The 144,179-nt window shown below is 35.7% G+C and overlaps 9 protein-coding genes and 3 long non-coding RNA genes across 23 annotated transcripts in view; 7 read left to right on the forward strand and 5 right to left on the reverse strand.

Moving 5' to 3' along the window:
- The window catches only part of LOC110377315 (potassium channel subfamily K member 18), a 15,654-nt gene extending 813 nt beyond the window's left edge, over window positions 1-14,841 (reverse strand). The window contains exons 1-8 of one of the 4 annotated variants that reach the window (XM_064036580.1): window positions 14,637-14,841; window positions 11,932-12,211; window positions 5,417-5,587; window positions 5,048-5,171; window positions 4,368-4,526; window positions 3,902-4,102; window positions 3,566-3,786; window positions 1-1,398 (exon numbers count right to left, since the gene is read on the reverse strand). The exon at window positions 1-1,398 is cut by the window's left edge and continues 813 nt beyond it. In XM_064036580.1, coding sequence (XP_063892650.1) covers window positions 1,234-1,398; window positions 3,566-3,786; window positions 3,902-4,102; window positions 4,368-4,526; window positions 5,048-5,171; window positions 5,417-5,587; window positions 11,932-12,084 — 1,194 coding nt within the window. In that variant the 5' untranslated portion in view covers window positions 12,085-12,211; window positions 14,637-14,841 and the 3' untranslated portion in view covers window positions 1-1,233. Of the gene's footprint in view, window positions 1,399-3,565; window positions 3,787-3,901; window positions 4,103-4,367; window positions 4,527-5,047; window positions 5,172-5,416; window positions 5,588-5,659; window positions 7,579-11,931; window positions 12,212-14,636 lie in introns of those variants that run through there. The other 3 variants (XM_064036581.1, XM_021336161.3, XR_002429600.3) reach the window with 3 other exon arrangements.
- Window positions 7,597-9,546, reverse strand: LOC110377318 (cAMP-dependent protein kinase catalytic subunit 1). Its single transcript, XM_021336163.3, has one exon. The coding sequence runs from the start codon at window positions 9,400-9,402 to the stop codon at window positions 8,356-8,358; it is 1,047 nt and encodes a 348-aa protein (XP_021191838.2). The 5' UTR covers window positions 9,403-9,546; the 3' UTR covers window positions 7,597-8,355.
- Window positions 10,290-11,671, forward strand: LOC110377317 (cAMP-dependent protein kinase catalytic subunit alpha-like). Its single transcript, XM_049840843.2, has one exon. The coding sequence runs from the start codon at window positions 10,386-10,388 to the stop codon at window positions 11,463-11,465; it is 1,080 nt and encodes a 359-aa protein (XP_049696800.1). The 5' UTR covers window positions 10,290-10,385; the 3' UTR covers window positions 11,466-11,671.
- Window positions 14,842-22,825: 7,984 nt separating the features above from the next.
- Window positions 22,826-31,771, forward strand: LOC110377328 (circadian clock-controlled protein daywake). Its single transcript, XM_021336174.3, has 5 exons — window positions 22,826-23,003; window positions 28,474-28,702; window positions 29,481-29,617; window positions 30,166-30,315; window positions 31,497-31,771. Exons 1-5 carry the CDS (start codon window positions 22,934-22,936, stop codon window positions 31,658-31,660), a joined length of 750 nt encoding a protein of 249 aa, XP_021191849.2. The 5' UTR covers window positions 22,826-22,933; the 3' UTR covers window positions 31,661-31,771.
- Window positions 31,772-32,099: 328 nt separating this feature from the next.
- LOC110377335 (uncharacterized) lies at window positions 32,100-44,997 on the reverse strand. The gene is made up of 10 exons (XM_021336189.3): window positions 44,749-44,997; window positions 44,314-44,539; window positions 40,338-40,468; window positions 36,388-36,642; window positions 34,555-34,720; window positions 34,115-34,284; window positions 33,735-33,921; window positions 33,165-33,473; window positions 32,841-33,013; window positions 32,100-32,676 (listed from the first exon to the last, which is right to left on the reverse strand). Exons 1-10 carry the CDS (start codon window positions 44,789-44,791, stop codon window positions 32,432-32,434), a joined length of 1,905 nt encoding a protein of 634 aa, XP_021191864.3. The 5' UTR covers window positions 44,792-44,997; the 3' UTR covers window positions 32,100-32,431.
- Window positions 44,998-46,544: 1,547 nt separating this feature from the next.
- LOC110377311 (TIP41-like protein) lies at window positions 46,545-49,125 on the reverse strand. 2 transcript variants are annotated; one of them, XM_064036481.1, is made up of 6 exons: window positions 48,944-49,125; window positions 48,692-48,849; window positions 48,276-48,455; window positions 47,779-47,992; window positions 46,854-47,012; window positions 46,545-46,736 (listed from the first exon to the last, which is right to left on the reverse strand). In XM_064036481.1, exons 1-6 carry the CDS (start codon window positions 48,956-48,958, stop codon window positions 46,635-46,637), a joined length of 828 nt encoding a protein of 275 aa, XP_063892551.1. In that variant the 5' UTR covers window positions 48,959-49,125; the 3' UTR covers window positions 46,545-46,634. The 2 variants fall into 2 exon arrangements, with proteins under 2 accessions (XP_063892551.1, XP_049696898.2); XM_049840941.2 differs by having other exon boundaries at window positions 48,692-48,855.
- A 1,537-nt stretch (window positions 49,126-50,662) lies between these two features.
- Window positions 50,663-64,815, forward strand: Drp1 (Dynamin related protein 1). Of its 7 annotated transcripts, none has more exons than XM_021336143.3 (16): window positions 50,663-50,928; window positions 51,346-51,490; window positions 54,405-54,613; window positions 54,733-54,943; window positions 55,160-55,269; window positions 55,689-55,826; window positions 56,463-56,703; window positions 57,479-57,624; window positions 58,121-58,264; window positions 58,935-59,117; window positions 60,214-60,288; window positions 60,906-60,983; window positions 61,286-61,409; window positions 61,677-61,772; window positions 62,395-62,606; window positions 63,146-64,815. In XM_021336143.3, exons 1-16 carry the CDS (start codon window positions 50,827-50,829, stop codon window positions 63,200-63,202), a joined length of 2,271 nt encoding a protein of 756 aa, XP_021191818.2. In that variant the 5' UTR covers window positions 50,663-50,826; the 3' UTR covers window positions 63,203-64,815. The 7 variants fall into 7 exon arrangements, with proteins under 7 accessions (XP_021191818.2, XP_021191819.2, XP_021191820.2 ...); XM_021336144.3 differs by having other exon boundaries at window positions 58,935-59,099; XM_021336145.3 differs by lacking the exon at window positions 60,214-60,288.
- A 1,836-nt stretch (window positions 64,816-66,651) lies between these two features.
- LOC110377331 (gamma-tubulin complex component 2) lies at window positions 66,652-96,124 on the reverse strand. Of its 2 annotated transcripts, XM_021336178.3 has the most exons (16): window positions 95,970-96,124; window positions 95,701-95,868; window positions 95,218-95,365; window positions 94,234-94,420; window positions 93,726-94,021; window positions 93,290-93,418; window positions 92,712-92,885; window positions 92,155-92,332; window positions 91,467-91,755; window positions 91,064-91,179; window positions 90,588-90,759; window positions 82,803-82,971; window positions 68,504-68,647; window positions 67,934-68,011; window positions 67,192-67,358; window positions 66,652-66,950 (listed from the first exon to the last, which is right to left on the reverse strand). In XM_021336178.3, the coding sequence occupies exons 1-16, from the start codon at window positions 96,038-96,040 to the stop codon at window positions 66,857-66,859; spliced, it is 2,580 nt and encodes an 859-aa protein (XP_021191853.1). In that variant the 5' UTR covers window positions 96,041-96,124; the 3' UTR covers window positions 66,652-66,856. The 2 variants fall into 2 exon arrangements, with proteins under 2 accessions (XP_021191853.1, XP_049697017.1); XM_049841060.2 differs by lacking the exon at window positions 67,934-68,011.
- On the forward strand, window positions 69,520-82,421 carry LOC110377330 (transient receptor potential cation channel protein painless). The gene is made up of 2 exons (XM_021336176.3): window positions 69,520-69,677; window positions 79,271-82,421. Exon 2 carries the CDS (start codon window positions 79,291-79,293, stop codon window positions 82,159-82,161), a length of 2,871 nt encoding a protein of 956 aa, XP_021191851.3. The 5' UTR covers window positions 69,520-69,677; window positions 79,271-79,290; the 3' UTR covers window positions 82,162-82,421.
- LOC135117372 (uncharacterized) lies at window positions 84,660-85,860 on the forward strand. Its single transcript, XR_010276857.1, has 2 exons — window positions 84,660-85,483; window positions 85,657-85,860. It is a non-coding gene; the product is annotated as an uncharacterized LOC135117372 (long non-coding RNA).
- On the forward strand, window positions 86,092-87,324 carry LOC135117371 (uncharacterized). Its single transcript, XR_010276856.1, has 2 exons — window positions 86,092-86,947; window positions 87,121-87,324. It is a non-coding gene; the product is annotated as an uncharacterized LOC135117371 (long non-coding RNA).
- A 4,817-nt stretch (window positions 96,125-100,941) lies between the features above and the next one.
- LOC135117431 (uncharacterized) lies at window positions 100,942-102,313 on the forward strand. Its single transcript, XR_010276906.1, has 3 exons — window positions 100,942-101,566; window positions 101,655-101,832; window positions 102,109-102,313. It is a non-coding gene; the product is annotated as an uncharacterized LOC135117431 (long non-coding RNA).
- Window positions 102,314-144,179: the final 41,866 nt, after the last annotated feature.

Genomic DNA, 144,179 nt, shown 5'->3' on the forward strand with positions numbered 1-144,179 from the left:
TGGGCTATGTTTTTTTTTTTTTTTTGGGGTTTGTAAAAACGCGCATCGATGCTTAATGATGCAGATATGCAGTAACACAGTTCATAAAGTGAAATATAATACAAAATTCAATAGATATAGTATCGCCTACTTATTGAAATCTGAAATTGAAGACAGTGTTCAGTTTAATACAAAATTGCTCTATAATAATTTAACTACTTATACATATGATCATTTTCAATTAAATAATTTCCTAAATAATATGACCTAGTCCAAGTAGGTACATAAAATATTATTTTGGTATAGCTTGAACACAATTTTGTCATGTTTATACAATGTATAACCGTGTACATTTTGCTTCCATCAGACAAAAATAAATGTACCAACACAACTAAATCTAAGCGTTTAATTTAGGACAATAAAATAATAATGAACATCACAAAAACTATTGCCCGCTTGTCTACAAACACATATGTTTTTCATGCTTAAACATGCTAATTCTAATTTAATTTGTATGTAGGAAAACACAGGCTTTAAAAACTGAATTCCCTTCATGAAAATTATATTTATTATTGTTTGTTTTAGTATCATAGTCCGTGTTTATACGAGGTGTTTATAATAGTCGTGTAATAAATCACGCTAATGATCCGAACACCACGGGACGAGACAGTGCGACCAAACGCATCATCATTTATTATTCCAAGACACAGACAAATTCAAATGAATTTCTAAAGAATTCTTAATGTAACAAAACACATACATCATACTAACAATTTAAACGCTAAACTATTAACGAGAATAACCTATAAAAATAAATGTATTCATCACTCTTGTCTAGACAATACGCCGCCGCTCATAACGTTTTAACAAAAAACGTCAAATAAAATCTTCAATGCGTATAAACACCGAGTCATTTCTTTTTCTGACATTGGCACGCGCACGGAACCACACGCTGTATGAAGAATTATAATCGTATTACTTTACTCACTAACACTGCCCTAATCGTATTCGTAACGAGCAAGTATTTCAGCGATTAAGTATCGAGTGCTTTAATTCGAGCGAACAAGGGTAACTAGCCTTGAACTTTGACGCATAATGTCTAAATATCACGCGGAACGAGAGCGGTCGTGATCAAGCCTCGTATTATAATTGGAAATAATGGAACAGTAGTGGCAATAATGGAAGCAATTCATTATTAATGTGATGGCGATTGACACTAGCAATGATGCCTAGTATTAACAAAAATTCGGTGTTTTACACTGATGACTCGTAAATAACGATCTGAACTATTGGTGGTTTCTGAGTGGGCGCTGGCGCAGTGATATCCCTGATGACGGCTTCTACTGCAGCCTCCCACTCCAGTCTTCGTTTGTCAGTGAGAGCATTCCCTCCGGCGCTGCTCAACCGTGGCATAGTCACCTACAACAATTAATCTATAATTAGGGATCGAACACCGCAAAAAATAACCTTCAACAAGCTTGTAATTTTAATTGTTCCTTTTATAGAAACAGCGGCAGAGCTAAATAAAAGTTCGGAATTGGGCTTGGCAACTCTTCCGCACAAAAAATTCAAAGAGCAAGCTTAATTGGCACTAAAAGAATACAACTTGACGGCGAACTCCATTTGTTACCATTCTTTCTTTGAGTTAAAAAATAAACGAGATTAACGTATAAAATTATTTTGTTTAGTCTGTTTTCTCTAAATGTATATCGATAATATTGATTACATTTCATAGGTTTTATTAGGATTTATTTTTACACGTTACCTTAAAACTAAATATAAATGTGGTGATAAAATGGAATAAAATATTTATATTGTAAAATAAGAACATACGAGCTGAGATAGAGCACTTATCTAAAGATTTAATTCGAACATCGCTGCATCGTTTAACCAATTTTACGAGTCTACTACTATTCGTGTACCGCAAGAGTTATGAGTCTATAATGTAAGTAACCACATGTTTAGCATTAACGCTTTATGTGTTTTATTGGCCACATTCAATAAACGAACAAAATTAAAATTCAATTTTTAAGTAAAACGCTCTAATGCAAATATGGAGGTATATAGTACGAAAATGATGTACAAGTAAATACTGAATTTTTACATGGGAATAAATGTTAATGCCCGTGTTTCTACCAGTGTTTGATATGGGCTTACAAGCTTCCCAGAACCAAAATAACCAAATTATCACTCAAGTAAAAATTGGGGTAATAAACTGAAGTAGCAAAAGCGATCAGTCAACAGCGACGTAACATTCGGTTCTTTCAAACGAAGGTCGCAACGCTGACGCACTTTTATAATAGTTCCCAGTTTTATGACCACTAGATCGGAAACTATAAAAACACGCCAAGACATTCATCTTATGGATTGTAAAATTCGATACCGATATTTTTACCACGTACGTATCGGTCCCACGTATCTTATTTAAAGCACTACCAAGAACACCTATAACAATATTTAACAACTCCTATTTTTATGTACATAAATTGAAAATGTACAGCAAGCATTTTCAATTTTGAATAGCAGCCATACTTTTCTGCCGAGTAAAAGCATTAGAAAATAAGGCAAGCATTACTGCACGAAACGTGAATTTTATTGAGCACTAAAGCTAAAAGGGTGTATCTTGCGACATTGAAGCGGCCTCAATGTGATATTAAGCAAGCTATAGGAATCATTACTAGCGGAGTGTTGACTGATTCTCTCAAACAGCGCTGTTATTCATAGAACATTTTATGAGCTCCAAGATACCTAAGAAATGGTAAAAGGTAATAATGCAATTGCAAATGACGAATGACTTTATGCAATTTGTGTCTCTTCTGTGTTCATCCCGCATCATAATGCGGTGGTGAATATATCTGCGTAAATATAAGCTGCAAAATAAGACTGTACTTAATCATAATTTACTGTGAATGATCCCAAAAGCCAGAAATATAATTACTTTGTTGATATATGGCAAAATACCTTGGGAGGCGAGGTCTTTGGTTTTACCATAGTATCGGGACCGGTATAGCTTTTCTGGAAAATATATATTTTGTGATCTGTACTGCATGGTATGTTTCGTCGCTACGGACAATAAAACTGTGCAATAAACCTATCCTTTAGTTTCATGCGCACAAACTTTGAAGTAGGTTTTACAAAAATCAATAGAAACTAAAAGATCGTGGTTGACCTAAATAAATATGACACACAATCACAACAGTTGCAGAAAAACATGTCACACAACAAAAATTTAACACACATTACCTGCATTTCAAATCATTTCTGACGTTGAATCTTATAACACTCATAAAAAAATCTTCAATAAAGTTTTACATATTGATTAGATTAAATATGTTCACTAGAGCCCGTTTAATGTTTACACATTACGTTGTGAGTACTTTTTAGCTTCTTTAAACAAGGCATCAATCAAGACGTCGCTGAGAAGTCAGTGTTTATAGTATCAGCGAACATCTGTCAACGCAAACCTCTGATCTCCCGGCTCAAAGCTTTGAATGCATTTCGATGCAAGTCTGTTTGCCAACATTTAAGTTAAGATTCATTTCAGTGACCCCATTTTGTGTTAAAGTGAATATAAATAGTGACTTACCACAGTGAGTACTTTGCGAAGGTCGCTGTGCAATGCGGAGACGTCGACCCCGCGGCCGGCATCGCCCAGTCTTCGAAGCGTGTCAGCCAAGGGGCCGGAGAGCGCCCGCAGCTGCTGCCAAGACCTGGCGTACTGCCGTCTCACCAGCTCGATAATCGTTGACGTTAGTGCCAAGCCGATTAAAATGTATACTGTACATATTAACATATACTTTGGTCTTTCTGAAAAAGAAAAATATTTTAATGATTTCAAAGGACAAAATTTACTTCTAAAAGGCACTATATACAATCAATATACATATTTTATAAGTAATTTAATTATTATTCTTACACTTACTAGGAACGATATCACCGAAGCCAATAGTGGTCATGGTAATAAAACAGAAATAAAATCCATCGTAGAACGTCCAATCATCTTCCCACATTTTGAACAAGCCTGCCCCTGCTGACAAGTACAAGAATAGAAAACCTACGGCCCCGAAGGCATATAACGATCTTTGCCCAGCGGGATTTGCTTCGGAAACTCGACTGCAGCATTCTGGAAATAAAAAAGGATGTTGCAACAAAGTCTATCATAAACCAGTTATGATCTAAATTGCAAGATCAGAATAAAATTCTAAACTTAAATTTTGTTGAACAATAATTGATTAATATGTCCATGAGCAACAAGAACGTTGCTGGAAATCAGTAATTTGCCATTTATTATCAACTATGCAGCGAACTGTGGTGCCAACTTTATTCTCAACGAATCCGGGGCTTTATTATTTTAGGAAAAAAATAACTAAATAATGATTTGTACTCACTTGGCATCGCGGGTAGTTGCTTAGCAATAATTGAGACAAGCGTCGCGAACACTCGTCCCAAGTCAGCGATGACGGTGAGCGTCAGAGGTATTCCAATGAGCGCATATGCGATACAGAATAACCGGCCCCAGAATGTCTCTGGCACTATGTTACCATAACCTGAAAATAATGTTTCGATTTATCATCAAGATTACTATTTAGAGCCGGTGATCGTGGTAATTATCACTATTCCTCTTCTGCCTAGAATGGTGAAAATGTAATTCTTACTCATATTATAATTGCAATAGTAACTTTGTTAAATTCATTTTTTAAGCTTATACACCGCCTAAACTGATTGAGATGAAATCTGTCTGGGAAATATATGGTTCCCTGGAGGCGAGTTCCAGGCTAGGGGCTGTCTGTGTGCACTATGTAATCTCCTGCATAAATCAAATTCATTTTGCATCAAATGTAACATGAAAACAGATCAATATTTTCTACTAGCCATTCCAGTTGCTTCTGACGCACCCCAAGGGAACTATATAGCGCAACCAGATAAATACTAGCCTGTTACTCAGGGAAAATGTGGCTCTCTTGGTAAAAGATTTTTAAAGTTAGTTCGATCTTTTCCGAGTTAAATAATATTTGTATTCTCTGATTCAATTTCCAAATAAATAATATGCTTACATCGTCGTACACACCTATTGTGGTGAGCACAGTAGAAGAGAAAAATACAGCTTGCAATATACTCCATTTTTCTTCGAGCGGTGGAAAATTATTCTCCACTTCCAGCGCCAAACCGCTGGATGACGCTTCTTCCAGTACCTTTGAAAACGATGCAATGAGTCATATAAATAAAAGTAAGTAAGTTTATGGGACGAGAATGAATCGCAAATCCGCGGATAAACGCTCGTTACTTTTGTCTATAAGAAAATGCTTGTGCTCTGCAGACGGACAAGAAAATGCTGATAACGGGCTACGATAGATCTCAAATAATTGTAATATTATTATAGGTCACTAAATAAAAATAAAACTAAGTAGGTATAATATTATACTCGCTTTCAACTCACCCTCTCGTATACAGCTAAGTGATCGCTGAGTAATTTTTCAGTTCCATCATTATCTGTGCCATTGTTTCGTTCAGATACAAAACGTATGAGATTCCACCTCTCGGTTAGAAGTCTTTCTCTATGGTACTCTTGCTTGGCCATTTCAGCAGGATACTCCAGTGCTCGGAAAACCTATGTAAAAACAATGTGCATGTTAATACAGTTATTTTCACAAAAATGAAACTTATAAAGAAACTTATTTACCTTATAGACATAGGCACAATAATTCACTTTGTTCTATACTAATATGTCTTGTGATTTTGAGCTAAAAGTTTTCAAATTCTTTTTCATATAAACAAACCGGAGATACCTTAACCTTCTGTTCTGGTAAATCTCGAAAATTTGATGTATCACCTGCTCCATTTTTAGGAACAAATGGAGGCACCACTTTTTGATGTAGTATCATATTCCAATTAATATCAACGAACCAAAAATCGCTTTTGATATCAAACACACCTGCTTTCAGTGCACCCATGCGCTTAGTAGGCTCTACTTCTAACAAATGCTTTACTAAAGATTTGCAGCCACTAGACATGCTCGCCGGTGTCTTAAAGTGACCTCTAAGAACTTTCTCGTATAAGACCATAGGATCCGCACTGAAGAAAGGCGGATAGCCGGTACACATTTCAAAAATTAGCACTCCTAATGACCACCAGTCTACGGCAAACGAGTAACCTTTTGATGTTATAATTTCCGGCGCCAAATATTCTGGTGTCCCGCAAATTGTCCATGTTCGAGTTTTTATAATTTTGCTGAACCCCATATCAGCTAACATTATATAACCAGTTATACCGATAACTATGTTTTCGGGTTTAATATCTCTGTGAATAACCCCACAATGATGAAGATATTCTAACGCTAGAACTACTTGAGCTGCATAAAATTTACTCGATTCTTCCGATAGACAGCCATATTTCCTTAACATTGTAAACAGTTCACCTCCAACCATATATGGTAATATAAAATAAATATACACATTATCTTTTAAACAATAATCCATTGTTGTTACGAATGGAAAATGGACACTTAGCAGAATCTTCTTTTCCATTGATAATTGCTTCAGCCACTTTTTCCGTATAACCTCTTCTTTATCTATTGCTTTCATGGCATGATACGTAAAACTTGTGGTATCTCGAACTAAAAACACTAATGAAAATGCACCAGTACCAATAGTTTTAATGTTATCGAAGCTTTGTAGAGATTTTTCATAAGTAATTGGGGGACTTTCGACTCTTTGCTGGAACTCGTGTTTTAACAAATCTAATGTTTTTAAGTGCGCTGTTTGTTGAGCATGATCGTATGACTCGTATGCTGCATTTTCTACCTTCATTTTGTAAAATATATCAAAATAAACATAACTTTCTCTGAAATAAAAACAAAATGGAACAAAATAATCTGGAATATTATATCATGAGTACCAAAAGTGTCAAAATGACATAATTCCCTGCTATGGCCGGGATGTACGAGTCTAGTTTTCCCGCTGGGTTAGCAAGTTAGTGTCAGTAAGCTTGCAAACTAGTACTTCTGGCTTCTTGAAGTCAAAATCTGCTTTATTTCTATGCTGGAAAAGTAACATGTAGCCCGCGAAGCTAGTTTTTAACCCACGAAGCAAGCTTTAGAGGTGTTTTATGAAGACCGCCTTCTCTGTCAACGGCACCAAGTTTTTAAATCGATGATCGACCGTATTGAAATGCAGTTTTTAACGCCTTTGTGTTTCACTATATGAATTTTAAATTCGCGATTAAGCGGCTATAGCCGCTGCCCAGTTACCGCTATCAGTTCTAAAACGCTCATAGCCAACGAAGTATTGGCATTTATCAAACATGCCATCGACTACATGGACGAGTTTAACATTTTGCAGATCTGCCAGACGTCGTTCAAGGAGGATGAATTAGCAGTGCCAAGTTGCTGCTGTTCACGACGCATGGCAAAGTCAGCCAGATGCCTTGTCTCTCTCAGACGACACTGAGAAGAGTCTTCGGGACATCGTCACGCTGTTGAAGGAGACCTACATATTTTATATATGACTATATCTTTTAGGTATACGAATTTCCATCATGAAGTTCCAGTTATTATATTATCTGGCTCTATCATCAGATCAGTTCGACAGTACCATATTATTGTATTTTCATCAGAACTTTATACAGCTGCCAATTTTTATGACGCTACGATCTTTTGAGATAGTTAAATTAGTTACCTAAGATTACCTACATAAGGACCTTACTAAAACTAGGTTCGTGTATCCCCTGTATCCCGGGCATTATAGATTATATTCACAAAAATCTAGTTGTTACCACAGAGTACAGTTGTATATAGTTGCTACTAAAATATCTGTCAATCATCATCATCGTCTTGATCCCAATTCTATTTGGGGTCGGCGCAGCATTTATCCTTATCCTTCAATACTCTTCTATTAAAATATCTGTCAATATTTTAACTTGTTTTAAACGAAACACACGTTCGCATACAGAAATCATCACAAAATTGCTTTATTTAACATATTTATTAATTATATTCTATTTATCATACAGGCAGTATGTATACCTACTTTGTGAACTGATTTTGAGTGCTATTTAGTCAGAGACAGCGTTATTTTTTCAAGGTCCTATGAGTACGGCTTAGTTTAATTAAAATACATACTTCAAACTGTAAGTCCTTAAAATATTTTACCGTGAGAATAGTCAAGTTGTTGTGTTACAATTACATTATATCCCTAAGTATTTATACTTAATACGAGTTAAGGTTTCGTATATAAATTAAAATAAATAAATAATCAAATAAAAAAAAACATATATTTATAATAATTCTTTGTTTACTATACTCTTAAACCAGTTCACATTTACAAGCTGCAAGAAAAATATTAGAAAAATATAGATTTTGCAAATATAAAAATTAGATTTTTAAAAATCTTTGAACTCGTTCTCAAAAAGACATGTCGATAGCCGCCTCAGTTTTATTTGAGAAATTTCGGGAAAGTTACTGGTGTCCCCCGGCTCGTGAGCAGTAGGTACAAATGGCGGAACTACTCTTTGATTTAATACACTTGACCAGTCTATTTCATAAAACCAAGCATTACTTTTAATGGCGAATGTACCATTTTTTTGTGATCCCAAACGTTTTGTTGGATCCACTTGAAGAAAGCCTCTAAGCAAATTTTTACAGTCTTGAGTCATATTTTTTGGACATTTATAATTACAATCTAGAACCTTTTCATAAAGTTTGCTCGGATCAGCTGCATAAAACGGTGGATGGCCTGCAATCATTTCAAATACCAAAATACCGAGCGCCCACCAGTCCACCGCGTAGTTATATCCTCTAGACATAATGATCTCCGGCGCTAAGTACTCAGGTGTCCCACATAGTGTCCATGTTTTCTTTTTTATTATTTTACAAAACCCAAAGTCGCATAATTTAATGTACCCAGTAGTGTCTATTAATATATTTTCCGGTTTTATGTCTCTATGAATAATATTGCAGAAATGAAGGTATTCTAATGCCAACACCATCTGACTGGTATAGAACTGTGCTAAACTTTCTTCAAAACTTCCATATTTCTGCAAGTAAGTAAACATCTCCCCACCAGGAATGTAGGGCAGAATAAAATAAAGATACAGGTTGTCTTTGAACGCAGCATTTAGGGAAACTATAAATGGAAACTGAACAGAACGAAGAATTTCCTTTTCAAGTACTAAGTGTTTTACATGTTTTCTCTCAACAACGACTGTTTTGTCAACGACTTTCATCGCATGGTATTCGAGCGTACATTTGTCTCTTACTAAAAACACTTCTCCGTAGGCTCCATTGCCTATTGCTTTAATTCTATCATAATTATCAGGTGACTTTTCAAGATCAGGAGGTTCATGAAATTTCTTTAAAAACTCTTCTTTCTGAAGTTCTAAATATAGTATGTGTTCTTCATGACACTGAGTAGTGTATTTACTCTTCATGTTTTGACACTGTTTGTACAATTATTTTTTCAAAAAATTATATAACAACGAAATGTTTTCGGATATGAAAAAATATAATATTAACAATCATTAGTTTCGTTATTTTAGAAATATTTTGATATGTTGACCACAAAAGTGACACTAGGCCCGTTACGAGTAAGCATAGATTATAAATGGAGCATTTTTTAATGGCAATGAGACAAAGAGATTATTCGATAGATATTACATACTAACTCAATGGTTTTCAATTGATACCAAAGTACATTATAGTGCAATGTAACACTAAATTAAAACAAAATTTTTGAATTAGGTTCACGTATACTTAATATTATTCTAATTGTTGCAAAGTAATTTTCGAATCCATAGCTTTGTATTAAAGCCTCGTGCTTGCGGTGCATGAGCACCTCTATGGTAAAATTAATAATAAAACCCACTGACCTCTATATTTACACACTGGACCGGCTGTTCCGTACGTTTGACAGCAATTTTTTTGTGCCCGTTTGAAGCGCCAATATCGTCTCTAAGCGAGTGTCCACAGAACATATTTTGACGTATAATTTCAAATGGCTGTGGAGACATGTTTGTTCATTGGTTCACTGTAAAATAATTTTAGTACCACAAACACTCGCTACGTCTAACAGCGCCAAAATGGCGATTATCAAACGGGCACAAAAGCACGTTGACAACAGCCTGTCCAGTGGTAAATATAGAGGTCAGTGATAAAACCTCACGGGCGTCGTACTTTTTTTTATTTTCTTCCCCAGAAAATTATTTGAGGTTGTATGCATTTTACGACAAAAGTTACGAAAAATGTCTTCATTTGTTCTAAGTGCTGTCAGTGTAGGTACCTAGTTGAACATACTTGTTTTTACCAATACAAGGAAAGACTACAGGAGCCTTCTGGGCATCTGGTTATGAAACTTTCTATTCTTCTTTATTTATTCTCGTAGTTTATCCACGTTAAAGTGTTCGGCGTAGAAAGTATGGGTGAAAATCAGCCGGGCTTTTCGCCCGACTTCCCGGGTGGTTATCCACGGGCAAAGCAGGAACAGTACTCACTATACTTACGTAAGCTACATCAAGATTTTATTGATTCATGGAATGAAAAGTCTGAAAGCAATGCAAAGATGTGTGACTTTGAAAGGTACAAAGTTCTTGGGACCGGAGCTTTCGGAGTAGTTTATCTTGTGAAACATACAACGACTGGCAAATACTATGCGATGAAAGCATTAGAAAAAGAAAAGATTGTCAAACTAAAACAAATTGAGCACAGTTTCTATGAAAAGAAAATTTTGTGCGGACTCAACTTTCCCTTTGTTGTTTACATGAAGTATTATTTTAAGGATAACGTGTATGTCTATTTTGTTTTGCCATTCATAGCTGGTGGCGAAATGTTTACTCATCTTCGTAAGATGGGAAAATTTGAGGAAACCTCAGCTAAGTTTTACGGCGCTCAAGTAATACTCGCTTTAGAGTACCTACATTCGTGTGAACTGGTGTACCGCGATTTAAAACCAGAAAATATACTGATTGACAGGACTGGATACATTAAAATTACCGATTTCGGATTCTGTAAGTTGATTCGTGGTCGAACGTGGACGCTATGCGGAACACCAGAATATTTGGCACCTGAAATCATCTTGAGTAAGGGTTACGGAATGTCTGTGGACTGGTGGTCCCTCGGCATTCTGCTTTTTGAAATGAGTGCTGGACATCCACCATTCTTTGCTTCGGACCCCATGAGAATCTATGAGAAAATTGTTGCTGGAAAGTATAGGTGCCCAGGACATTTTACGTCAGAATTAAAAGATTTAGTTGGACATGTTCTTCAAGTAGATGTTACAAGACGTTTTGGGGTACTGAAAGATGGTGTTTTGGACTTCAAAAACCATAAATGGTTTAAAGAAGTTGATTGGGATAATCTTTTGAACAGTCGGATACACCCTCCCTTTGTACCAAAAGTGAAATCGCCCGGAGATACGGGGAACTTTGATCCATTTGAAGAAGAAAAATTAAAAGATAGTCCAGTTTGCCTATTCGAAGAAGAATTTGTCGATTTTTGATGCTTATAATGCGATAAATAATGCAATACTTTAAAATATTAAGTAATATTATTACGTAGTTAAGTTTAAGCAAATACGTGTTTACGCAGCTTTTAAGTTTTAGGTTTTTAATTAGAAGTGATGAAGACTTATTTTGTTGATACTGTTTGTTATTTCATTTTGAAAATGTGAAACTGCCCTTTGAATAATAAAAGTATTTATTGCAATTGCAGAATATTTAATTACCTCGCATTTATGTACTTATATTTTTTAAATATTTTACTAGATACACTGTTTAGAACGCTTCATATTGAAACTTTACATACTCTCCGAAATATGCTTTACATAGAGATGGGCCGAACAAAAATCAAATGGTCTACACAGATAATAATCAGTTGTCAATATAATTAAAAACTTTTTCGACTGGACTGATAACACTCACCTGTGCGAAACTTGGTAACATATTGGAAAGTACAATTTTACTCACCAACCCTCCACCACCGGTGTACAACATGAGAGCCACAAACAGCCCCACATGAGACAACGCCGCTCGGGGTTCAAAACTCCCCCACTTGGACTTCGGCGGGGTCCCCATCAGAGTCTCTGTCTCCCATGATACGTTTTTCACGTTTTTGCACATAATGTCAGGTCCTTTTCACTTCCACAAATAACTTCACCATTTCTTATTTAAATTGTTCAATAGCAATAGCATCCAATAGTCATATTGTGAAATCGCAAATGAGTTTTCTTAGCTTTGTCCTCTGTACCTATAATTGTTACACTGTATTGGTTTCTATAGTGTCAGTCCAATATAAATAAAATCCTCCGTTTCTGTCGCACTGCAGAGTCTAATTTAAATAAAAAAGCTTTAACTAAAATCAATTGCCGTCAAACCCTACTCAAATACTAAAGAAATCGGTCGGACCTAGATCTTTTAGTACTAAATCTTGTTACTAACAGCTCTACGAAAGCTCTTGATTTGTAGTTAAGTTAAAATTGACATATAAATACAGATACTTAATTCGACTCTATTTTGATAAACCCAAAATATAGTTTTATACTTTCATATCATAAAATGGATTACACCAGAAGACCATGATACATAAATTGTAATATTAAAATAATCATCATATTTGCTCCATAATTATGAATGTCTTTAACTACTATTTGTATTTTAGTTTTCTTGCAATGCCGAATAATTAAAATACAAATACCTACACGTATCCAGTTTAGCTGAAATTAAATTCATCAGATAATGGAATACAGTGAACGTAGTCAGCATATTATGAGACCTAATTGACATAAAAGTTTACTGGCCCTCAGATTACACAATTAACGTATTAACTAACAAGAGACTATATTACTGACCCGGTAGTAGTTTAGTCGATACCGAATTACCATTAGTTGGTATTCTGTATTTTCAGTTGGTTTTTTCAGCTATGTACTCCGTCGTGAAGTCCTTCGATAATTAAAAAACTCTAGTAAGAATAACAAAAATACGTACATATACAGCTTGTTAATATGTACCTGTCCTGAACAAATGCTGTAGATACGTGCCCTAATAAATGGACTAATTTGTACAAATTGTGTCAAATAAAAGAATCACGTGACTGTTTTACACAAAAATATCTCCTAAGTCAGCAATATTAACAAAATTGTAGCCTAACAAATAGGTGCAATTTATTTCACAAGCAAATCAGCGTAACTTAATGAATAAAACCCACAGTTTGTCAAATAAAGCAAAGAACACTTCTTTGTATAAAAAGAAGAGTGTGAAACTCAAGTCCGTGAAAATACGATTTTCACACTGAAAGATGTTCACTATCTAAAAATGTGTAATATTCGACAATATAATATGTGGGCGCTCGACTTGGCAATTCTGGCAACGGAAGCTAGCTTACTGCCAAATGTGATTTTTTCAACGAGTCACTTGGATAGGTGATAGGATAGGTGATAGGATGTCTTAAACAAACAATAACAATTACATGTATTATTGAACGTTGTGCTCACGTATTAACCTTACGTCATGTGACGCCCGTCACGGTCGATGAAAGCATTTATTTGTCAAACACCCTAACAGAGGTTCACACTAGCGGATTTTCCGCTCGGTTTTTCTAAGCGAGAATGCTCGGTTATTACGGGAATCGTCACGCGTGTACGGGTGACAGCAAACAATCGATAACTACTGGTCAACAACAACAACAAATATGACATTTGGAACAACGTAAAAGATTTTTGGCGCTCGAAATGTGTCGTGGCGCGTTACTACGCTTTTTTGCTGCGCGCGGAAAAACCGAAAAGAAAATGTACCAGTGTGAAAGCTTCGTAAAGATCTAAATAATTGGACACAACAATGATGTAATAAAACATTGCTAAAAATAAATTACTTGCTGCTTTAGCGGACTTTAATAAATGGACGCGATACGATTGAAGCTTTGGCGCTGAACCTTTTATCTTTGGGTGAAATGGCAACTGATGAATAGAGAAGTTAATGTTTTGGCTCGGTACAAATAAAGGGAAGTGCTGACTCGTATACGTGGGTAGTATATTAAGCTTTTTGGGATCTTACCCAGTTACTTGTGGAGGATACATTATAAATGTTAAGCGGATTACTTACTTATTAGTCGGATATATTGGGAACATTATCTCTCTCTTGTGTTTATTTTAAATTATTTCGTACACTGTTTTTTTCAACATGGTTAACATATGTACCTTACGACCTAGTACCAGCTGATCATCATAATTAAGCATCTGTAACACATCTCATCTTTGATGCCAGTGACATTTATGCAAAACTATAATTTGCTTATTTACGTATTTGGAAAATTAAAAATTAATTGCTCCTTCTAAATTATTTACTTTTCTGGCACTGGGGTGAATACGACTAAGAATTCTAAAAGTAATAGTTGACTAAAATGGAGCTTTTATATTGTAAATAACCTGCAATGCCGTAGAGTTACATAAGTAGACCCAGATTTTCAGTACGTCTAGGTAATGCCATGAAAATGGGCGAGCGGCGTGGTGTTTATCATGCCAATACCGAAAGCAATCGGGTAATGTATACAATAAACTACCGATTCAATACGAGTACAGTTTCATCAAGGAAGAGATCGTTAGTATTTGATTTATGCATGTTCTAAGATTACCAAAGTTTATCATCTTTATCAATATTCAAATATTTCATTTGCTTACTTAGGTACACGAACTAAATCATTATTCCTTTCCCACAGTTCATTTATTTTTGCAGACTCATATAACGAAAAAAACTTAAAAACTCATTTACAATTCCAGCATAGATATTCACATCACAAGTTGCCACAAAGTTAGGAAGTTCCGAACGATCGTTTGTTCGGCGAAGCGGGATCGGCGAACATCCTACCTCGCCCGCAACTCGCGAAATACTGAAATTCTTGAAGCTTTCACATCTCTGGAACTGTGAGCGCCCACTGGGTGGCTTTCAGCGTTCCATGTTGTATCGCTATAAGCCTGGCTGAAAGGTTTTACTGGATAAAGTGCTAGAAAAAATATCTTGAAAGTTATCTAAAGGTGCCATTTGAATAATTCAGATGTCCAAAACAATTTTATATTTGAGTTACATGAAGATATAAGCTATACCTACCTATGAGAAAGATTAGTTTGATGTTTATGTTAGGAAGAGCTTGACTAACGATTATATTTTTTAAAGTATATCACTGCCGTACAAAAATAAAAGTATTCAGATATACCTATTTTTATTTGCTTCTACTGCAGGTATTAGTTTCTTTACCATTTTCCACGATAAAATTCTTTAATAACAAAATGCAGAGTACAAAAACATGACACAAGTTTCAAATAATTAAAATCTTTTAATTCCAGACAGAAAACAAGGCTATATTACTATAATTACTTCTGAAAAGTTGTTTACAGCACGCAAGCGCCTGATCGTTTAGTTTGATTTGAAAACGCACCGTATACATTTCACAAGCAAGTTTCTTGTCAGGCATTATATTATACTACTCTACTTACAAGTTTTCAGAATAGTTTAAATGAACTTTCGGACTTATTGTGGTGACATTACTTACCAACTTCTGAGTGCTAAACACTCCACAATAATATCAAAGTTTGTAGTTTATTACACGTTTGACATTCTGTGACCCTTCTGTTAACCCTTTCTTGATTAACTTGCTACTTTCTTAATTTAACTATTCTGAACTTTGAGGACATGAATAAATTTTGTAATCATTAACTTACCGACTTTATGATCTAGTTAAGGTTAAATTTGATGTTTAAGGAGGTTAATGGTCTAACATCGTCTTCAATTTTGATCTATTTCATTAAGTTTCTAACCATGGTTTTTGACTTGTCAGATACTTGGTAATAATCTGACTGTTCTAATGGAAACATTAACATAAATAGTTAGATACTGCAATGTATTTCATTAATATTTTACGTAAAGACACTTACTACCTCATCAAGTCTAAATGAATACGACCTCGACCGCTTACAACCGTAGGCACTTATGTTTAAGACACATTACTACAGCTTATTGACATCCCCATTAACGTAATAGCAGTTGTTGCTATTATATGGCCAAACTGGACCAGTTTTTGGGATCAAGTTTCGCTTATGGAAACCAGCGTAAATAAAATAGCGCACAAAAATTGTTATTTGTCTTACTTTTAAGCTTAGGTACTTATCTCCGACTTAAACTTTTAAACTAAAACTTTCCTTAAACTTAACAACAGCTGTAATACATGGGTACTTTACACACTCTTGCTGAGAACCCCTAAGACCCCTACCTTTCCTTATGTTGTTTCTCGCACAATATTTATCTCGGCAAGACTTCTCACATATGTAAGTTAATGCATGGGTGTTGTGTTTTTAAATTTTTAGTAATTATTTACAAACACATCGCATTAAAATTTTTACACATTTCGATCTTAGGGAGCAGGCCCGCCGCTAGATGTTTGTTCGCCCGCGTGCAAAACCGATTATGCCGCCCTACGACTACATATTATACTGGGTTTTGTCAAAAAATATATAGGGGGTCCGGACCCACCCGCCCATTCATATCCATTTTACTTGTCCAACAGAAAAAAATATGTACATGCACCGCTCTGATTGCAGAAAACGCACTTCCTTTTGGATACATAAATATTGCAATAGGTACATAACATATATTACACATAACTTTTTATTTACTTGAAATGCTCAAGTCTTAGAGTAACCTAAAAAGTCCTGGGTTAGCCCATAAGCAGACTAAGCAATTGCTTAGGGCATCAATGCAGTGCAATCATTACCCAAGTGGCCCCTGTGTATTGAAAGATTGTGATTAATGGGTAGGTACCAACATAATGTATATCAAAGTGCTTAGAACAGATTATGGGTAACTTAAACTAACGAACTTAAATTATCTACAGCAATGTTTAATTTCAGTAAAATATGTAATTAATGGTTTTTGGTGAGTTTCCCGTTGAAAAAATCAACGCATGAGACGCATTTCATATGTAAGGAAGCGCGAGCGAAGCGAGCGCGAAATTTATTTAGTCTAAGGACACAAAACAAATAAAAACCACTGTAAATTAACAAAGCAAAGTCAAAAAGTAAAATATGCACAGAAATGAAGTGCAAATGTACATGAAGCCGCGAGCGAAGCGAGCGCGATTTTTTCCTTAGAGTTTTAATGAAGTATATACCATAAGAAGCCAAAGTGAACAAAAAGCTATAACGGTCGTGCGCGAAAAATGATTTTTCGGAATTGAAGGCCTCAACAATTAAAGATAAATTGCGATCAGTGCCGGTTTTAACTCAACCAGCGGTTGCTGGTTGGTGAATGCAAAAACACGTGAATGTGTCTTCTGATTGCGCGAGCGAAGCGAGCGCGAAATTTTTTGTAATATTTTAGAACTCAAAACAAAAATTACTTAAAATTTTGCCCAAACGTACATAACTCTTTGTTGATGATGGCGCCTATGTATTAAAATTTTGGGACTTAAAGTAGTACCGTAAATAAGAAAGTTCATATGGAAACTAGAAGTTACTTTCTTATTAATAAAAGAACTTAAAAACGACGCTCCCTTTTTGCTAGGGTAGACTAAAAAAATCTTGAAAAATAAAAACAACTGTAAAGTGAAGCAAGCCCGAAAATTTTTGAGTTTTGGATCACTAAAAGTCCTAAACATATATGTATAGTAAAAAGCAACTGTGAACTGAAGAAGCCGCGACCGAAGGGAGCGCGAATTTATTTGAGTATTGGGACATTAAAAGTAATTATATGTGATAAAAAATCGAAGCGTAAAGTAAGGAAACCGCGAGCGAAGCGAGCGCGAAAATTTTTGAGTTTTGGGACATAAAAGTAGTGTTTCTTCGAGAATTTCTCAAATTTAACGCCGAATTAAACACAAATTCGCCTTGGGCGCCCCGCCCCTGAGCCCGCGGCGCCCGGGTTATTCGCACACGCTGCGCCATAGGTTAAGATGGCCCTGATGCTATCCATTCATTTGGATACAGTTCTTGTAAGTTGCAATCTTTGATGAAATTTAAAACAAAAATAGGAGTAACAAGGATTGGTTGGGGGCGCCTGCGGCGCCCCTTATATCCGGCGCCCTGGGCCGTCGCCCAACCGCGCCCTACAAAACCGCTACTGACTGCGATATCTGACATGGAGGCGCGAGTGCAGCTAGCGCGAATTTTTTTGGGGATGCAAAGGATGAACCCGTCAAAATTGATAGGGGACGACCAAAGCGAGGGCGGTTTTTCTGAAATTTTATTGCTAATCTACTCATCTATTTTTAGTAAAAATATTTTTATTACGTAATTATGGTTTAATTTTGCCGCCCCCTAAATAATGCCGCCCAGGGCATTTGCCCCCCCTGCTCTCTCCCCCCACGCTACGCCAATTGTTGATCTTAAATCGTATGTAATAATTTTTAATTTTGAAAATGATCAACAGATGTAACTGAAACCGGCAGTGTAAGTTATATTCTTAGCGCTATTGCTGTGTTCGGAAATATTGAAATCAAATAATTGGTAAAAAGATATTGTTTTTTTTTTAATATAACGTGATAAGTCGCTCGATTTGCCGCCCCCTAGGAAGTGCCGCCCGCGTGCGGTGCACGCGCTGCACGCCCGCTTACGGCGGGCCTGTTAGGGAGAACTATTTGGGGAGCAAACTGCAAATTCTGTAAACAACAATCCACAAACCTATTATATGTAGGTGATCGAACACGCCAGACTATGCTATTGAGTCCATATAATACCTAAGTAACGATCATAATTTATTTGTATCTATGCAGGTTGTTGCCAATACATCTTCATAGTTTAGTCCTCTATGTATCATCACTATACAGACTATCTTATGGCATCGCGTTACACACATGAAAATGTTTTAGTAGAAAACTGTCGATACAAGTTCATACAAAGTGCTCATATTTCTTCCTCGCGAAGACAATGGGGCGGCCTTGTGACACTACCATGAACTTACACTGTTTCCGCGGATGCGGAAACCGAATCCGCTTTAAAAACCTTCTGTGTCGAATGTCAATGACGACAATGGAAATACCTCTCGCCAAAAATATGTTTCTCGTAAACCCTGACATATAGAATAGGAAATGTCGATGGACAGATTCATTTGGATGCTATGGACAGACCATACTTACCCATACCTACTTAATTTTATTGTCGACTACAGTTTTAAATTCATTGCAGCATATTATGTGTTTAAGTTACTGAGTAAAATGCCATCAGGACGAAGTTTTACCTAATGGGAAAGAACAGATGACATAATGCAAGTTACCGAGAGTTCGCGATTATTTGCATTATTCGCCAGAACAATGTAGAGTTAGGTACGCTTTATTCAAAAAGTGCAAACATTAAAAGGTTTCACTGTTTAAGTATATCCTCAAAGCAAAAACTACAAGGAAAATAGGTACATAATGTATTCGGTGGAAATTGGAAACTCCAACAAGGATATTTTTGATACCTACACCACTCTACCGTCTAAATTAATTGTTTTTTTCTAGACTATATTAGGAACAAGACATTTGGACCCACAATCCGAAGTCGCTGAACATCTGCGCAACGTAGGTATTATGCAGTTATACATATGCCTTCAGTCTGTCAAGTTTTTTACATGCGTCTTTAAAATTGTCACAAATAAAATTGACGTAGGTACACTCAAAGGCCAACGGGTATTTGGAACAGGCAGTTTTTTACTATAAGGATATAAATAATCATTAATAATTAAGCAACCAAACCAACCAGTGCAGCTAATACCGGTAGTAGGAGTCCTTAAAATATAAGATTATCCATTAATTTGTTAGTTGTATTTATCGGTCTTAATTTTAATGATGATACTTTAAAAACTGAACTTTGATCACTAAACTGATGGAATTATTTACTAAGTGCTATTTATTTATTCTTCAAGGATTAAATTTCCTGCATTTAACTGTTGAACTCTTGAAATGTCGTCAGTTCATTCACACTTGTCCCCTTACAAGTTTAACTGTGCAAGTTGAGGGTCACAAATTACAACTTACGTATACGTATCATGTACAAATACTTAGTCAAAATGGCGTCTTGCATTTAAAAATGAAACAGACGTAACTGACGAGCCATTCGGCTTGATAACGGGAATTGTGTAATCATTTCATGTTATCTTAATTTCTAATCGATTTATAAGATAAATGAATAAGATACATCACGTACCATGAAATCTGAGTTTCACAACCCGAATTTCTACAAAAATGCTGCAATCTGAATTCCTATAAAACCCTTACTTAGTTTTATTGATCAGGAACTGCTTATTATTCACTTAAAAGCCCTTCGAAGATTACTATCGGTTCCAATTTATAATTTATTAATAGTTGTGCGGAAAATAAAAATGTTTTTTGCCAGTCAGCAAGGTGGCCAGGCTGAGGCGATCTTTCGTTTGAGTTAAAAATAGTTAATAACAAAAACAAAAAGCTTTTTTAACTCACCAATTAATTGAAACAGGATTTTTATTCAATAAATATTATTTATCACCACGATTATTGAATGCAGATTCAGAAAGCAATATTCAGTGGAATAATACCTACTTATTTTTTATTAAACGCAGAATTAATTTACTATGTAAATAAAAAAACAAACTTGTTTATATTTCTAGAATTTACTATCTACTTACCTACCTTCGTATTGAGGAAACCACAGGACAAGTTATGAAAAACTTTTCGTAGGGAAAACCAAATGTAGGCCATAGGTATCTAGGCTATTTTTGTAAGAGCTGATAAGTATGGGATTCGTAAGGGCCTATGCACACCGCGTTTTTTAAACGCGCCGTCGACGCGCCTTTGTAGCGATACAGACGCGATAAGAATGCAAGTCAGGAGTGCTCTGCAGGATAAAAACGTAGTGTGCATAGGCCCTTATATGGCCTTATATGGAAGGAAAGTAATGTTTTACTGTAAACTCGCAAATATGACACTCCTTTAAACTAAGTCTTATTTTTCTTTCAATAACTTTTCCTGAAATAAGTGTGTGTACTTGATACCAGTAAGAAGAATGCGACTGAGTAACTAAGTAGCGACACGTTGTAAATTCTATTTTGAACCAGTTAAATCTGGTTTTGTCCTATTTAATTAAATTGTGTTTAGCCGGTTTTAGGATCATTATCTTTTTCTCAATCAGCGGTCGTTTTTATAATGTAAGAGTTTTTAAGTTTCCGGCGTTTTTTAACACGCTGACTCCACAGTATCAATTGTTTTATTGAAACCCACTCACGTTAAGATCACAAACAATGATTGAACGAAACCTTGAACTTGCATGATACAAACTCGACAAAAATAGGTCTGCATTTATCATGATTTTATACTTATTGCTTTTATGATACTTGAGAACAATTTTTTTATTTTTTTTATGCTGCCAATTTATTTGACTTACTTCGATATATTTACTCGAGTTCACATGAAACCTGAAATGTTTATCCTCTTTGAGTAATTTTTCCAATACTTAAATAGGTATCTGTTTATAACAAGACATTATGTTGGCCAATGATAGTTTTGTTTTTTCTTTAATAAATACGTAAATAATTTACAGTCGCAAAAACTTATGACTTTACTTTGACATTCTCAACTTATAATGCCAATAGTTCAAAATATAATTATAGGCTACTCGAGATCGCTAAAACCAGATAAATCCTATAACAGGTACCCAAGCAAGAAGCTAGGTATAAAACAAACATGTTTTATTACCTACATAGTTAATAAAAGATACAATTAATCAGAACAAAGAGCCGTATTTAGAAACCATTTTTAAAAGATAACAGTTTATTTTGCAATTTTAAACGGCTGCTTATGAAAATGCTATTAAAGCTTATTATTTTCACTTAGAATTCTGTTTATCTTAATATTCAGATGCCTTTTTATATTCCTAATTCTGAGATCATTGAGATAACAACTGATAAACTTTTAATCTCAAATGGACTGAATCACGTTTTTGATTCATTTCACTTTTTCACAAATTAAAGTCAGATGCGGAATAGAATTTAAGTAAATCGATTTTGTTAAATAATATTATGTTACGGGAATTTTTAGTACCTACTCTATTTACTTCTTATATCAAAATTAAAAAAATCACATCTTCACAGTAAGTGTGTATATTAAGGGTTACCTCAATCAGAATTCCTGAAATACGTCAGTTAATTATTGTTATGATGTCAATTATACTTCGATTATTTTTTTACAATCGTGAAACATCTGTAGATCGCTTCACAATAGCAAACGACAATGTTTGAAAAAAAAAACAATTATAGACGTTTACTAGTTACAAGCAAGTCTGCTCGTGATTATTTAGGGTTGGTAAGATGTGATTTTTTAAATATGTTACTAAAAATATTCTTTGTACAGCATAATAAGTTAATCGCATATTGCATTAAGACCTCCTCTTGTTTTAATTTGTTTAAAAATAAGCCTGAAAGCACGTTCAAAACAGCCTTGAACAACTACAAGTTTGAATAACTTTAAAATGAACTAGTAATTAAGGTCAAGACTAAAACCAGATCATCTCGTCTGTAAGCAATTTTTTGTTCAAATAATTTTATATCACGAAGATATTTTAATTCAAAATAAAACCATAGTTATTTTCAATCACTAATACAGTAGACAAAAAATGCAGAAAAAAGAAAATAAAACTCTTGTATAGGTAATAACTCCTCCTTAAGAGAACCATTTACAATAACGAATCTTTTGGTGACCCTAGCAAGCGCAGACTACGTAAATGCACGGTATTATAGTCTTTAAGAGTATGGGATATCGTATATAATTGCGTACAAGTAGGTATTTTGACAAATAATTACATTGATCATATTATATCAGACGGAAAAGAGAATCGGTCAGTTAACATAAATAAGATGCCTCAGAACTGACGAGCACAGTATGTGCTGAGCTCTTGTGCCAAAAACTAATAGAACAAAAGGATCTAATAATATTATTTAACTTAAATTATTTTTATAAAAGTTAATTTTAAGATTTAACATGTTTAAAGTAAATAGTTTTGTGATTCTTTTCCTCGTGTACGTTGCTAAGAGCGAAGATGGATATCTACGTAAGTGAAAACTCCTTCTAGTTTTCTTCACTAACTTAAAACTATAAATTAATATTATAAAAATATTTTTAAAGCTATGCTATATTTTTAAAGTTCCATAAAGAGTGTATGCAAATTATCACTTCTTTTATGTAAGCATATTTGTGTAAGTTTTCTTTTTTAAGCTATTTTCGTAGTGACTTTTCACTAGGTACTTTAGTCATTCATTGCCTTTTAAGCAGGTAGGTATATGTTAATGTCTGATTTCCTGTACCCATACATACATACATACATCATACATATGTATCTGTTCAAAGTCTGATGAACGCATCTTACACTTACATTATACTTAGTTTGTTAACAAAGTTAAAACCACGTGTATTTAAATTAGCAAAATAATATGTAGACAATTTTAAACAATGTTAGGTATATAATTATTCCGGCTACAAAATAGTATCTTTATGGTACTTACGCAATATTTTTTGATTTTGGGAAAAAAGTAACATACACTTTTAGATTTTTTGAATGAAACATACAAAATTTTGTTTCTTCTTTTTTTTCCATCTACGATAACTTTAGTAGTTAGGTTTCTTTAAACCATATTTAGACCAAACTTTTTACAGTGATAATTAACTCCATAAATAAAACCAAGAAAAAAATGTGCGCAAAAACTTCAATATATAATAAGTTCATCGACATATCTTCCAAATATTAAACCAGTTCCTTAATATAACTGTCATTGAATTGTATGAAATCGCTGATTCTGGTCTATAAATATAAAAGAACGGCACCCTTCGAGTTTATACGGATTGCTCTCTTTTTGCCTGCCTAACTAAGATAAAAATACTTTATATACTTTAACAGCCAGGATTGTAAGAAATGATAACTGAACACAGACACCCCTCCGTATCAGTGTTTCGAGGTGCATAAATCAAAGAGATATGTCACATGAAAACTGTTTGATCGGATAGCTAAAGTAATACATAGATACGGAAGCTCAATAATTTGAAAATAAATCAGTAATGTAAACTACCTACATTTAAATCTAATCTTTGATGCAATTTTTTAAATATTTTTATTTATAGTAAGTGTATATATTAGGTAATAAGTTAGTTATATGTTGTATATATATTTATTATTAAGTTATTGTAAAAAGTTATTTGTAAATAAATGAAGTATACATCTTTGAATATTATAGAGCATGTTTTTCAAGTCTCTTAAACTTGAAATAAATACAAAAGTTAAGTAATTCTGGGATTGTTTTTTTGTGTTGTAAATACCTATGTAAACAAAAAAAAGCAATTCTAATCATTTATTTATTTACTTTGATATAACTTGACTAGGAATATGCTTGATTTTTTTCTTATTTAAAAACTCCTAAGCTTGTCTCCCATCCTCCCTTGTCTGCTTTCCTTTCAAAAAATAAAGGCAGAAGAAATACTAATCTCTGCTAATTGTTGCACTGATAAGTGACCATAATAAAAATACTTTTTTAAATGTAATTTAATAAAGGAACCTTGACATATCTTAATTATCTGCAAACTAAAGTTGAATATAAAAAATACTTAATTAGCAAAACAAAAAGGTTCAGAACAAGTTCAAGTTCAAAAATAAAATATTTACAAGGTCGCGTATAAGTGATGTATAAAATCTACGTTAACCAATTACCATTAATATTTAAGTGTTCAAATTATAGGCCTACCAAGCAGGATCGTGCTTCATTATTTATTTTATCTTCAGAATCTATAACTGGCTCGCTTGGGAAGGATGAAACTAAAGTAGGTATAGATAGACCATTAAAAAGATAAGGAAGTATTAAATATCTGCATAAATACGACTCAAAATATTAAGGTCATTTATGTTAATCGATACTAGCCGAGTGACATCTTTGATTGTCGTTACGTACGGGTATTCAAAAGTTACCGGGAACCGGCTCTTGTCATAGTGGTCAAATAGATAGTCGCTCTATGTAAAACGAAAAGAAATCATTTACACTCGGATAGATTGAAACTGAAAGGCAAAAGTTAGATGATGAGCTTTATTGAAGCCGGCGGATTTTTCCGTACCTGGATAAAATAGCCAATCTCACACAATGATGGGGTAGCTTCCTAAGAGTGGAAAAAATTGGAATCAAGAGTTTCTGTACCATTAGAGTACAAACAAAAAAAACAATCCCCTTAGGTTAGGTCATCCACACATCGTTCATGTGTTCAAAACAAAGTAAATGAATTTGCTCATTCCTTCCAAGAAATATAGTGCTGACACCAGCAACGTGCTAAAAGCAGGCTTTTGTAAACAGATTGATGCACTGATCAAAGAAAGCGATGGCACGACTGCCATAGCGGAATCGATTACCTACTGAGTTTGTTGTTTCTAAACCATATACTTATAGGTACTGTTTAAATAGATGGATACATAATGATCTATTGACATTCATAAACGTGCATAATGTACTAATGTAATCTATAAACTACTAAATAAGTAATAATGTATTCGTACAAAAAATGTAATAGTAAAGGATTGTAGATAATAATTATGGAGGGAACTGGCACTAAGAACAGATTAGAGATACAAGCTTGAAATATAATATACTAGCCGATTTCCCGCGGTTTTACCCGCGTCCCGTGGTAACTACTGCCCGTACAGGGATAAAATATAGCCTATGTTATTCGTGGATAATGTAGTTTTCGAATGGTGAAAGAATTTTTAAAATCGGTCCAGTAGTTTTTGAGCCTATTCATTACAACCAAACAAACAAACAAACAAAGTTTTCCTCTTTATAATATTAGTATAGATAATTGCAAAAATAAATGTATATAATCTCTTTGGACATGAATAGTTAATTATTCTTCAATGAGCTTGGACTTGGCAAAGGTTCACAGTATCGCTATGAGACATTCAGCCTGCTCACGTCCGACTGCGTCCGACAAAAGCATTCCGTGTCATAATGACGCAAAAACTATCTCCAAAAGTAGAGTCTGAATGTGTCAGATTTACATAATTATAACATTTACATCTACAACATCGTTATTAGTCTGCTCATTACACAGCAATACAATGGAGTCTTTCTAAGCATACAATAGTGCAACTTAATTCTAGTTTGTCGCTATGGCATAGTTAATCCTTTTTACTCATCAATTCGCAACAATGTTCACCAACAAATAAAAATTGACAGATTTTTTTAATCACTCCTTTTTCCAGGTGACTTATACCAAACGACATCACATTAAATAAAAATAATAAATATTTTAATAGGTGACATCTACGAAACCGCGACTGTAATGAAGTATACAAGTAGATACCTACCTACATAGTTAAATTATTCGTCTATCCTATCTGATCCTGCTGGCTATGTCGTATAGTTTTATCGTATATATGTCTTTTTATCCGGGTGTTGGAATTAATTTCCTCAAGAAGAGGGTTTATCCGGAGCGGAAGCAAGCTGGTCCAAAATAAAATTATAATCAGACGGAATTATTTAATATGTTTCATTTTCATCCGACATTGACAAGGTAAACGATACGTGATTGTTTTGACAATCCGTCATCACTGCGAGTCACGGTTGATTGGGACACGGCGCGTGTATGGCATGCCCTAATATTATGACTTGAGTAATTAACATGGAGATATCTACGTAAATACATAAGGAAGAACGCCCTTAAATTGACATAGATGAATAAGTGAATCCATTCAACTTTAAGTAATGTCTTAGCATTGAATCTACTCGTATCCACGGCTAGAACAATTTTTCCAATAGAAATTATTCAAGCAACATTTTGGACGGCTGGTTGACACTTCTCGTGACCAAAAGGCTGGCTATTACCTGGGACAAAGGTTAGAATAGCGATCCAATGAGGTAATGCTGCCAGCCTCTTGGGCACGTTCCCAGTCGACAGCGATGGGGATGAAGTTTTTAGCAGCATGTTCATTTTGTTTTACCCATGTGCTATTGTCACTGGAACATCGTCTAGGTCTAGGTTTCTTAGTCTACTGTTTAATATTCAGTATGTGTTAGTTGTACTTGACCACAAGTTGGAATTTTCTTATGTTTCAAAGAAATATTTGCATCACACCACCACATTACTTATTTTGAAAGTTAATCAATATGATGTGTTGAATAAAAGATAGTATTAGCAATTAGAACTTAGGTACCTATCTATTTCTAAATATATCAGATTTAACCTTCAGGAAGTCCATAAGACTTGGACTTTGGGTACCTAATGTCATGATTTATAAACAATCAACGGCATTCATACTAATTAAATGAAAACCCAATGAACTAAGTGAAATATTAAAATAAAACACAGTTATATATTTTTATTTACATCGTTCAATTATTCAGTGCTACTAGATTAGTTAAATTGACTCTATCTTTTAATCCTCTTTCGGGGTAACAACCTGTGCATATGTACCTACCTACGTAAAGACCACTTATAATAATTGTGCAGTGCACCCGGAAGTACAATAGAATTACCAACAACTTATTATCAGCATTAGATCGATAATATAACAATCCATTTTGCTGAAGATTTACGCCTTCTAGCTACAATAAATCATTATAAAAAATATCCACTTAACACAGCTCAAAACCGTACTTAACATAATAGCTAACATTATTAGAAAATGACTTATTATGGTCATAGCTTTATTACGCTTTACAATATACAATTAATTATAAATTATCTATATTATTAACTTCACGTAAATACACGTAGGTGCACGTGTTTCTACCCACTGTAATTGTTCCATGTTCGTTAACATCTTTCAGGTCAAGTCTTAGTTTTCCCTGACAGATTGATAATTATATTGTTTTGTTTTCATTTCATTTTTTCTATATTATTAACATATAATCGACATCCGCCTAGCTTTTTTCTCTCTTGATTAACTGCAACGTGAAGACAAGTCACTATGTGGTTAATATTATTAAAAAACTGAATAATTGTATAATAACTAAGTGTGATGGTTTGGATGTCTATGTGACATCTCCACACCAGACACTGAATACATAAATCTTTTTCAATTAAAACTTTTTATCAACAGTAAAATTTCCAAAAATTACAATGTTTCCTAGCATAAGAATGATCAATCTAGGTACGTAGCTAATTATGCATATTATGATTTATACCAGCTATTACCAGTATAAACACATCAGTTAGAATTACACAAAAAAAACTCACAATGCATCACTTAGTATTTGTTTTTTATTGAGATTGTCCTGCAATAAAAATGCAATTAAATACAAAGAAACTAAAAGGCTATAAAAAAATTGCAACAGCATGTCAGAACCTTAGATGGAATGTTTGATTAACAGGATTTTCAAAAGGCTAATTAGTAAAGTGCAAGATAATGGTAAATGTGCCTAACAGTCAAGGAATACAGCCTTGCAACAAGCATTAGGTACAGCCATTCCTTTTCAGTACCTGCCAAAAAGTATATATGTACCTACCTTTATATATTCAAAAAATAATTAGGTATTCCATTTCTATTTCAGCTCCCTACATCACACCATGTGACTTCAAAAGTGATAATTTCATCGACTGCATCAAAGAACAGATTGAGACTGCTCTTCCCAAGTTCACGAAGGGTATCCCAGAAATGGACGTGCCATCTATAGACCCTGTCAAATTGAAGAACATTGAAATACTTGGCAGTGGCCTGAACCTCACCTTTAGTGATGCAGCTATGCATGGACTTAGCGATTGCAAATTGACAGACTTAAAGTAAGTTGATTATTGTAACACATTTTCCCCTCAACCGGGTCATTTATAGCGAACAACATAGTTTTATGATGAAGATTTAAGTAGTCCAGACTTCACAAATGAGTCCTAAACTTCCTTGAGTGATTGATTAGTCTAGGCGTCTATTTTATTTCTGTTCACGTATCTCTTACTCGTATTTCCACAACCAAGACCTTGTATGCCAAGTCCGGAAGCATACCGAGTATATTTCTATCCTGTATCGGTCTTATCGATAAACAAAGAACATCGAGAACTATATAAGTTACGAAACACCAAGGCTTGTGGTCCACATTGTATGCTAATGTTGGGACTCGTCGATATCCGAGGACTAAACTTCGCTAATTGTTCGGTTATGACTAACGCAGGACAAATACAATAGGCACAATGCAATAATTCCATGCAACAAATCATGCACGTGTAACTACTTAGTATACTTAGGTGCATCTAATTGTTATTACAACGGATTCCACGACATTTTATAAGAGCAATTTGCTGAAAACTGCGTTTTTCTGTTAATTATGAGTAATTTGTGGGATGCTGCAATAAAAAACGATTAAAGTTGACTTTCGACCCCACTGTTATTTACAGAACCATGTTACATAATCATAATAATATGTTGCATTTAGAGCCCTCGCTCATTGTAGACTTTCAGTCGGCTGATAGTTTCATCAGGCTCAAAAATCAGAATGAAGATGAATGGTCAACTATCGATAATAATCAGCCCAACTGTTTAGCTTAATTTTTAATTATTTATTTTCAGGTTAGAGTTCACTAAAACCGAGGGAACATTCACATTGAAATTCAAAGGCAACCTTAGTTTAACCGCCAACTACGTCGCCGACGGCAGAATTCTAATTCTACCTATCAAAGGAAATGGAGATGCATTGGTTTATGCACGTAAGTACAATCACGTCATTCAAATAGCTTTATGATTTATTCATATTTACCTTTGTGACGGGTAACACAAGATAGGTGATTATCATTAAGTAGCTTGTAATTTATTAACTACTGACTGTTTCTCGGGGTTTAACCCGCCTCCTGGGAGAACATCTTCCCGTACCTACCTGAATAAAATAAAACCTATCGTATGGTATTCCGGGATAGATAGCTTTCAACAACGGTTTTCGTTTCAATAAACATTATAATTGAAGCAAACGATTCCTGTGTTGTGTAGGAAATACGAAACTTATTTATTTTTGCGAATATGAGTACATGTGGATCTTACATTATTTAACATTGACCATATAATATTTGAGCATTGACCATATCCTACCATAAGGCTTGCAAAATTAAACTATTAAATATAAAAAGCAATTTTGATAAAATTACCTACTGTATGTGTAGGTATATGCTATTATCACTTATCTTCACTTTTCACACTACAAACTATAGATTACACGATTACCAAATTTTGAAATACCTTACGAACGACAATGATTTTACAGAGGGAGTCGAAGTCCAGATTGACAGCAAACTGATTATCGACAAGGACAGCAACGGCGACCACTTGAAGCTTGCTGCGCCGAAGTATAAATACACTGTTGAACGCACTACATTTGACCTGAAAAACCTGTTCAACGGGAACAAACAACTTGGTGAGTACGATAAACAAGTCTATTCAGAATCGATCAGTTTTTCTTTACAACTAGTAGTTGTTTCCTCGAAATAGCACTCGTGCTCCAAGTGACCATTTTCCCGCACCTGGACAAAGGAAAGGTCTCGTTGTTGCTTGACCGCAAAGCAGGCTTATAGTCTAAACTGACCAAATTTCATCATGCCAAAATATTATCGCCTATATCTAAATTGCATAAAAAAAACAACAAGAACTTTTTGTCCAAAGTCATCATAACTCCAATCTAAATAAAAACAAAAGAAATGACAAGTTCATTAGCATATCTTGATGAATTGTGATTGATTTTCGTGATACCAATGTCCTTATCATAAAAAAATATTTAAATTAGCTTCTTATGATGCTGTTTAATCGATAGGTAAGGTCATTAAAGGACGATAGTGACGCTACATTACCTAATCTTTTTTAGATTATATCAATTTTATAATATGTGCAGACCGCTACTTGAAACACAATCATGCGTCATATTATTATATTTTATTTAACTGCCTCGTTGGTCTAGCTGTTGCAAGTGCGGCTGCTGAGCGCGAGGTCTCGGGTTCGATTCCCGAGTCGGGCCGAAATCGCTTTGTGAGTTTTAGAAGACTTTCACAAAGCAGCCCGGAGCCTGGAAGCTGGTGATTGATACACCCGTGCATCGGAGAGCACGTAAATGTCGGTCCTGCACCTGATCTCTTACCGGTCGTGTCGGATTGCCGTCCCATCGGGTTATGAGAGTGAAGGAATAGGGAGTGCACCTGTGTCTGCGCAAATGCTCGTGCACTATAATATGTCCTGCGTAGTTGGCTAATCTCCTTACATGAGAACAGCCGCCGTAGCCGATAATCGGCTAGGAGGACATCATCATCATTTTATTTCCCTCTATTGGGCAATCACTTGGATTTTGAGTTTGAACCTTTCAAGTGATGAGTGTGGGTTTGATTCCAAGTCGAGTCGATTGTATTTATATCTTGGCCACCAATGACCGTGTTTCGGAGGGCACGATAAACTGTAGGTCTGGGTTAAAGAGGTCTCATAGGCAATCGCTCCTTGTAAAACACTGGTAATCAGCAGCATCAGGCTTTAATGGAAGCCGACCCCAATATAGTTGGGAAAAGGCAGAATGCATAGAAAGGTTTCTTAAAGAATTTGTTTTTTTTTTCTCAGCTGAAACAACACTGCAGTTTGCTAACGAGAACTGGCAGCAATTGATGGACGAGCTATCTCCACCAGCCATTAAGCAGATCGTAAAAACCGTTGTAAAAACAATCAACAAGTTCTTCTCAAAAGTTACCATTAAGCAAATCATAAAAGGTTTTTATGATGATTAAATTAAATACCTAGGGAGATGTAGGAAGGGTCACCAAAAATTTGTAAGTTGATAGCATTGTCTTCGAATTGTTTGAATTTCTCATTAATAAATTATACTGAAACATTTTAAACACTGAGTTTTATTTAAATATGTACTAGCATTCGTGTAAACTGGTCGTAGGTCTTGTTGAAACTCCGAAGAAATATTGAACTCCGGTTGCTATGAAAATAATGCATGACTCAAACGCTTATTACGTAAAATTAAAACATAATAGGTCAATTTAGTATTCTAGTAGCTGTAGATCTACGTAATTAGCGTAGTTACAATCTTTCATATACTTAAGCACAATTCAGTTTAAGAGAAGTTTATTGTTTCACTTAGCCACTCGCAAAGGTTAAAAAATTAATTAGGTACCTACTTATAATAAAAATGTAAACAGGAAATAAAAGATGGCATCGTAACAAAGACATAACTTTTAATAAAATAAAAATCCAACGATAATAAGTAGATAACAATAATATTTAAATGAGTTAATAAGGAAACCACTATCTAATTATCACATTTCTTTGGAGTTAATCATCTGTAATTATTTAAATTTAGTTTGATATCAGTCATTCATCGCACATTCTAGTACTTATAGCCATCGCCAATCCCAATGGCGGCTCGAAACTGAATTCCGTGCGGCTCAGGCGTGAGGACCGTATTCGTCCCTCAATTCTTACCTAGTAATGATGTTTGTACAGAACCACCAAATAAAATGGCGAGAGCATTTCCCCCTTATCCATCCATCTCAAGCCTGTTGTTCATCACTGCTCGTAGTGCTGGTACTTAGCCTAGGTTCCACCGCTCTATCATTCTGCATAGACAAGGTATCTGTACCATTACTGAACCGTTGAATTGGGCCAGATGGTCTGTTCCAGGGCACTGGTATTCCCTTCTTGTACCATATTGTACCAGCCAGCACTAAAGCTAGTACTATGAGACCAACTGAAGTGCCAATTAATCCGGCGCGTAGTCGAGGTACGCGAGCTGCATCTGGTAAAACAAAAAAATATTTGAAAAATCAGATAATGTGAGGGCCTTATTCGTTTCTAAAGTTAACAAAACTGATTCAAAATTCTTATAAAGTTATAGAGCTGGTCTCTCTCATCGAGATATACGAAAAGGTGATAAAGCAAAAGTGGACAAGTTATACTCACGAGAATCATAATAAAGGAGTATCGTGTCTCTAGACTCTAAAATGTGGTCATGCAAAAGAGCTGCGCAAGTCCATTCACCCAAATCCTCCTCAAGTACAGGGTCAATAGTCAGAGCACAGTCACCATAGTCTAAATTCCTCCCAGGGGCGAAGTAAAAACGATCTAGAATAGGACTGTAAAAAAGAATGAGTTAAAAACTTCAAAGTTCTACAGTATTTTTTTGCGTGGAATTAGCATAACTCAAATGATTATTTCCCTTAACGGTCATTTGGATTTTTTGTGTTTGGCACTTTTCCTGCATACATAAAGGGAATAGATACTTACTTGTTGGCACCCACAGTAGAATCTAGACTTATACCAACAAAGTTTGGTGCTAGAAATCTGCAATAATCCAATGGCTGTGGTCCATTTGCGGTATGACAATACAGAGTAGCATTTCCACCAATGACAGCACCGACTTCTGTGTTCAAAGCGGCCAATGGACCAGTAACTCGAACATTCATACGGTCTATGATTTCTTCACCCAATTGGTATTTATAGCCCATATGACATGTCCATACTCCTCCATCTTCTTTATGAACTGTGGCAAAGGTAATTCCACAGTCACCAGATTGAAGGTTTTCGCCGGCATACCTGATGAAATTAAAATACAAAGAATGGTTGGTTACGGTGATTTTTCAGCAAACATGACTGAAATCTTTAAAGGTTCTCGATGAATGCACGGAGATTAAAAACCGTATCAAGTTGCATTCCATACCCGCTTACCGAGAAGCCATAAAAACTATCTGTAAATGAAAATGTCGTTCTTGATGCAACACAACCTATTTCGCGTTAATACAGTCACAGTATTTCTAACCTTTCCTAATAATTTCTGTATGACATAAATATACCTACCAGAAATCCAGATTCTGACCGACTTGTCGTTCCACAGGTGTGAATTGGGAGCCATTAGGATGTTGGAACCAACAATACGCGAGGGACGCATCTGCACGACACGTTAGCGTTAGAGTTTTGTTACTCTCCACGAATATTGTCCTCAATTCTTCCTCTGCCCCTTCAAAATCTCGTCTTATCCTATTTCCTGGGAAGATGAAAATTTATGTTAATATTGTGCCCTGGGTTAGGCCTTACTTATTTTAAAGATTGACCTATGAATCTTCTTCTTATAAATTCTGATACTAACTGAATTTTAACGAATGCAGGAGGTACATAACCAACACATGTTAGATAGGTACCCACTTCAAGTCCATTACGTAAACGTTCAAACTATTTACCTCCTTCTGGTGGGACACTTATGAGTGCTTGAAGAGGTGTCCTCGACTGAATAGTGTTGCCAGCCCACTCTTGAACGCCGACCGTGCACCTCCAAGTGCCGTAGTCGTCACTAGCCACTGACTCTATGGTCAGTCCACATTGTCTTTTGAAGAAACCATCTCCGTAATAACTGGAGAAGAATTTTAGAAGTAGGTATTAATTTGTGTACTTAAGTGTCCCTTATCCATTGTATTTGTAGCTATGTAAATAAGTACTCCGCTCTAAAGACGACCCATTGACCCTAAGTTTAAGCTAAACCTTTTTCCTTAAAAAGCAAAACGTAGCAAACTTTTCCATTCAAGAAGCATTATTAATCGTTACCAAATAAGACTATCTATAAACTGGTGACTGAGAGACACTAAAATAAAATTAACACGAACAAAAGACGTTAATTACTAACCTGTACCGACCATCACTCAAACCGTCAATAACATTGAAACCGGAGGCCTCAGTGCCTTTTTGGAAACGGCAAAAAGTAATATTTTTTTCGGTGTGTAAAATATTACAGTACAGATGAAGTTTATGATGGGCGGTATCTCGCACAAAGCCTACGTCGAGACGTTCAGCTGAAACAAAGGAATTCTGCATGAACAAAGCCGTTTTGAAGAACATGTAAAGGTTATCGCCAAATAAATAAATCGTACAGATAACCCTAATCTAATTTGCTTTAGATTATCTGATTGATAAAAACATTAAAAAACTATTCTTAGATATCGAGCCTAGACTAGGCTGGTTAGACACGTAGGTCTAGCTTAGTCGCCTGGCTACCGATAAAATGTATTGTCACTACCTGCCGTTGTTATCGAACTGCAATAGATTAATGATGTTGAAAACCTTTTGTGCGTAAAAGAGGTTCGGTTGCCAAAAATACTGACTGAAATCACGACACTAATGTCAAGATCACCTTTCCCACATACAAGGCAATGTCGAGGACATGACCCAATCGAGAAAACAGGTAGACAAGTGTATATGTACCTGTACCTGACGTATACAGCAAGCAATAGTGACGTCACCCTTTATCCAAGACCAAAGTCCAATGTCATATGATTATAACGCATCATTTAATTGCTATGCGATCGATAAGCGATTAGATTGTGATAGACAATAATGAATGTAATTAAAGTGATAATTATTTTGTATGTTTGGTGACACTAAATTGCATCACTAGGGGATTTTAGAGATACCGATTACCGATATGTTCGCATCGAAGACACCACGTCCGGCTTAGTGCCTATTTGGAAATTCCTGCGACCAGCACGTATTTTTTATTCGCTGTCAGGTTAATTAAGTCAATCGGATCTGTGATATGACTACGTCATAGAGATCAATGGAGATTAACATTATCTTTCATGCAAACACGCTCTATTAAGTATTTCACGACTCTAATTAAATAAATATGAAAATTGCATCACCCGTTCTGGAGATTAATATCTCTACGTAAACATATTCCTTTCTGTAAAAATAAATCCATATGAAAACTAGAAATTCAGCAGCTGAACAAACCGTGTAGGAATTTATCTGACATTTTAATCCTGAAATACCGGAATCCGTTTACAGTTGAATCGTAAATGGTGCTCTGAATCGCAATGTGTGCTGTCCAACTGTCTCTACATGCTTGCTACGTTGACACTTGATGTATTTTACGACGTGTTAGTTGCGTTAGAGTAGTGCATTGTTTGCTTTGGGTCTGCGACATTGATTTATTGCTAAACTATGTATATGTAAATATAGTATTCCAAAAAGCCTCTCCTTTAACTCCTACCCGCTTATATTAGGGCAATAATAGGCCATATTATAGACACCTTTGCGGAACCCTTATTCCTATAGATATGAGACATAAAAGTAAAGTAGGTACATAGTAGAATAAGAGAAGTCGCAAAAAATGAGATTTTTTGCAAACAAGATCGTAACTAAAAATCGTGGCAGGAATTTTGGATTGCAACCAATTCCAGCAAACTCTGACTAAGATATCAAGTTGTAGGACGTTATAACGTTTTCACACTAGCACATTTTCTAATTGGTTTTTTGCGACTTCGCTTAGTCCGGACCATTGACATCCAATTAACGACTATCGGTGTAAAAGATGACGTTTAAAAACGAACAGCCGATTTTTGCCGCTCGGAATGTCGCGCGTATACGTTCGGTTTTCGGGCGACAAAAATCCAGTTGTGTGATCGTGAAACAAGGGTTGTAAAATTGAAAATTGTAGCTATAAAAGTAGTGTTGTACTCACCTTCAACAGCGACAGATCTATCGACATGCAATTCCATTACTCTTCCTGGTATACCCAGCAGGACGCTCCATCGACCTTGCACAGCCCTAGTGGTGCGCTCCAAGGTGACACGACAATGTCCCGGTACCAAGGAACTCTCCGAAAACGGCTGTGCCACCAGACAGTAGGAATTGTTCAAGGATGATAGGTCTACTTGTGTTTTTGTCTGACCATCTTTAAGGGATATAGGCTCCGGTACATAGTTCGATATTTTTTCTAAAAAAAGAAAACATATAAGTAGGTACTCAGTAGGTAGGTATGAAATATTTAATAGAAATACCTAAAATAGTTCAGAGAATAAATAAAGGTATGAATTACATGTAGAATTTTCGTATTTATTTGAAATAGAAACAAAAAGATATCATGAAATAAAAAGAATCAAGACCGTAGGTACCTAGGTACAGTCAACTTCAGGTCAGTGGTAACAGTTTTATAGGAAAATCGTAGGTACTTATTACTATTGAGTTAAGGTGCATGACAGTTACCACTGATGTGCGGTCTACCGTACCTACTACAGATTTTCACCAGTGAGTCACCACTTTTACAGAAAAATGTTTGTCTTACCACAAAATACATAGGTACAGAAGTCAATCTCATGTATGTACTTCACTTTTCATGCCTAAACTCGGCGGTCGCGCTAGGGTTGTCAACTGTTTTATGCGCATAAAACTAACGTGGTAGTGGTACTCGTATCTAATTATTTGATGTATTGTTGAGAATAAAACAGGAAAAATGAAATATAAACCAATAATAATAAAATATTTAATGTGGCATACAAGAGGTTAATAAACACTTTCAACGGAAATTCGTTTGAACGAGATACCGAACTTTTTCAGAAACCGCAATTTATAATTTTGTTATTCATACATATATACTTACCCTACTCTTTACTTGTGAAAAAAATATTTTTGTATGTAATGGGTTGGTACAGTCCCTGATCTAAGCTTGCTTCTACCTACAGAAAACTTGATGTGCGAGTTTTATTTCGTCTACCTTACAACATAGTCTCGCCATGATCACAAAATTATCAACTCCTACTAGCAATAATCTTTGAGGGTAGGTAGGCAGGTTCGCCTGGGTCGACACTAGCAAAACTTATTACGGCATTGGGCCAGAGGCCGCCGCCGGGCGCTTACCTACCCACCTAACTGTACCTACCTACTGCGTTTATTAAACGAACCATCGAAATATGAGAAAATAAGTAGGTACATACTATAGGTAATACGGCAGGCTAAAAAAACGACAATTCACTGTTTATTGTTGTATAAAACAACCGTCAACTTGTTCAATTATAATACGAATTTTGTTGCTCCATTATTACTTTTTCTTTTGTTATTAAAATTAAAAATATTACAGTCAAATTACAGTTAGGTAGGTATCACAACGCGTGCACATTTATCTACCTTTGTGTGACGCGCTTATCTCAAGAAAGCGGCAGCCGCGCTCGCACTGTTTTGAGTTGTTTTGAGACAGCGCGTCTGTGAACACGCACACATAGACACCTTTGTCTGCGTGACTCGAACGCGCTTTGTATGTAGATTGACTTCTGTACCTATGTATTTTGTGGTCTTACCTTAAATGTTAATTACATATTCAAAAGATAAGTACGACAATTTAGTTGTAGGTATGTAATAACACTGCTTATTATGTAAAACAATTGAAAATTCTAGTAGCATTCTGTTCCTGAATCAAACTGCTATAATTTATCTCATATCAAAATGCAATATTTTAATTAATCGTTTAATAATATGTAATTAAGATATGCAAATCGATAACTGCAATAGATTATAAGTATTAAAAAAGATGTATCTTGATATTATGCCTAATTAATCAATGAGTAGGTACCTAATTCCTGCAACATTGTAACGATATTGGTAGGTATGCTGAAAATCAGTCGGGTCTAAAAATCATGTGATAGGGTGATGTATCAGTATTAGTACCTAGTTACCTAATCTCACTCAAATTAGAGACAATTTGGGCAATGATGTGGCATTTTAATAGATAGGTATAATAAACTGCGATTTCAGTGTTTTTGTCAATTCATTTAATTCATTCATTCATTTAATTCATTCATTCATTTAAGTTCTCTTCTCATCTTTGAATTTTACAAGTTTGACAAATTCTACGTAGCACAAAAGTAAGCTTCGGATTTACAATCAATATTAGGTGTTTGTATTAAGTACAGTAATACTTAGGTACTAATTAACATAGGTAGGTACTTAAGATATTTTTTTTTGTTATTTCGTGTCGGGAGATTAAATAATTCCGCATTGCAACAAGTGACACGTGGCCATATCAAAACTACCGCAATATGCGGTACCTACCGCAATGATTACAAGCGCTTATTTACATAATAAATAAGGATTGTAATTAAACATCTGGCATCACGTCAATGATAAAAAATAATTAGGCATTTTATCTGGCGCTATAATCTGTGCGACAACCCTAAACATGTACCTATCTACTTTTTTGCCGACGTTTAATTGTTATAAGGCCAGGCTGGGGCCTTATCATACTATAGTAAGTTCAACTCAGTCGTGCGCGCGGCCTTATGTGTGGGTAACCCTTGTACATATACAGTGACTTTGTGTGCGTGACAAGAGGTACAGTCGGGTACAATACAGTTATTTAGGGGTTGTATACGGGTGTTTAAAGAAAAACAGTTATTACGTAATTTAATCTTTATTTATTTATAATGATTATGAATCGCTACTTGAAAAATCAAATGATGAATTTTCGGATTCGCTACTCTCCAAGGTGAATATTATAAATTCTGACTCCATGTCAAAATGTCTATAGTATTCTTCTTTTTTCTTTTGTACATGTCGACAAGTATTACCCCACATCCCTTCATCAATTTGACTTAAACGTTCATTTATGAGTTTCATTATTTCCGTCTTATTTTGGTCGAAATTATGCGAAGCAATATATTTTTTTTTAATTCCCCACACATTTTATTTATACCTCTTTTTACATTCTTACTCCACACTTTTATTTATTGTCCGCGTACCCCGAGCTAGAAAATATGTAAGGAGTATTTAATTCATCTTAGATATTTCACCTTCTTTATTTCTTACATGCTATCAATGTTAATAATAAAAAGCTTTGAATGTTATTTCATGTTGTAAAACGCTTTACCTGACTCCCTTATAATTTCTCCGTGAATAACTAGTATTTTCGTAAACGACTGTACCCATAACAAAAAGCGATAAGAACACGTCATGCTTGGACGACGTCACTGTCACACGAATGAAAGTTGTATATTTACAAGCCGACGCACACATAGGGCCGCGCGCAAAGCTGAGTTGAACTATCTATAGCGGATTGCGAGCGCCTTCAAACCTTACGGGCGCGCAACGAACACGCCGCGCATGCGCAGCGAATTCACAGCGGACGTGCAACAAATTCGTCGCGAAAAGCAGTGTTTTATTCGTTTGCAAAAAACACAAAGTAGTCGCTCTCTTCCATTCGCTTATTGTTTGAATCCATTTTGTTACTGAGTGTATTGTACGTTGTTAATTTGCTACAAACAGGCGACAAAAACGTTGCGAATTTGCCGTACGTCCGCGACGCATTCGCTACGCGCCCGCTCCGCTTTGAAAACGCTCGCAATCCGCTAGTATGATAAGGCCCATAGTGTCTGACAGTTATCTCAAAAGCTGCTTATAATTTCTGCCTGATACTGCTATCCGAGACTTGTGAAACCAAAAATTATAGTTTGTTTGTCAGGTAAGTTTCTGATATCTGATACTTTATCAGTAACTGGTCTGCGCAAATGCTCGTGCACTATAATATGACCTGCGCAGCTGGCCGATCTCCTTAAATGAGAACAGCCGCCGTGGCCGAAATCGGCCGTGGACGCCATTAACTGGTGACTGGCCATAAATTTAGCAGTGATTAAAGTTGCTCACCTGTAACCTTGACTTCAGACCAGCCAGTGATGGTGTGGTTTCCTGCAGTAGCTGTCATGCGCCATCTGCCTTCATCTGATAGTCCGATGTTACGGACCCGAACGCCGCACCCGTCAGTCCAAGACTCGAACCTGCGCATGAATTTTAGATGAGTGTCCTATCCGTAGATGGGTGTCGTCGTTGGAAGGAACGTAAAATTATTAGGTTTCGGCCGTCATTTGTACATCTTTGGGAGTCATTACGGAGAGTCTGAAAGCCCCACAACCTGTCTTGCGAAGGGTTATCGGCTTGTCGCCCAGGTAAGTTAGTTGAGGGGTCCAGTGAAACTATTAAACTAAAATAAATAAGCGACTCAGACACCAACAGACTTTACGCTTCTAAGCTAGAAAGAACTATAAACGCCATATTTAAAATATGGCTTGAACTTGTGTCTTATAGTCTACTAGCTGTTGCCCGCGACTTCGTACGCGGATCCTGTCCCTTATGCCAGCGACTACGGGGTCAGCAAAATCAAAGATCTGAATAGTCTGATATTGAATTTTAAGGGACCGAAGAGAAACGTTGTATATACTTAATTTTTGTACTTTAACAGCAAAAGCACAGCAGACTAAACAAAACGCTGAGAACTGAACCGCAATAGACGTGACCATAGGGATAAAAGTAGTGATTCTAATTAGTCCGCATTTGTGTGTGGCAAAAATATTACACAAGTATTATTACGTAAAAAAACATTAAATAGATGACAAAGTCGTGGTGACTTAGTGGAAGTCGTGGTGGTTTAGTGGGTAGAGAACCAATCTCTCAAGTATGAGCGTGCGTCTTTGATTCCAGGTCTGGCAAGTGCCTGCCAATGCAACTTTTCTAAGTTCATATGTACTTTCTACGTATATTTTGGATACCAATGACCGTCATTTGGAGGGGATGTTAAACTGTAGGTTCCGGCTGTCATTGAACATTCTTGGCAGTCGTTATGGGTATTCAGAAGCCAGTACGTCTTACCAAGGGGTGTTGGGTTGAACGGGTAATCGGGTCGTGGAGGTCAGATAGGCAGTCGCTCCTTGTAAAACACTGGTACTCAGTTGCATCGTGACTGGAAGTCGACCCTAACATAATTGGGACAAAGGCTCTTGAGATAATAACGTCAATAATAATGAGATATAGGTACCGCAGGACATCTGAGGTTGGGAGACGGGGAGTAGCGACCCCACGGGGCTATATATACTGAGTTCTCCAGGGAGAGTATACTGTCCCCCATCTCCGGCCGGTCGGAGTGAATCATGACGGAGGTAGGTCTCACGCCTCTGGCTTGGCTTGGCCGTCCAGAGTGGAGTCGCTAGAGCAGGATTAGTAGCCCTACTCGGAGGGTAGGTGCCTCATGGTAGGCACAGGGAGCGCGTAATCTGCGTTTAAAGTCCACCGAGGTATCCTCACCCTTCAGCCGCTCATGTCCCTGTTGCCCTCTTGTTGCTATTCAGTGACTGGTTCCCGGGAGCCCAGTAAGTGAGGTGGCGAGTCTCCACCTGCCATTTTTAGATGTACCTAATAGGTACATTGTCATCCACTAACATCCCATCACAATAGCCCAAGTAGTTTTCCTCCATAGTTAGTAATATTTTAGCACAAAACCGGGGATTGTCTTTTTTTAACGACGTCTACCGGGGATTGTCCTTGGGTTCATTTCTATAGTGTATAAAGGCATAATCGTCGGTTTTGTGTCACCATTTCATTAAAGTTGTCTCAAAAGGGCTTCAGCGAGTTGGCTTCGGCCCCACGTTTGCCTCCCAAAAATTCGGAACTCTATAGTCCCGAGGTCTGGAAGAGACATACAATATAATAATGAGATATAACGCAACAAAGTCGGAGAGTGGGGGCTCGTGACGCCACGTCTAGGTATGTAAAATTTGTACTAAGCAGTGAATTCAAGCGTTGTTGTATCTTCGTTATTATTTGTTTGTGAGAGAGAGAAAAGAAAAATACGTGTCTAAAAGACGGACTAATTACTTTTTTGATTCACCATACCTATTTCATAACATTCATTTCTATACATTTCAAGTGTTGTATTGCTCCTGAAGTTCCACATCAAGTGTTCCAGATCTTCGATGTTTATACGTCAATAGAGAGTGCATCAGATTGAACCACTTTTGCTAAAACGTCATATCTTCATATGCTATAGTCTAGCTGGGCTCCTGGAGTTCCACATCAGGTGTAGGTGTGGTTCAATTTTTATAAGTCAACAGAGAGTGCTTATCAGATTGAACAACTATTGCTAAAACGTCATACCTCTATATGCTATAGTCTAGCTGGGCCCCTGGAGTTCCACATCAGGTGTTTTAGATCTTCAATTTGTGTAAGTCAATAGAAAGTGCTTATCAAATTGAACAACTTTTGCTAAAACGTCATACCTGTATATGGTATAGAGAAGCTGGGCTCTTGGGGTTCCACATCAGGTGTTCCAGATCTTAAAATTTATTATCTCAGCTGAAAATGCTCATCACATGAAACAATTTTTGCCATGGCACCATTTTTGTATCTCTTATAGTTTTGTTGGTCTGTTGGAGTTCTGCATCAGGTCTTCAAGTTTCGAAGATAAATTATAGCCTATATGTTGACCAGGCTTAATACTGATACAACAAAGAAAAAATCATTGAAATCCGTTCAGTCGTTCGGAAGATTAGCGTGTACAAATCTAAGAAGATGTATACAAACTTTCATCCCCTATTTTATCCCCTTCATCATCATCATCATCATCATCTCAGCCATAGGACGTCCACTGCTGAACATAGGCCTCCCCCTTTGATCTCCACAGATACCTTATCCCCTTAGAGATGGAATTTATCAAAATCCTTTCTTAAGGGTTGCCTACGCCATAGTAGCTTTATGCATGCAAAGTCTCAGTCCGATCGGTTTAAAATTGACAAAGTTTCTTACAAACTTTCATCCCCTATTTTATCCCTTTGGGGGTAGAATTGATCAAAATCCTTTCTTAGCGGATGCCTACGTCATAACATCTACCTGCATGCCAAATTTCAGCCCGATCCGTCCAGTGGTTTCAGCTGTGCGTTGATAGATCACTATGTCAGTCAGTCAGTCAGTCAGTCAGTCAGTCACCTTTGAGTTTTATATATTTAGATTATCAACAACAAAGTTCATCAACCGTCACATCTCAAATGCAAAAGCTGTGTTCAATGCAATTATCTGATGTCCATATAGGTACCTACAAATGTTATTTTATTCTGTAATTGTGACAGTAACTTATGGGAGCTTTTAGTGTTCATGAATTCTGTAATTTCGATGGTCTTAATAGACTTTTGTTGCTGGCTGGACATGGTTCTTTATCTAATTGCTACACAAAACCGAAGTCTAGTAAAACTAAGCTTCGATAACTTAGATTACCTACTCCTATTATTAGAAGCCCACTATCAAAGACTCTATCCAACGATACCTACGACCTACGATAGGTCGGATTGATAATAATAAATTAATCAAATACTTGTATCAACTGGTTATGCCCATTTGTTTAACATATCTAGGTTAGGCCTAATTTTAAGTAGAAAAAACATTGTTGAGGCACAATAATGTCTACATACTTAAGCAATAAACACACTGTTAGGATACCCTTAATTAGAAGCTTTTAAATCATGTCGGTCCTAACGAGTAGACTAAAGCACGTAGCGTAAAGTTAGAGCACCGTTGGGAACACCTGTTGGATGAAAATGGACCTAGCCATTACTTCTACAAAGCCTATATTAAGCTCACTGCTTTTATACATTTGCAGGCATAGAAACCTACATTATGTAGCTAAAGGGCTCTTTTGCAGCTGTAAGCAGAAATTTTCGCTCAGTCAAATCTTCGCATTGCGCAGCTCATAACAAAGGGGACAAATAAGCTTTTCACCAAAATCTCAATACCATCTAAACGAATGACTAGTCCAATATTTTCAAAAATATTTTAGCCGCGAATATTTTAAATTACCAACCTAGAATTTGGCGGGTTGCGTACGTCGAATATAACTCCCTCTGGAGTGGTCACTGCACAATACTGTTGGTTCTGCAGAGTTTCAGAGAGACGCATCAAAGCTTCGTGCCCTTCTGCCACCTGAAGATGTAAGGGCCACCCAATCCCTTGCTGCATCCGAAGGAGACTACTTACACGCACATCGTACGTGGCTATCTGGGCTTGACCAGAATGCAAGCAAAGTAATACTGAAAATTTGAAAATTTTGTGAGAAATGACATAATCTTTAGGTACCTGTAATTAGGGTCCTTCTATGTTGCATAAATGCACTTTAAATTATTTGACTACTTAATTTATTTTTCTGAAAATAGCTATTTGCAAAACTACGTACGAATTTCCAAAAACTGGAAGCTAAATCAAAAAAATATATAATTAAGTAAAGAAAAGGGGCACAAACCTAATACGGCACCTAGCCATGAAACACAATGTTTTTGCCACATTTTATATTTATACCAACTTAATTTAACATTGCTAGACTAAACATGGCCACACGCCTGTGGGACACTACTCGGAATGAACTCAACTTGCAATGTCAGCAGCAGATAACATAGACTTTCGACTATCGAACATAATCAATAAATCAATAACTTTGATTATTGTACCGATTGCGGTGCGTGATTAAAGACAGTAGTCCTACAAACGAATGACAAAGAAACTGGCGGCTTGGTTGGTATAATCACAGCATAATTAATAATGAAAATTAATAGACTGTTGAATAATCTGATAAGTAATTTCGATAGCACGTGCAGCTAATTGCAGTGCAGAAAAAAAAAACAAAACGCATGTTTGAGTCCCCTTCCACCTCGTTTGGGGAATGTCTTAGCAGTGGATTCCATTCGGTGGTGACGACTTCGAAGACGAGAGATTTCTTTGAGAGATATACTTCCTAAATAGTCATATCGGTTTCAATAGCATGAAATTTAGGGTTTTCCACAGAATAAAATGAAAATCTTAAAAATTTACTCACCTAAGTAATATTATACTAATAATACTCAATACCTGACTTACCTACACTCTTTGAATTGTTAAGTATAAGAAACCTTTTGAAATCCTTATTAGAACAGACAACCAGATTTAGATGAAAATTGGAAATAATACATACATAGTAGGTAATGATTAGAAGCATATTCAATCACTTTAGTCGGAATCCTTAGGAAATACCTAGTAGTTAATTAAACAATTTAAAAGGTCATTAACAAATCCAAACAAATAGGTGTGATAATTTTAGCGATCAGTCAACCCATTGTCATCTATCTTAATTCTACACTCCCGGGCAAAAAAATGGAATCGCCCCCTTGCGCTATACAATTACAACGATTGCCAATGATACAATATTTACAGTTAAATGTTTACACGGAATAAATAGTAGGCAAAATGTGGTCAAAAACTTTTAAACTTTTTCAATATCTCAAAATGAAATTCGCACGTACCTAATCGAACAAAAATATGTAATTAAGATAAAACTCAGCATTTGTTCTAGGGTGTTTAACCTTTTCACCGCCACGCCATATCGGTATTCCTATGCCCTGTACGCCAAGCCCGAAAATCTTAATTAAATATCTACTAAAAAATACATAAAAGTAATGATTTAATAGGTTTATTTTGTATTTTTCTGCGACCTGTTTTTTGTCGAGTATAGCCGTCGTTGGCGCACAGGGCACGCTTGCTCATGTCGGCTATAGCCGACATTGGCGTTCAAAAGGTTAAAAACAAACACTTTACAAAAATATATTATTTATTGCCGCAATAAAAAAGTGCAATAAAACTCTAATATTAAACGGCTCTAAAGCTGTAAGAATACTACTAATTCCATAAAGCGAGTCAAAAATACGTTTCGAATTGGAAGAGCTTTCGAACATTCCAGTCTTTTATACCAGGTGGATATCTTGGACACCTTAATTCACGCGTTAATCTTGAATATGTTCATTTTAATTTGCCTATCTTTTTAGACTTTAACGTATGTATATACATACATCATCAGTCAAGTTCTCATCAAAACAACTTCATATAATTTTCATACAATCTGCTGCAGTTTCATACAAAGTGCTGTGTTCATAATACCTAAGACTCTCAATCAAGTAACAATTTAAATACAAATTTACCTAAGCTATGTATTTTTGTATCACTTGAATTGCTATAGCACCTCCATTTCACAGATTTTAAAAGTAAATGCTATTAATTAAAATATGAGCATACTACCCAATATGACTTGCACTTTATTAGAACATTTATAATTCTTAACATTAATTTATTTCATAATTATAGAGATCAAACCACTACTGGCTAATTTGAGGGTATATTCACAATTAATTTATGTGTAAGTTTTTCTTTGACTGGCAGTATTGGTATCACATCATCAGCTTCTTTCATATGCGATGTAGGCATCTGAAAAAAGAAATAAACAAGTATGATTACAATTTGACACACTTCCTCACAGAACGCACGTTTAAACCATATCTGTGTTAGAGATTGAAACATATCTTGTGTTTTTAAAATACTTACATTCAAATCTTTGGCTTGTGCCTCCTTCACAGTGTATTCTCTGAGTACATAGTCAGTGTTGAGCAGATGGAACATCCTTGTTTCATTTGCCCTCACCAGCACATCATCCACTCTCAAGAAGTACCTTAGCAGCACATACCAATATGAAGGCATGACTCTCTGAAAATGCAGAACAGAAATGTTAATTTGTTTTAAATATGCAAAACTAGCTCCTGCTCATGGTTTCACCCGCCCTCTGGATGGTGACTATGTCCCCTCTAATTTTCAGCTTAAACGGTTCAACTTTTCTTGAGTTATAAAATGTGTAACTAACAAAACAAGGTTTTTATATATATATACTAGCTTTTGCCCGCGACTTCGTTCGCATGGAATAGTGACTTCCGGCATATTTTTGGTTTGACCAATAGATGGCGCTATATGTCCGGAATAAAAGTTTTTATTTCAAAAATTTTTTTTTTTGAAATAAAAACTATCCTATGTCCTTTCTCAAGTTCCAAACTATGTCTGTACCAAATTTCACACAAATCGGTTCAGTAGTTTAGGCGTGAAGAAAAGACAGACAGACAGACAGACAGACAGACAGACAGACAGACAGACAGACAAACAGAGTTACTTTCACATTTATAATATTAGTTAGGATTAGGATTTGAGTTAAATAGATTGTTTTGCATTTACTATACTTAAGCTTGATTTATCCTTTTCAGGCTGTTCAGGGCCGCCGGGCAAGCCGCCGCCCAAGCCGCCGTGCACCCGGCGGCATACAAAGCCCCGGCAAAGCACGACCAACCAACCAAAAAAAGACGATTTTGTGCCGCGTCTATTGCCGGCGGCATAGCCGCTCGGCATGAAACCGGCGGCATTGCCGCCGGCATGTCTGTAATAGCCTTTACATACCTAATTGTATATTTGCAAGCAATATACTTACTATTTTCACAGACAGTTTTGAAACACCATGATCATGTAATTCATCCTCAAATAAAGTTAGATCGTGATAGAAGAGAATTTGTTCTTTTTGCTTCAACAAGTCAAAATTAATATGCTCATCAGTGTTTTCTACAACAATATTATCTGTGAGAGTTCCTTTATAGTCAGTAGAGAACGTCCAATCAAATGGCCGCTTTGGTTTCTCCGCTTCTGGTCTTGAATAAAAAAAATTTGGTTATTATTAAAATAGAGCACAACAAAATTTAAAAAATGTACTAGCAAATTGTTGATCTGCACTAAAATTATTTATTTTATACAAAGATAACGTAAAAAGGCTTGTTTGCCGGAAAGTGCATAATCTTGAAGTTAGATTTGAAAAGAAAAAAGCAGTTAAAAATCTAATTCTAGAAATTTTAAATTGGCTAGATAGCCAATCTATTATATCAATATTTTCATGGACAGGCGGGATTCTACTAAGGTATAACTCAATTTTATTACCTTGCCTCCTGCCAAGCTTCTGCACAAGCAACCTCAATGGCCTCTATCCTGCTGGCCACACATCTCAGAGAATCAAGAGGGTTGAAGCATATACCTGCACCACTCTCATGTGCCAACTTTAGAATATTTCTAGGAAACACCATGTCAGGGAAATGCGGTATTTTCAGTTCCTTGGTGTATCTGAAAATAGCAGTTGTATAAAATTGTAGTAGTAAGAGTTAATAAATTCAGCGAAGAGTACAATATGTACAAAATAGTGCACCCTACGAGTAATAGTTTTAAAGTGAGTTTAACTTAACAATTTGATACTCATAGTCTTCTAGTAATATTTATTCTGTTGTCTTATGTTTTAAAAAGCCAGTGACTTTGTAAGGCTACAATCGATAACTAAGGATTATAAAAAGGTTGATACTCACATACAAAACTGGCAAAATTGATCATCATCACGTTCGCAAACGACTTTTGTAGAGCATACACTTGGCAATATACAGCTCACATCGTATGATATATTCCACGGCCCAAATTGTATTGATTTCGAGTTAGTCGTGTACCGTCCTGCGTCCACACTGTTTAACAGTAACTGTAAACACAAAAGATAAGTGCATCTTTAAAGCGTCCCATGGAGTACTTTATGCCGGCACTTTGTAAGGTTACGTATTCTTTTTTACCTCAGAGTTGAACATAGCGAACTATATCCGCGATTATCAACTGTATAATCCTTAATCCTCGCTGTGAATTTAGTAGCAAACTCAATAATTGAAATCAATTGTATCCCCAATCCCGTACAAATTAAAACCCACAAAATAATTCTTGACGTGACGTGCGTGACGGATGATTACCCTGGTTTGACACTGACACCAAATTTATTGCCATTCTTGATCTTTCTAATGCTCCTGCTCCACCTGCGTTAGCGTTAACGTTAATGTCAATGGCCAACTACACGATATGCTCCTGCTCCACCTGCGTTAGCGTTAACGTTAATGTCAATGGCCAACAACACGTTACTTATTGCATTAAAAATGCGTGTTGGCTACACTTACGTACAATTCCGCAAAGAGTTAATCCCTCATGAAGTAACGCGTTAACACACATTAAAGAGGTTAAACTCAGACACACAAAATAATTCTAAAAACTAAAGCTTTCTCATTTGACCATTCCATTACCGTGCTCGTAAAATGCAGTTACCGCTTAAACAAAGTATCTACACTCGTCCTTGCATGCGTGCAATGAGATGGCATTAATGTAGCATAATGCTACTGCTCCACCTGCGTCTTAACGCGTAAAATTTTGGCGTTATGCTACTGCTCCACCTGCGTCTTAACGCGTTAAATTTTGGCATTACGCAGATGTGGCCAACGTTTTAATGGCAATTTATACAAATGGCATTATGAATAGCATTAAACGTTAAGCGATAACTCGGGTGTCGGTTTTTTTGACACATCAAAGGGTTTTAGTGCGTAGCTTAGAGCGCTAAGTGATGTTGGCTACATTAATGCCATCTCATTGCACGCATGCAAGGACGAGTGTAGATACTTTGTTTAAGCGGTAACTGCGTTTTACGAGCACGGTAATGTAATGGAATGGTCAAATGAGAAAGCTTTAGTTTTTAGAATTATTTTGTGTGTCTGAGTTTAACCTCTTTAATGTGTGTTAACGCGTTACTTCATGAGGGATTAACTCTTTGCAGAATTGTACCTAAGTGTAGCCAACACGCATTTTTAATGCAATAAGTAACGTGTAGTTGGCCATTGACATTAACGTTAACGCTAACGCAGGTGGAGCAGGAGCATTATGCTACAAGAGAGAGAGTTAATCCCTCATGAAGTAACGCGTTAACACACATTAAAGAGGTTAAACTCAGACACACAAAATAATTCTAAAAACTAAAGCTTTCTCATTTGACCATTCCATTATCGTGCTCGTAAAATTCAGTTACAGCTTAAATAAAGTATCTACACTCGTCCTTGCATGCGTGCAATGAGATGGCATTAATGTAGCCAACATCACTTAGCGCTCTAAGCTACACACTAAAACCCTTTGATGTGTCCAAAAAACCGACACCCGAGTTATCGCTTAACGTTTAATGCTATTAATAATGCCATTTGTATAAATGCCATTAAAACGTTGGCCACATCTGCGTAACGCCAAAATTTTACGCGTTAAGACGCAGGTGGAGCAGTAGCATAACAGAGCACTACAAAAATAAAGAGGTGTAAATGACTGCTATAGGATTTCATTTGTACTTATAAATATATTCCTCTCCCTTTACAAGATCTTTACCAGATATTGAAACATCTGGTAACTGTAAATTACATTTTATGACTTCGTTCAGCATGACATGTAAAATTCATTAGTATTACTAAGAATCCATCACTAAAAGATTAACGGCCAGTGGCGGGGCGCGGGTGGTCAAATCAAATCAATATGGCCGACTTTCACCGGTTGGTTTGTCTGTTTTGATATTTGATAAAATTAATCTTTTCGTATTACATAAAACCATCGTGGGTTATTGATATATAATTTTTGTGTACGTTAGATTCTGTAGCTAACTATGGAAGCGCTTATCCCAGTTATTAATAAGTTGCAAGACGTTTTTAATACAGTCGGAGCTGATGCCATCCAATTACCTCAAATCGTAGTTTTAGGAACTCAGGTAACCTTATATGTTTAAATTTTTAACTATATTTGTACATTAATGGTTTTAGAATCAAAGGAATGTGCACTCAATGAATTTCCTGTTGATGATTTATCTGTAATGGTTATGTAAAGGTGTCAGCGGAGTTCTTTGTCCCCATTCTATTCAATTGAACTCAGCTGTCATTGACCAAGACCGCACTCCCGAATTCCCTATTTACAGTTACTGAAGCCGACTGCATAAATATGATTTGACAGATACTACATCGCGCGTAGTCACTCTTCTAATTTAAAATCAATAAAAACATCAATGACATCATGCAGTTTCTATTATAGATGTAAATAAAAAATCTGTACAAGCAATATTCCAATTTTATATAGTTTCTTTTTCTAATAGCAATATCATTATCTGCTTCATTATTTTTTTTTTTAACAGAGCTCTGGAAAAAGTTCGGTTATTGAAAGTCTAGTTGGACGTTCTTTCCTCCCTCGAGGACCGGGGATTGTGACCAGGCGTCCTCTTGTGCTACAACTAGTATACAGCCCTAAGGATAGTAAGGAACATCGCTCGGCTGAAGAAGGTGAGTCTATGAAAATAATACGACTTTAGAATAAAGTAGCAATACTTTTATTTTGAGAAAAACTAATAATTTTTTTGTGCAAGATGTATTAAATCAAAGATTGTATGAAATCAAGACTAAGGACACAGTTTTTTCTATGATACATTCAGCAATCAAAAAACCACAATAAAAGGGCTTATTATTTTCCGGGTGACTAATAACTTAAAAGTCGACAAATGTTTGCAACAAATAAAATAACTTGCCAGCGATTTAATATTTTCGCGACTATTATAATATGTAAGGTTCAAAATTAAGGGTGTTATAAAAACTAAAAACTAGCAGCTGCGTTTGGGTAGCAAATAAACTATACTAGTGAATTGAAATATTAGGTGGGGAGCTATTTATAATGACTTGGCGACTAATAATGTTAGTTGGGTGGCAAAGATAATATATTACCAACTATTTCGTGCCGACTAAAAACCCAGTTTCAGGCTTCGCTTTGTGGATAGCTCTAAATATTAAAAGGAGTACAATAAAAAGGAATAAGAGTTAATTATTAATATTTTGTTATCATAATTTCATGAAAACGGCGAAGGTGCGGTGATATTATCTCACTTGGCGCACTATGAAGATGGTAGAATTTAATTTGGATTCATTTTATTTAGCATATTGCCATTTATAACCTTCAATTAAAAAAAACATTGTATTAAAAATTGAAGTTAGTGACGAAAACGAATCGCTGCAAAACCGACTCCACGTAGTCTTGTCTGCCCTACCCCTAGAGTGCAATTCAAAACCACGTAGGCGCGGAGGGGCGAGGCGGCCTGCGAGCTGAGGCGCAGGTAGTTTTAACGCTCGCTGCCGCGGCTGAGGCTGGCCGGCATTGCCGGCCAGCAAGCCGAAGCTGCGACGATAAGCTCGCATGGGACCGCCGGAGCCCCGCAGCGCCGGAGCCGTGACAGAAGTCATGCTTGCTGCATGTTGCATGCTTACTTCCATGCTATTCACCTATAATTTTGAAAATAACAGCCGCAAAATATTTTTTCTTCATGCCATTTTAGAGTTTATTTAAAGCTATTAAAAAGTCGCACAATTAATTTATAATATGAGCTATTTTATATTTATTCTTCACCCAAACAATTTTAAATAGAACCTGATTTGTATTAATTATGAATGCCCATTTTCTATTTTATTGTCATCATTAAGTTTTCGCTTAGATATTAATTCAGTTGCCAAAAGAAAAACTTGATGCTAGTTTAAATTAAAACGGACCTCATCGCTGATTTTTTAATATGCTACCTTTTACTTATTATGATACTCCTTATTAGCTGCCAACCCATTGGTAAATATATAAATAGATAAATGGTACCCACTCTATTATTTTTTTAAACCTATATTCGTTTTACTTAGTCGCCGCGTTAAATACATGCCCAATAAAAGTATCTTTTGTGTGGTTGAGTGTCACACTCAATGTCATCAGTTTAATAGAGCATTACTCTCCTAGAATATAATCAATTGATAACAATGTGGTTTTCAATGTCACATTTATTTATTACAATTAGATACTAGGCATTGGTATTTTTTCTCATTGGAGTTTTATTACAATGCAGTGATAATTTTTTCTGTCATAAAGGGAGATTTTCATTTATTCTTTATAGAAGAGTTTATTGAATTATTTCATTAAGAAATGTACTTAAGGATAGCTTTTTTAAGCTATGTCTTTTAGGTTTCAAATTAATAAAATTGGGGGAGTAGGTTTCAGATTCCCAGTATCTATTCAAGTATGTGTTACCATTGTGAATGTAGCCAAGTATCTGTGTAACAAGGTAGAAGGCTAATTAGTATTGTATTTTTATTTATAAATGTATTGCTAGTGCTAAGAAAGCAGAGTACAGAGACATCACTGTGGAATCCAATAGCTCAACTTTCCCAAAAATTTACTTCAGGTCTGTACTAAATATTAAATGTAATAATTTGTATGTGCATGTTCCTACTACATGTTTGATTTGCCTTGTTCCATTTCATTGTAGTATTTCCTTAAGCTAAATAAAAAATATTAAATCTAATGGTGATTTCAGACTATATAGTCCAGGTTTCCTCAAGATGTTTTCCTTCACCTTTTTATCAGCCATTGGTGTCTAAGATATACTTAGAAAGTACATACAAACTTAGAAAAGTTGCATTGGTACTTGCCTGACCTGGATTCGAACCCGCGCCCTCATACTCGAGAGGTTGGTTCTTTGCCCACTAGGCCACCATCCGCATTGAGCAAGCGTGGTGATTAATGCTCAATCCTTCTCCGTGTGAGAGGAGGCCTGTGCCCAGCAGTGGGACGATAAATAGGCTGTAACTAACTAACTAAACTAACTAAAATCTAATGACATGAGAGACTTAATAATTAATAACTGAATATGTTGTATGTTTCATCAGAAGTCCTTGAGCTTGCCAACTTCATAACATATTTATGAACCTGTCTTGATATAATTGTATAATGTGTATCTTCATAGCATGAGATAATTACTTTGTAGGTATGCAAGAAGTGTGATAATCATAAATAAAATCTTGTGTCTAATACATATCAACATTTTATGTACTGTCTTAATAGAACCAGATTGAATAATCTCCCTTCATACTTGAACACTTAAGAGCATTCTCATTTAGTAATATCCCATTGCAAAATTCACAACATATTTATGAACCTGTCTTGATATAATTGTATAATGTGTATCTTCATAGCATGAAATAATTACTTTGCAAGTATGCAAGAAGTGTGATAATCATTAAAAAAATCTTGTGTCTAATACATATCAACATTTTATGTAGTGTCTTAATGGAACCAGAGCGAATAATCTCCCTTCATACTTGAACATTTAAGAGCATTCTCATTTAATAATATCACATTGCAAAGCTTATACCATTTTCTCTATTGTTAAAGGTACTGTAAACCTAGAAGAATGGGGAAAATTCCTGCACACCAAAGACAAGATCTATTCAGATTTCGATCAGATGAGACAGGAAATCGAGCGGGAAACCGACCGCATGGCGGGCAGCAACAAGGGTATCTGTCCAGAGCCCATAAGTCTGAAGATATTCTCAACCAGAGTAGTCAATCTCACATTGGTAGATCTCCCTGGTATCACCAAGGTAAATAATTACTGGCCGGCTAATATGTATTGTAATGGAATCACTTCATAGTTTGTTTAGAAGCTAATAAACAGCTGAAAAACTGAAAAAAAAAATGTATTTATTCCTTTTTTTACTAGGTACCAATAGGTGATCAGCCTGAAGATATTGAAAATCAAATTAGGAATCTGATTATAAAATACATTTCCAATCCAAACTCCATAATTCTGGCAGTGACAGCCGCTAATACTGACATGGCTACTAGTGAGGCCATTAAGATGTCTAAAGAGGTTGATCCGGATGGTAGACGAACTCTCGCTGTGGTGACAAAGCTTGATCTCATGGATGCAGGTAATTTAACTATTAGTTTTAGTATAATTGGCCAAGGTATTAGGGTTAAAAGCTGGTCAAGTGATATACAAAAAAAATGTAAAAATATCAAATTATCTTTCAATTTTGATTTCAGATAATTATCTTTCGTAACTATAACGGAACAACTAGTTTCATGATAAAATACCGAGAACTCCTTGGAGCAATGAAAGTTACTAAAATAGTAATTTATTTCAGGAACTGATGCAATAGACATCCTCTGCGGCCGCGTCATTCCCGTTAAACTTGGCATAATCGGAGTCGTCAACAGATCACAACAAGACATTATTGATAAGAAATCTATTGGGGTAAATTATCTACCAATTTATATCACGTCTTTTAACTGTTCAATAACATACAGAGCGATATATGTATGTCATCATGCCTATTGATTTCCTGTGCCAATGTTTGGCTAGGAAATCGAAATTGTATTCAATGCATTTGGCTACAACTCGATTTGTATTGTAGGTATCTACTACTATACCATCTCATGCAAACGAGATTTAATATTTCAACATTTATTTTTCCTACTTTATTACTGAGAACAATAAGTTTGCAGATTATACTATACATAATACTGACTCGCTATTCTGTAATACTCATTGTCATCAATTTCATTTTTTACTGTGATACAAATAAAAATCCATACAGGATATACTCATTATCTGCTCGTAGTATTGATAATCGCGATAATTAATCTGTTGTTTTCTAATTGTTTTACAATCAGGACGCGCTGAAAGATGAAGCAACGTATCTGCAAAGGAAATATCCTACCATTGCCACACGCAACGGCACGCCGCACTTGGCAAAGACCTTGAACAGACTACTGATGCACCATATTAGGGATTGCCTACCGGAATTAAAGGTAATTATCGTGATTGCTTGCAACAAAGACACATTATGTATGTACTTGGCACATTGATTTACTTTTCTGTTCTTGTTTTTCAATGTCAAGAGGCCAATTTAGGCAATTATTAAATAATTCGAATGTGGGTCGCATAGTTGTGTTTATAAAATGCTCTTGTTGCATGCTAATGAATACAGCAATGCTATAAATTCTTAGTAACATAAATTGACAGTCTGCCAATGTAATAAACTTTGAGCAACATGACATAGCTACTTATAATCAGATTGATAGAACATCAAAATGTGGGCTATGATATCTAATACAAAAGTATATTATCTCAAAATTGTCGAAGTCAAGATAATCACTTACGCTTGACGGACGATTAAACTTTATCTTATGTGAATTTTGCGTAGAAGGAAGAATATATTTTAGTTCTGTTATGCAATAAAACGCCGCGGTTTCACCCGCGTTTCGAGAACACTGATAACCTAAGTCGTTTTTCAGGATCTAGCTAGACTATCTGCGTAAAAAAAATCATTTAGGTACATCGGTTTAGTAATGCGAGAAAGCGCGAAAGATGGACAGACAGAGTTGCTTTCTCATTAGTAAAGATTGTCGTACAAATTGTAAATGCCTTTGTTCTTATTATGACAGGTGCGTGTCAACGTAATGATCTCACAATTCCAATCTCTTCTCAACTCGTACGGGGAAGATGTTTCGGATAAGTCGCAGACTCTACTGCAGATCATTACGAAATTCGCGAGTGCTTACTGTTCTACCATCGAGGGCACGGCCAGGAACATTGAGACCACGGAACTGTGTGGTGGCGCCAGAATATGCTATATTTTCCACGAGACGTTCGGACGCACCTTGGATTCGATACATCCTTTAGTCGGTGAGTTGTTTTGCCTTCCAGCGCATACAATGCGTGCTTTAGAACACGTCAATTAATTCCATGAAGAATGCCGCAGATGTAGATAAATGAAATGCTCATTTTAGAAATTCTGATAACGCGAGGAATGTTTATAGTGCTGCCATGCAGAATGACAGACACATTTTAAACTAATCATTGTGTGACTCGTCTAAAACTCGACGATAAAATGCTCATGCGAGATTATAAGAATTTCCCTATCATGTCACAGTGCCACACAATGCATCATTGTTGAAGGCATTACGTACATTAGTAGAAAATGCTTTTGTTTGTAACGTAACGTTATCTTTATAGTATAGTACGGAGTTCCCTTGCGTAAATCTCAGCTAATGATAAAAGAAAGACTCGTGAGTCATTTTCGGGGCTACGACTTATCTGCGTTTTCGGATAACTTAGGTCATCGTGGTCAACACTATTTTGAAACAATGTTTTTATTTCGTATTGTCACGAAAATTTTCGGACTAAGGTATAATAATTTTCCGATGATGCTGAATTGAGTTAATTTAAACCTTAAAATAACAGAAGCAAACACTTGTTTAAAACACAAAAATTACTTGAATTCCACTACAACACACGCTTACTTTAAGTCACATAACTTTGCAATCATTAAGGTAGCAGCAATATGATGACTATATTTTGAGGCATATATTTTTGCTGTTGAGCAGTTTCATAGTATCCAACTTTCAAGGGGTAAAGTTGTTTCAAAAGTACAGTTAAAAAATTATTATTTTTTATTTAGGTTTGACGCGCATGGACATTCTAACCGCGATCCGTAACGCCACGGGTCCAAGGCCAGCCCTGTTCGTTCCCGAGGTGTCGTTCGAACTGCTCGTCAAGAGGCAGATCAGAAGGCTCGAAGATCCTTCTCTACGTTGTGTGGAACTGGTACAGTAACATCTAATTAATAATTAATCGTTATACTTAGATGAGTAAAGCAAGCTATAGCACTTAGAAATCCTCCAAAATGTATGTAGCAGTTAATTTCACTTCTGTGATAATAATAAGAACTCTCTAGATAATAATTAAGTCACACGCATAATTAACCTATTTATTTCGCCTATGGAACTGTTTGTTCTAACAAGTTCAAAACATGTTCGCTGCAAAATTGTTGTATTTATTTATTGTTTCATTAAATCACTCTCTACGACCAAACAATCTTTTTATACGAAACTAATCTACATTTCACACATCATACAACTAGTCAAAAAAATTTGACTTAGACTTTAGGGTTCAAGTAGCTTGCGCATGTTGGGACACGTGCGTAGGTTACATACATTTAAAAAAAGCGCGGGTCAAGCCAGCTACATGCACCGTGTAGACGCACCCTTATGAACTCAGCAGTATCGCCTATTTCCCAATAGTAATACCGTAACTGTACCAGGTGCACGAGGAGATGCAGCGCATCGTGCAGCACTGCGGCACGGAGGTGCAGCAGGAGATGCTGCGCTTCCCGCGCCTGCACCAGCGCATCGTCGACGTCGTCACGCAGCTGCTGCGGACCCGCCTGCCCGCCACCAACGCCATGGTAACTAGCTTTGGAAATTAGCAACAAAATTGTAACCAACTATCATCGGTAGAGCTGAATGATCGTTATGTATTCCGGGGATCAAAGTTTAATGTCCTAACGTAGTACTAGCAAAAGTATATTGTACTAGCGACCCGCCCCGGCTTCGCACGGGTGCAATGCTCTTATCACTCTATAAAAAACCGCATTAAAATCCGTTGCGTAGTTACAAACATTTAAGCATACACAGGGACAGAAAAAGTGACTTTTATACTATGTAGTGATTAGAACATTACTTTAGCGGTTCACCGTACACCGAGTACATATGTGTCAATATACTGTGGTTGTACATGTGAGGTACGCTACAAGCAATGTAGACTACATACATATATGATTTCCGTCGTGCAGCCTTGTTGCGACCTTTAACACTCTCTGTACCGATGCACTATTCTGTCTAATGCAATGTATGGCTTTACTGAGTCATCATTATCAGGGGATTTATTGAAGCATTGATTCAATTGTGCCTGAGGGAATAGTGTTCAGGAAACCACAAATGTACAACTAAAATTATCAAGTCACTTAACCGCCCGCGGTGAACCTCAAGTTTCTTATCAAAATATGTTATTTTTGACAAAATATAAAAACAACAGAACCACGATAAGCAATTCTAACGCCCATATACTACTTTCAGGTGGAGAACTTAGTACAAATTGAGCTGGCTTACATCAACACCAAACACCCAGATTTCCATCGCGAAGCTGCCCTAGTCTCCGGTCTACTGAAGAGTACGGACAGCCTGATGGATGACCATTCCCCAGTGTACCGTCAGAAAACACCGCGACCCACCTCCTCACCGGTATTCGCCATGTTCAAAGTATATATAAGCTAAGTTATTATGTCACGTGACTGTGGGAACTAATGCCACTAACATAAGGTAAGTATCACTCACGTGGAGTAACTTTGCCCCTCCTGACTTGGCCAGTAACTACTGAGGGTGCGTCCTGTGAGGACGAATCAACGCGATCCGCGAATCCGAAGCGAATTTTAAATATGTACTCTGCGCCCTAACGCGCAACTTTACATAAGGGATATCGAATGTTTTTTGCCGTTGACAACTGAGCAGTTTCAAGAGAAAAAACTGTTCTATGTACTGTCTGACCGCAACTGTTAACTGCACCAAAAAATGGTCAGGGTTATAAGCTACTTGAAATAAAATTGACTTGTCGTCCGCGACGCGTTTCGCAACTGTAAAAATGTGCATGAAACGTCAAATTGCTTAGGGGCAAAGTTATAAAATGTTGTGTTGTAGTATACCGTGTAACTCCTTACAGTTGGATGTCGGATGATTTTATACAGCAATGCAGAGACAATAAAATATGCTGAAAACTCTAAGAGGACCTTTGGACTTCGAAATTGTGCCGTTGTGTGTCTACACTATTTGTTTTTTTTTTTTTGCAGTCTTATTTTTTTATATTTTATATGTATAAAAGATCCAATCTACTTTTAATTGTTATCGTAATATATTGCAAATTATCTCCTTGATAAGAATAGCTCTTTAAAACCATTTATTCTAAACTGTTTTTACAAAAATTTACAAAAAACTTGAGGCGATTGACCACTGTATGGAGTAGATGGTAACATAGACGTAGTGTAAAGTTAGTTTATTATTCAAAAGCAGTTGCTGTGTAGAATTAGAATTTTGTACATTCTAGTCTAGAGTTGCTGGCATGTTATGTAATTTGATTAATTACTGACACTGTTTTTTATATGAGTAGCAAAAAATAGCAAATAGGATGCAATATGGATTAGTATTCCTGCATTTGTTGGCATAACTTTTATCGCAGTTATAAGACTGTTGACTTTTTATTTTGCTGAATTTACCATTTACTTTGTAGCCACTTCTATCCCCTTTTGGTCTTACTAATATTGTTTTGTAATTAAAAATGACTATTGCTGATTATTGTTTGTAGCTATTTCTTCAACAAATGGGTGAAAGAGGGTCCACCCTAGTATTCTTGGCAAGTGTATGGGAATCGCACCACAAGGTAAAATAATAATCGCCTCATTTAGCGAGGGCTAGTGCCACACTGATACAGTCATGTTAGCCACATTGTCCTACTAAATCATGTGACGGCATCATATTGGTGAAGCTTTGAATACTATGTGGGCTCTCTTTATTTAAGGATGCACGAGATTTCATCCATGCAAACTATGTTGGAAACCTTAGCTTTGAACGGTTTTCCTAAACGAGTTCGTATGGATAAGATCGATGTACGCACCCTATAAGACTGAAGTTTAAATGACAAGTTCTTATTCGAATGAAGTGTACCTTGCCAGTGCAGTTTAGTGCAATGTGGCCACTAGAACAGTTGTCATTTGAAGTTCGCTTACGTGTTGCTGACTAACCCTTTCCATTAGTAAACATTCTCACTAATGACAAACTTATAGAATTATTAAATGTCGCACTTTGTCCATTGACTAAGTTAGCAAAGGTATTTTGTTTAAAGCAAAGGTTTTTTGTGTGAAAAACTTTTTAGCAAATATTTATTGTGTTGGTTCTGTCGATTTTTGCATGAATATAATATTACGGGTTTAGCTAGTTTTGGGAAACACAAATAGACTGAACAAACGTAGCCTTAAACGTACGAAATTCTCTTTTTAGCATGTGCCAGCTATCACGGATGGTCAGGAGAACAGGTCTCCAACAAGCAATAATAGTGAATCTCCAGCAACTCCACAGGTAACGGAAATGGATCAATAAGTAGTTTAGAAAATGCACTGAAATTGTTGTTCTTATTATTTATAAGCACAATGTGAAGCTAACTACATCATACAATGGATCGCCTTTGAGTTTGTCACCTTAACCATGTTTGTTCTACCTTGAGTACCCATTAACCAACATAAAATATTCTTGACTGTATAAAATCACGCGTGTTTTTTACAAATCCGGACAGCCCGTATTTCTCGCACCTTTCATCTTAATTGCACAATTCATAAAATATATATTACTCTATAAATAATAGAGAATATTGTTAATTTCAGATAAACGGCACACCGGAGAACAAAGTGCTAACTCCTCAGAAGCCAGTGAACCTTCTCCCAGAAGTACCGAGCCAGACTTCTCGTAAGCTTTCCGATAGGGAACAACACGATTGTGACGTCATCGGTAAGTTTTATCCCTGCCTTCATTTATTTGTTTGTTTGTCATGCATTGGTTGAAAGCCTTGGAATGTTCGCAATTAATTCACCTGTATTGATGGTCTCACAGAATTTAATATCCAATCATATTCACTAACTTAGATTTATTTGGATTTGAGTGCAAATAACACGTATTAATTAATATCGTAAATTCGTTGCTAGAATAGTTTTCAATGTCACATTAAACATTTAACTCAACATTGTATCATTCAACAGTATTTTCTTGTGATGTTAGGTGGGCGGAGCGATGAACCATCAATCCTAATCCCTAACACTGAGACAGTAGACGGCATCAACGTGATGCAATTGAATCAAATGGGTGATTTAGTGGGTGAGGATAGCGGAGCGATCTACAAAATGCTTTACTCATTTTGCTCACTGTTAAACTTCCGACCACCTACCATCGAACTATTTTTGCTTGCTGCTTGTTTACTTTGGGTTGACATTTAATAGTGCTATTTTTTTACTAACCCCTAATCAAATTATTTATTCGACTAATACAATCTAACGTCGTACACAGCCACGCCAAATAACTTTGCTCCTCTAAAGTCAGCTACCTGATGCATTGCGTAGGCCTAGTATTGCTATTGTCGTACAGTTAGACTTATGCGCAATCACTGGTAGCAAATTTTGGAGCGGCAAAGTTATTTGCCGTAAGCTGTACTCGCACATGTGTGTCAAATTCTATAATAATTTACTAAATAATGTGAAATATTTTGATACGGGGAAATAACGGTTAATCTATGATTTAAAACGTTACTTTATTAACATTCCACTATCCATCACGAATCATTAGCGTTGCGTTAAAAAATAATTTACTAGCACATTTTACTAACATTACGATAACAATTAAGTTGGTTTGTTCAAGGATTGTGTCGTATGTACACTGTCTTCCTTTTAGAAACCAGCAACAAAATTATATTAAAAAACTTATGAATAATCTTTCTTTTCAGAACGGCTGATCAAGTCCTATTTCTACATAGTGCGTAAATCGATTCAAGATTCAGTGCCGAAGGCTGTAATGCATTTCTTAGTGAACTATGTGAAGGATAACCTGCAGTCTGAGTTGGTGACTCACTTGTATAAGTCGGACCAAGCCGAGAGCATGCTTAACGAGTCGGAACATATTGCCCAGAGGAGGAAGGAGGCAGCCGACATGCTCAAGGTCAGTGCTTCAGTATTATTATAATTTTTAACTTTATAGGTGATGAATATTAATTGTGTAGTTCTAATTATTTTATTTTTTACTTAAACTCCGTTCTGGGGTCTACTTCTGGCATACCATACCAATTTAGTTTTTGTGAGATATTTTGATGTATAAATTGTATTACTTTAAAATTTCATCATAAAGTCTTTCAGTTTTGCCTCAAACTTTCTTTAAAAATAAAAATATTTATATTTCTATCTTTAATTTCATATACTAGTGTTATGTGATGATTCTAGTAATTTATTCAGACACTAGCCGTTTTCCCGCGGTTTCACCCGCGTCCCGTGGTAACTACTGCCCGTACCGGGATAAAATATAGCCTATGTTACTCGTGGATAATGTAGCTTTTGAATGGTGAAAGAGTTTTTAAAAACGGTCCAGTAGTTTTTGAGCCTATTCATTACAAACAAAGTTTTCCTCTTTATAATATTAGTATAGATTTCAATTTGTTTAACACAAGCGATCCGTAATAATGTGAACTCTTCGTTGTATTCCAGGCTCTGCAGCGTGCCGGGCAGATCATCAGTGAGATCCGAGAGACACACATGTGGTGATGTTCAGCGGAGGAAGACTAGTCTGTGAATTAGTGAATATGAGCTCCTGTTCTGTACATACTCCTTTTAATCTAGGTAAATTATGTGCATTAGGCTTTTAACTTACTTTTCACATACATTTGCTTTTATCATTTGAACTCTGCAGCTCTCTTTGCTATGTATTAGATATTATACTCATGACATTCTGTCGTAAACCAAAAATTCGGAGTAAAAGCAGAAAATGTAGAAGCAAATGCATGTTAGTTATAGATGGACATTTTTAAAATGGCACCGCATACAGGTAATAATGTGTTTAATTAAGTATTCAGTCATTTTGCAAGGTTTATTGTAGAAAGTACTTATTGTTGTCATTTGGTGATTTTATGCGATGTAATATCAGTTTCGTTTAGTAAATTCTATTTGCGTAAATTGTTTTTATATCTCAGGCTCAAATCCGTGTGTGCTTTATCAGACTCGGACATCAGACTGCTCATTCAAAACTTTGTTATGTGTATATTGTGCTCTTGAAAAGCATTTCGATATTATATTTACATTTTATCTAGTACTTACTAAGCATGAGTTTTTAAAACACTTTCCTAAGGAAAACTTAGTTTTCTTATTAATTGCTTCAGCTGTTTAGTATTGGCAATAGTTTCTACTGAAGCAATAACACAATTCCATAGTCATATGCATAATGCATAACTATTGCAAATATTAAAGCTTGCTTATTACTTAATTACAAATCGACTATGGATTAAAATACTTCAATGCATTATTGATACTTTCCGAACTGAAACATGTATGCATTCTGATGTAAATTATTCTTGGTATATGCTGACTTGTACTTTTATATTCCGGTTATACGATATTGTGCCAATACATTTGATAGGATGGTGCGCGAAGCTTAAGTAAACCAACGCAGTCTGTTCAATGGTACTTTGTAAAATGTAGCACAAACGCTGTCGACTTCAGTTACCATTTTCACTAATGTTAATGTATAACATGCACATAATGTAGGCTTAACATTTTAGTGTATGCATATTTACATCGTAGTTATTAATGCAGTGATATTACTTGTAATGTCTGCTATATAGACATTTCCATAAAAGTTGGCTGTCCCTAGTAGTTTTACTGTATCTTATAAATGAAATTGTTTCGCTCGTATTATGATTGAATGTGTTAGTCAGTCAATATGAATTGATTAGATGTATATTCTGTTTTCCCTATTTACAGGGTTGGTTGGTTATTTTTTTAAAGTAGTTAGTTGTCTGTGACCATTTGCAAGGCTTTTTAACATTGATTACATTGTAAGTTGATACAAGGCAATGCGTTGCCCTTACAGTATATCTTAATATAGTTCCTTGTTTATTAGTTTGTAATTTCGCATGCTGTGTTATCAAATTTCATTCACGATTTCAAGTCATTTTGTGTCATGTCCATTCTAAAATAATTTATTTGTTTTATCATGAATTAGCATAGTGAGTATTCCAATGTTACATGATGTATTTATTGTTGAAGTCCAAAAAGTGATTTGCTTTATGTATCAAACGAAACCAATTGAATGTTACATAAATAAGATTGTATTTAAAAGTCTGTTAAATATTAATAAAATAGATTAATCGTCATGGACAAAATGTCTTTGATTTATACATCCTCGCCAAGTAGTAGTTTCAGGGCGCAGTGTCAGTTCAGTGAGATTATCTATTCACTTAAATACTGGAAGGGCAAGCAACAGCAGAGGAATATATAGGTAGTGGAGAGGGTTATATATAACTTAAACAGAAATGTTTGAGTTATTGGGTTTATTGTATTATAATAATAACGATGGTATTTACATGTAACATACTGAGATTTCATATAAGTTTGGGATTTAAAATATCATTTAAAACGTAGGTGTATGATGCACTATACACAGCCCATACTACATTACAATATGGAAGGTATTTAATTGTATCCCTTTAGATAACAGATTTAGAGAGCGTAATATATTGCAGATAGTATTACGAATTTGTATCAATCCACCTACAAAATATGTGTGATGACCACTAATAAAACAAGTAACTGGATCAAAAATTAATTCAACAATTCAATATTGTAAAACAAAGCCAATGGCACGTCGTTAATAACAGCACAAATTGTATTTACTTAAATGTAACAATAAGGGGTTTTGAATTACACAGCCAATAACAACAACAAATGTAAAATTCTTACTATAAATATACTTTGTCAAGTCGACATGGAAGCGAAAACGTAGCGATGTGGAGATTACAATTTTATGGAATACGATTTTATTACAGTCCTATATTCGATAATTCTATGGCTATTTTCTATTGCTAATTTGTCATAGTGTCTTAAAACTTGTGGCAAGGAATGAGAGTGGCTTTTCTGTTAGTAAAAATAATTCTATAATAGTGAACTTTTATCAAAAATATGTTAGTTACCCAGTCTATATCTAATCGCAACAAAATTTCACAGATATGTGTACATTTCAGTTGTGTTAAACAACTGTTATACCGCTTACGCGTGGTGCTGAAGATTCCTTAATTTTCTAACCTTTTCGGACTATCCAGTATTGTTGACTCCACAATTGGATAATTTCGAATACAGCTACATACTTAGTTTTCATTATCTAACATCTAAACACGGAACAACATTGATTATGTCTATTTAAATACTGATTCCTTCCCTAAATGCAATGTTATTTGTTTGTACTTTCTAATAGTAATTTCGAACGAATTTGTGACCAAGAACATGCACAACAAGGAGCCTATTACTATTGCCTATCTACTAACCAGTTACATTACATTATTAATTTCATTTACTTTAAATTTTGAGATTAATAGAGATTGTTAAGTTTGAATAGTAAAAATACACGTCTTTTATATTATGAGTTGTACTTTGTGGCAGGAGAGTATATGGTTTTAGACATTAGAACAGCGACGGCATAATTATTACACTATATTAATGTGATGTTGAAGATTTATTAGGTAGTGTTGACCTCCTAAAGTCATGTACTCTTATAACCAGACGGCAAGTGCTACTTAGGAATAACAAGTTATTTGGAATTTGTTTTGTAAAGGTGCGTACGGATAGCGCGTTCCTGTATTACGCGTAGTTGGGAAACACTGTCCACGCGTACATTGGATACGCGTACAGCTCCTGTACGGACCGCCGCGAACCTGTACGCGAGGTGAATCGATCCAGAGCGCTCCGCGAGCCCCAGTCATTCGCCATGACTCCGACAAGAACACGCGTGTTTATTCATTTTGCCGTCCAAATATAGCGTAGCCGGCCGCGTGCGTCCACTTTGACGCGCGACCAAAAACCGACTGACGGTGGCTCGCGCTGCGAGTTGGCTCGCGCGGTACGCGTACCCCAAGAGTGAACGCGTAGCTGCAGGTATGGACTAGGCGTTCCGGATACGCGTAAACTGAGTACGCGTACCAGGGTACGCGCAATCCGTACGCACCTTAACGAGACACTGTACTGCCAGCAACAAAATTATCATTGAAAATACGGATAATATTTATTTTCTTCTGATGTTAAAAATAACTTATTTCCCTGGCAGTACTTCCTATAACTACAGTTACAATTTAGTATGAATGGTGATCTTGAGATACAAGGGTGTGTTCACACTGAGGTGACGAGATTCCTGCGCGGACGCGCGTTCCTGTGCTAGGAGACGGTCTGCTTCCTCTCGCCTTCCATCAGTTTGTCATCTGAACATAACTTCTCCAACTGCTTTACGTAATAAGTATTGAAGTTTAATCTGTAAATCAAAGTTTTTTACACATTAGATAAGCGGTGCTACAAAATAACCATTATACCTATGTAAAATTAATTTATGATTGTTTTTACCAAAAAGGTACTGTTGAAATAGGAAAATCAGATATATGTAGGTTGAAAATGGCTTCTTTATGGACATATTTTACTGTCTATCAATATATTTCTGTGGCCAGCGAAAATTAAGTTTGAGCTTCGTTAAGACTAATACATGAAAAAGTTTTTACCTCGCAGATATATTCAACAGTTTATTAGTATTGTTGTCTCTGGCCATCCTGTCGATAATGGCGAGAACAGACAGCAGCGCCGCGGTGAAGCGCAGTCCGTACCGCGACACCGACCGGGAGAACGAATCCGCTGAACCAGTGGTCGTGGTACCCCCACAACCCGCGTCCTACACATGCGGCAATCAATATTTTAATACTTGGAAATTATTTATTTTGTAATAATGTGGATTTGGGGTACTTTTTAAAAGTTGCTAAGTTGCTACAATAAAATATTGGTATCTAAGAAGAAAATAAAAAGCATATATTTATTATAGGTACCTATTTTCTGTGTAAGAGAGATGATAAGATAGAGAAAAGAGTTTTGAGACAAATAAATGTCAGATATCGTAATATTCCATATAATACTCACTGTAAAAGTCTAAAACAGAAATACATGAAAGAATGATAAGAAAATATAGGTTAATGATTTTGATACATCACAAATACTACATGGAAGCAAGATGTTTTCATTAGTTTCAGTGCAAAGTTATATAGACACCTTTACCATTTAGAAGCAATATGAAATGTTTAATCCAATCAAATTACACGTTTAGTGAGCGCGGTTTGTGGTTGGCGGGAAATTTGACGTTTGATAGGCCGCCATGTTGCCAAATAGTTCACAACGGTGAAGTTCTATGATACTTGTGATATTATTTACTTGCGTCAGTGCACTAGTGTTACGGTTGATCTACTCTTTATGTACCTCACTATAGTCTGTATTGTCATACGTCGATCCAAGCATACTGTTAAGCTCTGCGTCCACGAAGTACTTGTGCATCTCCTTTTGCCAATTAACGTGATTTGGTAGCGTTAAAAGAAAATACAATAATAAATTAATGTTAGAAATCATATAGGTATACTAACCACTGGAAAGCCTTGCTAAACATCAATAACAAAGTATATAAAATATAGATAATTTGCAGAAAATAAAATACATTACTTAAGTACATTGCTAACAGCATGTATAAAATAAAACCTTCACCAGATTTTGAAACATACATAATATTGAATAAACATAATAATATAACTAGAATGCATTCGAGTAATACTTAGAATCTACTGTCACTAATGTACAACAAATTAGCCTTACAGTGGACAGCTATGTGAAAGGGCATTCTATCACATTTTTTTCTGATTATAAGTAAACACGTAAAATGACGATGAAAAGTGTATTCTACTCAAAGAAACGGACAACTGAAATGTCGTCTACCTGAAATGTGTAAAAGTTGATGATTAACAATCTGGTATTATAATAGTGGAGTAAGTTTGATACCTGTATGAACGTGCAGAACTGTACGCAAACGAGGCAGAGCGTGGTGACTGCCTTCAGCAGCTGCGGGCTGGTGAGCATGCAGTCGCCGAGGCACGACTCTAAGAAGTCGTTGTGACGCTCCAACACCTCATCCACATTATGAACCTGAGGAAATAACATCTTTTTAGTAGTGCTGTGCCACAAATTCGGGAGTTTCTCGACTATTGTGATAACATAATATTATAACTATTTATTGTAATAAAGTAATATAAATGGCCCCAACTATAAAAATGTATGCATTTGTTTATGAGGCATTACCTGAAAGCTTAAAGTTATGTTATATTAATAAGTTATATGTTATTATCTTGACTTCTGATGAACAGACAAAACTTTTCAGTAAAATTGTTTGAAAGCATTGGGCAATTAAACTTGTTTTCAGAACTTATTACCAGTTACAGTAAATGATCTTGGTTTTTGTGTGACTTTGTTGTTTTTACACCTTACGTCGTCTGACCAAAAGTGAGTAATACAACCTTGTGACGCAGTACCTACATTGGTAAGGAGTAACGCCTACAAATTATCGCAAATCCGCTCCGCCCACAGGGAAAAAAAACGGAGGCTTTGAAAAAAAAACAATATGGCAGACAAAGCTTTTCACCTTGCGACCTATGTACTCGTTAAACTATTTACCTTGTTACATTCATCATCATGGTAGACTTCAACAAAGTTAATAGACATGATTCATGGTTAGTTGAGGTAGCTCTAACAAACGTATAGGCAGGTGCTCTAGGTATCATACATAAGGCACAAACGATGAATCATTGTAATAAAAGCTATTATGTACCAACAAAGATGACCCCTTGATCTTAAACACAAGAAGCAACCGCAACCTTCGACATCCCCATAAAACCCAACTTCAATAAACTTTAGGACGTGATCTGTTAATGTAATGTGAACAATTAAAAGCGTTTACGTTCATGAGTATCTGTCCGGTCAGTAATTGCGTTGGTCAGCTCTCTGGTGTGCAGGATAAGCGAGCAACTATCGCCTCCCACTCGAGGCGCGCGGGCGCAACGCCTCACTCCGACCATAGTCCCGAGTGGCGCGGCCGCACCGCCGATATGCGACCAACAACCAATAGTCAGTGAAGTGCTTGTGCAGTGTTAACTTACAGTTGTGCTATTGTGATAGTCAGGTGGGTTTCAAAAAACTTAAATTTAGTTTATTTGACGTTCAATACAACCACAGAAGTCCGATACATTTAGCAAAATGCTAATGCATCAAATAAGTCGCAATTCGAGATCCTCGTATTGCATATCCATGTTTCTACTGAATTCCGATTCGATTTATGGTTTATGCAATCTGATGCTTGAGAACTACAATGCACTCATTGCAATTTAAGTGCAAATAAAGTAATAATTTGAGAAAAGATCTGAGAAAAAAACGCGCGCGATATCTAGGCAAATAAGTGCGGCGCCCCTTCACTAACTCTGCAAACTCTAGCAAGTTGGAATAAACGTTTTTAGAAATACCTATGTACGCAAAAAATATGCTCCTAAACCGATTAAGAATTTATTTGTTATCTCGCTACAAACATGGAGTAAAAAACCGGACCTAAAATATTGTTCGCCTCTATCTTTGAAAAGACAGATCCCTCTAATTGATATGAATCAACTAAAACTTCAATCGTTATTGCAGCGTTTTCGTCAGCAGTCATTTTGATTAGCAAACATTTTGTTACTTATTTTTTGCGGACATCGCGTTTAGACAACCTAAACAATCTGGCATTCATTGCGGACATGCATTAATTATTTGATGACCATGACCCAAAGCTTTATTTACTGTACAAAACATATGTGGGAGTAAACATAGAAAAGAGATCATCACATATGCTGTTCCGAGCCCTCGACAAGGTCGGAAGGGGTGACGTCATTATTATTATGATGACGCAGGACATGTGGGTCGGTGAGCCTGTAGCCTGGTACATAGTGCGGGAAGTTGTGCCATGTCGGCTGTAATTGATTAAGTGGTAGACAAATGCATGCACCGCCCGCACCAGACTAACGCGAGCGAAACCGACGTATCCGGTGATAGTTTATAAAAATATATTTTTAACCATGTAAGCAAAACGATCATGACTTACGTGATGTTTTGCCGAATTCATTTAGACTCTTTACGTAGCGGGAAAGGGTTGCATTTTAGAAGTTACTGGTCGCCTTAGGCTGTTAAGATTTGTACAAATGAAATATAAATGTTCTTTGTTCTGTCCTGTACCATTGGCTGAACAGGCAAAAACAATGAGTCCGTTAAATTGCAAAATGCATCGGTCTCGAGACGTGTAGGTTTACGAATGGACGATAAATACTTCGCAAAACTAGTTAGTCGAGATTTGCTGTCCCTTGTATCGATGGCTGTTTTTGTGATGTGCATTCTTGTTATTTATGTGGGATCGACAAGTTAAGTTTTGCACAGAGAGGCACCTTAATTATGTATGCGACAAACATTCGGTATATCAGATACTTATGGTCTGACTCATTTAAGTAGGCCAACAGTCCTTATAAAGATGAAAGACAGGTTAGCAATGAGTAATCAAGTAGATATCGATATGAACAGGCACAATAGATTTGTATAACTTTAACTTTGCTGAACTGAATATGTAAACCACTATTTCGTGCGAATTGAATGCTTATGCGCAGATACTCTTACAAGATGGAGAGGTGCGAAGAAAGTCCAGTGGACCAAATGACAGGCAATGGCCCCGCACTGACCTCTACTAGAGAAGTAGGTACCTACTCGTTGGGAAGTCATTTGTGAAGGGGGACGACTAAACACACTGATCAATATTTGCCGCAGTAACATATCTACAGTAGGTAACTAAACATTCAACTGCAGAAAATACACTATCTACAGATATCAACAAGTCGTATTATCAAAGGTTGTTAGATGCTCAATTTGCTTACATTAGATTCTATGGACAGAATCCAGTTTCTTTTACAAAAAATGCGTCATAAATTTATAGATTTGTGTGTGACGAATACTACGAATGTAGCGTGGTAAAATTCACTAGCTGCACGGTTAAATTTTATTTGTTAGCTTTAACAGTTTCCTAAAGCATTATTTAGCTAAATGGAACGTCAAATTTTTATATTCCTTCTTCATATTCTTGAGGCTTCTCCAAAGGCTTGCCAATATTTTATGTTACACGTTTTCGTGCATTATGTCCATAAGCGATTTTGTCGGCCTTCATTTTCCAGACCCATTAATAATATTAAATACTTAGTTTGTCATAGCAGTCACATTGACTTTAATTATAATATTTACAGAGTTGACCGGTCATCAGACATAAACATTGATGCAATCGTTGACTAATAAAGGCGGTAGCCACCTACATAAGCACCACGTTACCAAATACAGAAATGGCAGACTTGCAGACCATCCGTATAATCAAATTCATATCGGTTGATAAAGAGCTTCCGACACGAAAGTCAACGAACGGTACTTCCATACAGGAAAGCTATTTACAATAGAAATTAATTAATATACAGTGTGACACTATTTGTTATGCCCATATAGGGGTTCGTGTATATGGAAGTGTGAATAAAGACAGCATTATCGGATGGTAGTGACACAAATGGTGAAGTGACTTCACTAAGTAGCAGTGCTACTTAGTGAAGTGCTACTGTAGCACTATGTTTATTGGGTGAGGCTACAATACAAGAATTATATTTTAATGATGAACACGAGGGAATAAATGATCGTAAGATAGCTGTGCCTACATAGCGACTGCAAGGTAGGAAACACGCCATTAGGGGCTACATTACATACTACGTTCCTTAACCACAATTGACACAGTAAAATGTAATTTGAGCTGCATAAAAAGCCTCATTACGCGGAATATTAACCCAACTGAATGTAAACTTAATTGCGAATGAAAGAAAATGACCACAAGTATGAAGGCATAATTGGGAAAATAAGTGACATAGGTACGCAAATAGCTATTGAAAAGCATCATCATAAAAGAACCAAATGCGTAGGTATATCTGAAGTGGTCATAATCACCTTATCAATTTTATCATTAACACTTAACGACAACTATTTCGCTACGTTAGAAATCTAAGATCAAGGCGAAGAAAGTTAGATATAATAGGAAAATAAACAAGAAATGAGACAGTTTAAAAACAAGACCATGATGAGAGCAAATCTAAGCGATAACTATCGCGCGCAACGAGCGGAAACTATTCAAACCAAGTGCGAACTTGTAAGACCTTTGTAAAAACTTAATCGACGGACGCGAGCCGAAGCGCTCCATCGAACTGAAATAGAACCACGAAACGATCTTTCCAAGTACATCAGGGTGTCGTAAACGATCGATGTTGATTTAATGGTCATTAAAGCACTTGATACAGTTCATAGCCTTCTTACAACCACGTACACATTGCCAATTTTATGCGTACTTATCCCAAAATATAACAAGTCAGTCAGTTCATTGAAAATTCTTGAACAGTGCTGAGATTTAGTCATGTGCCCTTCGTTATGCCTCTTGCATAGGAATTGGACATAAGTAAATTGTAAACATAGGAAGAAAGCGAGGCGAAAAGAAACGCGTCTTGTTTTTAGGGCGAAGCAAATTAGGCACAAAGTTGACAAAAAGCGTCGTTCAACTGGCAGGCTGTTGTAACGCGCATCCAAATTGAAATGTTATGTGCGGAACGGAAGACTTTTTACTATTTAGTTGGTCAAGTACCGGATGTGTGGTAACACAGCCTGAGATTACTGGCAATTCTCCACACTTATTTTGACCACATATCTGTAGGTGCATCGGGGTTACGATACGCATCATCTTCTCATGAGAGAATTGGTCACGTTTGGTACATAAGTAATCTTTATTGTGATGCACACTTGAAGATTGTAAGTGAATCACAATTTATGTTTGTAAATGCATGTTTATATTTGATCGTAAGCCTTATATCAAAACTAAACAAGTTCTTGATGAGACTAGTTAAAATTCATAAGAGCTCAAGGGACCGTTACCGCGACGAGAGCAATCTGGTATTTCACAAAACCTGTTCACATAGGCAGTTTAATGTTTGGTTTCTATAAATCCTTATATGTATAGAAATAGAATGAATTCTTATGAATAATTAAGTTCTAAATGAACACGTGGGACTCCTTTAGTGTCATGGCCAAGTTTTATATAAAGAGAAGTTCAAATGAGAGTACATCGTTTGGATCATTGTATGATAAATTGATTTACACTCCGACGTAATTCATAATAATATTCTTGATCGTCATTTTCAATACAAAGGAACGTATGGGTATGTTATGGTGGGTCAGTGCAGTTGCATCACGTCCAAGGCAGGCAAGTTGCACTGTACTGACAATGCAGCTCTTGAGATACAAACAAATGTAGTACAGCGACGAATCGCTGGATTCTTATTCAAATGTGCATCATCCCTTAATAGAAAATAAGATAAATGGAAGCGAGGCCTATCTAAACTAATATTATAAAGAGGAAAACTTTGTTTGTTTGGTTGTAATGAATAGGCTCAAATACTACAGGACCGTTTTTAAAAATTCTTTCACCATTCGAAAGCTACATTATCCACGAGTAACATAGGCTATATTTTATCCCGGTACGGGCAGTAGTTACCATGGGACGCGGGTAAAACCGCGGGAAAACGGCTAGTACAAAATATAACCAGTAATTCAATTAATTACCATCCAAAATTGAAGCTGACATAAGAATTAGATTGAGCAATAAAAGTTAATGATCTTCTATCAATTCAAGACGGCACCACGGTCTACATTGGCCACTCCCAAGAGTTATTATGATTTAATTTAATATTATTTCAATGCATATTAAATAGATTCGTAGGTGTAAAAGTGTTTATACATTTGATTATATGCGTTGCATCATCAGTCCATTTTAACCGCAATATAAATATCTACACTTTGGTCAATATAACATTAGATATCTTAAACTATATATTGGATCACGTATTCGATTCAGAGCAACCGTTCAATTTAAAAGTTTAATTTAATCCAAACTGGGTGATTTCCTTTGTAAGTACCAACATACTTATATGATCATTATTTTGCCTTTCACTCGGGTGCCAATAGTTAAGTTTAAGTGTGAATTATATTTAAGTTTAAAAGCCTAATTTTCTACCATTTTGTTAACTACTTCAAATCCTGCCAAAGATACTTTGGGTGAATATGAATATTGCTGTCACTTTCAACTAATGAAATAAGCCCAGAAGCGTGTTTGCCGCATCTTTTACCGTCTTACCACAAAAACTTTTTAACGTCAGTTTATGCCTTGTCTAAAAAAATGACAAATTATGACGTTGACATATGGTTCATTTTGCAGCCAAAATTTTATTAGACAAGTGTAAAACAGGGTTTAAAGTTTTTGTAGTAAGGCCCATATAGTTTATTTTTTCAAAGCAGTAATTTCTCTATAATGCAAGGCGTGTCCGGCAATTAGACCGCAGCGTTGCCCACTGTGCCGGTAGCGTGCAGTCAAAACATAACTAACAGATATTATTGAGGAACAACGGATACGACTAATCGCTACCGTCATTAGAATATCTTTGTAAGTATTTGTTGAACAAAATAGAACATATCGTATTTTTCAGTTAAGCTTAGAAGGGATTACCATGTTCGAGTCTGTTTAAACCATCAGCTTACTGCTCTTCCTAAACAGCATTGTAAATGCCTATTTCATATTTTTTCACCTACAACCTTGTACCTACAACAACTATGGCTATGAAAGTTATTAATTACTAATATTATAAAAAATATATTTTTGTTTATAATTGATAAACACAAAAATACTGGACCGATTTTAAAATTCACTGTTGGAAAGCTACACTCTTCCCGAGTAACATACGAGTAGGTTATGATTTATCCCGATACGGACAGTAGTTGTCACCACAGAAATCGCGGGAAAACAACAAGTTAATTATTAAGGAAACATTCGGCATACGATACTTATAATTTTTGGTTGGTTAAAAACAAATATAATTATCCTACAATCAAATGTTATACAATCATTCTGCTGTATCTTCAGCCTCACGTCCCAGATTAGTTATTATAGTTCAAAAAGTAAATACAGATTTAGAAAAGTACCCTTGCATACACGCATTAACGAAATGGAACATTATTCTTCGATGTATGATGACCTCAACCGCTTACATTAGCACAAGAACCCCACTGACATTTAACACAAATACTCTCCAATCTCCATATGCAAAGCATCCGATGGTGGGTACTGATAAATAAATCTGTGTAAGTGATTATTGACGTTATGCTCTGACTCAAGACTTACATTATGGCTACGTTTGATTTTCGAACCAGTTTTGGGCCAAAATAAACTGCAGAAGTGTCTATGGTAAACCTTAAGTTTAGACTATACATCGTGTAACGTTAAATGCCTAGAGAAACACACCCCCTATAATACCTTACCTGCCAGTGTTACAAAACAGTTTACATAAAAGGAAGAGATCATTCATTCATCAGGTTTATTTTTTAAATTGACACGCTTTCTCAGAGATCGAGGCTGAGAAACAGATTATTTTTTATTTTTATAATAACAACTAGGTATCTGTAAAGAGAAATAGGTAGGTATACTTGAGGTAGGTAAAGAATGTTCTTTTATATTAACGTTGGGCTCTGTTTACAAAACAGTGGCCAATAGATAACAATTAATAGTAAGAAAAGTAAGTTAAAGTATAAAGAGTGGTTTATGAACAGAGACAGTGGCGCTATACAATTTGATTGTAATAGGCAGAGTGAGAGTCTGTCTCTCAAAGAAATACCAACCCAACGAACTCGTACCTACGTATAAAGATAATAGTGACTTATTCAAAGTAGACATAGACGGGCAAGTTTAAACTTCCCAATTTCGTACTTTTTTATATGTAAGTACACATTTCGCAACGTCTTCGGAAGTCTTGAACAATTTCTTGAACAGTTGCCTTTTTAAAAAAACTGTTTTTCCAGTAATTGCTATAGAAACCGACAAATAGGTATTTTAAAATTTTCCATTATTACTTTTGCTACTAAATTAATGTCTAAATTAATCCCTCTTTATTAATATCTTGTGACCACACAACAGATTAATTTCATAAATATTGTAACTTGTGGACGAAAAACACTTGTTATTGTGGTTAGAGAAAAATTTTGGATAAAATATTATTATCTATCCTCATAACATAAAGCTGCACAATTTGTTTGTTTGTATCTCAGAAACTACTGGAATGATTTGATTTTTTTTTTCAATTTCGGTATTACAGAGCCAATTTATCAAAGACAAAAAAACAAATGAATATGCAAAGGGAAAGTTAAAAAAAATTAGATTCCATGCATTCATGTTAGAAGTATAAATGCGAATATAAAGAAAACTATGTATTTCAGTAAGTAAACATATAGATGATTGAACATACCTAATTATGTATTTATTGTAGCCCACAAGTAAAATACAATAATTAGGATATTGGTTGTGTTTATCAATAATAAATGTAAATGCGGTCAATTTAATATATAAATATGGTGTTGTTAATATGGTTAATTTAATATGAATGGGATTTTATAGTGTCATTTAATAAATCTACTATACCATATAGGGTATATGGTAGTTACACTGAATGTAAAATCAAATGTTACAAAATTGTTATAATTAGAACATTTAGGTACATCTGACGCATTACATTTCAAACAATAGGAGAAGGTCATCAGCGCATTATGTCAAGAGACACGCCTATGGCTATTTCTTTTCATGAACATTAAATGCCAAGGATTTTGGAAGGGTGTGCTTGATTTTACAAATAAAGGGCAAAGTACATATATTGTATTTTTTACACAGCCCGATATTTTTCTTAGCGAGAGATACTTATCGAATTGGGTAACAATTTAATATTCGTGATTCCGATTGCACAGATAAACAATTAATACTAGCAATGTTCGCCGACAATGCAGCAACTAGTGTCCAGCTAAAAATATTTCAAACAGAATACTGTTTAAAATAAAATCCAAACAAAATTGTTTAACGAGCGGCCTGGCACATTCGTCAATCAATCAATGGCATCGGCCGTTTGCCTGTGAACAGGTGATCCCGATATGTAACACAATAGCAAGGCCCGTGTGCCCGGAGCGTTTGAAAGCCGTGATATATTGTATAGTTCAATGTTGTACGTACGATATACCCCGCGAACATGTGGAGTATCTCATATGCGTTCCAATGGGCGAGCACAGCTATTGTTTGGTGAAAACGCTTTGTTAGTTTCATCTCTATTTTGGATATGCGATGCGGCGAATAATTCCGTTAGAAAGAATCAAAGAACGAGTTACTTAAATAGAAGAAGCTAAACCAAGTGCTTACAAAATAAAGTCTAAACCGAAATGTGTTGATTCTTTTATATGTAAATTTCGTTTATTTTACAAACTCATTGTTTTAAAATATAAGTCCATATTAATAAACAAACGGAATTCCATAGTATTCATACAATGTTGCAATACGCCATCAGCGAAAATAATTACAATTTGGAACATGTATTCAAAATTTTAAGTAGACGTATACAGAAGCCACGTTCACTAATAGGATTATAATATGAGCAATCCCCAAGGCGAGATTTAGTCATGGTGTATTCAGGGCAAATCCGAAGACAAATATTGCCATAAGCAGTCAGACGACCGTAGCAAATACAAACGTAGTTAAAGCCTTTATGTATCTCTTTGTCACGACTTAAACGTTGAATAGAAAAATTGATAGCGGATTATGTCTCCTATAAAATGTACGAATCACGATAGTTAAACAACCGAATCAAAAGTGTGTGTATATGTAGAGTAAATAAGCTAACATGCGGGTGCTCAGTATGTAAATTGTGAAACAACAAAGCATACAAAGTGATATACTCGAACACCATTAGCTCATTCATGCTCCAAAAAATCAATAAAACAGCAATAAAAATTACAAATTGGAATCTTTACAGCATCTAAAAAGATGCTTTGAAAATTACAACTTCTGCCTTGCACATAAGGTTCTTTTCGGAAGGGAATCTTTCGCTAAGTTTTGCAATTAAGTATAACATAATAGACAGCGCAAATCAATCCAATTACGAGGCATGGGCATGCTGCACGCGCGCAGCATTAATTTTATGGTTGTGAGAGAAATTCGGAATAATTGCCCCTTCATTAAGGTAGCCTGTTAGGTAAACTCGTCTGATTGTGCGTGAGGCACTTTATGTACTCAGATAATTTAAAACTATGACCAGCAACTCAATTTTTGGTTAATTATTTGAATAAAAACAAGAATAAATGATGGTGAAATTTTATAATTCTCACTTGATCTTTCTTGAAGATCTTTACTGCGCATATTGGCCAACAACCTCAAAACAAAAGTTATAAAGACGACAAGTTCAATTGACTAGAATTCTCAAAAAAATATAGGCCATGGCTCACTTAACTGGATTGATCTGTAGTTAACGGAACATACGAGGCAACGATTATCATGTTTTCACAAAAGAGTATGTAGATGCACTTAGCACAGTTAATCAAATATACGCGCGAATTTAGGGTTTCATTTACACTTCTTACTATATCTTTTGGAACATGTTAAGCGTGATGCACGCACGTGAAAGTCTGCCAGATGGTCAATGGCCAATCCATTTTAATTGAACCAATTGTTTTAGACTACTAATTTTTGGAGTACTACACACGAGTTTCAAAACAATTTACTTCAATGAGAAAATTGTGGTCAGTGATAAAAACAATCATTTTACGTTCCAGATGCCAGTGTTGTGCGCGACATGACTCGAGACAGTTACGAGATGAAGAAAAATCTATCACGTGGGAGTTCCCTCTTCGGCACGGACCCTCAAGTCCAGCTGAGGACAGCTCTGCAGACCAATGACTTCGCCACATTTAAAAAACTTGTCAGCTATGGAGCAGTGAAACTTGACTTCGTGTATCAATATCCGGATTACAAAACATGTCTTGAAATAGCAGTATCTGAACCAAACAAGCAAGAGTTCGTAAAGCTTTTACTACAATACGAAGTGGAGGTAAACAAAATCAATGAAACACATGCCGCGGCCCCCATACACTTCGCTGTTGAAAACGGTAATTTGGAGGCATTGGCGGCTCTACTAGAGGATGACAAAATTGACGTTGATATTCAATGCAAAGGAAACACGGCGTTATTATTGGCGATAAAAAAAATCGAAGACTTGGAAGATGATCGAGAACGGGATTTAGCAACTTATGAGGATATGGTTGAAATGCTATTAAAAGCGGGTTGCAATGCTAATAGACCCGATAGTAAAGGTGTAACACCGATACATTCAGCTGCGCAACAAGGTCTAGAAAGAGTCGTAACTTTGATATTGGAATACTCCAAAGAACCTATTCAATTGAACACATATAAAGACAGGACGGGGAGAACAGCGCGTGACTATCTTAAAGAAGCATTCCCTCATTTACTGGCGAGATTTGAAACCGAAGAACCAGAACCAGAAATAATTGACTCCGATAAATTATTTTCATACCTAAACAGAGATGAAGAAGATAATTTTATTCGTGATTTCACAACACTTGTGAAGAAAAATGAGCAACGTAAGGTTTTAGCAGATAACAATGGCTCGAACACACTGCTGCAGTTGGCGACGAAGAAGGGATTCGACAGAGCGGTAGGAACCTTACTTCTCTCTGGAGCAGATCCAAATGCTACTTGTGCAGCGAATACCAGCAGACCTATAGCAATTGCTTGCGAATATGGATATAGAAAAATTCTGAAACGGTTCGTAGACAATGAAAATACTTTGTTTGACACAGTTAATGGAGAATCTCTTATCCACATAGTAGTGAAGGGCATGCGATCTTCTCCCACGACTCCAAAAGCAAACTTTGATGAGTGTTTAGAGCTTTTATTGAAGTCTCCTAAAATTAATATTAACGTCAATTACCCTGACGTCAAAAATAATACAGCTTTACATTACGCTGCTCGGAATGGTGATCAAGAAACTGTTTTAGAGTTATTAAGGAATGGTGCCTGTATAGGGCTACGCAATAAATTTGACGAACCACCCTTAGCAGATATTCCCTGCAAAACACTGGAAACATATTTGGACGAATGTATTACAACTAACAGCGAACGACCGGGTGACGACGATTACGAAATTCGCATGAAATACAGTTTCCTTGTTTATCCTAACAATTCGCTTGAAAACGAGCTCAGTAAGGTGCCTCTAATGGATAATTCTAGCACTAATGGAAAAGAAATTGATTCATTGCTGGCACCTGAGACAGACGCTTTGCTTTACATGACAAGAAATGAAGACTTGAAGCCACTTCTGAAACATCCGGTTATCACAAGTTTCTTGTACTTGAAATGGCAAAGAATAAGTTGCCTGTTCTACGCAAACATAACATTTTATTCATTACTTTGGCTTTGCCTAATCCTATATATTATACTGGGATATGGAGAAGAAAAGAAACAGTCAGGCTCAGTGGAAGCGTTGAATGTAATAACTCATGTTGGTGCGATAATTGGTTTAATTCTGCTAATATTTCGAGAGTTGTTTCAACTGCTTGTGTCACCGACACGATATTTACAAAGTTTAGAGAACTGGATGGAAATCGCATTGATATTTGTGACCGCGTTGATAGTAGGGAACGACGCAGCGGAAGAGTCTACTAAACAGCAATTGTCCGCGGTGGCCATATTACTATCATCCGCAGAATTAGTTCTACTCATTGGTCAATTCCCTACTCTATCAACGAATATTGTTATGCTAAGAACTGTTTCGTGGAATTTCTTTAAATTCTTGCTTTGGTATTGCATTTTAATAATAGCGTTTGCTTTGAGCTTTTACACACTATTTCGTCATGAAGAGGAAGTGGATGACCAGACAGCACCGAATCCTAATACTACCGGCAAAGATGAGGAAGAAGAGGAAGATTTCTTTGAAGATCCAGGGAGATCGTTGTTCAAAACTATAGTCATGTTAACGGGCGAATTTGACGCAGGTTCGATTAAATTCAGTACATTCCCAGTTACGAGTCACATAATATTTATTGTATTTGTTTTTATGATTCCTATTGTTTTGTTTAATTTACTCAATGGTTTAGCTGTAAGTGATACTCAAGAGATTAGAGCGGATGCCGAATTAGTGGGCATCGTATCGAGAGTGAAGCTGATTTCATATTTTGAGAGCGTATTGATCGGTAGCGCTGGATCTTATTCCCGGCCAGGGACCTGCTGGTCGTGGTTGCCTTCAGCTTTTAAAAAACTTAATATAATAAAGCCAAAAACATTCTGCATTAAACCTTTTGCAACGCGGATAAGCCTGTTTCCGCACTTTCTGCCTAAATACAAGATTACTGTAAAACCAAATCAGGATAATAGAATCGAGATACCTCACGCAGAACCGCTTGGGAAATATGGCGATGACTATGAAGATATTGAAGGTGGCAAAGTTACGTGTTGTTTCGAACGCTGCCAGAACTATAGACTAGACCGCAAAATAGTGAAGAACGCCAAAATTGTTATCGCTAAGAAGACGAACTTGACCGAATTGGGTGAAATTAAAAATCAGCTGTTGAAATATGAATCAAAAATTGAAAACCTTGAAAAAACAATGAAGAAGGTGTTACAAGCTTTAGAAGCCAACCGTTACTAGTATTTTATTTATTTTAAGAGTTATTTTAACTCGTTATTTTCTAAGCTTTTAACAAACTGCTTTGTTATAATATAAACGATAGTTTATTTATACAGTAAATATTATGTTAACGTAGTATTAAGCGCAGTATTAATTTTGAGGCATTTATGTTATGTTATAAATGCGAAGATGAAACAATAACTTTGTTGCGTCCATGTTTCGTTATGTGTATCTCATTTTACTAAAAATATTCCAATAAAACCTTTTTGTATTTGCCTATACTATTTTGTTTTTTGATAATATTTTTGCCATAACCCTCCGAAAATTTCTTATGATTTTTTCCGCTTAACAATAAGCACACAATGAATGCCTCCAATAGACGCAGCTCTCGTCAAGTGATGTTCTTTATATACTTCTTACGCTTTCACACCATGGCGGTAGATGGTACCCTGTAACCCGTGTCTGAACTTCTGCTGTGTAAGATTTAGTTTCCTCAGGACGAAATCTGTTGCTAAGGGTGCGTAAAGTTAACATGCGCAAGTGACACGAGCACGCGGGTATAGCGGGTTTTTAATATGTGTATAACCCACGAAGGAACCTCAACATGCGCAAGCTACTTGCACCGTGTCTGCCCCCTAAATATAAGAATACTTAAGACTGACCTTATCGAGGCTCTGTATGAGCTGGCACCAGGAAGGCTCGATGACCTCGACGCACATGTAGTACTGCAGATGCTGTATGCAGCTCAGCATGCGCTGACGCAGAGCGAAGGCGTCCGCGTACAGACGCGCTTCCGAGAAACGCTTCACCACTTTGTTGTACAGCCATACTCTGGAAATTATTTGTTTTTAGTAGGTGTTTCTTGCGGGTTTAAACAGCGATTTGGGGGAACTTCCTCTTGTGCCCGGGTAAAATATAGTAAATTTTGTGGGGTATTGTAGATTTCACAACAGTGGTAATTTTTTCAAATCTGTTCTATTGTCTCGATGCACGTTCAATGCAAGCAATCAAATATATCGGGTGTGTCGTTCACAATCACATTAAATCTAATCACATACCCTCTTATTATAAAACGCGGTATCAAATAAGTATCGGCTTTTGTCCTACCTTTAATCCACCTTTAAGTACGACCTTGAAAAAACGTTATTACAAAACGCAGTTTATCGCAAGTCCTATTACTATCTGTAGTACAAAAGATAAACCATCGAGCCCCCTAGTTTAACTGCAGTACTTAGTCGACAAACGTCAAATTCCGACATTATTTACTTTTGAGGTTATTTGTTTTGTGATGAAAAAAACGAAAGTGGATATAAATATGTGTGATTTGGAATACTTGGATGTGTTAGAATACTATTGAGAGTGTCCGGGGACCCAACAGAATGCGTCATCGACAAAATCTCTTCAAATTAACTGACGACAATTTTCGATATAAATATCGATTTACGTTTTTCGAAATAATAGTCAATTGAATGCAGGATGATAATCCAGGATGATCCTATGATGCTCAACTGGGCTAGCCATAAAGTAAGTAGCCTTTACAGTGCAAGTAGGTTGCCAAAACATCCTAATTAATTGTATACGAGTCAAAGTTTTTATTATGGATGTTTGTTTATGTTCCACGCATAAACTACCACATAGATTTTGATGAAACTCCGAAAATATATCAGATTATCATACAGTCTATTGTTTATTTACAGATTCAAGACTATTTTGGCGTTTTGCACGCCGTATGCCAGTAATATGCAATGTTTGGAAAAGACTGGAAGCTTGCTAAAATGTACAAAAATGCCTAGATGAGAAAGGGAACAAGATTGTGTGATGAAGAACAGTGTCCAACATGTATCAGTGCATTTGACTGTATAAATAGACATCGGAATAAAATATAATTTTCTACTTTTATGTTGTTTCAAATGTTTCATTTTCTTTTGGTAATTTAATGCACACGATATTCTGTGTGTAAGTTATTGTGCACTTAATTTTGAAGAGGTTCTAATTAGATGCACAACGTCTTATTTAATCATTTAAATCGGGATGAAAATAATCCAAATTATTTCTAACCTAAAAACAAAACATAACTCGGATACGCGCGCTGACGTTCCGTTATACGCGCAAACTCGATAGTTGTTTAAAAGAGAATAATTGGATCATGTATATCGTTAAAAGATACTAGAAATATAAAATTACTTTTAAATAATAAAAAGTAATATTTTCAACTGCAGAGATTTTTTTTTTATTATCATAGTTATTTATTTTTCATCAAAATAGACTTAACAAAATAATGTAAAAAGGAACGGCGCATAGAAATAGAACGATTGAAAGAATGATTTTAATATTTGTTGCTTATAATCTGTGGATATTATTTGAACCATAGACAAATCGAAGTACTTAACAGTCTTCTCTTAGTCTACGTTTTGTAATAAGGATGTAAAGACTATCGTAAGTACCGTAACAAACCAAGACGTCTTCAGTCTGGTTTAAACCACTACTTGCGGCAGTTTTTATAATAAGAGGGATATACTTTATGATATTCTATGGCGAATTGTAAAAGAAATAAGCTAATCCATTCAGTGGTTTAGCCACAGGAGTCATTTTTCGTTTTTCTAATTTACAACATCATGTGTAAAGCAGAGATAAAGTTAGGAGTATCGAATGTTTTGATCAGTTGACAGCTGTTAGTTTTCAAGGGAGAGTTTCAATTGTTTGGAATGACTGACTTTTATATGGTGTTTTAATTTTCGCACATTTTTATTCTATTTACTTTGTTTGAAAAATGCATTTTTTTATTTTTACGTATCTTTCTTTTTCCTTTGCGCTAATCAACATATAATAACCAGTATATTAACGCATTTCATTTAATGTGATTGTGAACGACACACCCGATATATTATTTTAAGCATATCGTGTAGACGAATATAACACTACTACCTTTAATCCACCTTTAAGTAGGACCTTGAAAAAACGTTATTACAAAACGCAGTTTATCGCAAGTCCTATTACTATCTGTAGTACAAAAGATAAACCATCGAGCCCCCTAGTTTAACTGCAGTACTTAGTCGACAAACGTCAAATTCCGACATTAATTACTTTTGAGGTTATTTGTTTTGTGATGAAAAAAACGAAAGTGGATATAAATATGTGTGATTTGGAATACTTGGATGTGTTAGAGTGCCTATTGAGAGTGCCCGGGGACCCAACAGAATGCGTCATCGACAAAATCTCTTCAAATTACCTGACGACAATTTTCGATATAAATATCGATTTACGTTTTTCGAAATAATAGTCAATTGAATGCATGATGATAATCCAGGATGATTCTATGATGCTCAACTGGGCTCGCCATAAAGTAAGTAGCCTTTACAGTGCAAGTAGGTTGCCAAAACATCCTAATTAATTGTATTAGAGTCAAAGTTTTTATTATGGATGTTTGTTTATGTTCCACGCATAAACTACCACATAGATTTTGATGAAACTCCGAAAATATATCAGATTATCATACAGTCTACTGTTTATTTTCAGATTCAAGACTATTTTGGCGTTTTGCACGCCGTATCTCTGCCAGTAATATGCAATGTTTGTAAAAGACTGGAAGCTTGCTAAAATGTACAAAAATGCCTAGATGAGAAAGGGAACAAGATTGTGTGATGAAGAACAGTGTCCAACATGTATCAGTGCATTTGACTGTATAAATAGACATCGGAATAAAATATAATTTTCTACTTTTATGTTGTTTCAAATGTTTCATTTTCTTTTGGTAATTTAATGCACACGATATTCTGTGTGTAAGTTATTGTGCACTTAATTTTGAAGAGGTTCTAATTAGATGCACAACGTCTTATTTAATCATTTAAATCGGGATGAAAATAATCCAAATTATTTCTAACCTAAAATCAAAACATAACTCGGATACGTGCGCTGACGTTCCGTTATACGCGCAAACTCGATAGTTGTTTAAAAGAGAATAATTGGATCATGTATATCATTAAAAGATACTAGAAATATAAAATTACCTTTAAATAATAAAAAGTAATATTTTCAACTGCAGAGATATTTTTTTTATTATCATAGTTATTTATTTTTCATCAAAATAGACTTCACAAAATAATATAAAAAGGAACGGCGCATAGAATTCGGAACGATTGAACGAATGATTTAAATATTTGTTGCTTATAATCTGTGGATATTATTTGAACCATAGACAAATCGAAGTACTAAACAGTCTTCTCTTAGTCTACGTTTTGTAATAAGGATGTAAAGACTATCGTAAGTACCGTAACAAACCAAGACGTCTTCAGTCGGGTTTAAACCACTACTTGCGGCAGTTTTTATAATAAGAGGGATCCCCTCTTATTATAAAACGCGGTATCAAATAAGTATCGGCTTTTGTACTACCTTTAATCCACCTTTAAGTACGACCTTGAAAAAACGTTATTACAAAACGCAGTTTATCGCAAGTCCTATTACTATCTGTAGTACAAAAGATAAACCATCGAGCCCCCTAGTTTAACTGCAGTACTTAGTCGACAAACGTCAAATTCCGACATTATTTACTTTTGAGGTTATTTGTTTTGTGATGAAAAAAACGAAAGTGGATATAAATATGTGTGATTTGGAATACTTGGATGTGTTAGAGTGCCTATTGAGAGTGCCCGGGGACCCAACAGAATGCGTCATCGACAAAATCTCTTCAAATTACCTGACGACAATTTTCGATATCAATATCGATTTACGTTTTTCGAAATAATAGTCAATTGAATGCATGATGATAATCCAGGATGATCCTATGATGCTCAACTGGGCTCGCCATAAAGTAAGTAGATTTTACAGTGCAAGTAGGTTGCCAAAACATCCTAATTAATTGTATAAGAGTCAAAGTTTTTATTATGGATGTTTGTTTATGTTCCACGCATAAACTACCACATAAATTTTGATGAAACTCCGAAAATATATCAGATTATCATACAGTCTACTGTTTATTTACAGATTCAAGACTATTTTGGCGTTTTGCACGCCGTATCTCTGCCAGTAATATGCAATGTTTGTAAAAGACTGGAAGCTTGCTAAAATGTACAAAAATGCCTAGATGAGAAAGGGAACAAGATTGTGTGATGAAGAACAGTGTCCAACATGTATCAGTGCATTTGACTGTATAAATAGACATCGGAATAAAATATAATTTTCTACTTTTATGTTGTTTCAAATGTTTCATTTTCTTTTGGTAATTTAATGCACACGATATTCTGTGTGTAAGTTATTGTGCACTTAATTTTGAAGAAGTTCTAATTAGATGCACAACGTCTTATTTAATCATTTAAATCGGGATGAAAATAATCCAAATTATTTTTAACCTAAAAACAAAACATAACTCGGATACGCGCGCTGACGTTCCGTTATACGCGCAAACTCGATAGTTGTTTAAAAGAGGATAATTGGATCATGTATATCATTAAAAGATACTAGAAATATAAAATTACCTTTAAATAATAAAAAGTAATATTTTCAACTGCAGAGATATTTTTTTTATTATCATAGTTATTTATTTTTCATCAAAATAGACTTAACAAAATAATGTAAAAAGGAACGGCGCATAGAATTCGGAACGATTGAACGAGTGATTTAAATATTTGTTGCTTATAATCTGTGGAGATTATTTGAACCATAGACAAATCGAAGTACTAAACAGTCTTCTCTTAACCGTCAAATCCGTAGCGGACCCCAATCGGGGTCTGAACATCAATGTCACCGTAAGCTCGGTTTAGACCCCAATTGGGGTCTGCGAATCAGTCATATGCTTTCCTAATTATTTACGCTCATATTTATTTTCTTTCCAATCAAACCACATTTGTGAGTACTAAATAAAATAACTAAATAAATTTAAATTATTTTTACGCATTCAAACCTTTCACATTTAGCATCCCGTTAGAAATATACCTTTTTAAAATCCAATCGTAATTACCGGGAATTCTGATCGAACTCGCCATGTTTGTTTACATTAGTTGTTTTTTTAAATTTGAAGACGCATAGACAAGATGGCGACGGTGATAGAAGTTTTGCATCGAATGATCCGATTCGTTAAAATAAAGAATCGATTTAATAATTTTATATTATAATATTACTAAATTGCACTTTTGTATACTTACCATAATCTGAAAATAAATTAGGAAAAGTAAATTTATTTTGAAAAAAAATGCTAGAAAATCAGTGGTAGAAAATACGTTGTAGCCGGAATACAATAATCTTCGGTTTTTAGGGTTTTTGAAGACGGCAAATGAAGACTTATTTATTTCTTCGGGAGTTTTATGTGCAGGATTCCTGTAGACCTGCCAAACTTAATGGCGATTCGTTACTTCCAACTTTTTAACTGAGCGGCAAAGCAATTTGACGAGAGCCGTAGTTAGGTGTAGTTATCGCAAAATTTTATGACGATTTTATTGTTTGAACGGGCAAATAGTTCGCTGTTCATCGAAAGCTGGTCCAAGAAGGAAAGATGGCCGCCGCCGACTTATTTTTAACCGACTTCCCAAAAAGCGGAGGTTCTCAATTCGACCATTTTTTCGTATGTTTGTTACGCGATTACTCAGCCATTTATTTATCGATTTTGATGATTCTTTTTTTGTTTGATAGCGTATACTTCCGAGGTGGTCCCATTATCATCAGGTCAGGATCTGATGATGGAACCTTGAGAAATCGAGGGCGACTTTCGAAAGTTGCAGAAATACATAGGTTGAAATCTTATCACTCAGGTGTTTGCCTGGTAGCACTATTCAACAGTGAAGGCTTTGAGCTGACCTGATGATGGAGACCAGTGAAGGTCGAGGGAACTCGACAACTGAATATTTAAACTTTCTCGTGTTTGTGCTTATATTATTCGTATTTACGAGGCCTCTGCAACAGTGAAGGAGATGTAGACGAGAGAAGTTCGGTTGTCGAGTTCCCTCGACCTTCTCTGGTCTCCATCATCAGGTCAGCTCCAAACCTTTACTGTTTCATAGTGTTATCAGACATACATCTGAGTGTCAAGTTATAACCTTATCTATGCTTACAATTTTCGAGAGTTGCCCTCGATTTCTCAAGGTTTCCATCATCAGATCCTGGACCTAATAACAAATATGGGGAATATACCCTTTCGACCAAAAACAAACATCCAAATTGAGAACCACCTCCTTTTTGGGATTCGGTTAAAAATATTTGGTGACTTTAAAATCAATCAATTATTATTATTGTTTCTCATCATCAAATAAGTACATTACTTTGGTAGTTACAAATTGCATTATATTTCAGAACACCAGGCTTACCCTCCGCCGAAACAAAAATCTTAGAATTGTTGAGAAATAATATAAGAATAAATTAAAATTCCGTAATAGGTAATAAAAATTCAATTAAAGTTAAAAATTATTACAAATGACGCAACACCAAAATAAATAATACATATAAAAATTTAATGCTAAAAACTTTCATAAAACTTAAATATCTTTTTTCTTAACAACAAAAACAAATTGAACCTATAATTTAAAATTAATAAATAAAATTGAAATAAGTTGCTATTAAAAAATAGGTATGTATATATAAAATTGGTATTCGATTATTTATATTAAATATCCGATTTAGGTATCGAATGCACACCGCTGATTGAAAAAAAAAAATACATACTCCATTCCAAAGTCTACTTCTCTTTGATCTTGTAAATTGTTCATTTTTATTGTGTATTTTATGTGCTGATTTTTTAGTTATTGAACATAAATAAGTGCACGAAATGTATTGCAACGGATTGAAAATGTTATAAATATGACGTTTGTGTTGTGTTTGAGAAAGTGATGCGATTATTTATTGGTAAGTTTTCACCAAATTTGAAATGCCTAACTTTTCGATGGACTTAAAAACACCGTAATTATTATCTTTTTCTGAATTAACTGACCCCATTTGACCTTTGCACGTTGTTGTCAAATAAGTAAGCTCTGAAGTTATAGTTAAAATACTTCTGATCAGGCATTACGGACTTAGAATTCATGTGTTGAAAGTTAGTACAAATTTTTGACTTCCATGTCGCGATTCAAAATATCCCGCCGAATCAACGGTAAAGTCATATGTCAAAATCTTGTCGAGCAGAGGGGTTAATCTACGTTTTGTAATAAGGATGTAAAGACTATCGTAAGTACCGTAACAAACCAAGACGTCTTCAGTCTGGTTTAAACCACTACTTGCGGCAGTTTTTATAATAAGAGGGTCGTTGTTTAAAACTGGCTTCGGACTAAATACCCTAATAATTATAGATGCACAAATAAATGTCAAACGAAAAGTAATTAGTCAATCTTTTGCCTTACTAATGACAATAACGCGTCCCTATTTTCCTCGTACTTAAACGCGTTATATCTTAGTAATATTGTTTTTATGAAATATGGATACATGTTTATGTACATACATCTCTAATCTTATTTGACGAAGTTTCTTACCTGCACAGCAATCTTTCAACATGTTTGCAGTAGAATAGATGTCGGAATATCATCTGGTAGCAAGCTATGGCCTTGTGGTTGAGTATCAGCGACACCGGCCACTTCACTTCCATGCCGAACGAGAACGTCTCTATGCCCGTTAGAGGGGGACAATCCTTGTTCTGTTTGTACTCTAAAGTGGAAACAAATTGGAATAGAATAGAATTTTTATTTTGCAATAACATGGACATAATCAATACGAAGAATAAGGTTCAATTAACAAGTATTTGGTTGAAATATAAAGCTATTTCATTTATTTTAGAACTTGAAGCTGAGCATTTAGAGCTGAAGTTAAGGCATTGTTAAAGCCTTTAATATTTGTGTGTGCGTTTTTGTACAACGAATGAATGAAATAAAATTGATAAAATTTACTAAATGAGTAAATGAAACTGGTACTGATGTTGCAAGTGAAGTTAAACATGTGAACTTGTGTTTACCTTTTTCCTCTTCAGTTTCAATAGATAGAATCTTAAACATTTGGAATTGCAAGTCGTAGGGAAGCAGTTCGATTTTCATATCTTCATTATACGGGTCGTGACTTGCTGCTGACAGCCTGAAATAACAAAAAAAAATAAGTAAGTATGTATAAACATTCTTAACAACAACGGTTACAAGATTTAGTCCCGCAATTTACTGTGCAGTGCTAGGTGTAGTTCCCATCAAATAACTTTGCTTCTCTGAAGTTAGCCATTTGACGCCTCCAGCATGCGCAATAGAAGTGTTATGTTCGTTCATACATTTTAACAAACTACCATCAAGTCAGTAGTAGGCAACTTCGGACACGCAAAGGTACTTGACAAGAGCTATAATAGAGGAACAAATTAATAAATTAAATATTACCTCAAACACAATCCCAAAAGGGATTCAAGTTTCGAAGGTATAATATCATCGATCTTCTTAGAGAGTTCTTGTTCGGTAGCATCCATGAACTGTACAATGAAGTCTCCTTGGCTCATTAAAAAGTAATTCTTTACTGATTTCAGTCTTCCCATGAGATCATACTCCTTTAGAAGGAGCTCTAACAACGACTTGCTGGCGTATGCGTATGCTTTCTGAATAATGGCACCGTAGTTTTGTTCTCGGAGCGAGTATTTTATTTCTTCAGTGTTGGTTTTTGTTATTGGTTTGCCTGGAAAACAAAATCGAATTTATTATGTAAGTAACTTCCACCAGCAGTTTCATCCGTTTTTTAAGGTACCTTAACTACCAAGTTTCATCAGAATCCATTCAGCTGTTTGCTCGTAAAGATGTGAAACATATACATATCACACATACATACAGTACTAAATACACATATACATATATACAGTACCAAAATTGCGATGGCATTGTAACGTAGGTATGATAAAAAAAAACTTTATCGTACATGCCTCTTCTCATAGGGAGTTAAATCAAGCAACAATTTATAATTTTGAAAAAACAATGTTCATATAAAATTAGCATTAGTTGTCTACTGCTTCATTTGTAGTAGTTTCAATTGTGCGACAAGTCAAGCTCAGAAGAAAAAATACATGGAGAAAAAACTCACCACACTGGCTAATAACGTTCAAATATTTGCCAGTTCTGAGGATGATGTCGGTGAACTTGTCCAGGAACTTGGGCACTCTATCTCTCTGGATGCTGTAGCGTTTCTCCCAGTAGTCGGCCGAGTAGTCTACCGGCAGCTCCTCTTTGTTGATCAACTCGTTATCTTCTATCATAAATTCCTGGAAATGTAGGTATTAGGAATATGAAAAGTATGTTAGTGACAATCTTTAGTCCCTGACCATTGCAAAACTATTGCTAACTAGCTTTCTCCAGCAGTTTCTACCTCTCCCCGAGGGAACTTCTTCTCGTACTCGGATAGTAAGCAGCCTGTATACTCTGAAGTTCTTACTGTAAAGTTTCATTGATATAAATTCGGTAGTTTTTGCGAGAAGGAAGCTAATATAATACTAGCAAGGATGTCTGTGTTTAATTCTTAGTCCCTGACCATGTATTTAACAAATCAAAAATTTTATCTAATTTACAGCTAAGTAAAAATCTTGAAATCTCAGGCATAAAAAAGACATAAAAAAAGTATGTACCAAAGTTGTAAATATTTACCTGAAAAGGATCAACAATAGTGCCTTTATGTATCCACTGGTCTAAAATACATAGGTATGGACGGCAAGCTCTCTCGGTGAGGAACAAAGATATCTCCTGCGCCCGCGCGTCACCCATCAAAGTGTTCGTCTTATCGTGCAGAACTGTTAGCACAGCGCCACCGCGCAATTCACTCTGAAAGGGAGAGGAATAAAAAATGAACGGACTTTGTGATTGAAGCAGGTATACCTATTCAAACTTGAAATATGTAGTAGATAAATAATCATTTTTTTTTATAATACTCATTGGTTACTGTATAGTATGAAATAAATGGTTGTACACTGTATTGTCACTCATTTAAGTACTCATTATATCAGTTCATTGCCATTTAGTGCTAAAAGTAGGCTCCCTAAATAAGCGCCACCCATGCTGGTCATGGATGGGGCAGCATCCATCCTGCGGTTCAAACATCATTCTATCACTCATACTCTGCGATAAATTGCTGCGATATAGAGACGTTTAAGTAAGAAATGAAATATAGTGGTTTCAATATATCAAGGCTTCTACATACTCAGTACATGTAGACATTTTATAATTACCTTCCCAATATTAGTGACGATAGCAGCAAGGACTTGCATGGTATGCATAGTAGGCAAGACAAAGTACCACAGCTTTTGAAGTGTCAGGTTTGCTGACAAGTGCTCAGTCTCCAACTGAGCTATCATTGTCTGAAAACAATAAAAAAATAATATTTTACAATCAAGCCAGCAAGATAGAAGTGTGATTTGTAAATAATTTTCTATTTTTTAATGATGTGTAGTATATTTTAATATGTGTGTATAGTAAATTATGCCTGATTTATCCATAGAGGTTATTGAAGACTAATTATTGTCAATATGTACTGTAGCTATTGGGCACAGATTCAGCGTCTGCTAAGAAGTTGCACAAGAAAACACAGAAGTAATTTTACTGACCCATAAGAATGCCTACAACCTTCTGACAAATAGGCAAACAAACAATAAAAATAATACTCACATAATAATCCTTTAACAGTATTTCAATAGCTGCAACCAACGCATGCAGCACCTGACCAGACCACATATTACAGTTCTCAATAAATCTTCTCACTATGGAATAATTGGAAGCCAACGGAAGCATTTGCTGAATGATCTGTTTCAAGGCATCATCAACATCATCAGATATTAGGAATGTGCGAGGGTCGAAGGTGTCTTTGACTGTCTGATGCACAATGTAGTTGCCCGGGACACCAGAGAAGACATACAGCAAATCATCAATGATGATATTCTCTTGAGATGATATTGGCACACCAGCTGAAAAGTTAATAAAACATACATATGTTATTTTCTTCACAATATGCCTAGTCTGGGACGATTGGCTACTGTTAAGTCTAAAGCATATTGCACCTATCTCACATACATATAAAAAGGAGCTCAAAATGATTGACATAATGTCAGATTGTTATTTTGGTAAGACCAGTTTGACACAACTACAATAGCAAAAGCGTTTGAAGCTCCATACTTACATAAGGAGGACACAATTGGAAGAGGTTCCTTTGGGAAGTCCCAGGACATGGCGGGATGGTCCTTCTGCCAGCTGGGCAAGTCCAAACTGCTGTACCAGTTTGGTCTGAGCTTCACTTCTTTCTCCTCAAAGGACTTCATGACGAGTTTCTTACTCTCATCTACTGCTTTGAGAAGTTTATCTTTGATCTGAAAAAATAATGATTGTTTATTGTTATAGGTTACAATAGTTTTGGTTTGTTGTCTTTTCACAGAAGTAATAAGTTTCAGGACTGTTTAATAAATGAGAAAGGAAGGTTAAACAAAATGTTTCCAAAAGTTAACTTAAAAAAATAATTTACCATGTGCCAAGCAGAGTTCGCCATATCAAATTGTATCTCTTCAAGTAAAAAACATTAGTGAAAGTACCATGGAAACCATTGAAATTGTAAGAATATATTGTCATAGCAACATGAATATCAATGATACTTCCAACCATCACGTTTATTATGAGTAAATTTTAATGTAGAAGCTTTTTGCACTGAATTGGCGTTCATTTACTAGATTGTTGATAAATTATAACTATTCTACAAGAGAGTGAGAATATTATAATAAGAGGTTACTAACTTAAAGGATAGATACTTGTGATGAAAACTCACAGTTAAAAATACAATTGTTGAAAATTCAAAGAAAAATCTTACTTACAGAAGTTTGATTGCCAGACATTGATTCTAAGGCTATATGAAAAAAACTGTTCTAAACTACGAGCTTAGATTATGGTATTACTGATAACCCAATAACTAAGTAGGAAAAAAACTAGTTTCCTTATATAAAATACCCTTATGGTTATAAAAACATTGAATTTATCCAGATATATCAAGCAATGTAAGCTTAAGTGAAGTTGGTCTGTCAAAATTTGCTCATACTCTACGACTGATTGACTGATTGCAGATATATCCAGAGAAGAAATTTTACAATTGCAATGTGTAAGTGAAAGAATATCATACCTGAGGAAGATCGTCTTTGGTAATTTGATGTTTATTATCACCCAATATAGGTTTTGGAGCCACTTTAGGTTTGTATATTTTTGACGACTTTTTCTCATCACACACCAATTTGTAGAACAGTGCTATGATATCAGCAAGGTTATCAGTACTGAAACAGAATAAACTTTGTGATAAAATTCAGTAGAAGTAACAATAACTCATAACATACCTATCATACTCATAAAATTGAGATACATATGATATGCAATAGTTTCTTATTTCTTTTTTTTTTTAGAAATTTGTCTTTCTTTACAAACTCTTTACTACACTGACCGGTTTTTGTATATTGTATCATGAAATTCCTTGATGTTTCTTTCAATAGCATTAGAAGTAAACTGAATGTCTGCATTACTTTTGTCTATTTCTGTTTATCTATAAAGTAAGGAAGTACAAAGCTTCAAACTAAACTGGTATTAATATAAAAACATAAATTTGTATACATACTTTCTGTTCCTCAGCTCTTCATATTTTTTCAAAAACAACTTGGCGTTCGAAGCTTTAAGCGCCAATCTTTGCGCGTACTCATTCACTTGTTTAGACGATAAATTACTATTGCCGTAGTTAGGATCGTTCTGGATGTAATCTAAAACAGTGTCCGCTTCCAAACTACATCTGTAATTGCAATGAAAAACACATTATCGTCAATTACAAATACTAAGACCCAACACACGAGTCATATCCGAAGAATGTATGTTATCAAACTCTTATCTGACCCTAACGCGTCAAGAAGCTCCTTGATAGTGCCTTGCATTTTATCTTTGGGTAAAATCCAGTTTTGAAACATTTATTAACAAAATATTTTTTAAAATCTTTGAAAGCTTCATTCATTTGTGTTGAATTAAATTTGACAGTTGATTTGTTTGACGCAATGATTAGGTTGGTAAGCTGTTTTAGAGTTGTGCACGTTGGCGTAGGCCAAAAACCGTAAACCGCATACTAAAGAGGTCTGAGAATAGGAGAATAACCAAGAAGATCGTACACGAAGTAACAACCTACCTCTTAAATAAACAAGAATTAAATACATACATACATAAATGAAATCAACACACTAAAATATATAGTCGCTTCAATTTATTTAGATAGCCTTTCCCATCTGAAGAACTTTCATCGATTTTGGGTTTTAACCGACATACCAAAAGGAGGAGGTTTTATTTGTTTGCATATTATCTCCGTCGTTTGCTAGCCGATTTGAACAATTATTTTTTTGTTTGAAAGGCTATATTTCCCATATGATATCTGTGTTATGAGGTCCTGGATCTGTAGCCTTATTCGCTAACTCCACTGACAGCTCGCAGATATCATCAATTGGTAAAGTGTACATCAGTAAATTGTCAAACAGCTATTTTCTTATTCGCTAACGCCAGTTACCAAATGAGATGACGTCATCAGCATCGACACAGGCTGATATCCACCATGACTCATTTTGACAGCGGTTTCTGTATCGATAAACGTTATATTGCGATTCCGTAAGCCCAGTGGACATCAAATTGATAGCCAATGTCATTTTTTGAAATACACTACAAATAGCAGTGTTTTATGCCTCATCACTGGGATGTCTATACTATATTGTTGCATCAGGCATATTTTTCTCTAATTTTGCGATTCCAATAGAAATACAAACCCTGAGTCGTTTCCTTTATTTTTTGATTGTATTCTTATTTTAATTTGTATTATTTTAATTTGTTTTATCTTTCTTTGTGTGGAATAAAAATTTCGCGTGTATTTTTGCTGGCATTTGTGGAATAAGAGACAAAACGAAGTTTATCCAGAATCCAGAAACGTCGTATGCGAGATTGCAATAATTCTCTGGATTTACGGGAGAAGGAATTCATGGCAAATTTCCGTATCAACAAATCAAGGTTTCAGCGAGTTTCGGCAGAGTTACGTCCGTTTCTGCAACGTGCTCAACAAAACACTGCTGTTGCAATTGAGCTAAAAGTAAGAATTTATAACGTAAAAAGTTAAATAAATACCAATATTACATAATTTGATGTTACTAATTTGCAGCATGTCTCAACCTTCATTTAGTAAGTGAGGTAACCGATGCTCTCAATGTATGGGACGGCCTACTCAAGTACGTAAAGTTACCTTCCTGTAGTGTACCAATTTTTGTTTTGCATGCAAAACATAGGAATCTACGTATCAAAATATTGTTTACGTTGTTAAATTTATAATAACTACAATACTCACAATATTCTCAGTTAAAATATTGTTCAACCACACGGAATTTTAGACACCAAGTTCACACACAATAGAAAGCAAATACTGAATTTTACCGCCACAGATTGTTTTTAAATATATAACACGCTGAAAATAAAGCGTTCTCTCAAACGTAGTAATGTAATGCTAATAGGGTATTTCCTACTTAGCAGTATAATAGTCGATAAAAAAATAGAGTTGTCAAGTTGTCATCGTAGTTTTGGCGTCAGCAACCGTGTAACGATATCCACCGATATCCACTTCATGCGATACAGAATACCAATGTTTTGAACTTATAGGTTGACATCAAAGTTCCGATGACAACTGAGGCCAGTTGACATCTGAGAATTCGAAAGTTAGCGAATAAGCCAGCTGATGATGGAAGCCTAGGTAATCTTGTGAAAGTTGTGGACAAGCTCAGGGCAGAATCTTAACACAGTGAAGAGGAAACGTTGAAAATAAAACTTTTGTTTGTATTTTTTCTATTTTATATTTTTATGTTTTTTGGTAGGTACATAAAACACAAAATGCAAAAAATAAAAACTTCTAGATGCATCAGGCTAGAAGTCGGTGACGAACTGAACATGGCTGCATTCTGAGACATCGACTTCTAAACCGATGTGTTTGGTTGATTGATTGGCATTCGTTAGGGTGGTTTTATAGTCTTTGGGGGAGGCCTACGTTTCGCATCATCTTCCTGCCCTAGCCCAATTTTTTATTTGAGGTCAGAGCAGCATGTTTTCTTCTTCCATAATCTTCCGTCTGGCGTCATCTCACAAGGAACGTTCGCTAATCATATATTTACTTATCATACTGCTTATTTTACAGCCGGCCGCCTGCCTGACGCTAATCCTGCTCGGGAATGCTATGCTACTTTGCTGGTAGCCTGGTGTGCACTAGGCCTAGCTAAATTATATTAAATAAAATGCTTCTTATTGCTATTCTATTGCTTAACATCTGTTAACTGAGTACCTATTATGTAGGTAGGTATATCTAATAAGTACCTGTAAAAGCCAATGGGCTACTTACGCCTACTATAATTTATAGAATTCACGTCAGTAGGTATGGCTAACATAACTTCTGTATGAGTGTTTCATGAACGAACCTAATACACAAAAAAATGTTCACACGTTGGAAATTCATTTCTATGCGCATTATATTGTACCCACTTACGTACAATGTATTATTTTGTCGGTGCTTAGTGATATAAAAAGAACATATCAACCAATATCGTTTATGCACGACGTAATCCGATTTTCATAAAAAAAAAACATACAATCCACTGGGAGGCGATGTTAAAAAAGCGGTTCCTTAGTAAATGTTGTGTCATAAGCGTAAAACTTTTTTCGGTCGTAGAGCGGCAACTCACAAAAGCTTTGACAAAAGTTCGGCAAGCCTAGCATGACAAAGGAACACATTCTGTTTTGATTTTTTGATAGGAAAACTAAAGAATCCACACTTGTGTATAAAACTGTCGATTCATGATCCAAATGGTTTTGATTGAGAATAATAGATAATATGATACGTGTTGGCAAAATAAAAGTTGCCGACTAGGTGTCTTTTGCAGTCCTTTACATCTCCAATTGCTTGAATTGCCGCTATTTACAAGTTCTTACAACACACTCAACACAGCTGTTTGCTTTGTGCTTTTTTTCAAGAATCTTAGATTTGTTAAGTTGTATTTAAAGGCAAATATTTGAAATAAAAGAAGTTATGCAGACGCAATTTGGGACTCAATCGTAGCTCTAGTTGTACAGCTATAAATATTTCCACACGTAAAAGGGACGGTAAAAAAATGCGAAAGTGACAAACCCCATAAACACCTGAGTTTATAGGTCCAATGAATAACGACGTGCCTTTGAAATCTGTTTCTGTGATGTTGGACAGGGTACGCCATTCTTTTGGCTTGGATTTATGTGTTTTATACAACCAGTCTATAAATGCCGCACTTTTATTGGCCGCGAGACGTTTACTGATTAATAAAGTGGGTGGAGACGCGGAAGATACTAACGACGCTGCTTCCTAGAAACGATGCATTGGATCAGAGTCAATTATAATTAAAAATAAGTTAGTATATTAATATTTATGTTTGGTATTGCATTTGTTATGAATTTATTGCTTCTACAACATTTTATTATGGTTTGTAAATACTTCTTTATTTTAATTTAAATGAAAAACCATTTAATATTTAGGTATATGCAGAAGCCGGCAAGGCATAGGTACTATAAGTCAAAGTTCGAGCAACCGAAGCATCCGCATAGCTGCATGCCGACTCGTGCGTTTCGACATTCAATCTGAATTACAATGTACGGAATTTACAGACTCCAACCGGTCGACGCAGTCCCCCCGTGTCCGTATCCGAGCGGAATAAGAAGCAGCTTTACTGTTAACTCTATTGTTCACGGACACACCAAACAATGTATTTTTGCCGAATAAGGAGGCGCGATTATGTCAACGAGTGTGTTCTGTTTTTAAAAATGACCAACGTTACATCGCGGGCATCAGAAATAGCCGCGAGGTACATGCTATCGGCATTTTAAATTCGAAATGATAGTGATTTAAATACTAAACATGTAATAAAAGTTTTGAAGAAAGAAGTTGGGTGCTTAATGTCTACTGTCAGAGTTTTACGACCGGGCAAAAAATACGAGTGCGTTTATTCACCGTGACATTATTATTGTCCTTTTTAGTTTTTCAGCCATGTTTCCTAATCGCAGGTTTTGAAATAGTCTGAAAAAAGGAGATGGCCAAAAAAACACCCAGAGTCGACAGGAACTTCATATGTATGATTGGATTCAGTATAATTTGTGGATTTTAAAAAGTATTTCAAATCATCTAAAAACCATGGGGTTCTCTTTTTATAACGTTTTTTCGATCAAGATTTTAGTTCACAAAAAAGTTTACTTTTACTGTTTGATGTTCGTAAGAAATTGAATGCAGACTCGTGATTGGACCGTTTTGCATTGCTAAGTCATTTGTTATATTTGACCATAGATATAATATTACTAAACAAGATTGCGCACGCTCAGAATATATATTTACGAAAATGAACTCTATTTTAACGCAATAAGGTACTAAATTGGTTGCATAATACACAGAGGCAAATCCGAGCCGAGAGGGATAGTTCGAACGGAGGCTGTTTGTCTCTTTCTAACACCTTGCCAGCATAAAAAAATGTTGTGATCAAAAGTTTTGTCTTCCCAATAAACAATTGAATCATTTATATTTTTATCTTATTTTAACAATTGTAAGTCAACAAATTAATAACAATCGCATTAATTTATTCGTATTTATTATTAAAACATAAATAACATAAATTTATATTTTGCTTTTTTTTATTTTCTAGTGGTAACCCTGAACATTCTTGGCGCGTAATCAGCATTTAAAATTTTGTTATGTTTTTTTGTATTAAATCAATTTAAACTATTGAAATGGTGAAAAAGTGTTGCTTTTATACTTGTGAAAGTGAATCCTATGGTGGTTGCAATATATCGTTCCACAGCTATGCGATTCTGTAACAAACACATCATCGATGCTAACAACGACGAGTTCACAGATGTCGCATCGTAGACATCGCTTTTAAAAACAACGTTGATGAAAACCGTATTCGCTTAGCTCAAAAGCTCGTCGACGATCTGCCGAACAACGATGACGGGTAGGATGTTTACAGTGTTGCCAAATTTCTTCTAAAGCAATTTAAAGTATAATCGAGAAAATCTCGACTAACGTTTTTTGGCGTTATTTCGACATTTTAAATCAATGTAAATGCATAATATGTATGTATAAAACACATTCTATTCGATAAGCAACGAATATTTAATTAATCATATCATTTTCGACATAGAAAATAATGACTCAAATCTTTGACATTTGTTATAATCTAGGTTATGTAGTATAATATATAGTCTGTGTCATTTCAAAACTTTTCAAAATCAAAACAAACATTTTGCTCTTAACTGGATTATATCTTTATTTATCTATTTATCTAAATACGAGATTTCAAAGCTCCAAATGGCTTTAAGCGGTCAAGAGGACTTTAAAAAAAGTTGTACCCCTGACCAACGGCATTCTACTTGTCCTGTGTTTTAGTTTGGTTCCAAAACTATCGAAAGTAAGTACACAGTACGTAACATTTACATTTTAATATACAATACAGTCTTTGTGAACTACGTCTATTGACTAAAATATTTATCTTTTAGTGTCTCGCAACGCACTGCCTTCGTTGAGTCAGCTGGAAGAGCTAGTAAGCTTTTTGGAAAGCAAACCATGTTTGATTATGATGGGCCATGATCGTACTGCAATGCGAGCAGTCATCAGGCACGATCCGAAAACAAGTGACGTAGTGGGTGTATGAAAATATTGGAGCAGTGGTGTAAGGTTAGTAATCAATAATCATTTATGAACCTATATAGTGTGTGTTTACTGTTGCATTGAATCATGGTAAGTATAGTAGGTACTCTTTTACATTGTGTTTTGTATGTATTAGGTACTAAATCAGTATTGACAGCAGGCATATACAATGATTTTACTCTATCCTTCAAATTCAATCATAAAGGCATTTGAAATTGCAACTGAAAGTTAAACCACACCAAGCAAATAGTTGTTTTATTTATTTTATATATTATTATCATATAATTTTTGCTTGTGTTGCAGCACTAGAAGGACAAAAGGGAGCAGTTCAGAGGAAGTCCAGTTCTATAGCAGCTGCGAGGCAACATGAAGAATTTGTCAGAACTCGGTGTAATTGAGTTAACAATACATTCCATTATGCGAGGAGAATGTTTTGGAATCTGAATTTAGATAAATAAATCCATGTTCATTATAAAATACAAAATAATAAAAAGACATGTTGAATTAAGATATTGTTTTATTAATTAATGATTACAGAAAAGTTAAGTATTTTTATAAAAATTACTTTGATACCTGCACACTATTGTGTAATGTTAAAAATGTTTATATTACTATTTAACATACACAGGTAAAATACATATGTATTGTTAGAAGGTGTCACACATATTATTGTTTATTAAATAACTTCTAGCATGACATCCACTGTCCAAGTCACTGCTAGAGTCCGGCTTGCTTGTTAACCGAGTCACATTGCTTCTTACCTCGTACTTATGAATAATATCTGGATGGTTGATGGCATCTACTGTATATTGTTGAGTCCTTGAGGCAGATGCCTGTGAGACATTGTTCTTGCAATGTCACATAGCATTATTTGGTACATAAATCCCACTAACCAAAAAAACAGTACATACAAAAGGTTTATGGACAGTAAGTTTTAGGCACCTATCCACTGTACTGTATGATGATTTATATTATATTGATTAAGTGTAATATATTGGTGTGGTTGCTAATTCCTCCTTAACGATTAGTTAGGAAAGGAGAAATCTTTCAACTGTCTTATCTGTTCTTCAGGCAACCTTAATATAGTTTCTATCAGAAGTTAGTAAATCCATAATACGTATCACGGAGGCCTGACTTCTTATTTATTTAATGATCTTGATGTTTAGTTTATTCCAACAAAAAAAATCATACAGGAAAGGCGAACTGCCATCTAAAACATTAAAAATAGACGTAAACGTTTCAGGAATTAAAGTAAGATAAACAAAACATCATAAAAACATATTTTCACATTGCATTTTATTAAATAACTTGTTTTACTTACATTTTAATCGCCTTCATCCAAGAAAACATCCACAATTTACAAGCTTTTCGGTTTGACAGATAAAATCGAGGGCGAAGGCGAGGTTGTCGTTGCAGGCGAGGATGTTTCGTGTTGCTGAATACCGTTTTTCATACATTTGGCACCAAATGTTAGTTCTATGTCACGCCGTCAACATCGTTGAGGCGCTACGATCGCGCAATCTTAACTAATGAATACTGACGACTGTTCATCTGATGTTACAACGATGATTTCTTGGTTGTAAAGATGTTTTTCCTTAGTGAATCGCACCCCAGGTTAGCTAATAATAACATTTTCGTAAATCAAACAACTAGGGTGCCCATGAATTCTTGTAACGAGTCAAAATATGGGTGATGGATTTTAAAACTGTTGTACCATTGTTATAGCTTCCCAAAAAATGAAGAAAGGCAACATAAACGGCTCAGCAGTCTATATGTAAAGCAAAATAAAAAAAAAACAGTCTTCACTTCGAATCTCCCTGCTTTTATACTGCTGTATCCCGCTAATTATTAAAAGCCTATGTTACTATTTTAAGGTCACAAACTGCGTAAGTTAATATTTCAATACCAATCTGTGTTTAATAATCTTAGCAAATTCGGATTTGTCTCACATAGCTTAATCTCATAGTCACCCTATTAGAAAGGGACAGACGGCCTCGGTACTAACTGTTTCACTCGGCTCGTTTTTTGGGTAAAGGTGCGCAGTCCTGTTTACTAATATTATGTCTATGTATTTGACAATGTCACATGGCGCGATTTTCAAAGACAATTTCTCCAAAAACATTTCATAGCCAGTTGTGAAGGTTGCATGTAACTGCGAAACCTCTCCAAGTAGGTAAGGTCGGTGCTTAATCGTATCTGGAGTGGTTAAATACAAGACCTTTTAATCACCAGGCCAACTCTAAAACTATGAGGTTATTACTAGTGGCTTGTATAATGTTAGTTTACTTGCTTTTTTATGTCCCTTGATGTTAATATTCTTTAAAATCAACATATATTCAACATAAACTATTTTTGCGATAATATGAAATAGCTCCTATACCCCATGGATTTCAGTCTGGATTTTTTGGCACCATCAAAGGTCTATCATAAAGAACTTATTGGTAACCATTTCATTGCTGTCGATTCTGGGAAATTCGGAAGTCTCAAGATGTTTTTGCGACGTGAACAATTGTTTATCATAAAGCATAAATGCTACGACACTTAGTCGCTAATTCCATAGAATTTTCTTGCGTTTTTTTGTAACAGCTTTAGTTTGCAATTCGGAGACTTAAAAATAAGCTGAATTACATGGCAGTTTAGAGATGCGCCGATACTTATTTGAAAAAGTAGTACATTCTCCCAACTTAATTTGATACTGAAAAGTGCTAATGATCCGAACGAATCATTTGTTTCAGAGCTGAGTACTAAGGTATAAGTAGGGTTTCAAAAAGAAGCTTAAAAAATGTTTTCACTGGCGGTAAATTAATTGACCAAAAAAGGTATGTTAAGGATTTATATTTATTTATGGACAAACAGGAAAAAGAAAAATTGTGCTGATATTGCTCTAGGAATCTTGAGGAATCTTGAACGAAACCGTGACACAAAACACACACACACACACGTTTACCTACCGAATTAAATGCGACTATGTGTTTTGAGTTTTATGATCTTTCCCGAGCTTCCAATTTCCAGATTATTGAAAAGGCTTTTCCAGATATTTATGTACCTACTTATAAGCTGTAGAGATTTGCTTTGGTTTCAGTTTAAAATGTCAATTCAGCATAAAATATTACTTAGGTACCTATACTATCATCAGGAATGCTGTTGTGCAGTTTTATCTATCACTAGCTTCTACCAGCGGTTTCACCCGCATCCCGTGGGAACTACTTCCCGTACCGGGATAAAAAGTAGCCTATAGCCTTCCTCGATAAATGGGCTATCTAACACTGAAAGAAATTTTCAAACCGGACCAGTAGTTCCTGAGATTAGCGCGTTCAAACAAACAAACAAACAAACAAACTCTTCAGCTTTATAATATTAGTAAAGATAACTACCTATATTTCATTATCGGCTCAAAGCTTTGCACAGGCTTTAAACCTGTTTTTGAACGCATCAGATAAAACAGGGTGGTCTTTTATAGACCACCCGGTACAATTCAAAACAACTTACAATGTAGGTACATAGGTCCTACATAGATAATTTAATGTTGGTATTGCATTTCGGAGTGTAATCATAATGAGTGACGTTAACTATTCTAATTATTTCCGCGTCGGCTCGACTGACACTGTTTAGATGGAGCGTCGGTGTTGTAGGTTGTAGGAACAGCTGGTTATTGCGTCAGTGCGGTTACATCAAGTGCCTATTGCGTTGGCGCCCCAACTGTTACTCAATACGGATCCGGAGGCAATAAGCTTGCGGTCCTGCGCCCTAATACCATGATTTACGGGTTATTAAGCAATCTGCAATAAAAAAATCGTTACCCGTTCTCGTTACCAATACTTCGGTTGATGATGTTTAAAATAATTGCAGGCAGAACCAGACATGACAACACCAAGAAATTCTGGTAAAGTATCCACTTAAAATTACCGCATGACGAGCAATAATTCATCGATATCGAAAAAATAATTTGGTGTACGTTCAAAGTTCCGGTGCGTTCGTGGAAATGGGCATTTTCACGGTAAGTATGGGCCGGCGCACGTGGCCTGGAGGCAGCAGGGGTGCGGGGCGAGGGGAGGCCGCGTCTGGAGTCGGTGACCGCACATGCGTCGTCGTGCATAAGGAGCCGCCTGTCTTTGTATTCCGGTAAGGTCGCGGACTCCCCAACTAGCGAGAATGGTGCAAAACTATTCATGTTGACACTTCTCAAGTACCTGTTAACAATTGTCATTTTTTTTGTCATTGTCATATTGATGAGCAATGTACGCTGGCGTTCCATGAAAGCAGTGCATATTTTTACGACTTTGAATAAGTATTGGCGATGCAAAGATTACGCGCACGCCTCTAGTGGCGACTTTAAGAAGCTGTCTAAGAACGACACTGACAGCCTTTTCTATACAATTTATGTCACTATAAAAATTGACACTTTTTTCTTTTTAATTTGACGCGCGGTATTTTGACACAAAATGTACGGATATCTGTCAAAGTGTCGTTCTTAGACAGCTTCACAATTTTGACACTAGAGGCGCTAGTTAGAATCTTTGCATCGCCAATTGTACTTAATGATGCTTTTGGTTCTTGTTGTTTGTTACAGCTTTATAATTTTTATAACACACAGGATTGTACCTAATATTTGGAATTACCTATGTAATAACTACCTAACTACTGAATATGAACATAGCTTCCCATGTTTACGGTAACTTATTTTTATGCACTAAATGGGAATTTAAAATGAGATATGTCCATGACTTTATGTTGAATTCTTTTCTGAAGCGCAAAACATTTTACATTATTCAAAATGAATCCGATCAATGTCACTTTATGATCGAGGAATTCGTTTTCTGGATTGACTACAACACGTTGAAACTGCATGCATTAGTATAGTAATTGCTTAGTCCTCTTTTCACTTCCTGTACCTAAATATTTGTAGGTACCAAAATAATATTTCAGAAGTGCCTCTGTCTAAAACTTCTTCTACAGTGTTATTTTTATTTTATTACTTACTAAATGACGCTCAATCTTCTTTTTAGCTTCCTCCCTCCTCTACCTCCACACAAAAAATAACAGCAAAAGAGGTTACACTTTCAAAAAGTAATTTCCGTACTGGCACATTCTGCATAAAAAAATCTGAGGTCGCCATTTTGTTCCGAAAAAAAAAATAAACAAAAAAAATGACTTAACGGCATCCATCCTTATTTTTCTATGAATTTCAGCCAGTTTTTTATTTGTAAATAGAAAGGTTTTAGTGAATTGCAGTAAATGAATGAGATAGAAACTTCTTGAATAATTTATGATTAAAAGTTTTTACTAAAACGTTTAATTGATTGACTATGAATACATATTTTTAAATATAATACACAATATCCTCATATCAGATACTTAATAAGGATATTATAACATAGACAGAATAGATAGATACGGTTAGATACTTTTCTTATTTATTTTCTCCGGTCCCTTTATTTATCCTGATAAAATAATAGCCCTCCTTTCAAGCAAGTACCTAATAGTTAATTGTAAATTACCGCGCTCCCAAGTTCAGCCTAAAATGTTACCGTGTAAACTACTAATCTTAATACCGGCCTATATTCGTAGCACCACATTAAAAAACTAGATTCTCTGCCATATCTGTATGTTTGCTTGTCAAAAAGTAGTTGATTACTTGAACGGAATTTCATCCATAGACAGGTAGAGGAGTTTTGTATGAAGAATGGTTAGATATACAATTGTACTGAATTGAATTCGAAACAGCGGTCGCAGGTTGACAAACATTTCCGAGGATGCAAACCGATAGAGCACGCCCTTAGACGGCGCTTAGGATTTATTTCTATATTAATACTTGTTAGAAGCCTTAGAGGTAATGTCTGAGGTCTTACGAGTACAGAGACAAAGCGCTGCATCAGTATGCAGCGGGGACAGCCGCTTCCTGCTGGCCGGGTTCCCGCAACCGCTATGGTAATTTAATTGTACAATACGACAGCGGAATGGATTAGGTGCCTCCGACATAGTAACTTCGGAGTAATGGGGGAAAACCGACTGTACCTACCTATTGTTCCCGAGTTGCTGAGTAATTCGATTTGGCCACGTACGTTCTGCTGAGGTACAGCCAAATGTACATACTGTTGAGGATAATGTTTGATGTTCACGGTCTCTATATGATAATTAAGTAGGTGATCACAAAGTTTCTTCGTGACCATCTTGTAAGGAAAATTGCTTACAGGATGACTCACTCCGGGAGGCAAAAGATTAAATAATGCTCGTGAGCGGGTGCTTCTTCTGTTTTCAAGAAGCTGCGTCACAAATATCACCAGCTTATCTGCCTTATCAACCTTTGGTGGTTTTTTTTAATTATCCAAATTATTATAGCAGGTTGTCACCTTGACCTCAAGCATAGATTTTACCTAGATTCGATTTCTATTATCCGAAGGCATGTACAAATTCAAAGATTGAAATGATGAATCTCCCAAGTAATTTATTTACATGGAAGTGGTCATCAAAACAGAACTAGGTAAGGTAAGGTAGGTGCAACTAATACCGCATCCGTAAACGCAGCCTTACTACCTCAACATTCATGTTCCTCGAAATAAATATGACCGAGTGTTTTGGGCGTGATGGCACCGCATACAAACACTGACTCTTGCTGACTCACTGCATCGGTTCTAGCTAGCGACTGATGAGCGATCATACAAATGTCAAGAATGTTGAAGGTTGCAGCTTTTAAGAAAGGAACTGGAAGTGATTGATGTCTATTTTTATTATGTCTAGTAGGTACATGCATTTTGTTTAATTTTAACTAGATAATTAAGCAAATGTTCATCATCTCCCGAGCCTTTTCCCAACTTTGTTGGGGTCGGCTTCCAGTCTAACCGAATGCAGCTGAATACCAGTGTTTTACAAGGAGCGAATGCCTATCTGACCTCCTCAACCGAGTTACCCGGGCAATCCAACAACTGAAATTGACAACTGCAACTTCTTTCTGAAATTAGCCGATGTACAAAGCTAGAAATTCTCGCTAATTACCTAAGCTTATGGAAAGCCACCTGTTTCTCACTACCACATAACCGCCGTCCATTGTTCCCCGTGCTTTTTTCCATTCTTACGTACTCATAAGTGAATTGATCCTCCCTACTTGACAAGGGCGTTGACACCGCGGCCCAAGTCGGCTTTGTGCCAAATGTGAATAATAACTATCCAGTGCCGACCCACACGTGTTAGAAGCACCAAATTGTATTCAGATCCTTGTGTGACAGCAGAATTCAAATGCGAAGCGATATTGATCAGATCATGTATTGCTGATACCTGCCTACTCAACATTAGTCACTCTGATTCGGACATACTTAAGTAGAACTGGCTTGAATTCGCAAATTCAAAAATATACTTAAGCAATAGGTAGGTATATACTTAAATGGCCTTTGTCATACGGCGCCTAAGCTATAACTGTTTGATGCATAACACCTATCGCCTATATACATAACGGTTCTCAACACCTGGCAGGTTGATTTCAAGGAACATAAAACAATAGATATGTATGTAGGTAGGCAGCCATAAACCACTTGTGCCTTATGTTTTATTAAACCACACCAATAAATCGACCATGAAGAAAATTCAAGCATTCAAATTAATTCAGGCGGAATGTTTAGAATGTACATCCTTGTTTAGCTCGTATGTATTACAAGTTATAAAACAATAGGGTGCTCACAGTTCAATACGCCACAAGTACATATACAGTGAATTAATATTGTTTATTTAAACATTATTATGTTATAATAGACCGACAAAAAATATTGGGAGCCATAAGTGATATGAATTTGCATTAAACTTTTGAACTATTTATTGGGCTATAAACCTAGGTTAATTGTTACGGATATAACAAGAGGTCAAAGAACTTTAGTTGCTGTTTTCCCTGAAGCCTCTGAAACCACTGTTGTTTACGCAGGAACTATGTGGCAAGAATAGTTTAAGAATTTCGTGACATTTTCCTTTGGCTTTTAATTCATAAATTACCTAACAGGATAGTTAGCTAAGTAGCTGCTTCAATTAACTTGCTAAATCGAAAACAGGAAGGAAAAATCTAAATGATTTGGACAGTTGTCTGTTGCGCGAAAATGTCAACATCACGCTAGCACTAGCATCTGGATCACTCATGTCTTCCAAAATATTACCTATTTGAATGAGAAGATTCATAATTATGGACATTGCTATGAACCCTAGAAGTTATTGTTCAAAAAACCCGCTGACGGAGGTAAAGTTAAGTCAAGTAGTAGCGATGCGCGCTGTGTGTTACCTGGAATACAAATGACGATATTTGGCGGTCACAGCGGCCACATACTGAAGTAAATTTATTACTTATGTGTACACAGTAACATTACACCTACGTATCATCACGTAGACGGCATGTGAAAATCAGTTTATAGCTATTGATACCAGGAATGTTGTCGTAATTGCTTCCGGTCACATACTTAGTTAGGTATTTTCTTGGAAAATTAATTATATTCGCTTGTGTGAACGACTGTTGCGTCAGTTGATGGCAAAAGATTTTATTGTTTAGATTGTTTTCCGCAGTCAATGTACTTAAAGTGAAGTGACTAAATATTCCATTATCATTTTGAGATTGAAAGGTCGAAAGGTCCCTATAATCCCAGTAACTTTTGTATAACATTAACTATGCATAAAATAGTCCTTGTATAAAATAGACGATGGCAATTCTGGCAAAAAAAAATACTTGATTAAGGCTTACAGGCTACTGTTTTATTGGATGCGTGGAGCACTAAGGTGCCCTGTGACGAAACCGTAGTACATTGCATATCAATTGCATCTAACTAGCAATATTACGATGTTACATCATAAATTATTTGTTTCCTACAATTAAATAACGATACTCGGTTTCACTGTTTACCGATAAAATGTCAGTTAGTTATCTGATAGTTAATGGTATCTGCCAGATAAAGGCTGCTTTTATACTTTCTGCCAGATTGCCAGCCATTGGAGAGATGAATTAGTGATCAAAAGTTATTATGTCACTAGTTCATCTGTCAGATAGATTCCAGATAGGCTTTCTGAGACTTTATCGGTAATCGGTTCAACGGGCCATAAGTTTTTGATTTGATTTTAATTCAATTTTTTATAAGAACGACATCTTTTATGTAGTAGCAGTCAACGTTTAAATTAGTTTCATCTATTTGTCACAAGATGGCGTTAGCTATGGTAAGTTAAAAATGTTTACATACATTTTTCCAAGAGTAAATACGAATTATTATCCATTTCGCTATGAAAAAATTGACTAAACTGTGTACCTAATAAAGATAATATCTAATTATAGTTAACTTGATCTATTATGTATGCAGATACCTTTTATTAGCCCTGAATAATGAGATCTATGGACTATGTGTAGGGCTGCCATCTCGAATTTCGCCAAACCCGGACAATCATTAAAAAAACCCGGACATTTGGCGTAAATTGCATTTTTTTCCCGACCGAGTACGACTTTTGAAAACAAAATAATACCTAATTTGTAATCCATTTACTATTAACATATACTTAAATTCAATGAGGTACTTCCTTACATGAAAAGTGTCCGGGTTTTCCCCGGACGCTTCTTGAAAACCCGCCCGGACGTCCCCCGGACGGGGTCAAAACGAGGACAAATCCGGGGAAACCCGGACGGATGGCAGCCCTAACTATGTGTAACACAAAAAAGTTTTTTAGTATGTTTTTTAATATGAACAACAAGCAAACGTAAGTATACTTGTACATATGTACCACTATAATTTCTGTAGACAGTATGGGGAGTATACTATCAAAACTATAAACTAAAAACAAAACATGTTTAATTATTCTAGTCAGTGTCGTGAAATATCATAAGTAACAATCAGTTCCTATTGTTATGCAAGGCATCAAAGCTTACGTTAACAGTAAGTATTACAAATATGTACGATCAAACATAGCGTAGGTGCCTATCTGTACTTCCTATCAACAGTGGGAGGAATTTAATGAGGATTATGAAAGCACCAAGGAAAAAAGGACGTTACGTGATAATAATATAACATAACGACTCTCTTTCGAAGGATACAGGCGGAGGATAAAGCAAAGAAAACGATAAAACAGTATCTTCTGATCTAATTACAGCGCAGCTACGAATATAGCTGGCTACACAAAAAATCAACCCGTTTCATTTCTTCCATATCAATTTAATTATGATTGACTGCAAACTATTTGTCTTCAGTTAAAAATACTTATAAAAGAAAATTTCAACCAGCTGAGTAACTTTCGTTGTAATTGGACTGGACTGTGTGGCTTACAAATTCAATCATCTCAATAACTGGCTGGCGAGTGGTGAGGCATAAAGGGTTTTTTGAACGTCATCATATTTTGTACACGTTTTATTTCCCCGGAGCTTCGTGATTGAAGTGGTTTTGGTCTACGGGCACATTGTACGCGCTGCGCTTGAATGCACTTTCTAAGGGACTGTTCAGAGACATCTTATTGACTTTTTGTTTGCTCATTGAGACATCGGGAGCTTTGTTTGATTATTCTATTTACAGCCCAGCCAGGAGCATGTTCTTTATTGGTTTCATTACTTTATTTTTGGAACTATTACGAGGTAACTTCAAACACCTGTTCATTTCACTGATGTTACGCATTAATAAACCTTGTGATGTTCGCATTTTGTAAAGAAAAATAAAGTTCGTGCAATTAGATCTCTCGGTCTGATGCGAGCAATTGGATAAGCCTGGCAACAACTTGTTGAGCTTACTGAGGGTAAAGTTTTAACAACAACAATGCCTCTCTTACATTTTAGTCTCGTACTCGTTTGCTATTAATGTAACAAGCTTGAATAATGATTTATAAAGATGTTATTTGGTGACAATATTTTAGTTATTGGCTTGAAATAAAAAAATATGGACGTGAATATGAAACATGGAACTAACGAGTTCCGGATGACATAGAATAGGTAATCGACTTTTCATAACATGCTTAGCCGCGTCCTTTTCCTCTCAATAACCAAATCAATATGGAAATGTTAAACAATATAAGGAATAAAGAAAAACTAGCCAAGTGAGTAATGCTTGGAACCTCAGCACCGTGGGAGTCGGTACCGTCATGCCGTGTTCCTACTTCCTAGCGTGGCGGACGGCTATAACAACATTCGCGACGAGGGAAATGTCAAGGTCAGGCCCGTTCACTTCCTTACCGTCGAGCCTCCGCGAGCCTACGATACCACCCTCCCCTTCCACAATCTATACACAACTTGATATACCGTTTCTTGAGTGAAAAGCCTCTGTATAGGTACCGAGTTAAATTGGATGTTTCTTCTGTAATTTTTAAGAGCTTTTGCTCCCACTAAAACATTTCCGTAAGTGTGTTGTTTTTACGCTGTCAGAATATTTAATAGTGCTTTAATACTCGACGAGCGAACCTTCTCATGGATATTTCCATGAGTATCGCGTTTTTTATTGCTTGTATTATTACTGCGGAGAAGTTTTGTGGTGCTTGTAGTATTGATTTATTATGATGGGTATGTGTTGTGTTTTTTAAGATACACTATATGTCCATTTTAGAATATTTACTTATCCACTATTTACAACTCCAAATTAAACCAACAAAATTAGACTTACCTACCTACTGACCTGTCCTGTTAAAATGTGTAACGGTCCTAAAAAAAACCTTGGGGAAACCCTGCTACTCACCAATATTGTATGAATTTTCTGCGGAATTAACTTACGCAAAATAATTCAAACATGCATAAAGTTCATTTTAAATATTACATTTTAAACTGAGTAACAAATAACAAGTCACACTGAATGAATAACTTTATAGAAATTAATCAAAAGCCTGTGTCGGTACCCATTGCAATGATTGTCAGTATCAGAGAATGATTGAACCTTTATGGCGGAGTTCAATATAACATAAACAATTGCGGTATGAACTTGCATTTTTTCAGGCGAATAAAAAAGCACGCATCAGCCGTCAGATGGCAGTCGTGTCGAAGGGCCCGGCGTAACGACGGCGCCAATGGAGCGCGATTCCCCCAAGCCTTTCTTATTATGTGCTGTGATTTAAAACAGTACACCTGTGGAGCTGCTTCAGCACTGTAAAACATTATCCTTTGACAGCTTTTTTGGCTTTAATTTGAAGATTCCAAATATAATTGACATGAAAGTTAGAAGTTTTGTAAAAACTGATTTTGCTTAGTTTGCGCTTGATTTATAATGACAAACAATAAATTAGTCAAGACGTCAAAGAAATCCCAGCTACGACAGACCCATTTTTGAAACTAAAAGCAAAAGTAATTCAGTTTGGTTTGTATAAATGTTCGTATGTAGTCAGTATCTTTTGACATCAAAATGTGTTTTTTGTCAATAATAATATCTACTTAAACAACTACAATTAAGCACAATCAGTAAAAACTAATTTAAAAAAGACTGCTCCACGATTCACTGTTCTGGATACGAGCAAGGCAGTTTTCGTGGTCGTTGGAGCGTCAAGTGAGTCCAAACGCCTACAATTTTCCCACCGGGGCGATCCCGCACCCCGTCACCCGAAGCCTTATTACTTACTAATTAAGTCACGCTACAGATACGTTAGAAATCTGTTAGGAAAATAAATAAATGAGCCAAGAGTTGTTGGTCCACATGCAGTGTAGCTTCTGTGGTCAACGTGGTTATACGTCAACTGCGTTCTATGGAACTTGTTTTTGAGCGTAACGTTAGATTAAGAAGATATCGATGACATATTACAACTTTCAATGATTACTTATCTCACAGCTCACAGAGTTTGTACCTAAATATGACTGTAGCAAACAATTTCTTGGGAAAGCTAAATAAATATAATAGATACCGTAACATCCTTTCCAGCCAGACATTTGTGTTATGTACTTCAAATAGTCTATGTGGAAATGTCGCCATTGGGGCTTACAAACTGAATGCTGATTGATTAGCATGTAAGTAAACAATTGGCTTTGAGACAACTAGGCCTTCTGAACATTCGTAGCATAAAATATAAAACAAAAAAAAATATTCATGACCTAAAATGTTCCAGTTAATTAATATAGGTAATATTATGTGTATGTACAAACTGTATTGTAGTAATGATATCTAAACATGACAACTTTCAGCTTTGCAACACTAATTTGTCTACGAGTAAATCAGCTGGGCAATTAGACGATAGACGTTTGACAGACACAAACACAACAACTATTTGGGTATTTGGGGACACCTAAGCCTCAGCAAAAATATGGGTAATTTTCTATATGGGGATTCCTAATAAACTGCGGTCCTAGCATGCGTCTAAAACGTGATTCGTTTTTGTTACTGGTGTGTTTATTTCTTGCGCTTAGTGGTCATTGAGAAAAGACCAGTCACTCATCATCGATCGACAATTGCTTATTTCAAAAGCGTTTTTATTGCTTACCTGCTTAGTTTGATACCTAGTTCTGTAATGTATAAGTAGCATAAAGCAGTATCTACCACCTATTTTCTAATTTCTCATTTGAAAAAAAGTAAAATCAGGTGAGCGATTGTTTCGATCACTTTCTACAATAATTAAAACGGTGAAATTAAAATAATTTAGATGATGTTTTATAATTAAGCAGCGATTGTGTCTTGCGTCACTTGCGTGCAAGCAGTAACCATTGAAGCGCGTGCAAGGCAGCGAGAGTGCATTCCCAGCTATCTAATGACAATGACAGAGCATCCCCGCTTTCCAAGTTCATTGACAACGAAAGTGTTGCGCATGCGTGAAAACTCGCGCCAATTATAAGCGCAGGCGGCGTCGGTGGGCGCTGGCGCAGCGGTCGTTGCGCGACGACGCGCGACGCGCCCGGCTGCGCGTGCTTCATTGCCAAGGCCGGCGTGCTTTCTCCACGATCTACGAGCTATTACGTGGCACTCGGGACCGCTTGTATAATGTGATGTAATTGGAATTTGTTATGCTTAGATACCGATAAACAGAATTATGAAAGACTGACAGTGTGTAATAAAATTACGTTATCACGATAGGACACGACCTCAGACACGGCATATTGTTATTGTAATTGAACAATATTAGTGTTTTATGATGAATACTAGGCAGCAACATTAAAAGCGTTATCGTGTCATATTGTGTGGCACCATTAAATGGTATTTCCGTCGTAATCATTTGGACTGATAAATGATGATTGCTCGTTGTTCTTGACCTAATCTCTCGATGTCACCCTGAGTACCAGTGCGTTTCCGCGTCACCATGTCGCTCACCAACTGGTCAACTGAGCGAACAATGCGGACTCATCAACTAGTAGCTTGCTATGAGATATAAATCTTAGGTCTTATCAGTACCTATGCACACTTGTCTGTACTCTTCCAGAACTTCGAAATTATGTAGGCAAGCACCTACCTAATTAGTTATTTATACCAAAGTATCTCCATTTCCAAAAACTAAAGTGGAGACATTGTGGACAGATACTGGCTCATCTTATTTAAATATACCTCACGTGTTTCATAAAACTGACGCCAAACTTTGTGATATATTATACCATTAATAGCATAAATTAATAACTCTATGGAAATATCAACCATTTTATTATACGAGTGTTTTATTAGTCAAAAACCTGTTATGTACAGAATCTATTCTCAAAAGGAACTAAACACTTCGTCACACCAAACTACTCCCGCTGTTGACACAGTCTATGTGTTCAGATGACTGCACAATTTTCCAGCAAACTGATATATGTAATTTTGAATCCACGGTGTGTATCTAGACGGTACCAGTATTACCGGAAGACGTTGGTTTGTCAGAACAGCCTCAAGGTTAAAACGTAAGCAAATCATTTAACTTACACAAATTGAAGAAGTGAAAAAAATAATTGATTCAATTCGTCGATAGCTATTCACGTGTGACTTGCACACCCCATAGTGAATAGAGGAAGCTCGGAAAATTACCAGGAGATTGAATAGTGTTTGTCCGATACCTAATGGGTATAGAGGTTTCAATTAGGGACACAAACTGAACTTGAAATCAGTCACACATTTGTCGTTTATAGAAACTATGTACTTAGGTAATTTTCCTAAACTTAAGATATTACCATAAACGAAACTTCATTGACAAAAGAACAGAGTTTTCCACAAATTATCAGATATTAGACCCACACGTTAGAGCACACAAAAACCAACCGAGGAAAGCGTGACACTAGGAGTTGATGATTAACAAACCTGTCCAAAATGTGCGTGTAGCGGAAGGCTCCTCAATCTGCAAATTGGAGTTTTATATGCAAAATAAAATTATCATACTTAGAGTTAATATCGATACGTGTTAACATGTCGTCTACTTATAGCACAGGATTTCCCAACTATCAAAAAGTATTTGTGTTAATATGACCGAAAGGCAGACTTCCTCCATGGCATAACTGAATCTCCCGTGCACGTAATCTACCTAATTAGATACAGCACTTCCACAGTCAGTAGGCGTTAAGTCATAGTTTGGTATGCGATCTCATTGACGAGCGTTGAACCGGGAAGTGTCTGACAACTCGGCTTGTACTATCACAATAGATATTCCAGACTTGCAGGACACAGTGATGCTCGTTGCATTAAACGTTATTATTTGCACTGTAGCAACTGTGTTACATGTACTTCTGACGTACCAAGATGTACTGTACCTAAATTGCGAATAAATTCAACCTCTTATTACTTGATTGAAGACTTTCGTTCCCTTGATAACATTTCACCGATTCCTTTGTTATCTATTTACAATTTACAAGAAATGTTACTCTGATAAATTATTACAGCGTACAAGAAGGCATGATTATTTTGTTGGTAACAAGGAACTTCTATTCAGATCTCAGTATGTGGAGTGGAGGGAGGAGGTGTCTCGTCATCTCGTGGCAACCCTACAAGTACAGTGTAATAGGAAGTAATAGTTAGGCTGAGATTCGATTCTGACGCAAGCGGACGGTTGCTGTGGGCGTTTGTAGGCACATTCAGCTTCCGTGTCAGACTGTCAAGTTGTGTGCCTATCGTTTCTACGTCTCGCACCCACTACTGGTTCAACTTGCTAATTTATGACATCCGCCGGTTATGTCAATGTGACCACTTCTTTTATTAGAACTATTTTCGTAATACCTATTTAATAAATGTTGATTTCGTCTTCATCTTCATATGGTTATTTTGCTCACATTTTACGATGATTATAATCTTTCGCAGAACAAGAAATGCCGGTAGGCAGTGAGGACGTAATAAAAAATCTGTAAAAAACTAAGTATAATCTGAATATTTTAGTTTTAAACAGGTATTTCATTTTACATAAACACACAGCTGAATCAAAAAATACTTAATGTACGTACACATACAAGCAAATGTTGAGATTTTTTCTCAACATACGGAAGTGAATTGGTAATGATCTTACAATCTTGCATAAATACATTCAAAATCTACTCTAGATGCAGAGAGCGATTCAATCTTACGAAAAATATCAGCCAAATGAGACACACATTACACTTTTTGTAGCATCCATGGGTATCTCGGAAGATGTTGTCGTTTTTGATTGCTGATGTAAGTTCCACCCGTATTTCAAGTATTTAATCCCAGTTTTCGCTGCCTGACACGTACAGTACCTATATATATGCAAAGCAATGTTAGAATAGCATCTAATTTTGAGTTTGGAAATATTAGAAGCAGGCGTTTACCAAAAGCCAATGAAGCAACGCGTCACTGGGCGTGTTTACGCACCATGTTTGTTCATTCACAAAGCCTACATTATTGCGCATCGATGAACAGAAAACGTTCTATCTACAAGGAGGCATAAAAACTGCTGCATAATGCGAGCGCGAGCCGGACACCCACGTTGCGAATTCCCGTCCATTATCGCTTCCATCCCACGGGCTCATGTGACGTACAGAAGCCAAAGTTGGGCGGTGCCAATGCTGAGATTTAGTTTTTGTGGACGAAGACATTCTTCCCAGCAGATCACGCGAAAAAGCATTCACAAGGGGATACGAATTCAAATGCCTCGGAGGCAGAAAGCGCATGACAATAAGCTGGCCGATACGACACATACATACATAACTCAACAAATATAAATTATATCAATGCGAGAGTTTAGTTTTTTTTTCCTACATGTGTATCTATCGATAAAACTAAATTACAGAGCTTATTGACTAAGTTATTATGAAATGACGACACCACTAAACCCATCTCTTCTACATAGAAAAGTGAATTATAATGGGCTAACATAATTCTGCGGTGTAACACGATTAGCTCCACATGTACGTAGATAAACCGTAAGCATCGTAAAGTCTCGTCATAACTAAGATAAATAATGCTCTGCTTTATTATTGTTTACAGACCACCAGGCCGGGAGGCTGATGTGTAGGTGTGTAACTCATCTCCCCCGCGAAGTCTTCAATCTCTGCACCTTCGTATTTTGTTAAATATTATTTTTAAACATCCTAAACAGGAGTGCACCACATGTGCCACCTGACCTCTCTGAGCTTTCCCACGCTGCGACGCAACAAGTCCTTGAAACATAAACGCCTTAGTTAACGTTAAGCTCGGGTAACATCCCCAGAACAAACTTACTTTGAACTCTGAACGCGTTTTCGTAAACCTTAGGGACTAATAGGTTTGTTTTCGGGAGCAAATGTCTCGGTTGCAGCGAGGCTTAAAGCTTTTTTCTGTTTACTTAAATGATCTGGTGATTGTTTTTTAATTTATTTTGTCGTTCGAAGACGTCATGTGGTTCCAATCAAAGACCGTCGGGTCTTCATTTTTTTCGAATCGATTATCGATGACTTCGTTGGTTTATAATTCATTTTGTAAGTAATTTGGGTTTAAAATTATATACGTGCCCTCGTCGAATTTGTATTTTTAATCTTGTAATTATGACATTTAACTAGATTTACTGCTCTTTTCTGGAATTTCTTAGTTGTTTTCAAAATGTCCTATAAATAAGATTGCTAAGTACATATATCTAACTTAGGGGGCTTGTAATGTTTACAAGGATTGAGAACCGAATGAATGAAAACCAAGCTGAGAGATAAGAAAACAGTTCAGGTTCTCATTTCAGTGTAACTTCTCAGCTAAATATGATCTCCATAAAATTATCTCAGAGGTTGCGCGGAACTTCGACTGCAGTGTTTACATTACATAAACTAAGTTATTACTTATTAGGATTGCGTTACACTAGCAGCCAGGAGCTGCACACTTGCGCACAATTCCAGTTCATACGGCAATTATTCACTTTCAAAGTGTCAACTTGTAAGTCAGGAACTAAATGAATTTAACTATTAATTACCCACGAGTCGTTATTCCGTCGGACAAGGAAGCAGCGCCCGCGCAGTCGCCGGTGACGTCACACACCGAATTAACCCGATTCTGAGAATTGAACCGTTGTATGTCAGTGCACTTGTCTTGATCGGCGCGCACGTGTGGACAATGTATACGAGTACATGGATTTGTTATGTATGTTACTATATGTCATCTGTTTTCTATGGAAGTCTTTATGTAAACACTAAACATTTTGTTTTAGACTCCTGACTTGATAAATGCAGTAAGTACCAAATAATTAATTAGTAAGTACTTAATAAAATAAAATATTCTTAATGCTGGATGACGATGCGATCTATAGCGAGATTAGGTGATTTTTCTGTATCGGTGTTGTGTTATAAGTAATTTTTTGCAGAGTTGTGATCATTATCGAGTCCTATCTTCCGATACGACCATATGCTACTAAAGCTAATGATAATTCGGAAATAATTGAATTCATCACCTGTTGGCAATTTCCATTCAAGTATGTAGGTACGAGAAAACTTCTTAGAACTAAAACTTCCTCATGCTGAAAAACAAAAAACTTTAAATTCACTAAAATATTTTCTATTCAAAGTAATGTCCTTACTATTGCAAACAGCGGACATGTTAGCTCCCTACACGCGAATTGATTACATCATATCTGTATTTCATATCTTCTTCCTCAATTGAATATTGTGTCCAGTCCGCACAAGTAATTACGCAACAACTGGGAACGTGTTGCCTACTGAGCTGATATTGATTAAATCTCACATTTAGCTGGCAGTTTATTGACCCTAGCATCCATGTCTGTACTGCTACTGAAGTTCCGACTAAATAACCATAACATAAATAGTTAAAGAATCACGTAACAGCCCATTTTGTAACGCGGCTGTTACAGTGTCATATTATTATAGGTAGCTATTTGCTCTCCCGCCGAGTTCCTTATGAAACTTGGCTAAACTGTACAAAGAAAATATGCATGCTGTAATACGCTGCAGTTCCTTGTATGCCTATAGATAGGTAGATGCTTGGGTTTACATCAAAAAGTCGTAAAACTTCGATTTTATTAGCAAAACAGAGTAGCCATTAAATACTAAATGTACCAAATATTACAATATTTACGTCTTTATGAGTACTCTACTACTTTACACTAAACTTTAATTTAAGCACTTTTCTAACTTGTTAAATTATTGATTTTTAATAGACTAGTGGGTAATAAATAATAATGTGTTTATAAACATAGAAACAGTGCAGGGATTACTTATTAGCATTAAATAAGTAAGTAGTAATTAAATAATTAATAATCGTGGTAATAATATGATTATTAATTAATTAACTTATTATGTAACTAGGTACATATAAAGGCCTCGGTCGGTATACCCGAATGGCACACATTTTTATTGTGCTATATATTTTAGCCAAAGCTGCTCGATATTTACACGTGGTGGCCGATATCTGACACTTTTAATGGCAAAATTACGCCTATTATCGTAAAACAAATCCTTCCTAACGAGCTTGGTTTCATTTCCAAAGATACTGATGACGTCATTCCGTTTAATACGAATGATTCATTTTAATTATTTGATCGTGCGGTTACGAGATGTCAAAATATATCCGTAGGTGTTAACATTTTGTATTATCTACGAATACAGCTAATTTTAGAAAGGCTACTTTAAGTGAGACATCTGTAAAATGGCAACTTAAAGCTTTATAGAATTCAGATAGGTATAGCCGACATTAACGATGTGATTCGAAATGTTGATATAGGTAGTCATTTAATCTATGTTGCTGAATACAAATCAAAAACAGTTATGAAATCTAAACCAAATTTTAAATTAGGACATTTCAGACATGTGATACATCTAACATCATCTCAAAAATAAATATTTTTCGTGTCAGTTCCTGATCGGAAGGCCTCACGCGGCGACAACTCTCCGGGAGTCTTCACTTTACACCACCAGTCTACAATCTCATACAGTACACCAAGCTACTACAATCTGTCTTTCTTTAATTGATTTTCAACTCTATCTTTATAGAATAAGGTTCAGTTTTGGTTGGGGAAGCTTGCTTCAGTGGCGTCTACAACATGCACGTGTTTCAGTACATTTATAATGAGAACAAAAACAAAAAACTATCTATCCCAATGACACGCAACTGTGAAGATTGTATGAAGTCTCAAATGCGTTTGATCGATGATTGCCTCTTGGCAATCGTTATGACTTTAATTTGTTCAGTTTTTTTTTTGTTTTTGGACTTTAAACTTAAATGTTTGTGTACTTGATGGCATGTGGTGTGAACCCGCAGAGTTATTATATCTTTGTAATGAGTTCCTAATGAGTAAATAAAAAGACCAATTAAAATAAGGAACTTTCATGATTCAATTTTTTCCAGATTGGTTTGGCGAACATAAAAAACGTTGTTTTTGCATTACCCTGAAAACGAATTCAAAAATAATTTCGTTCATTTCTGCTTCCACAGGAGAAAATCGTTACGATAGTGAACCGGAGGTCCTGGCCCGGAAAGGCAAGGACGTCACCGGATGCTTCCCCCTCCACCCCGACATGCTCTCCTGCTTCCGGTCACGGGACTTCCGCGCCCAACTTTTCAACTGGTGTTAGGAAAATACGTAGGTAAATAAATAAAATTACACACGGAAAAAAGTTGCAAAACATGGATATTCTATGTTTTTTCCTTGATTCGATAAATGATAATAAGTAAGTATAGGTAGAAGGGCTTCCTTCCAGATTAGCTGACTCGTGGCTATTTTTGTATGATTAAAAAACCTGTTTTTTAACTGATAAAAATAGTAACTACCGATTTCCCAGCTCGTCATTATCTATTTTGTCTGTACATTGAACTGTAGGTATCACAGGCAATTCCCCTAATTCTTAGCTGATAGCAATACTTAATAATTAATTATGCCTATTATTGCACCACATGTTAGTTATTTCCGTTGTTTTTCCTTAGCAGATAAAAATCTTAGCCTACCAATATTGCTGTATATACCTATTTTTCCAACTTCTTTTGATGTTATTCATTGTTATTATCTACAAATAGGTATATCATCAAAGCAAATTCATACTGAAGGAATATTACATTGAGGTAGGTAATCTGAACGCAAACCCTTCAAAGTCTGAAACATGAATCAAGACTGCTATTAAATGTTCTTACAAAACAGGTGTAATACTTGATTAGGAAAAATAAATATAGGTACATACTTACTTCGGCTCATGATAATGAACCTGATTGCACCTCTTTAGTGCCTATTCGAATAAATGAAAGAGGTCGCAATTAAACCGCGAACCACGATGCCCAGTCATGATTATACAATGAAAAGCTTATCTGAACAAACTTTAATCTTATTTCCCTATCTCCAATACAGAGATACAGTGCGATACGGTCGTGAATCACAGATAGAAATATGATAGGCACGATGTAGCTTGACGTAGCCCATCCGCTAAGTGCTAATACCTGACTCATAATCATTTATTGTGATTATTAGTCGGAAATAATATAATGATGACGTTTAAGCTTATTATATGATATGCACTGTTACTTAGGTATGTACTTTTTATTTTAATCATTCATGTTTTGTTTTGTTGTGGTGTTCAAACCGACAGAAACAGAAAGAGCTAAGTGAAATCATCATCAAAGTCAGTCCAATGAATCCACCTACAAGATTTTTCGACATTTCTACAATTAGGTATCTTAAAACCGTCTGTTGTGCCAATTCTTCGTGCAGACTGTTTGACAGCCATCAACTGAACATTCAAAGCTAACAGTGCCTGTAATTGAAAAATACGTAAAAACTGCGATTGTAATACACACGCGAATTAGTCACCTGTCTGTCTTCCCAATCAGATAGAAGTAGTGGTGAAACTTCGCGGTTTCATAGAAGGAATTAACTTTGAAGAAATACATAAAATAATATTTGCTGCTACGCGAAGTTACGATTCTAAATTCAGATTTATGAATAAGTTGATAAGATAGTTTATCAATTTGAAAAATGTTCCAATGTGTCACATCCACTTTTAACAACGTGACTCAAAATCTTAATTACAATAGGTACGCGAATAAGTCGGGTTCATAATATTATCAATCGCAGTACCTACATGCAAGATATTTGATTCCAACGTTTGTAAGTGGCTACGAGCCGACGCCAGTAATGCATGAAAAGAAAGCTAAAGAAGATTTCAAAGCGATCATTGAGTACGTAGTCGGTGTACATTACAGGCCATCACTGTCTCGGTTCGATTTAGCGTGAAAACATTTCGAAGTTGAGTCGTGAGTTCGCCTTACATTTTTCTTATTAAAGGAAGCCTTTATCAGTGTGGTATTTGATACTGTACAGGCAGCTGGCGCCTACCGCTTCCGTAAAATGGGTGCATTCGACTCCAATCACGGAATTTGATCTTTTGTTGATGGAGGCGAGATTTCTGCATGTATCTGACAGGTGATCTGCGTTGTCTCGTGCGCATGTCATCTTCATCAGTAACCCGAGACGAGGGCGCAGTGGGCAGGCTTTTGTGGTAGCGATACAATAGGCAGCTTGAGACTAAAATGGTATGATAGATAAAGAGGATTTGAATTGTCATCCTCATCAGCCGCCCGTGTCTACCTGATGTATTAAATTATTAATTGCCAGGTGAATGCTTGTAAAATAATATTAAATGTAGAATTATATCGTGATTTTGGTTGAAGTAAATAAAAGCTTATATTGGTCCTTAAAAGTTTGCGTGAATTTATCGTGTATCTAATGAACATTAGCTACACGATTTGCTTTGTCAGTAATATGATCGAGTACTGCAATAACAGTACAAATAACGACGATAAATTGTCTATTGCGAACAAAGCTAGCGCGTGCAGCGTCGGAGTCGTCGACTCGCGCCCTACATGCATAATGCGCGGTGTTACGGCGCGTTACGTGCGGCGCGGGCGCAGGCCGTTATGCAAGCGGCGCGGAACCGGCCGTGAGAAGCAGCGCAACACCTGTAATACACTGCCACCGCTAAACACTCATGCGCACGCTTGAGCCACCTAACGGCAGCACCGCTGTAACCACTGATCAGCCATTGTGAAATCACGTCATTCAATTAATAACAGGTTACGGCGCTTATGAAGTTTATAGTAACAGTTTAGCAGCTTAATGTCGCATACGTTTATGAGACCGTAAAAACTCAGAAGCTGTTAGTAGTGAAGTGCAGACCGATTTAGAAATAATTAACATCGTTCTATGTGTAATTAAATTACAACTAACTAGAATTGCTTAGCTAAATAGCATGGCATAAGTACATCGATTACTCATCTTCAGCAGAAAGCTTTGAAAGAAAATTCAAAATCTCAACATGTGTAAGCTACAGCAATGTGGCTAGTAATTTTTTACTTCGGCAACTTCAAAAAGCTTTTATCTAACAATAATTGTTACGCTTGACGTGTTTCCATAATACAACTGCACATAGTTCAAATGCGTAATATCACCTACATGAAAAAAACTCTAGACATAATAGCAGACAGATATCGTCGCCAGACGCCAAAAACTACTTGTAAAGAAGACGCGTATGTTGAACAAACATGTGCGATGCAGTTCCTTAAAAAACTTGGAGACCTGAAAAAAATTAAAGAAAAAAAGACACTCGAATGCTGAAGCTTGCCCGCCTGACAGGAAATATGATATTTTATTTTGGGCGTGGGATCAAACCGAGTCGATAATTTGTGTTCCGAATAGAACATCAGAGGCAACGGTGAAATTAAATTGTTGAAAACGTTTTATGTTAAGTATTAATAAAGAACAGGAGAGTCCTCAACAATAATAAAATGTCTTTGAACATAACTGAATAGGTAAGACGTCGGTATTTCAAAGAAAGTGTCACAATATAGGATTGTCTTTTATTTATGTTTTATAGAACGACAAAGTATTGTAATATTTATTGGTTTTGAAGAGTTTTATATTCACATCATCAAACTAAGCTTTTAGGCAAGATACTCCTCAAACAATACCAGAAGTTCAGACGCAAAAACGTTCCTAGTACCGTTTGATGCGCAACATACGACCCATAGCTATCCACTCGTGTTCCATCTTGATTAATATAATCTGCACTGAATGTTGTCGGGTACCATACAAGTGTAGAGAGCTGGCCGCGGGGCGCAGGCCCGGCTTGCTCGAATCAATATCAATCAGCATCAATCAGCACCCGGAAGCCATGTAGCTGGACAACTGATTGTTCGCTGGCGACGATGCGTGCCACAAATTCACATGTTTATTCACTAACCATCTTATTTCCTAAGTCTCAGCGTTTTTGTTGTGGTGTTGATTCAGATTCAGTCATCTTTGTTAATAACCTTGGAAGATTTGAAACTGCCATTTGCTACATTTTTTGGCTACTCTCAAACCTTATTTTTATAAAATATTAGGTACGCAGTATTTAAGTTTGCCACATTGCCACATTGGAACGGAAATTTGTTACGATATAAAGTTAAAAATTAAGCCTTTTCGAGAGTATTTCTCTATCAGACAACTTTTATACACCAATTTAGTTAAACCGACATTGCAAAAAAAAACCTGAGTAAATTCTAATACAGAATTTGAAAAAGAAATCTTGAATTTCCAAAATAATATAAATAAGTTTTCTATTAGTAACACCATTATAACCCTTGTTTCACACCTTTCTCTGGTTAGCTTATAAAATGGACACTTAAAAATATTACTTAGAACATTTTATAAAAGGCAAAGTGGTCTCAAGACACAGTCGAGAGAGAGAGAGATCTAAATATTAACACTTATGCAGAAAATGAAACACTTTAATATATTTAATCAGACTTCCTTAAATCGGGTAGGCAGGAGTAAATCAGAAGTAACTTCCAGCCATAAAGATACCTGAATAGTGCACGAGCTGGAGTGTGGCAGTTACGTAATAACGCCATGGTACTAAAGAGCTCCTTATATGTTAATATGGCACATGACGGTGTCGTTGCGCCTATAAAATCGTCTGAAGTGTAAACACACGTAAATATCGCGCCGCACGCACTCGTAAAATCTATTTCTCGCGCTATTGCGGCTCGTAGGCACTATACAAATAATTTTATTCAGAGGACAATCAACATTAAAACGAAAATATCGCTGGAACTGATATGTAAACAGGCTCCGTTAAATCTTCCATTACGTAGAGTCGTAGGTACCAATATCTGATGATCTCTACCTATGTATGCTGAGTAAATAACTATGGATAGAGCTATCCACCTATGTGCCTATAAGTTTATAATAAGAAGGAATTTTCGTGCGTTAATGCAGGTATTTTTATAATCCGTTTCTGTACTTTCTTGTTCCAAAGCAAAAACAGAATTGCTGCAACACCCACGGATTTCAAAGTGTTTAAAAATAAGGTGTCTGTTCAATATGAAATCGCTGATGAAACTGCTGAAAATAATCTTTGGTGGGTTATTTATCAAAGTCTACCGTTAATAGTTTTTACCTACTGTTTGTGGACAAAGGCAGTGAGTCATCGACGAGATTATTAGGCCTAATATACCAGCTACCGGAGAGTAAAGCAGGGCAACACGCGCGCGCTCCCTTCCCGCCACGAGCGACGCCTGTCTCCACGCACACTTAAGTAATTCAATTTGATTAATATTCTGATCTCTCAGTCATGCGACAGCCACATTCTAAGGATATACTTAAGTCACGATTGACGCAAATCTTGAGGAAACTGCAAGAATAGGTAGCTGGAAAACGAACAAGGAAGTTCTTCAATAAATTCTGATTCCAGCTATAGGGGCCTCACTGCTAGAAGGAATTCCCCAAGTGAAAACAAAGGGTATCTCAGTATCTTATCTAAATGTGGTAATCATTATTATCTATTCAATTCTTTGACTTATAGCGAGAATGGTGAATAAATTACAGTAGCTATAATGATCGACTGCTAATCAAGTTCTGCTATAACGTTCTGTGCGACCTATTACTTCCTACAAATTGATTCTAGATATCGAAGGAATTGTGACATAATAATGTATGTATCGAACAGCAAATTCCATAAAATGTATTAATGTTTAAGCGAAATAGGTGTTTTGGATCTACAATGAACAACCTATGACAAGCGAGAATCCAAATAACATTTTTCTATACTTAGGTCTTAAATGTCAGAATCGTATAAGATTTACCCCCAGCTGGTTTTATACCTATTCTGATTCCTTATTATTCTCGTTATTATGTCTCAAAACGGCGATGACGCAATAATACATATGTATAAAAGTTACATTATGTTACCGGACGAACACGGCGCTTGTGTCTACGGTATTTTAATAGATGGACCTAATTTACATTAAGAAACTAGTTTTATACAATCTTTTATTCTTTTTTAACGTACCTATACTTGTAACAAAATAAATAATGATCACAAAGTCAAGGCAATAAAATCGTTATGTAAAATCGACGTATCAATGCACGAAAGTATTCAAGCAGTTGCGGCTACTTTTTCAAAATTAAATAATAATAAACATGGAAACAAACATATATGAGTCATTATAATCAATTGTGGATTTCCAGGAATTATCAGATAGATTACCTACTTTGATATAAACGCTACACACATAAGAATATTTACATAATTATTATTACTTAATTACTTACAGGAGTGATATTATTTCATAACAATAGAGATATATGTTTTAAATAGGTATTGATACACCTGCTTAATAGTTATTACAAATTTTTCCTCATTGAAATTCAAACACTAAAACACTCAAACATCCAAATGGGCACTTCATTCACCTTCAGATAAAAGGGGCTTATTATATTTCAAGAATTTTGCTACGATGGGTATTGAAAAGTATCCCGTAACGTTATCCCTCAGATGTCCAGCAGCTATTTGCATGTAGGTGACAGCGCCTGGGATTGTGGACACGTCATGAGGGGTTGCTTCGACAAACAGTTTGGACCTCAGACCTGGAGGCAGCCAGATCCTCGTACGAGGGAAGCAGCGCCAACTAGCTCCGATCCGCGCCAAGTCATCCCACAGTCCGCAACAGTTGAAGTAGATCGAACGCTTGGAACGATTCCAAATCCTGGTGACAATGAAATTGTTTCCTTGTTTCATCATATTTATAAGTCGCTTAGAATTCAAATTGTTTGCTTCTTTGTTAAAGTAAAGCTTTTGGGTTTCTGATTATGTAGGTATGCGGTAGATAGGTTTATTACTCTTATGACAAAGCTTACCAAACTCTGATCAAAACAGGTTCATCTTCCAGTTTGAAACATAAGGTATTTGGATGCCATGAAATATTTAATGGAAACTTGGGTACTGGTTTTGGAGGAGGTGTCACAGGATATCGCACCAATTGAATTTTACGATGTCCATGATGTTTTCCCTCTTCCTTTTTAATTTTTAGTTCTGTTACAGGTATCTGCGTAATTAATATTGAAAGAAAATTTATTTATTACACTTTTATGACCTCTCCAATTTGCTACAGTTGCAGGTATCATGTTCCTAATTTAGTATTTGTACGCGCACATTTGGAATGATCACAGATTACCTACTCATATGGCTGACGCTGTGTCTCAGACTTTCAATATATGTAATATACAATCTTCTATGTAGGAAGTCATCAAATAAATTTAATGAATAAAAAAACGTCATAATTAAGTATACCGTTACTACACACCGGCACATTGTATCAATTAGATTTATACTAGGTACTAGCCTCAGCTGAAGGTTATTTACCTGAGCAGCTTCGATTTTCTTCCGAGGGTTCAAGGTTATTACTATAGGGAGATGAGGCGAATTAGGTAACACGGGGGAGGTGACCTCGTCAGCTATCATAACACGCTTTATTCAGATTTAATTTGTATTTGCATTAATTAATTTTATTTACTTATGGATGAGACATGACGTCTGATTTTCAAAACATAGATTATAACAAAGAATGTAACGGTCCACAGATGCTTTGAAAAGACGGAAAGACCAACAAATAGTTGCCCAGATAGATTTAAAGAGGTGTAGGCAAACCTCTTTACTGCTTTTCCAGTTACGCTTACAAAAATAGCCATGTATTGTAAATAAAATATTTTTAGCAAAAACCGCGATAATAAATAACGTGTGAATGAAGGCCAAATAACGTAGAAAGATAAATTCACTAGTTTAGTAAACTGGACTTTTCGTGTAGGTTCGTCTATTGCGTTAGTAGAAATAAATTGTGTGAACTGAAAGTATCAGTAAAATGTGTTTAATAGTGCATACGTCGTTCTTTATCGCGTTAACAACTGTATTTAAGACCAGCATACTGTTTGAATTAGATATTTTGTGTATTCATAAAAATGGATATCTATCGCGGCTAATATACAATCCATGATGGCTCCGGGAATCACCACTAAATTCATGACTTGTTGAATTAAAAGCTGTAGACTGACAATGAACGAATGAAAATCTCTTTATCTTTACACTTTAAAACTAGAAAATGCAAGAAACAAATAGTAAAATGCTTGAATAATATGTATTATCTATTCACCACCGCACCATCTACATTTTGTTTTCGCTCACAGAGAATTAACATTTTTTTCGCAGCTTGATAACGGTGGGAAAATGAGGAAAACATAAGTTTTCGTGTTCCACTGCGATAAAAACAATCCAATTAGCAATCGTGCACAGGTGTTGGTGCCAAAATTCCATATACCTAGTACACTGCTTTGATTTACAGTAATTTTTCATTTCCGATCATAAGAAATTCACGGACTATTGAACTAGGTACAAACTTCGTCGTTGTTACTGTGACTTCGTCAACCACAACTTTAAGTAGCAGCTACCTAATTAAAGCTATAATGATCATCAAACGAAATATGTTGGACATGAGTTCGTTTAGTATTAGCGTGGTGTAACACTGTCGTGAAAGCCGCAGTTGGTAAGACACGGTTGCGCAGTCGCCGCGACGCGTGACGGCGACTCCCGAGGGAGCGGAAGTCTTGCGCACTTCCGGCCGGCGCACACGCCGGAGATCCGGTCCACTTGTACGATCACGACGTTCCACCGACTGACGACTTAACGAACATTTTTGTATTATTCTGATTCAGTGGTGAATACCGTTGGTGGTGAACTCTTGTTCCTATGGTTGGTTTCCTGTGGTTGGTTCAGAAATTGCTAGGACTGATTGTGTTTGTCATTGTAGTTGTGTCAGTTATAATCTTCTTCATCCTAATTTTTTAAAATGACACTACACCGACAGACTTTATTCCGGTCATACAAAGCACATATTATTAGTAAAGGACAATGTTACCCATTCTCCAAATCGCCCTACTGCTGTGGCACTATTTATAACCCCCACAATTTCACCTAACAACTAAACGAAACCTAACCCAAATTCGGTCTCGCCGCATTCCGCATTACACTTTATAATCACACACACATACTAATAAATATCGTCGTGAGTAATCACATAGCTTTGTAATCAGTTTTGTTAGGAATTAAAAGCGTTCCCGTGTAGACTAAACAATGAGATCAGCTGGACCTATTGCGGGTATGGCGTTAACGTCGGCTATTTAGTCGACAAAGACATCGATTCTATTCGGGCCGGGTTCGTGTTCCGTCTATAAACAAGAGTCAAATTATCCCCGACTGTTGTTTTGAAGAACGTAGGTACTAAGAAATAAGATCGTACCTCCCACACTGCGTTAAAAGTCAAAAGGCTTCGCACCTTTTCCCTTTAAATTTTCGCTCGATTAATTAGTAAAGTGCACTTGACGCAGGATCCATGACATGGCAGGACCAGGTAAATAGGTCAATAGATGTTGTTCCGGAGGGTCGTAAGGAAGTAAGGTGTTTGATGTGATGATACCATCTTGACTTCCTATGTCGATGACCATCATCTTAAATTCCGTTTGAGTGACTCACAAGAGGTCAAGAGGTTAATGTGAAATGTATGTATCTCAATTACATATTCAATATGTAATAATTAATTTTAATTATTTCTGAGTGTATTTTAGGAAGTGGGTCAACTCGGATGAGTAGTTAAATTATCAAACATTGTTTCCATCGTTATTGCCCTTGTTCCGCCGTAATGTTGATCGCCTTGATTGATGGTGCTGCCCTTGACCGACATACCACCATTCCCACTATCCTTATACACATAAAAGCTTATATTTTATTATTATTTCCTGAGTTCTCATTTAAATTTTAAATAAGTTCGTTCATCTTGATAACTTGACCGATTCCTATTATGAACTTAAGGTTAAGGTATGATCGGTAACTGTTGAAGCGATGGTGCGATATCCGGACGAGGTGAAGAGTTTCCATATTGAAGTTTGTTGTTTTATGGGTTTGTTAAGTAAACCCAGATTTTCCAAGAAAGCACTGGGTAGTTTGAGGTGCGGCGGGTAGTAGGTGGGGGGAGGGGGGATGTACGAGGTGAAGTAACGGATGAATGTCCGTGGGAACGGTCGCCACTTCCGCTCCGCTCTGCTCGCTCGCGCCTCGGCACTCTCAGCTATTTCCTTTACGTAGGGTGACCGTAAATATGATCGAAGATTGATAGTGATATTTTATAAGAATATTTTTTGTAAGCAACTGTATTTACAAACTTAAAATTACTTTCTATAACTAAAAATCGATGAACGACGAACTTTTTGGGTAATATAGTTTCTTCGCTTTTAGAGTGACTGAACAACTTTTATTTGCATAAGTTAATTAAAAGCGTATTGTGTAATCTAAGAGGTAATCTAATTGACCGACTATTCACTGCCATCAAGCTGGCCAAGCTAGCAAAACTGACCTAGGCTACCAAATTACGTAAATATTTACGTCACCTCAGATCGCATCCAAGACACAAAATGCAGGTTCTTTTACTTACGAAAATATATTTAGGTAATTATGTATACCTTCCAATCCTGCAACGATTTGGTCACCGTATTGGTTTCATTGAAGCAAAACGTTTGGTTCCACTACATTTATTAACGGACCGTCTTAGTTGCACAACAGGACCGTGTCGCAATGTCCCCGCTTCGTTTCTCGGGAAATTTTGCAATATTTATCAGCTATCAACAACAACTAACAAGATATCGCTAGGTATTTGTAAGAAATGTTATTCATTACAAACATGTTACCTCAACTTTTTCTGAAAAGTTGCATCTATTCATAGTGGAGTCATGAGTTTTCTAAATATTTTATGATATATCCTATCTACCTATCTTCGTTTTGGCATTTCCGGAATGATTTTTAATGTTCTTAAGTAGATAAGGAGATTATCAAATTATGATTCGATTTTTTATTACGGAATGAATCATACTCACCTAAATTGATGCGTTTTAAGTATGTCTGTACCAACAAATTGTACCTATTGTACATACAAAACTGGAGATTGTACCTGCCTGTTTATAAGGTACTACATTATTGCATGTAAGTGCATCCATAGCAACAACGTAATGCAATACCGAGTTATTAGTGAGCGGTTGCTAACTGCAGTTGCTTGGCTAGCAATACTGAGCTTTAGTGGACGAATAAGTTGTTAAGAATAATAACAATGACCCAACTTCATTTCTCTACAGCATTATAATCAACTTAGTGAAACAATGGAAGAAAAGTCATAGGCCTTAATTACACATAAACATTGTCTATGGTGTGGTATGTGATATGAAGCCCAGAATAATGGACTTAGATCATAAAGCATTTTTCAAAGTCTTTACTAAGTACAAATTCCTGAGATTACCATTAAGACATATAAGTACAAAGTCACTCTGTTAATATTTAGTACAATGGGGTACTTAAATCAAGTAAGATGCAAGGTACTCTAAAATTAAGTAAGTGTGCAGAACCTATTAACAAAGCAATGCGGCCAGTCCGGAATATTCGATTTGAACATCCGATGTGGCGTTTGTCCGGTCTAAATAGCATAACGAGCGTCTAAGTAGGTAGTATCGAGCATTGAGCAAGTCCGTTGACCGTTGTTGTAAGTTCATAAGTACGTACATACCTACCTACCACTTGCAGTGGTCTTGCTGTTATCGGGCGGAAGCCGCGACGGAAGCGCGCAATCTCGACCAATTGGACGAGCGAGTTGTCACGCCGCGTGACCATGCCCCTTGCTCTCTACGTCGCGTTTCTAACTCGTGCGCATGTATTTGTCACGCCGAAATTGTTTTGTGTTTACTTTGAGTTTTTTGGTGGACTTGAACTTGGATAATGGCAGGTTGTTGTTATATCTTCAGTTAAAACTCGTAAGGAAACCTATTGTACTTTCTGTACAGCCTTTGGTTACTAAGCGGTCGGTACAGTCCCCCATTTATAGCATATTTAGCTAGAAAGTGTTGCGTTCGTGTAACACGCAATATCCGATCCCCAGACAGACGAAAGAGGTCGCAAGGGGAGGTCCTACGTTTCTATTTCTGTTGATCATCTTAATTGGCGTTATGAGGCGCTGCCGTAATATACTGAATGCTGAATGCTCGGCATTCACTTGTATGATTAACGAGCAGTTATAAAGTATCGTCATCTACCCCGCCAGATACACGAGGATGAATGTAGATTAATTTATAATACTCTGATTTTTATGCCCGGACGTATAAAGGAGTGGCGCTATAAGTTTAATGTCTAACGTGTCATATTGCACCAGATGACGAATTGTCTCAACACTCAATGGTATGCAAGACTGTTTAAATTGGATTAAGGTTCCTATAGAGCTAAACCAGCTCTATTACAGTTCATTCGCAGTAGGTACTGCATTAGATAAGGAGAGTGTAACGTTACAACCTAAACAAAAATAAGTACATAGGTACATATGACTCATCATCTGAAAGTCGATGATTGACAAGAAAAAAGGATGGCTTGCGGAAAATTGTTGAAAGTCCACAGGTCAACCGTGAATCATGCTTACACAAATTACCTCACCACAGTAATGTATTTATATTATGTATGTATGACAGCATCCTTCGTAATAATATTATGTATTCAGGCAATAGATAATTAAGTAGGTATATGTAATGTCCGATTGGGTAAGGAACTTAAAATCTTTCATGTATACGACTTGCAAAGAGCTACAATGCAAATTCTTTTACTTGATGTGAGATTAAACATGAATAGTCATGTGTTTACAATAAAGAATACTTTACATTAATTAGCATTCATCAATACAGACAGATGTTTTGCTTAAAGATATATAAATTGTCATACGCACCTAGGTTCATCAAACTAAATCAATCCTTTGTTTGCTTGTAAAGTAACATAACTAATTTACTTGGCTCGATATTCATCCCACCAATTTTGAGAATTAATCTAATCGGTTGTAGTAGAATGTTATTTTGAATATCCACTTAAAGTAAGTAGTATTAGTGACTAATAATTAATTAGTTCCTGTCAGACAGACAGAATTTTTCATGGCAATGGGATTCCTATCTAAGTAGCAGTTAACTAAAATGTCGTGATAGACATTTTTTGTCCACTTTGAAAGGAGGAAGCTTTTAGATTTGTCTACGATTATAAAGGTAATGTAGATACTTACAGTTTCCTTTAGAAAAAAAATGTCGAAACTTAATTAAGCGACTGTAGTGGCAAAAAGCAGTATTTCTAACTTTATCTCTTAGTTCAGATCATACCTACTGTAGAAACTGTATAATTTGTCTCCAATCTTGCTCAGTACGTCATATTATGATCTACGATAATTTGAAGTTGAAATATTGTGAGTACTAAAAATATTTTACTTCACAACTCCTTTAGTGGTGCAAAGTCCGATTTGTACGTAGAGTGAAGTAATAAAAAAACGACACTGAACCAAATTTCCACGCCGCGACGGACAAATATTTTAGCAGAGCATTAGCGCTGAAACTCATCTTAGGTCTAACAATATGTGATAACTTTAGGAGTACTTACACCACGCGGAACCGGTAGTTTGCATTAAGGCAATCATTATTTGAGCCCTCGTATTTTCTAAAGTGCTTCGTAAATGTAAAAAGAGAAAGGGAAGTAAACTGCCTGTTAAGGTTCTCAGTTGAGTGGTCGTATCTTTCAACTGACATTGACCTCTAGAGCAGTCGTCGAGGCCTCTTCTCGGTGGCCATACATATTCATTACAACTTCATCTACATATTAATGAAGCTGAGATGAGAATAAGACGGCGACATGTTTATCTACTCAGTTAAATATCCTGGCCATTAATATGCCTGAAAAACATATTCTATGACTATTATCATAAACAGGCTTTGAACAGATTATTACTATTAGATTAACAAATTAGAATTTTAGCCCACAAAACGTGCTCGGTCATGTATGGAAATTTACATCAAAATTAAATTATAAATTTTCAATACAAATCAGGTTAGGTATTATTTAATGTTAAATAAGCGCCATATTTTGTACCTCTATTTATACCCAAATCTTTATCACTAGGTTTTCCCCTTGCCAAGATGCACAAAGTTGCCAGACAACAAAATAATGTGATAAAATGTTTCTAACTTTGGTATCCAGTTTTCTGAATAATGCTGAAAATATTACTGTTCTGAAATGATTTTAAAATGTCTAAAATTCCAACGTAACACACAGATTTATTGATCATCATCCTCCGAGCCTTTTTCCCAACTATGTTGGGGTCGGCTTCCAGTCTAACCGGATTCAGCTGAGTACCAGTGCTTTACAAGATGCGACTGCCTATCTGACCTCCTCGACCCAGGCAACCCGATACCCCTTGGTTACACTGGTGTCAGACTTACTGGCTTCTGATTACCCGTAACGACTGCCATAACTACTTACTAACATACTCCAGCATTGTTAATTGGCATAAATAAGCCCCACACTTAAAAGTTAATAATATATAAAAATTAAAAGCATTTTATAAATGTTACCTGCTCTATCAATTCTCATTTAGTTTTTATTACTTCCTTCGTAATTCCAAGCAAAAATTATTCTCGTCGGGCTAGACTCAAGTTCCGCGTGACCTTCAAATCGTCCGTCAGTAAAAAGCTGTTGTAGTCCTCCACATATGAGCGACACAAAAAAAACTGTAGGTAAAAAAATATGTGTGTGATCGGAAAGTCCAGAGTCATCTCGTTTACAGAATAACACTTGCGAAACCGGTTGAGTAGCACGACGCCAAATATCAACTTGTTTCCTTCCTCGTGCGGACACCCGGTTCGTTCTGCTCTGCCTAACGTTAATTCGGTACTTAATTCGTTTTTATATCGCAGAACCTGTATAAAGATTTTATGTAAATTAGCTTATTCCAAAAAGTATCTTGCTTAATTGAAATCTCTCACTTAGCGTGGAACGTTGAAAAAATAATGTTAATTATCTCCGGTAGTACTTGAATCTTTACGTCTTCTGACTATAAAAATATCTGGTTAAGAAGCTTGTTATGAGGATATATTTTTTCGTTCTACAACTAGTCTTTGGGAAGTCCCGATAGAGGCAAATATGTTTAGACAACATTACTGAAGGATGCTAATGTCGGCTTCATTTTGTTTAAGGAATTCGTACCTCATTCATTAGTCAATCAATACAAATCAGTATGATATTTATTGCTGCTTTGTTATTTGGCGGGTGACTATATAACCAGTCTAGTAGATTTAAATTACCAGCACCAGGACATACGCACACTTAACTACCGAAATGTAATTACATACGTTATTTTATTTTCCCTTTCAGCCAACAATCAACAACAGGAAAATAAACAATTTTTAAATTGTAAACACCCGTATTAACATTACGCGAATATCCATCCAATCAAATTCTTTAGAACCATTTTGTTTAAATAGTCTCGTATTAATAGAAGATGCAACATGCTAAAAACGCGAGTGCTAAAAACAAGATAGCCAGCGATATTATTAGGCATATAACTAACGTTGGAAATGTTTTTGGATAAATTATGTCCGCTTCCTAGAATTCGCGTGACTTAACACCTCTCTTATCCACACACGCTGTTGTAAACATTACATTTTTAACAATACCGACGTCAGAGGTTCAGCTACGCCTCTACTACGTACTAAGTAGACAGAGTTCGATTACATCTTTCTTAAAACCTTCATGTATTCATCATCATCATTCTTCTGTTCTCATCGGAACATGTTTGTTTTGAGGCAGAACGTCTTTTCATTTTGCTTGTCTAAATCAGCTATCACATAGCTGTCATGCTTCTTAATTACTGTAGTCAGAACCTCTAAACTCTTTTCGTGAACAAATGAAGACTTTTCTTAATCCTACATGACCATAATCGTCATAATAAATCGATATGGTGTTACACTCAAGATCATTTGCCTACACCAAAACTTAACTTCGGGTATGATCACTAATCAGAATTGAGAAAAATAAATAAAAGTTTAATAATATAGCAAAATTATCAATAACTCCCACGCTTCAACGCAGCGGCACGCGCGCTTTGCAATTCTGCTATTTTATCTTTGCTCCGCACAAATTACTTACATTGTAAAGATACTCGAGCATTTTACCACTGGTATTTTTTAAAAGCTAAAGTTTCTACAACTCAATAAATAGGAATTAGTGCGCATTTAGTACTTACTTTCCGATCACGCGCGGTTTGAACGACCTTTTGGGAGATAAGGTTCCAAAAAGATGTCCCCCGTATTTTTAATGAAAATCGCAATGTACGCAAACAAAACGTTTGTAGCCAAGCAAGGGTCCCAAGGAGAAGTTTGTTGTTTCGAAATTCCCACTTAGTTAAATACGTGATTTCATAGTCAACACGAATTAATTTACGTACACAAACATGGTAAGTGACGATAGGTCATGAAAATGTACATACGGAAGCAACTATTGAGGAAGTAGAGGATCCTCCTCAATTCTTTAATCATTTCCTTGTGTTAGACTAATATTATCCTGTGACTTATTTATTGTTCTGTATGTTATATTCTCTTTTCATACATTAAGGAACTATACTATATTTACCGAAGTATACTAAATCATTTTAGTTTTATACGGACAACACTACCTCTACTGTGAGGACAACACTAAAAAGAGATTTTGACAGATAGAGCGCGCGCTTCCGATGCGCTTCCTTCGTGGACTGATAAACTATGTTTTCTTACGATTGATATTAAATTGTGTTTTAAAAGTGAATACAAGAAGTTATTGTGATACAGGTTGACGTTTTATTTCTGATTAAGGCTAGGAGATCATACCCTAGCTTATATCAGAAGCGGGAAGAACAGAAAACGCCTAATTACCAATGGGGCGCGAATGCTCCGAATACAATAAAATTAATGATCACGCCACACTATGCGAAACACTTAAACGAAGACGAGATGACCACAGCACTGATTGCTCAACCGCAATAATGTATCAAGGACTTATCTACTCAAGGAAAACAAAGCGACATGGTCAACAACTTGTGGAACCTATAATGACGACGACCAGACAAGATTCTTGTATGTAGATTACTGCTTGACACACACTACGCCTGATGGCGATTAGACACCTTCTCCGCCGCGATGCAACAGGTACCCGAGACATTGGACAATCAGGTATAAGCATTAATATTTTTTTTTTCTCATTCCAATTAATCCATGGAATAGAAAACAATCATTTAATTGCCCAAACATGTGTATACATGCATACACACGCAGGTGCATGCATGTAGGATAATACAATTATTAAAGGTATGTGCTTAAAACATGTTTGCCACTTGTCAATACAAATATAAAACCAGAAACATTTAGCTCTATATACTAAAAACTATTTGAGCTGACATTTCAGAGCTTCGGTACTGAGTTTTCTCTAGGTTATAGATATTTTGTTGTACATAATGGGTGCCATTCAAAATATAATTTAGCACATAAGTGCAGTTTTACATGGATGTGAACAGAGTTTGCTATTGATCCATTTGATGCATGCATTTTTAAGGTGAGTAAATGTACAACAATATATTTCATTAGACATCCATAAACCAGCTGGGAACATGACAGATACTCTGAGGTAAACATTTATATCCTGAGTAATTATGTATGGTGTTATTTTTGCTACACATTGAATACATAAAATATTCATGAGAAAAGAGTAAATAAAGCAAGTAAAGCTAATTGCATAGTTCATGGGGATGATGGCCAAACGATTTGGTGTTAATGCATTATTTACATACATTACTGAAATAGACAAAGGAAGTACCTATAAAAATAAGTAAATAGGATATAACAATAGGATATTCATGATATAAAGCCAATATTACAATAATTAAAATTGAAATAATCATAATCACTTACAAATAGAGGTAGAAAATAAAGTGGTTAATTGACAACCAACAAAAACCGTGCGACACAGCTCTTGACTATTCTATGTACATCCAAAGCGGTGATAACAGGTATTAATAATGGATAATCAAATACTTTAAAGTACTATAAACACTAAACTGGTTTTTATTAATAAAGTAACTATGAAACTAAATGCTTCAAGCCAGTATGTTTCAGACAGTAAGTATGTTTTACCAATATCTTGGTACTGCCAATAGCATACATCATTGTTAAGTAAAACTTCATTCCAAGCAAATATCATTGCTTGTTATTATTTTAAAGAGTATCTAAAGTAAAAAATTATAAAAATGGTAATCTTTTTAAATGATCTTTTCCATATTATTAACTGTAAATTGCCTCACCTAGAAAAAGTTAAACTGCTTATTTTATCTGAATGTTGGATGATATTACAGCTTACAGGTACATTATAGGACTGTAACACATTAAGGATAGTTTAATCACAGTAAAGATGCAGCAATTGTAGTAAATATTATTTACTTAAAGGATTTTACAGACTGAAGCATAATAAATAAATATAAATCAGTAGTGTCAATTAATCAGAAGAAAATATAACTCAGTAGTGTCAGTAATCTGAGTAGCCAGATCAGATATGTTCTTTTTGAAAGATTTCATTTTAATTTGGAATCCACCACTTGATGCTGAGACCAGTTTTCTCAACCATAAAAATAACCCGAAGTGCTTAAAGATATGTATACTAGAATCAAATAAATACAAAATAAAGAAATTTCAGCTTTGAAATCTGAATCGAAAGCAGTCTATATATTATTAACTTAATAAATGAATATGGCAATTGGGTCAATAAGAGATAGGTTTGAGTTGGAACAAAACAACATTAGTTATACATAAAATTGTCTGATACTACACAGGAGCTATACCATCAGAATACATTATACCATACTGAAAAAGAAGTATGTGAGACGGTTAAAGAATAAAAGACTAGGCAATTAATAAGTAATTTGTCCTAGCCCATTAAAAAGTTGAATACATACCAGGGCACTCAGCAAAACATATAGATTATTATAAATAAACTGAACCTGAACTTTTATAGATGGTAACGATACGAGTTAACATTTCTCTCTATACTCTCTTTATGACAGGAAATCTTGTAATTTCCTGGGAGGTAAGACATTTTATTCTGAGACTAAATTTCAGCACATATTGTATGTTAGACCTTCTCTCACAGAAAATTACATGTACAGTTTATGATGATTTTCTTGATTGATGTTGTGAGTCTATTCTGACCACTTATAAAATAGGAACCAAGATTGTGGAGGATCAGAGGAGTGAATTCAGTGGGGTGTCAACAACATCTTTAACAAGTCAGTAAGTACAACCACAAGTGTTTTACAGTCAACAACTAAGAAAGAGCATTGCTTAGTATTTATTAGTTTTGAACCATTAATTGAATAAACTGACTGATAAAGAACAATTTATATGGTGATTGGAACTTATATTTAAAGATGATGACATCTGGTTATGTTTATATTCATATATATTTATTTGCATTCCATAATGTTACAATAGATGTTGAAGAGGCTTAAAACTAAGTAGGTACCATTATAGGCCCTGTTAGGGCACAGCTAAAGAAGGCAATACTTTAAGGCACCATAAATAAAGAACCATGAGTTAAACTAGGCTCAGGGGTACTTTGTTGTCACTTTGTTTGTATTAAAATTGTTTCTACGGCACCACCTTCAATTCTGCTTTCGTATCCCTCATCAGGGATATAGTTCCGAAGGAGCAGAAAGCTTTTCCACTCACGCTTTACAACTTGTAGAGTTATAATTTGATTAAATGGTATTAACTAAAAAGAAAAGCTTAAATTGAGAAGTGTAGTGATTTTAATGAATTGTTAATTAATAAAACAATACCAGACGAAGAAAATTGAATGAATAAATTAAAGATTTGTACAATTTTTACCTTGATTATCTGTTATTAATTCTTACGAGCCTCTGTATTGAGATGTGAAATGAATTGAAAGATTCATACTAATTCAGTTTGGTTGTATTGTTGAATTATTGAATTAAGATTACATAAATAAACTTTTGATAAGTTCATAGGTTGGAAGGTATGCACTATATACTGTTTTAGCTGGTTCTATTGTTTGTTGCTGAAAACAAACGACTCGAGGAAGAAAATGGATATTATGTATTTATTATATTTTAACCACTACAATAAGGGATTAACAGAAACAATTGTAATGTTGTAACAATTGTAACTTGTAGTGGTCTGATTGAGTTTGATTGTGTTGTTAAATAATAATAATAGAAGACATGTATTGATTTAGTTCAACCATAGGCATTGCTCTAATACAAATAAGAGATGGACAGAGAAAAATGTAATTACTTGTACATTTCTCGTTTTATTATGTTGTTAATTATTAAAAACTAGCGACTGGAATGCTAATAAAGAATTGAGTATTGAATAGACAAGATATATTGTACTAGTTGTGAGATAACGAATATAAATAAGAGATGGGCAGAGAAACTGACTAAAGAATTCGTATTAGCTACTTTGATCATATTGATGATTAATGGATACTAAACGAGATAAAATATGTAGGTATACATATATATTGTAGTCAGAGATAGAAGATGTAATAAATTGAGAGATTTGTATATTGTCCAGTTTGATGATATTGATAATTACGAGTCATTTATGATTCTGAATTTAATACACGGAAGGAATTGTGTAAGGACGGTTTTGTGTAAGGAGCCGCTTGTGATAACATTATTAATCAATATTTATAGAGATCTTCATTGACACATACCTACTTAAAAAGCTGTGTATATTTCTCATAGCTCTCAATTCTTCGAAACTAAGTCCTTAAAAAAAAAAAAATTGTATATAGGGTCATTTCGCCTGTTGGCGACCATTTAGTGCAGTTGGCAAGTTTGACGGCGATAATAAAAATGCTCCAGCACTCATTTCCATGTCAAATTTGTGTAATGTATTCCTTATATACTCTATTTTAAGATTAACTTTCAGTTGTATTAGAAATATCTTACGTTTTCTATTTAAATCGATAAACCTCAAAATTAGGCGTTTTACCCAGTTTGCGTCCACAAAATCCAATTCGCGTCCACCCATGGTCCAGTTCGCGTCCAGTAGCTTAGAAAAGGAATATAGGGGTGATTTTTTTAAGAATTAATAAAGAAAGATTGTATTAGATCAATTTCTTTATTTAACAATAAACTTAATTATTAAAAGTCAACATTATCATCATTTAAAATTCACTTTAAAAAATAAAAATAATTCTTCTCAACATTGGTTTAAGTAACTTAAAATAAGATTAAACAGTATTTTTTTTTATTAAGATATATACGTGGTTATAATTAAATTATAATTTAAATATTTAATTATAATTTAATTATAACCACGTATATATATATATATCTTAATAAAAAAATAGAAAAAATATAATTTAATTAGAACCACGTATATATCTTCATAAAAAAATATAATTTAATTATAACCACGTATATATCTTAATAAAAAAATGTACTGTTTAATCTTAATATATTAAGTAATTTCATTTAAGATAAGTTCTTCGGATATAGGAAAAAAGAAGGAAAAGACAACATACACAGAAGAAGACTTAAAGAAAGCATTAAATGATATTCGAGAGAAGAATAAATCGATAAAAAAAATATTCAAAGAATATGCCTTGTCTGATAATTTATTGACTCAACAATTCTTTTAGTGTATGTTTAGACAAAATTGTTATATTGTTTTGTTAATTTAATATGGCCAAAAACTTACTATAATCAACGCGGGTCTTTCCCTGTGATTTTAGGGTAAAATTAACAGAACTGATTACAGTTTATTTTGCAAAATTAATTGCCTAATTTTAAGTTACTTAAACCAATGTTGAGAAAAATTATTTTTATTTTTTTAAAGTGAATTTTAAATGATGATAATGT

The sequence above is a fragment of the Helicoverpa armigera genome, chromosome 10 (genome assembly GCF_030705265.1).
Source record: "Helicoverpa armigera isolate CAAS_96S chromosome 10, ASM3070526v1, whole genome shotgun sequence".
Lineage (NCBI taxonomy): Eukaryota > Metazoa > Arthropoda > Insecta > Lepidoptera > Noctuidae > Helicoverpa > Helicoverpa armigera.

What these genes read in the sequence shown, in the direction of transcription:
- LOC110377318 (XM_021336163.3), bottom strand. Translation starts at nt 9,402, where the DNA reads ATGAAGAGTAAATACACTACTCAGTGTCATGAAGAACACATACTATAT.
- LOC110377317 (XM_049840843.2), top strand. Translation starts at nt 10,386, where the DNA reads ATGGGTGAAAATCAGCCGGGCTTTTCGCCCGACTTCCCGGGTGGTTAT.
- LOC110377328 (XM_021336174.3), top strand. Translation starts at nt 22,934, where the DNA reads ATGTTTAAAGTAAATAGTTTTGTGATTCTTTTCCTCGTGTACGTTGCT. An exon ending in GAGCGAAGATGGATATCTAC is followed by an intron (nt 23,004 to 28,473) that starts GTAAGTGAAAAC and finishes TTTCTATTTCAG; the next exon opens with CTCCCTACATCACACCATGT. An exon ending in TGCAAATTGACAGACTTAAA is followed by an intron (nt 28,703 to 29,480) that starts GTAAGTTGATTA and finishes ATTTATTTTCAG; the next exon opens with GTTAGAGTTCACTAAAACCG.
- LOC110377335 (XM_021336189.3), bottom strand. Translation starts at nt 44,791, where the DNA reads ATGTGGCAAAAACATTGTGTTTCATGGCTAGGTGCCGTATTAG. An exon ending in GGTCAGAATCTGGATTTCTG is followed by an intron (nt 33,474 to 33,734) that starts GTAGGTATATTT and finishes TAATTTCATCAG; the next exon opens with GTATGCCGGCGAAAACCTTC. An exon ending in TCTACTGTGGGTGCCAACAA is followed by an intron (nt 33,014 to 33,164) that starts GTAAGTATCTAT and finishes TCTTTTTTACAG; the next exon opens with TCCTATTCTAGATCGTTTTT.
- LOC110377311 (XM_049840941.2), bottom strand. An exon ending in CAATTTTGCCAGTTTTGTAT is followed by an intron (nt 48,456 to 48,691) that starts GTGAGTATCAAC and finishes TGCTATTTTCAG; the next exon opens with ATACACCAAGGAACTGAAAA. An exon ending in CAAAACTGTCTGTGAAAATA is followed by an intron (nt 47,013 to 47,778) that starts GTAAGTATATTG and finishes CTGCATTTTCAG; the next exon opens with AGAGTCATGCCTTCATATTG.
- Drp1 (XM_021336143.3), top strand. Translation starts at nt 50,827, where the DNA reads ATGGAAGCGCTTATCCCAGTTATTAATAAGTTGCAAGACGTTTTTAAT. An exon ending in TTGATAAGAAATCTATTGGG is followed by an intron (nt 55,270 to 55,688) that starts GTAAATTATCTA and finishes TTTTACAATCAG; the next exon opens with GACGCGCTGAAAGATGAAGC. An exon ending in ACACGATTGTGACGTCATCG is followed by an intron (nt 61,410 to 61,676) that starts GTAAGTTTTATC and finishes TTGTGATGTTAG; the next exon opens with GTGGGCGGAGCGATGAACCA.
- LOC110377330 (XM_021336176.3), top strand. Translation starts at nt 79,291, where the DNA reads ATGACTCGAGACAGTTACGAGATGAAGAAAAATCTATCACGTGGGAGT.
- LOC110377331 (XM_021336178.3), bottom strand. Translation starts at nt 96,040, where the DNA reads ATGTTTCAAAACTGGATTTTACCCAAAGATAAAATGCAAGGCACTATC. An exon ending in GAGCTTCTTGACGCGTTAGG is followed by an intron (nt 95,869 to 95,969) that starts GTCAGATAAGAG and finishes TTGCAATTACAG; the next exon opens with ATGTAGTTTGGAAGCGGACA. An exon ending in GAAGAGCTGAGGAACAGAAA is followed by an intron (nt 95,366 to 95,700) that starts GTATGTATACAA and finishes ATTCTGTTTCAG; the next exon opens with TACTGATAACCTTGCTGATA.